This window comes from Ictalurus punctatus, chromosome 3 (genome assembly GCF_001660625.3).
Source record: "Ictalurus punctatus breed USDA103 chromosome 3, Coco_2.0, whole genome shotgun sequence".
Lineage (NCBI taxonomy): Eukaryota > Metazoa > Chordata > Actinopteri > Siluriformes > Ictaluridae > Ictalurus > Ictalurus punctatus.
The window spans coordinates 28,580,782-28,724,960 of record NC_030418.2 but is presented as its reverse complement, the minus strand read 5'-3'; the positions used below and the strand labels follow the sequence as shown (position 1 = coordinate 28,724,960).

At 37.9% G+C, this 144,179-nt stretch overlaps 3 protein-coding genes across 3 annotated transcripts in view; 1 reads left to right on the top strand and 2 right to left on the bottom strand.

Moving 5' to 3' along the window:
• The first annotated feature begins 63,013 nt into the window (after nt 1-63,013).
• On the top strand, nt 63,014-77,244 carry lrpap1 (low density lipoprotein receptor-related protein associated protein 1). The gene is made up of 8 exons (XM_017464692.3): nt 63,014-63,283; nt 66,526-66,670; nt 68,432-68,562; nt 68,703-68,823; nt 72,225-72,380; nt 72,544-72,626; nt 76,247-76,423; nt 76,687-77,244. The coding sequence occupies exons 1-8, from the start codon at nt 63,122-63,124 to the stop codon at nt 76,753-76,755; spliced, it is 1,044 nt and encodes a 347-aa protein (XP_017320181.1). The 5' UTR covers nt 63,014-63,121; the 3' UTR covers nt 76,756-77,244.
• A 1,187-nt stretch (nt 77,245-78,431) lies between these two features.
• dok7b (docking protein 7b) lies at nt 78,432-130,080 on the bottom strand. The gene is made up of 13 exons (XM_017464691.3): nt 129,978-130,080; nt 129,818-129,863; nt 122,358-122,579; nt 118,070-118,270; nt 100,118-100,237; nt 90,083-90,190; nt 87,933-88,750; nt 85,596-85,647; nt 85,423-85,499; nt 83,929-83,998; nt 83,779-83,847; nt 82,718-82,885; nt 78,432-80,624 (listed from the first exon to the last, which is right to left on the bottom strand). Exons 1-13 carry the CDS (start codon nt 130,029-130,031, stop codon nt 80,488-80,490), a joined length of 2,142 nt encoding a protein of 713 aa, XP_017320180.1. The 5' UTR covers nt 130,032-130,080; the 3' UTR covers nt 78,432-80,487.
• A 13,363-nt stretch (nt 130,081-143,443) lies between these two features.
• LOC108262888 (polyadenylate-binding protein 1-like) overlaps nt 143,444-144,179 on the bottom strand; it is a 2,019-nt gene continuing 1,283 nt past the window's right edge. The window contains exons 2-3 of the mRNA XM_053679081.1: nt 144,106-144,179; nt 143,444-143,866 (exon numbers count right to left, since the gene is read on the bottom strand). The exon at nt 144,106-144,179 is cut by the window's right edge and continues 1 nt beyond it. Of these exons, the coding sequence (XP_053535056.1) occupies nt 143,444-143,866; nt 144,106-144,179 (497 nt within the window). The remainder of the gene's footprint in view (nt 143,867-144,105) is intronic.

The following is a 144,179-nucleotide window of genomic DNA, read 5'->3' as shown; positions in this document are numbered from 1 at the left end:
GCAAGAACTGAACTGGAATATCTAATATAAAAGCTTGGATTTTTTGAGAGAATTTTAATTTGTTATGTAATTTATGCTGAATAAATTACCATGCATTTTAATGATATTATTATATATACAGTACATATATAAAATGTTACATTACATAAGGAATGTTGTTTCTCAAATGCAATTAAATACATGGACACCATATAAATAATTGAATAAATACATTTTTCATGACATAATGACAGTGTTTTTTTTTTTTATCTAAAGCGTAGGTCGTGTTGCCTTCAGGCAATCTGACACATTCACTTGAAAGAAAACTGCAGTGTGTATGTATGTGTGTGTGCTTTAATGTGTGTGTACACGTATCGGCCGTGGGTGGAGAATAAAACCTCCTACTACTGCCAGTCCGTAAAACAAATCAGCCGTTAACCATTCTGTCAACAGTGACTAACTATCTCAACTATACAATATGTGCAATTAACAGGCCAGAAACCTGAGCAGTTGTTTAATGTTGACTGTTTAATAGTTGAGTGTTGAACACAAAATACAAAGTGCAATGACTAAGTATGGAATCAAACACATGGGGATGTGCTGTTTTAGGAAAATAATCAGTGATGAGGTGAAATGATGCAGCCTAAGGCAAAGTGCAGTTAATGTTATCACACCGATTATGGATTATTTTCCAAAAAAAACAGCACATCCTAAAGTATTTTAGTCCAAATGTACCACAGCAATCTGCCAATTATTACTATTTTGAATTTATTACTGACAATACAATGTTGCATTCATTGTTGTGGACCATTATTATTTGTCTTAAATTATGTAGATCATCCAAAATACTGTACAAATGTCTGAATACATTGTTACTATACAGGGTGTCCTGTATAGTAAGTCTCCCTACATATGGGGAAATTAACATTTTTTCGCAAATTGTCTTTCACAATTTTTCATACTTTTTAATACTGTTTAAATTCTATATATTGTTTCAGATACCCTTTATGAATGCCTTTGACAAAAGAAGAACATATTGAAATCATTCTCATGGCTGCATCACACATCACACACAACACTGTTGCCAAACTTATTAACTAATTAAAAAGACTGGAAGTGTTGATGGCCACATCCACGAACATCCACTGACGAAGGTACAACCGACATGGTGCTGGCAAACATAATGCCATAGTTTATGGAGATTTTTGGGAGACCAAAAATACATTTCATTACATTTACATTTATTCACTTAGCAGACGCTTTTATCCAAAGCGACTTACAAATGAGAGAGATACAAGCAAATAGTAGGAATGTACTAGTATAAACCTTGGATTTAACTGCTGTTAAAGCTGCTGTCATAAAAAATTAATCAACACCTTCTGACCAATCAGATTCAAGAATTCAATAGTGATGTTGTATAACTAATATTAATTCAATTCAATTCAATTCAATTTTATTTGTATAGCGCTTTTTACAATAGACATTGTCTCAAAGCAGCTTTACAGAAATATCAACATGGTATACAGATATTAAAGGTGCGAATTTATCCCAACTGAGCAAGCCACTGAGTGGCGACGGTGGCAAGAAAAAACTCCCTAAGATGTTTTAAGAGGAAGAAACCTTGAGAGGAACCCGACTCAGAAGGGAACCCATCCTCATCTGGGTAACAACAGATAGTGTGAAAAAGTTCATTATGGATTTATATGAAGTCTGTATGGCGTTAGGAGTAGCCGTAGTCCCAGCAGTCTGGAATTAAAGAAGATTTGAGCTCCATCCAGAGGCAGAAAGGATCTGGATCTCTAGTATCTCCATAAATTCGTGTGGGGCTCGGCGAAAGGAGAGAGGGAGAAAAAAGATAATTATGACTGCGAAGTAGTAGAACAGAATCTAGTCAGGGTAGGCTTGAGTAAACAAATACGTTTTAAGGTTAGACTTAAACACTGAGACTGTGTCTGAGTCCCGAACACTAATAGGAAGACTGTTCCATAACTGTGGGGCTCTATAAGAGAAAGCTCTTCCCCCTGCTGTAGCCTTCACTATTCGAGGTACCGTCAAATAGCCTGCATCTTTTGACCTAAGTAGGCGTGGCGGATCATATAAAACCAAAAGGTCGCTTAGATATTGTGGCGCGAGACCATTTAGTCCTTTATAGGTTAATAAAAGTATTTTATAATTAATGCGAGATTTTACTGGGAGCCAATGCAGTATTGATAATATCGGTGTGATATGGTCGTATCTTCTAGTTCTAGTTAGTACTCTAGCAGCTGCATTCTGGACTAACTGGAGCTTATTCATATTCCTACTGGAACATCCAGACAGTATGGCATTACAGTAATCTAATCTAGAGGTGACAAATGCATGAACTATATTAACACTATCATTAACATTATCACTTTTTTCAGCGATTCAGATAATTTGGTTCAGTTCACTAATAAGAGTTGACTCTTTTGACTCCCAACAGATTATTAGTATTTGTGTCCAAACCAGTCATAGTTTGTAATATTTATTTTTTCCCAGTGATTTTGCTTCTTTGTCTAACTATGGCTGAAATAGTTCATGAAAGTTGACACCACCTTCTAATTAACAAAATAACATATATTTTATGTTACATACAGTATCTCACAAAAGTGAGTACACCCCTCACATTTTTAAAAATATTTGATGATATCTTTTCATGTGACAACATTGAAGAAATGACACTTTGCTACAATGTAAAGTAGTGAGTGTACAGCTTGTATAACAGTGTAAATTTGCTGTCTCCTCAAAATAACTCAACACATAGCCATTAATGTCTAAACCGCTGGCAACAAAAGTGAGCACACCTATAAGTGAAAATGTCCAAATTGGGCCCAAAGTGTCAATATTTTGTGTGGCCACCATTATTTTCCAGCACTGCCTTAACCCTCTTGGGCATGGAGTTCACCAGAGCTTCACAGGTTGCCACTGGAGTCCTCATCACGGAGCTGATGGATGCTAGAGACCTTGTGCTCCTCCACCTTCCATTTCAGGATGCCCCACAGATGATCAATAGGGTTTAGGTCTGGAGACATGCTTGGCCAGTCCATCACCTTCACCTTCTCAGATTCTTTAGCAAGGCAGTGGTCGTCATGGAGTGTGTTTGGGGTCGTTATCATGCTGGAATACTGCCCTGCGGCCCAGTCGCCAAAGGAAGGGGATCATGCTCTGCTTCAGTATGTCACAGTATATGTTGGCATTCATGGTTCCCTCAATGAACTGTAGTTCCCCAGTGCTGGCAGTACTCATGCAGCCCCAGACCATGACACTCCCACCACCATGCTTGACTGTAGGCAAGACACACTTGTTTTTGCACCTGGTTGCCACCACATACACTTGACACTATCCGAACCAAATAAGTTTATCTTGGTCTCATCAGACCACAGGACGGGGTTCCAGTAATCCATGTCCTTAGTCTGCTTGTCTTCAGCAAACTGTTTGCGGGCTATCTTGTGCATCATCTTTAGAAGAGGCTTCCTTCTGGGATGACAGCCATGCAGACCAATGTGATGCAGTGTGCAGCGTATGGTCTGAGCACTGACAGGCTGACCACCAACCCCTTCAACCTCTGCAGCAGTGCTGGCAGCAATCATACATCTATTTCCCAACGACAACCTCTGGATATGACGCTGAGCACATGCACTCAACTTCTTTGGTCGACCATGGTGAGGCCTGTTCTGAATGGAACCTATCCTGTTAAACCACTGTATGGTCTTGGCCACCGTGCTGCATCTCAATGTCATTGTCTTGGCAATCTTCTTATAGCCTAGGCCATTTTTATGTAGAGCAACAATTCTTTTTTTTCAGATCCTCAGAGAGTTCTTTGCCATGAGGTGCCATGTTGAACTTCCAGTGACCAGTATGAGAGAGTGTGAGAGCAATGACACCAAATTTAATACACCTGCTCCCCATTCACACCTGAGACCTTGTAACAGTAACAAGTCACATGACACCGGGGAGGGAAAATGGCTAATTGGGCCCAATTTGGACATTTTCACTTAGAGGTGTACTCACTTTTGTTGCCAGCGGTTTAGACATTAATGGCTGTGTGTTGAGTTATGTTGAGGGGACTGCAAATTTACACAGTTATACAAGCTGTACACTCACTACTTTACATTGTAGCAAAGTGCCATTTCTTCAATGTTGTCACATGAAAAGATATAATCAAATATTTACAAAAATGTGAGGCGTGTACTCACTTTTGTGAGATACTGTATATATACTTTATATTGTATTTTATAAAATCGTTAATTCAGAAAGGCACTACAAATCTGCATTGACAAAAATCAGTAATCATTAATATTATTGTGCCTGCTGTGTCTGTGCTTCATTTCTGAAAACTGTACATCTGCATATCAATGACTGCACATCATTCCTGTCATGCTGCCTCAAACACACAGATGAGAGTCAAACACATATTACTATGCACACTAATAAAGGCATCAGTTGTTACAGAGATGCTTCCATGGAAATGTTTTGATTAAGTTACACTGCAATGATAATGGCATTGCCCACAAAAAGAAAAAAAAGAAAAAGCTCACATATGCGATTCAGCTCTCAAGAGTCGGGTCAAAATCTGACTCATATGTTCATAAATGGCACATCACTGTCTATTTCATTGTGTGTGTGTGTGTGTGTGTGTGTGTGTCTACGTGTGTGTTGTAGGGATTGTAGAGCAATCGTTCTGATTTGCTAAGCCTTATTTTTTATCTCCCTGTGTTTCTCTGTGTAATTTTGCTGAAACTTGTCTGCTTTATTCATCCTTTACATTAGACACAAATGGCAATTTTACAACACAGTATATCAAACAACATATTGCTGTGAGCCAACATCAATATCTGTCATGAATATGCAGCACAAGTTTCTCATCACTATTCACCATCTGCTTTCTCCTGCATCATAGCAGTTTAGCAAAGCTGATAAACCACTTTCACAGTTTGGGATATTGGACACATTTATTAACTTGGTCCAGTGAGAAATTCGTAGTCAGTGTTTTTGCTTTTTGTGCAAACTAACCAACCTGAAATTTAAGCCAAGGAACAGTAAAACAGGATTCCCATCCTCAGTAGGTAGGCTTTAAGGGGATTTAAGGGATAAAATGGTTGCAATGCCTCAAAATGTTTGCTGATGTAGATTATGGCAGTTGTAAGCATCTTTTGTTGATATGTAAATGTTACAAAAATCCATAATGGAAATGGTTTTGATAGGAAAAAATCACTTCATATAATAACATTGTTGCCTAGTCACTGGATTTAAAGCATGATTGTAGCTGAACAGCTGGAGTGTAGAGGGGACAAGAACTGTTCTTAGTTTATTCATTCATTGATTTTCAGTAACTTGAGAGAGAGTAACTCCACAGAGAGCACAGCATTGACACACTTTATATTCAATCTTCCGTGTTAATCTCACCTCTCTTCAGCAAGCTCAAAGCAGACTCAGATTATAACACTAATATATACAACAATATTTAACAAATAACTATCAGAAATAATGAAATTAAATGAACAAATATATATTACTGGCATTACACACAATGCTGTGGCACAATTAAATCACATGAAATGAAGATAATGCCCATCTTCACATACAATTAAACATCTTAGAGCTCACATGAGTGAAAAATAATGTTCCATATCTGGATGAAATAAACAGTACAGCTTGGACACAATTTATATTCAATCTTCTGTGTTAATCTCACCTACACAAATAAAAGACTGATTAAAACCAGACAGTCTTATAAGTAACCCTGTAGATGATAATAATATAACAATATCAGGTCAACAATAAGAACGTTTTACTCCCCTTTAAGAGACTGAACTAATTTAATTAATTTCTTCATCAAAATCGTCAACTTGTATACTAGATCCCTTATTTATATGTTTCTTCAAACAGATTCCAGAAGCAATCAAACCCCTTCTAAAAATAAATTCTTCCCTTAGCACTGGCAACGTCCCTAAATAATTTAAATTAGCAGTTATCAAACCCCTGGTTAAAAAACCTGACATTGACCCCTGTCAATTGTCCAACTATAGGCCACTATCAAACCTCCAGTTTATCTTCAAGATCTTAGAAAAGGTTGTAGCACAGCAGCTACAGTGCCAACCATGAATAATGGCACCCTTGGTAAGTATGGCAAAAAAAAAAAAACTATTTATGTCTTTATTGTTTAACCTTTTGATCTTTGGTTTAAAAAAAAATCACAAAAATATTCTGCACTCATGGATATCAAACAATTGCAAATACAACACAGGTTTATCAAAAAATATTTCTTTGTTAACTATAGGTGTGCAACAATTATTGGCACCCTTTTAGTCAATACTATGTCCTACCTCCCTCTGCCAAAATAACAGCTCTGAGTTGTCTCCTATAATGCCTGATGAGTTTGGAGAATACATGGCAAGCGATCTGAGACCATTCCTCCATACAGTATCTCTCCAGATCCTTCAAATTTCAAGGTCTACACTGGTGGACTCTCCTCTTCAGCTCACCCCACAGGTTTTCTATGGGTTTAAGTCAGGTGACTGGGATGGCCATGGCAGGACCTTGACTTTCGGTCAGTAAACCATTTTTGTGTTGATTTTGATGTATGTTTTGGATCATTGTCCTGCTGGAAGATCCAACCATGCCCCATTTTAAGCTTTCTGGCAGAGGCATGCAGATTTTCATTTAATATCTGTTGATATTTGATAGTCTATGATGCCATGTATCCTAACAAAATGTCCAGGTCCTCTGGCAGAAAAACATCCCCAAAATATTAAAGCTAGCATCATATTTAACTGTAGGCATGATTTACTTTTCCTCTTTACTACCTCTCTGTGTGCCAAAACCACCTCTGTTGTTTATTGCCAAAAAGCTCTATTTTGGTTTCATTTGACCATAGAACCCGATCCCATTTGACGTTCCAGTAGTGTCTGGCAAACTGAAGACACTTGAGTTTGTTTTTGGATGAGAGTAGAGGCTTTTTTCTTGAAACCCTTCCAAAAAACTTAGTAAAGTAGGTGAAAGTAGGTGACTTTGGATGGTAGTTTTGGAGACACAACTAACTTTGCAATTCTCCAGCTGTGATCCTTGGAGATTTACTAGAGATTCTACACAGAGCGTTGAGACATTATAGACCCACGTCCAATTCCAGGTTGATTCATAACATTTGACAGTTGACTGGAACTTCTTACATATAGCCTGATGGTGGAAATGGGCATTTTCAATGCTTGTACTATTTTCTTATAGCCACTTCCCATTTTGTGAACCTCAACAACCTTTTGCTTCACATCACAGCTATATTCATTGGTCTAACCCATTGTTATGAATGACTAAGGGAATTTGGCCTATGTGTTACCTCATATTTATACTGCTGTGAAACAGGAAGTCATGACTGAACAATTTCCTGTTCCTAGTCACCCAACTGTACTAAAATGTAAATTATCAGTGGTAATACAATTCAAATATACTTTTCTCATATGAATTCATAGGGGTGCCAATAATTGTTGCACGCCTATACTTAAAGATTTGGTTTTGGATTTTTGTGTGTGTGTGTGTGTGTGTGTGTGTGTGTGTGTGTGTGTGTGTGTGTTTGCAATTGTTTGATATCCATGAGAGCAGAGTATTTTTGTGATTTTTTTTTAAACAGAACATCAAAAGGTTAAACAAAAGACAAATTTTCAAACAAATCTTCAAAGAAGACAAATCTTCTTTGCTCATATTTACTTAGGGTGCCAATATTATTGGAGGGCACTGTATGCCCGTACCTCCATAGGAATGTATCAGTCAAGATTTAGGACTCATCATAGCACAGAGACAGTGTTGGTTAAAGTGGTAAATGACCTACCTCTAGCCTCTGATCAGGGTTGTGTCTCCTTGCTTGTGTTGCTTGAACTTAGTGCAACTTTTGAAACCACTGATTAGACTATTCTCCTTGATATATTAGAAAATGTTGTTGGCATTAAGGGAACGGCACTCTCCTGGCTCAGGTCTTATTTGACTGATCGTTATTAATTCATAGATGTAAATGGTGACTTCTATTATGCATACTGAGGTAAAGTTTGGTGTTCCACAAGAGAATGTGTTAAGCCCACTTCTCTTTTTTATATATGCTACCTCTGGGTCAAATTATTCTTAAACATGGTATTCGCTTCCACTGTTATGCTGATGACACACATTTCAGCAAAGCCAGATGACAGACACCAGCTTAATTAAGTTGAGGAATGTGTAAAGGACATTAGATACTGGATGCTCATTATGCTTATTATGCTTATTAACTACCTTTTACTTAATTTTGACAAGATAGAAGTATATGCATCTAGAAGTAAGTTTCTGATTACACAGTAACTCTGGATGGCCTTTCTGTTTCATAATGTGCAGCAGTAAAATACCTTGGTGTGATTATTGACTACAGTCTTTCATTTGATGCGCATGTAGATAATATTAATAGGATAGCCTTCTTTCATCTCAAAAATATTGCCAAGATAAAAAAAATAATGTCACTACACGAGGCAGAAAACTTTGTCCATACTTTCGTTACCTCTAGGTTGGATTATTGTAATGCCTTACTGTGTGGCTGTTCCAGTAGGAGCATAAATTAGCTTCAGTTAGTTCAGAATGCAGCTACAAGAGTCCTTTCTAGAACCAGAAGATATGACCACATCACCCCTATCTTATCCACACTGTATTGGTTCGCAGTAAAATTTCGTATTGATAATAGAATACTACTATTGACTTATAAAGCACTAAATAGTCTCATGCCACAGTACCTGAGCAAACTTTTGCTTTTATGATCCGCCATGCCTACTTTGATCAAAAGGTGCAGACTATTTGTTAATACCTAAAATAGCGAAGGCTACATCAGGGGGAAGAGCTTTCTCTTACAAATACCCACAATTATGGAACAGCCTTCTAATTATTGTTCAGGACTCAGACAAAGTCTCAGAGTTTAAGTCCAGGTCGAAAACATTTGTTTAGTCAAGCCTTTTGTCAATAAATTTTTCTTAGGTAAAGGTAAAATTTTTCTTATGTATAGTGCAGCCTAAAGATCATTGATATTACTGAGGATGGTACCACTTAAAAACCATTAAGATGGATATGGACCTCAATTCATATGAACAGTTATGCTATGATGGCTTAGGACTACAATTGCCACAAACAGTTTTGCACTCAAGTCCCCATCAGTGAACAGTGGATAAGTTCAACAAAATAGACTTCAGGTAAAAAACTTTAATGAACTTTGTGGTTACACAACTGTACTATTCAGCCATGCAGTACAACTAGTGTATACATTTATAGAAGGAGTTTTATTTATAATTTCACTATCTGGTGTCACCCAGATGAGGATGGGTTCATTTTGAGTCTGTTTTCTCTCAAGGTTTCTTCCACATATCGTCTCAGGGAGTTTTTCCTTGCCACCGTCACCTCTGGCTCGCTCATTAGGGATAAAGTCATAGATGTAAAATATGTATACTGAATTTATATATTTATTTAAAGTTGCTCTAGGACAGTGCTCATTGCTAAAAGTGCTATACAAATAAAACTGAATTTAATTGAGTATATGTTTCTAGATAGAATTTAATTGAAGTAAATTAACATGAGAATATCGCCAAAACTATTGTTGTTGTTGTTTTCTTCAAGACTAAGGGGCTGATGCAAAAAGCAATGAAACACATGTTTTGATTTCAGGGACACTTTAACGTTTAAGTATGTTCACACTGTGAAATATGAATATGTTGCAGAACTAGAAGTCAAGCCTATTTTTTTCATCTTCCTTTCACCTTCAGGTTTTCCATCCTCTCCTTGCCACCCCACACTTGCTGGGAGGGGTTTGTCATTGTTGTTTCCTTTTTTGCAGGGAGAAGGGCAAAGGGCATACACAGGAAAATCCCTAGTGTTGAATTAACACCCAGGCTGTTCATTTGTGTCCATTGGACTTATATAAACACTGTAGGGTCTAAATTCCACACTCTGGGTGTTAAATCAACACTGGGGATTTTGCTGTGTACCTCACGGTGTGTGCATTCTTTGGTCGTTAATAGTGACATATTCATTGAGATATGGCTGATAGTTGTTGAACATTCAGCCAACAATGAAATGGTCTAAGGTACAGCAATTCCCAATTTTACCACTGGGGTTGTTGCTGTCAACATCCCAGCTGGACATAAAAATTCTGCATATGGACAGTGTGTGGTCAGTCACCATTTTAAAAAGCTCTCATGGCACAGTCTGCACAAGTGTCAAATATTTTTTCTTGTAGTTTACTTCACCCGTGAGATCAGGAGCTCTATCTGGCTTGCTGTTGAAACTGTCCATAGCTGACAATCATCCACATAGCAGGCTACACACAGACCCTGGCATTTCAGGGCCTCTAGAGAAACACCCTGGGTGTTAGATAACACATAATAAAGGACTCTGAATTGGTATATAACTCCACTTATGTGGAAGTGGAGGAATCCCTTGTGCTCCACATCAATTGGAAGCAGAATATATCACAAAAACATGTCAGTCAGACTTTTTGGTGTGTGTGTGTGTGTGTGTGTGTGTGTGTGTGTGTGTGTGTGTGTGTGTGTGTGTGTGTGTGTGTGTGTGTGTGTATGTTAAACCAATTGTTACTCCAAACATGCCATTTGTTTTCAAGAAGCTATTTTTGTGTTAGAGCCCAACTTAGCAGTGTCATAACAGTGTACTATTGATTTTGCTTCTATTTTTACTATCAACTGCATTTCTGCAGACAATATAGCTGATTGCTTTCAGTCTCTTGCACGCTCTTCATCCCCTGTGCTTGGCAGTGGACAGTGTCCTTGGTAGCCACTGATCTTTTGTTAGCATGCTCCAATGCTTCAGGAGAAGCATCCCACTGTAAACTGTGTAATTTTAAAACCGATGCAGAGACTCCCAGGATCTTTCAGTAAGTAATTCTGTAGAGGCTTTTCACACACTGTTCTGGCATAAAACTGCATTTGTGTTCTGGGCTGTTGCTGCCACATCAGTGTGCTCCATGTCGTAATCCTACATCTGTTGTGGTGGTCTTTGAAATCCAACTCTGTAGGACTTGTGTGTCAGCACATGTTTTGTTGCATCACATTGTTTTTTGGGTCTCAGACAGAAGGAGCCGATCATTTAATGCACCCTGGGCCTGTCTGCAAAAAATACCTGTCCAGATAACAACAGCACATGGTGCACTATGTTTTTACCATGGTCCATCAATGCCGCTTGAGCCAAATGGTAAATTGGAAATATGCCAATGGTTACAAAGACAATACTTTTTATTGCAGCCTTATCAAAGTCTTAATTTTACTGTAAATATATTACAAGTATTGCAAGTATGTAATGTATCCTGTTATCTTTCTACTGACAACATTTCTGTCAGTCTTTTTACCATGTATTTACAGTATTTACAGTGTATGCCAGGCCAAAAGTGCTAGCTCACTGCTGCTTATGCATTATATCATACTATCTTTCTATGTTTTTACTGCTTTGGCATTTATCATGAGCAGCCACAAACTTTTTTATTCTTATACCCCATGTAGCAAATTGATGTTGACCTAGTGTCTAATTTAGTAAGTTCTTTATTGCAATGCCAATGTTGGTCCTTGCTATACAATGGTCCAGTGGCCCAAAAGATACATTTGGCTATATATTTGGCTAATTCAACTCTATTATTTGGAACAACCCTTTTGAATAAATACACCTTTGTTTTTTGTGTACCACTGCAAAATCTTCCATGCATTTCACTGAAATTCTGAGATGTTGTTCCATCTTCCGTTTTATTTGTGTATTTTCTGGTCTTTGACCTCTGACAATCTGTGTTTTGTACATCTGATAATGGATCTGACAATAGATTTGACAGTATTAACCGTGTCTGTCTGTTCTCTAACACTTGCTATAGAGTATGACTCTGATTCTTGGACAAGGTTCAATAAATAGACACTACAATGACATCCTGTTGTCTCTGGCTTCCCTGACACAAAATGTACGGTGTGATTGTTAGTGAAAGAAAAATGTTGAACAATGAATCTTAGGAAAAATAACCATTCAGATCTTGTATTGTGCTTTACAGTCACATAGAAACCACAATATATAACTTGTGTATATAACTTACTACAGGCACTCTATAGATATCCAGCCTGTGTTTCTCAGCTTTTAAAGCAGTCTGAGTTTTTTTTTATATGTGAGATTTGTTTAAAATACTGACAGAAAGATTCGAGCCTCCAGATTAGTAGTTAATGTAATGAAAGCACAGAAAACCCCCATCCCAATAGTATTGGCTCGTAAATATCCCTTGTGAGGCTTTACCTTCACCTTATAATGAAGTGGGGCTGCCCATGTTGACTTTTTAAAGAGAGGAAAGGAAAATTGATTGAGCATTTCTGTGTTTGTCAAATTAAAGAAAAACATTGCTTTACATCTTCCACATCCTCATTCATTTCTGCCCGAGCTTTCACAATGGCTTAGAATGAGCTAAAAAGATTGAAAAAAAGAAACTGTTTTAGCCAAGGGCTGAAAATTTTCCGTTACTGATAAAAGAATAAAAGGCCCAGTTGCCAATCAATAGGCATTTATGAAAAACATATTTTATATTGCAGAGTCCTAATCTGTAAAAACACTCCTTATCAATGAATATGTTTATATGGACATAAATAATGTAATTATTTATACTTATTCTTCATAAGACTGATTAAAGTGTTTACATGAGTTGCTTTTAGAATTTTCCTTTCATGTTCCTGTGTTAAATGTGGGCGCACTAATATAACGCTTTTATCCAAAGTGCTTTACACTGTGTCTCATTCACACACACACTCACACACCAATAGTAGCAGATCTGCCATGCAAGGCGCTAACTTGTCATCGGGAGCAACTTGGGGTTCAGTGTTTTGCCCAAGGACACTTCGGCATGTGGAGTCACATGGGCCAGGAATCAAACCGTTAACCCTACAATTAATGGACAACCCGCTCTACCAACTGAGTCACAGGTGCCCCCACGTGTTATGTGTTACGTGTTATAGAAGATAGATCGATTAACGGCACACATCATTACGTCCCCACGCCACGCTGTCCGACGTTCCCTCCAGAATTTCACGTATGAACATACAGTTTGTCTTCTTTATGGTACCGTATACAGTTTGGGGTGTTTCATTTTTAATTTTATGGAAGCTTCAAGTGCAGTTAATTATTTGTCATGCTGTAAGTGCAAATATACAACTACTTGAAACCATGGGCTGCGTCTGAAACCGCATACTTACCTACTATACTGTAGCCAAAATATGTGTATTTTGCCTACTATATAGTAGGTCAGTATGTGGTTTTTGGGCTCAGCCATGCTCTCTTGTTTTCCATCGAACAGTTGAGCACTGCCATGTGTGTATGTGTCCTGTCGCAAAACGCATGTCTTAATTCGATTTGTGTTTACTTCAGGTATGACTTTAGTCGGATTAAGGTAATCAGAAATCGCTGTTTACATGGTAGTTCCTTAATCAGAGTTTTGTCTTAATCAGGATGATATCGGAATATTGTTGACCATGTAAACGTACTTAGTGTAGTCAACTTAGATATGACTATTCCTACAGTAGCTAAAATTAAGTACCTCAGATTGTTTTCTTGATTGCAGCTGGATAGTACTAAAAATCCTTATGGAAAGTGTAACAGAATTAACAGAATTACAGTACTGAATTGCACCAGTGTTCAAACTTTTAACAATATAGTGTATGTCTCATCCTTAGACCTTTATTGTTAGAAATAGCATGAATTTGCATTATGTATTCATGTATTTTAGACATTGATTATTGAATAGAAGCAGTGAATCATGGAATTATTCATATATGATTGTTACAATAATTTTACATATTATATACAGTATATATACAGTATATATATATATATATATATATATATATATATATATATATATATATATATACACACACACAGTCATAATAGAAGTATTGTTTTCTCATAGTGAATATTGTTAGTATTCAATACAATATCTAAACAATGATTGGTTAAATGTTGATAGGATTTACATTGACTTATTATTTTAACCAGCAGATGAACTGATATGATTTTGGAATTGATCAAAAGTAGGTCATCATCACAGCAAGGTCAAATACCTGAAATTCTTTTTCTTCAATAGCTTCCTCCTGGTTTGAAATACACTTTAAAGACATTTGAGACAAATACAAATTAACAGCAAGAAGGACTAGATGGAGGAGTCATCCTTGTCAGTGCTCTTGCCATCAAGTTCTACAGTACTTGGTTTTCCACAAGTAAGCCCTGGTAAAGACACACGGGCTCCATGCAACAACATGACCCTCCTCAGTACAGCAAAGTGCTTTCATTGGATATTTGACACATGTGGTATACCAGTCTTGCAGGGCATTTTCTTTTATAACAAAGGTAAACAGTTAAAAATCTCCAATGCATTGAGGCATTTGGCACAAGCTCATTCCTCCACTCCAGTTTAATCTATTTCCTAACTTTCAGGGTTCACCTTAGCAGATGTAGAAGCTGTTTCAGGGTCAATGTGAATGTTCCACTAACAGATTACTAACAAGCCCAATTCTGGCAGCACAAGCACATTTGGAGCATTTAGAGAAGGTTAGGTCATTTTCTTTAGACCTGAGGGTTCAGATCTGCCAAAAACAGCAGTGTTGGCTTAAAGTGAATGATTGGGTAGTAATATTTAGTGTTCTGCAGAGGGAGATATACTTTCCAATAACCTGTAATTGAGCTTAATTTAGAGAGAATGATAGAGTAATAAGAACCCAATCAAAGTGGGGGTACCAATATCTGCAGTGGATGCAAAAGGTTCTTAAATGTTTCATTTATCTGGCATATATATATATATATATATATATATATATATATATATATATATATATATATATATATATATATATATATATATATATATTTATATATATATATATATATAGAGAGAGAGAGAGAGAGAGAGAGAGAGTAATTTGAATTAATCAGTTTTGCAGTTTGTGTGAAGTGGTCAAATTATTCATAAAAAAATATTTGCGCAAGATGTCAGATGACAAAGACTGGGAGAATAGCTACACTTAACTGCCTATTTAGCTAGATTCAATTGAGAAAAAATTGTTGTGAAAAGAATGCCATAATTAACCTTTTATTGCCAGATATCTTAACACATAGGCAGAAAAAGCACAGTGAAGCACCCTGTTAGCTATTTTAGGCTGGCAATTCAAAGAATATTCAATTTGTCAGGTTTTCTGAATAATTTTAAGGTTTTAAAGGAAAGGTTTTTTTTAAATTTCAGAATATTTATAAACATTGATGCAACACAATGTTTGCATAATGTTAATTGTGTTGGAATTGGGAACTGGGAATGACGATCTAATAACATTGTGAATAGAACCATTATTACAGAAGATAACACAACAACATGCATTTCTCAGGGTGCTGGCTCTGAGTGAGACCTGGATCTGAACAGAGAACACTGCAAGACCAGCTGCCCTGGCCTCCAATTTCAACTTCTCCCACACCCTCTGCCCCACTGGTACAGGACTGCTTCTCTCCAAAACATGGAAATTTACATCTCTCTCTCTACCCCTTGCTCCAACACTTACTTTGAATTTCATGCTGTTACCATTACTAACCCTGTCAAAATGCACTTTATTGGTATTTGTCAATTGCCAAAATTACCAATTGCCAAACTGTTCTCTCCTCATTCTCACCCACAGTATCTCTACTGCTAAAGCCACACACTGCCACAAGAAGATTGGCAATTCTCCTAACATCCATACTCTCTTCACAACCGTTTCCTCTCTTCTCTGTCCCCCTCCTTACCTTTCCCTACCTCTCTGACTGCAGATGACTTTGCCACTATTTCACAGTATTCTGAATTATTAAAGACTTTAAATCTGTTCAATGTCATTGAGAGGAAACAAAACATCATGGCAACTTGTCAGCAAGCAAATAAACTGAGTCAGGTGAATGGTTTTCAACTTTGTTACTAATCTGCAGTGAAAATGTGCTGATGATGTAGCACTGCTTAAATCCTGGGGTGAGCAAAATGGCAGTGTGTACCCAGCCTTGCGTTGAGCAAAGTGCAGAATGCTTATCACCTGCAAGCAGCCTAACTGTTAAAAGCTCTGTGGTTAAGATTCTGGACTTGTATCCAGATGATTGTAGGTTCAAATCCCATAACAGGCAAAGGATTTAGCAAAGCCCATAAACTTCATCTACATTTAGATTGTGTTCAAGTCACTCTTAATGAAAGTAAATACCTTTAAATCAGTCCAAACTCCAAGTTAAAGGAAATGTCAGCCTCACTCTTACAGTGCTGTGAAGAAATATTTTCATAAGAAATATTCTGGTTTCTTCTGTTTTTGTGTATCTCTCATACTAAATGGTTTTAGATCTTCAAATGAAATACAACATAACACAAAGCCTACCTGAGTAAACAGACAATACAGGTTTTATTTATTTAGTTATTTTTATTGAAGCAAAAAAATTATCCAACACTTATCACCAATGTGAAAATCTAATTGCCCCCTTACATTTAAAATCTGGTTGTGCCACCTTTAGCAGCAATAACTGTAACCAAATGCTTCCAATAAAAGGAGATCAGTATTTCACTTACTTCTGGGACTAGGATTTACTCCTATGCTTTGGATCATTGTCTTGCTGCATAATGGACATTCTCCTTTAGGATTTTCTGGCAGAGAGCAGAATTCATGTTTCCCTCACTTATTGCAAGTTGTCCAGGTCCTGAAGCACCAAAGCATCCCCACACCATCACACTTCCACCACCATGAGTGACTGTAGGTATGATGTTCTTTTTTTGAAATTCTGTGTTTGATTTACACCAGATGTAACAGGACTCCTGTCTTCCAAAAAGTTCCACTTTCGACTCACCAATCCACAGAACATTCTCCCAAAAAGTTTGAGGATCATCAAGGTCAACAAATTCAGATGAGCCTTAATGTTCTTCTGGGTTAGCAGTGGTTTTCGCCTCATCACTTTTCCATGGATGCCATTTTTGCCCCATGTCTTTCTGATAGTGGAGTCATGAACAGTGATCTTTATTGATGTAAGAGAGGCCTGTAGGTCCTTTGATGTTGTCTGTGGCTCTTTTGTGACTTGCTGCATGAGTCGTTGCTGTGCTGTTGGGGGAATTTTGGAAGATCAGCCACTTCTGGGAAAGGTTCACTACTGTGCTAAGTTTTAGAGTAACGGCTCTCACTGTGATTCTTTGAAGTCCCAGAGCCTTTGGAATAGCTTTGTAACTCTTCCCAGTCTGATGTATTTCAATCACCTTCTTCTTCATAATTTCTGGAATTTCTTTAAATTTTGGCATAGTGTGTCACTGGGTAAGATGTTTTAATTAAATTCATGCTGTGAAAAAGTTCTATGTAAGTTCTGATTTGATTGAACAGGGTTTGCAGTATTCAGGCCTGGTTGTGTCTAGTCCAGCTGAACCGCATTATGAATGCAGTTTCATAGATTTGAGGAATTAGTAACTACAGAGGCGATTACATTTTCACACAGGCCCAGTTTGGTATTGAATAACTTTTTTGCTTCAATAAATAACATTATCATTTAAAAAAAAAAAAAAAAACCCTGTATTTTGTATTTACTCAGGTTTCCCTTGTTTTATCTTAGATATATTTATGAAACAATTTAGTATTATATATACACAAAAACAGAAGAAATCAGGAGAAACAGAAGAAAAATACTTTTTCAGAGCACTGTATCTCTTCTACAGCTTGGACAACAAGTAACATAGAGGACTGAGTAAAAATGTCTTGGTCATATGGAGACATGTACACTATTTAGCTGACAAGGAAACATGATGAATCAAATTTGTTGAGAAGGTCCCCATGTTGTGTTTATTTAGCTAACAGACAGAGCAACATCTCATGCATGCAGCACTCAGCACTGTCTCACACATGCGGCACTGTGATCTTTTTAATATTTAATGTAACACCCACATAATCCCTATACAACAGAAATGTATAATAGAACCATTAATTTGTTTATTGTACTCTTCCCTTCAGCAGACACCAGTGTTAAATCATGTGAGATGTTTCAGGCTAAAAGGTTGCACCAGGCTGAAGTGAGGCTAATGAAGGGAGGAAAGAGAGGTTGAGAGCATAGATATGTGTGTGCTTGTATGAGACAGAGGCAAGGAATGAGAGAAAGAGACTGTTTCTGCTGCAGTATTTTAAATTTGCCACAAATTTTTTCCTCTTGCAGATGACATTTTTAATATATTGTGGCATTGTGAGGGAAGAAGCTTGACCAGGAAGCATCATAACAGCGATGTACTTGCTCTTTTATCTACAAACACACACTTAAAGTACAAAACAGTAGGTTTGGTGTCATCAATTTCCTGGTAGGAATCCTAGCATTGCAAGTGGCTTTTGTTTATCTATCCATCCATCTATTTTCTATACCGCTTATCCTACTGTGTCACGGGGAACCTCTGGCCTATCCCAGGGATCAGGGGCACCCAAAAAACCTGGAGATGTGAGGCGAACAGTTTTTGCAGATTGGTGAACCTCTGTCCATCTTTACTTCTGAAAGATTCTGCCTCTCTATGATACTCTTTTTATACCCAATCATGTTACTGACATGTTGACAATTAACCTCCAGCTGTTTCTTTTTAATAACACTTTCATTTCCAGCCTTTTGTTGCCCCCGTCCCACCTTTTTGAAGACCTGTTGCAGGCCATCAAATTCAAAATTACCTTATTCTTTTCTTACAATGGTACATTTCCTAAGTTTAAACATTTGGTATGTTTTCTATGTTCAATTGTGAATAACATATGGGTTTATGAGATTTGCTAATCATTGCATTCTGTTTTTATTTTACACATTTCAAATCTGATTGGTCAGAAAATTAGCTCTGAGGGTTTGAATGGTTTCTCACTAAAATGACTGGTTGTAGGTTTTTTATGTCTTACTAAATACTAAAGAATGAATAAAGAGAGACCATGAGCAAACTGATGTTTATAGCTGCTGTAACATAAGTGATAATGGGAACTAACATGTTTCTTGTTTCACTTGTTTCGTTATATTAAATATATTTTTTAAGATGGATAAAAAGTACATTGTTATTCTTTAATTGATCATGTAATGTACACTTTGGCAAATTGCTGTCGTATAAGAGACATAAAACACTTCAGGAATTCAGAAAAATAATGTTATTGGAAAATAATAAAAATTCAGGGAGGGAATATTCACTTGTAGTGAATGAATAGTCATGTTTCATTCCTTATATGTATTTACATATGTTAAGTATATATATATTTTTTGGTTTAATTTCAGAGTCATTACTTAGCATAATGATTGTTCTTTTCTACAGTATTTTCTACAGTTATTACATTGTATATTGACAGCAGGGTTGTTTTAGATATTATATGTCTATTAAAAACACTCCTTTGTTTGTGTATGGCTGTGTGTAACATTTGCATCAGAACTGCATGAAAAATTCTGCATAGCCACATTTGAAGATAAAAAAAACAATCTGTAAAGCATCCTAATGAATATTCATTTCTCATTTGGCAATACACATGAAATTCTTTGTACTTATTTTTATTTATTTTTTACCATTTGCTTGTGCATGAAATGTTTTTTCTACAACAAGAGAGAAGTCTAATTGGACTACAGATAGGGGACAAATTAAAGGAAACTTCAGCATAATACGAGCTTCAGTGTACCTTGGCTTCGATGCCAGACAGCATTCTTCAAAAAAAAAAAAAACATTTCCCTCAGTTGGTGTTTTGATGAAGATGGACTTTCCCATATATCTTTAATTGGGATGAAATGGGGTGATTATGAAGGCCATGGAATATGACATACATTATTTTCATCATCATCATCATCATCATCAAACCGTTCAGTAAGCCATCAACATAGAAATGTTTAAAGGTGATCAGTCAGAAGTTTGATTTGATTTGCAGTAACACTTCGTTCTAGGATGAATGCAACTGGTCTGTAAGATTTTCAGCAATACAGGAAATATATATATATATATATATGATAGACATTTGGCCTTCTTGTATATACATCTCTCTCTCTCTCTCTCTCTCTCTCTCTCTCTCTCTCTCTCTCTCTCTCTCAGTATAGTCTCTGTGAACTTTCTGTAAATTGATGTCAAATTTATTCACTACTGTACTGTCTGTTATATGTGAGCTTTAAAATTGATTATGTTTAAAAGTGATAATAACAAAAGAACTAAATGCAAAAAACACCGATGCTGAAAGTTCTGATCATGATCATATATCTCAAAATGTATTTGCCTTTTGATCATTAATAAACTGTTATTAATTTGATAAAGGGTATTACATTTTTTATATTTACAGTTTTACTGAGAAACAGACCTTCTTTTTTTTGTTTTTACAATAGTGAATAGATTCTTTAAACCTATTTGAAATGCTGAATCTAATATTTCTTGCATTTATGATGTGTCACTTAAATTATAAATGATACCTCACTAGATGATGTAACCGAGCTGCAATAGGTTTAATAATGACATTGAATTATTTAAAGATGAGTGATGCTGAGTACATTAATTTCATAGTCTCAATTTTTAAACTCAACATTAAAAAAATGCATAGAGTCATAAACTCTTCAGGTGCCTTGTCAAAGTCAGGAATAATGCTGTTTTTTTTAAGCTACATTTTAAGAAGAAGAAGACAGAAATAAGCTTTTATTGTCATATATACATGCACAGTACAGTGAAATTAAGAAGTTAAGAAGTTTATCAGAGAGCACAGTCAGCACTGATACAGGGTTAAAGGTACAACAGTTGCAGCTTTGCAGTGTCGAGGCTTGAACTCACAGAAAATTATATTTGTTTCTAAACCTAATATTAATTTCAACAGTAATTTCTAGTGAAGCTTGGATCATTTAATAAATCATTTTTTGTCGTTCTTTGCTAGTGGTTATAATTCATAAGAAAAGAAAATGAGATTAATTATTCATCCTGATTATTTTGCAGTTCAATTAATTAAATGTGTCTATGAAATGAAATGAACCGAAAACATCCTTTAAGCCAAATTGTTTTCACAAAATACTCCAATTTAGCACTACCTTTAGGACCTTTATTATAATCTTTATTTTCAAGAACAAAAAGTCTCTTATTTATGAGTATTACTTTTTTTTTAATTTTCAGTGAACTGACTTCACATTAAAGCCCAATAGACTAGAGACCTAATCTTAATAAATCATCTGTTTTATCTATTTGTTGTAAATTAAAAACCTGAGATGCTTTGCTTTGTATATTATACACCATTTGCATAAACATCAAGCTGAAAATGAAAAATGAATTCTAGGAAAAGATATTATGAACAGCGATTAATAATAAACTGTGTGCTTAAACTTTTTTGTGTGTTTATATCTTAAGTAAAACAAGTGCCTGGCTGTTACCTTGAAACCTTGCATATATACAGTCACGTGAAAAAATATATACACCCTATAGAAATTGTAGTCTTTTTTCATATTTGGACAAGCAAACATTTTATCATCTTTGAAACAGTGCCTATGAATGAAGTTGATATACTTGAACAAAACCACAAGGAAAATTAGCTTTTTCAGTCATTTATTCAACAGAAATATCAATAGAAATGTTATTCTTCTGTGGAAAAAGCAAGTACACCCTTGCCCCCCCCCCAGTAAACACTTCCATCAACCTTATAACAATTTCAGTGGCTTAATGAAAACTTGAAAGAGCACATATGTTTAGAGAAATTTTGTACATTCCTTATGAATATGCATTGCCCACTTGTGCACTTCCCAGATGGTTTCTGACATTTCTGATGTCTAAAATAAAACCCTCATGTGGTAATTTGTTGTCTTGAGTGTACCTTCCCAGGCTGTATTTCTCAAATCTTACTGGAAATTAATCAAACTATATTCAAGTAAACAGCTGAATATCTTAATTCTGTTTATTTTTAATAGTCAGCTGTGTCAGTACCTCAATACAATACATCCCAGAAATTATTAAGGACAAGGAACTGGCACTCTACAATCAGCTTGGTGATGCCGATAAGTTGTTTTTCCTGTCCTAAATAAAAGTTCAGAGTATAAGCTCAGGAAATAAATCAATGCCTAATCACAACAAAGTGCTGACCAGGAACAAAGTGGCCTTGAAAACTGTATAGCAAGTAGATCACTGCTTCCAATTTACACACTCAATTAAACTAATTAAATACTTCTCTGAACACAGTGAGTCAGCTTAAATCCACATTTATTATCGCTTTTGTGTTAAGAGTTAATGCAGTGACATTGATCAATATTGTGCAGAATAGTGTGCACTGCTAGTGCATTACATTACAATATACTGTTACTGTATTAAAAATTAGTTCACAGCATTCTCTCTTTATAGGAAAAATCCACCCAGACCAACTTGCCTACTGATCTTTATAACCTGTGATTTTTTTTCCGTAGCATGCCAGATTTATTTTGTAAAAAAAAATCAGAGTTGACTTTTTTCTAGTTTAAACGTTTTTCATTGTTGGCATATTTTCTTACATTACCATTCAGTGCCATTGAACTAGGTGTTAGTGGTGTCACTAAAATTTATCCCTTGTTTCATCTCTACTTAAAAGTACATTCTGCACAGATAGTTGAGTTTCCAAAGTATCAACTTTCATAATAATACCACCATCAATGGCATCAACCTCATCCCTTAGGTAGCTAACTAGCCAAGCTGAGTCTCTGTCATAACTCAAAGCAGATGCATTATATATGGTATCTGCAATGCATTCTGGGACTTCATCCCTTACTGTTAACCATTATGTTTGAGATCACTTATAAGGATTTTTATTGTGTGAGTAAATGTGATTTTCTCACCAGTTTGCTGGCAAAAACTGGCAAATGATTGGCCTGTGATGTGGGTCAGATGGCTTCTTCCTCTCAAAGTAGGCATTTCTTGGCCATGTGAGGAAATAGTACGAGCTACATTTCTTGTACCAGTTGGACTTGTATCACTGTCAGCTCTATGTTTGAATTGTATTTGCACTTTAAAATACTTTTTAAAAGAATATGGCAAATAAATAAATGCAACATATTAATGTGTAGTACTTGGCTGCAAATTTTTGTCTTTAACTGTGACCCAGAAATCACCAGACACAGAGTATCTTCTCAAGTGGTGCTTTTCCAGGGCTCAAATGTTCACTTCCTGATTTTAAGGGCTTTTTTGTCTCCACTCTTTCAGGTCAAGTGAATGGCTTGGGTAGTCAAGAACGTTCTGATTTTTAGAGCAGAGTTGTTTCAGCACGTCAGTGTTTTACTGTGAGATGTAGTGCAGTCCACTGTGTTTTGAGGCATTTGGTAATATCTTGGCAGTTCACCTCTACTGCACAGTGTTGCCTCCGGGATAAAGTAAACTTTTTAAACTCCCATGCCAGCTGTAATATTTATTTCATTATTTATTTTTTTTTTTATCAAATCAAACCGATGGGAAAAGATCCTGAAGAGAAACTAAAGAAACTAAAGCTACAGCTTGATGCTCAGGAAAAATACAGCAAATTATGATGGAAGCAGTCAAGCTTCATTTGTTCATAACAAGGCAATGTATAACTATACAATAGGGTTGTTTTTCATTTTAGAAAATTTTCCAGAAAGGTAGCACCATTAACTATCCAAAGAACCTTTGATCAACTATTTTTTTATTTGAGCAATATGTTCAGGAAGCAGAATTTTGTGGGCCCGTGGAGTGATCAAAAGTATGTTTAAACTGATAAAAGCTTGGCAAGGTTGCTCTAGGTTCCCCAATTCGGGTAGCCTCACTTAGTGAGCTTCACTTAGTGGTATGTTCCTCCTGAGCTCAGGTTACTTTCTGTATGGAGTTTAATCCAATGTGGTTTTTCTCCATGAGGTTTTCTTCCAGTTTCCTCCCAAACACATTCCAGTAGGTGGACTGACTGTGTTAAATTGCACTTACAGTATCTCACAAAAGTGAGTACACCCCTCACATTTTTGTAAATATTTGATGATATCTTTTCATGTGACAACACTGAAGAAATGACACTTTGCTACAATGTAAAGTAGTGAGTGTACAGCTTGTGTAACAGTGTAAATTTGCTGTCCCCTCAAAATAACTCAACACACAGTCATTAATGTCTAAACCGCTGGCAAAAAAAAGTGAGTACACCCCTAAGTGAAAATGTCCAAATTGGGCCCAATTAGCCATTTTCCCTCCCTCATGTCATGTGACTTGTTAGTGTTACAAGGTCTCAGGTGTGAATGGGGAGCAGTTGTGTTAAATTTGGTGTCATCGCTCTCACACTCCCTCATACTGGTCACTGGACCAGTATGAGGCAAAGAACTCTCTGAGGATCTGAAAAAAAGAATGGTTGCTCTACATAAAGATGGCCTAGGCTATAAGAAGACTGCCAAGACCCTGACACTGAGCTGCAGCACGGTGGCCAAGACCATACAGCGGTTTAACAGGACAGGTTCCACTCAGAACAGGCCTCGCCATGGTCGACCAAAGAAGTTGAGTGCACGTGCTCAGCGCCATAACCAGAGGTTGTCTTTGGGAAATAGATGTATGAGTGCTGCCAGTATTGCTGCAGAGGTGGAAGGGGTGGGGGGCCAGCCTGTCAGTGCTCAGACCATACGCTGCACACTGCATCAAGTTGGTCTGCATAGCTGTCGTCCCAGAAGGAAGCCTCTTCTAAAGATGATGCACAAGAAAGCCCGCAAACAGTTTGCTGAAGACAAGCAGACTAAGAACATGGATTACTGTAACCATGTCCTGTGGTCTGATGAGACCAAGATAAACTTATTTGGTTCAGATTGTGTCAAGCGTGTGTGGCAGCAACCAGGTGAGGAGTACAAAGACAAGTGTGTCTTGCCTACAGTCAAGCATGGTGGTGGGAGTGTCATGGTCTGGGGCTGCATGAGTGCTGCTGGCACTGGGGAGCTACAGTTCATTGAGGGAACCATGAATGCCAACATGTACTGTGACATACTAAAGTAGAGCATGATCCCCTTCCTTCAGAAACTGGGCTGCAGGGCAGTATTCCAGCATGATAACAACATCAAATACACCTCCAAGACAACCACTGCCTTGTTAAAGAAGCTGAGGGTGAAGGTGATGGACTGACCAAGCATGTCTCCAGACCTAAACCCTATTGAGCATGAGTGCGGTATCCTCAAATGGAAAGTGGAGGAGCACAAGGTCTCTAACATCCACCAGCTCCATGATGTCATCATGGAGGAGTGGAAGAGGACTCCAGTGGCAACCTGTGAAGCTCTGGTTAACTCCATGCCTAAGAGGGTTAAGGCAGTGCTGAAAAATAATGGTGGCCACACAAAATATTGACACTTTGAGCCCGATTTGGACATTTTCACTTAAAGGTGTACTCACTTTTGTTGCCAGCGGTTTAGACATTAATGGCTGTGTGTTGAGTTATTTTGAGGGGACAGCAAATTTACACTGTTACACAAGCTGTACACTCACTACTTTACATTGTATCAAAGTGTCATTTCTTCAGTGTTGTCACATGAAAAGATATCATCAAATATTTACAAAAATGTGAGGGGTGATCTCACTTTTGTGAGATACTGTAGCTGTGCATGAGTGTGCAAATATGGGCATGTGTGAGGTCCTATGATGAATTAGCATTTCATCTAGTTTGTATCCATACCTCACACCCATTATTTCCAGGGTAGACTCCGGATCTTCCAACTCACAGCAACACTGTTCTGGAAGAAGTTCTTTTTCAAATAGAAAAATGATAAGTTCAGTGTTTTCAGTCAAGATATCAATTGCACTTTACAGAAAGTGGACATTAAAACCTCCTTTGGGGAAGAAAGATGATCCTGATTTTTTTTTCTTTTCATTTTAGTCCAAAACATTTTTCCTTCTTAGAATAAGTAAACCACAAGGGCATTCCTAACACATACCACTTACCAGAGAGCAACCTGATGTCAGATGCAGACTTTAAAAAAACTGTTCATGATCCATCTCAAGAGGAAAATTGTGAAAAACACCCTGCTCCATCCAGTCAAGTGGCATAAAAATCATTCTGTGAGGCTTCTTAGTAATTTTTTTGAAGTATGTCCTGTTACTCAGGCTGTGAGACAAGAGGCGAAAAAGTCTTCTATTGAGCGCCAGTCTCACTACAGATGGCATATGATTCTCTGAAAGCTCTCTACTTGTTCCTTGAAGTCAAATAAGTCATAACACTTATTTCCATCTTCGACTTCTCTTTAACAAAGTCAGATACACTTTACACACATACACTATATGGCCAAATGTTTGTGGACACCGGACCATCACACCCATACATGAGTCTTTCCCTATCTGTTGCCATGGGGTTGAAAGCACACATTTGTCAAGAATGTCTTTGTATGCTGTAACATTACAATTTCCCTTCACTGAAACTTAGAGGTCCAATCATGTTCCAGCATGAAAGCGAGATCCATGTTGACATGGTTTTCCAAGGTTGGAGTGGAAGATCTTGAGCGGACTGCACAGAGCCCTGACCTCAACCCCAATGAACAGGATGACCTGGAATACCGACTGCACCCCAGGCCTCCTCACCCAATGCTCTTGAAGCTGAAAGGACACAAATCCCCACAGCTCCAAAAAATAGTGGAAAGCCTTCCCAGAAGACTGGAGGTTATTATAACATCAAAGGGCAAACAAATCTGGAATAGAATGTTCAAAAAACACATGTGGTTGTGATGGTCAGGTTTCCACAAAGTTTTGGCTATATAGTGTAGATAAATATCACATTATTAATATGTAAGGAATGAAACAAGACAGAGCATGCAGTTATAGGAAAGTAACCATTTGAAGTTAATTATTTCCCTATTACACCATGCCTATTAATTATTAATTAATTATCATTATTATGTCTCATCATGTTTTATTGCACTTTTACCATATCAATTTTCCAATTATTACAATTTTATTTATTTTTATAATATAGTATTTGCCCCATCCTGATTTCTTCTGTTTTTATGTATATCTCATACTAAATAGTTTTAGATTAAAACAAAATACAACATAAAACATAAACGCAACTTATTAACACACAATACAGTTTTTATTTATTTATTTTTTATTGAAGCAAAAAAAAATTATTCAACACCTATCACCCATGTGAAAATTGCCCCCTTAATCTATGGTGTCCATTTTTTTGTTAGGTATTACATTTGTCTGTATTATGTGTGGTAAGCCTGTACCTTAGCTATAAGTTGATGTAAATCTATGGTCTCTATAGCCATATTAATTTCACTTTTTAATGTGTAAAGTGGGAGGAGGGGGGCACTTGAAGTGTGGTCACCCTAGGGCACCATACTGTGTTAATCCGGGCCTGAGCTAGTGGTGCCAGTTTTTATGCTAAAATGTCAGAAGACCTAGTACATGTGACAAACTGTTTTGGAAAATTGGTGTTTTCTAATACAACAGGGTAGTTGAGACTATATTGCAGAGAAAATGTACTAGTCAAAGATGATGTTGAGACTCTAACATTACTATTATAGTATAGTATTTGGAACAAAGCCAGTCTATCATTGTTTTTATAATTGTTGGAATTAACAATATTAACACAATACTGTCATAGTTTTTGTTACAAGAAAGATGTACAGAAGGAGTAATAAGGACATTTCCAGCTGAATGAGCCAAATGCTTTTTCTGGTATAATTTCGTGACATGTTTTCATGCCTTGGGGCAACTCTGTGCATGAGGGAACTAAAGCCTAAAGAAACCTCCTGAACTTTGGAAAAATGTATTTCCTGAAAAAAGGCAAGATTATCATATTAGAAAATCATCAAATGTCACAAACTGTTACCTAATAACGGATATTGAGTAGCTAAAGGACACTTTTAGATGTAATTTACTGTGTCAAGTTTAGTTCAGCTGTCGGTGTCATTGTGTTTGACCTTTCAAAAAGAATTTATTAGGTGAAAAAAATGTGTGCCTTTCTAGTAGATGACCTTTGGTGTACTTGTACAACGAGGAACATTTCACCACCCATTCACATAATAAATCATGGCAATTTTGATTGAGTTTAAATCAGTGGAATTGTTTTTTGCCTCAGTCTTACAAGATCCCATCACTCTCTCACAGTTCAGGTTGTTGAACCTCAGCCATTGCTTCTATGTGGGCTTGGGGTTTAACAGACGCTCTAAATAAAACTGCCATTGGAGGAAAAATCCATTCAGGGGGCTTTCAAAGCCATGAAATGGATCTGGGGTGTCCATGAAAAGCCACTGGGGGAAGTGCACAGAATCCAATGCTGGCATGGTCATTCCAGCATAGTTCCCCTCTTGTCTTCTGCTGCATCCATGGCGAGGCACAGTATTCTGTCAGGTAGATGCAAGTGTAATAAAAAGGTTTATATTTAATGAGGCAGACAGACAAATCCAAATCGTGATTCAAAACATTATCCACATAACACTTAACAAAACACACATGTCACAGTAAACAAAGCCAATGTCAAAAAATCCAGAAGTGCGTGCTGTCTTGCTTTGGGCTGCTGAGTATGCTGAGCGGAGCATGTGTGAGGGGAGATCTCTGGCATGTATATCATTTCTGAGATGTGAAAGTATATAGAACTTTTATATTGTAATAAATGGATCTAAGAATCATTTTTGCCATATTATACGAAAGGATTATGAAGCTTTTGTACACTGCAGAATTCATCCTGCTGCTACTAGCTTTGGCAGTAACATCATTAAATAAAAACAAGTCAGACAGCTCCACGCACGGTCCACACCATGACACTACCACCATCCCGTTTCACAGACAAGGTGCTGTGGCACTTCTCTGATCCAACTCTGATTTGTCTCATCTATCCATAAGAATGTCCCAAAACTCTACAGAATTCTTCATTTTTAGCATTGATCTCAGTGGTTTCCATCTTGTGGTGTGATGTTTTTTCTTCTGTTCACAGCAGTCCTGGTCACATCTTTGCCTACATGTTGGATATTCAGATTGATCAGTTTTATTTCAAGTCAAGTTGAGTCAAGTCAAGTGGGTTTTTATTATCATTCCTCTCTATAGCTTGTATACGTTGGAACAAAATGTCATTTCTTCAGGACCATGATGCAACACAACGCAAGACTATAGTCACTGGTAGACTACAGTTAATCTAATTCTTAAACTATTTTTCGTCAGGCCCTACCATGGTTTTCAGTGGTCTACTAGGTTGTGTGCTTTTGCTAATTCATTTAGTTCGTAAATATGCCAGAGAGCAGATTTTGATAGGCATTGTGTTTAGGTTATTTCTCTGATATTATACTGTATATATTTAATTTCTCAGCCTCTTTCACATTAAGACACAATAGTAACAGTTTTCCAGATGCAAATTCCATATCTGTAGTTAACACCAGAACTTTTGCATAAACTAAGCAGCTAATTGTCCAAAACCTTCATCCAGTCTTAACCCTATATAAATGTCATCTTAATTAAATATAACATTAATGTAATACCTGGGAAATCCTTATTTTTTTTCCATGTTTACAATAATATCTGTATACTTTTGTATAATTAGTTTCCAGTATATTATTGCTAACTAAAACAGTATACCTGATTAACTGACACATCACTGTATATACAGATGGACAACTAATTAAAGGAAAACTGGTGAGGTGGCTCTGTTATATTGTACACATTTTGTTGGCATGGTTTGGTTCCACTTGTCCCTTTAGCATCACTAATCACCTTTATTCTATGGTGATATCCACAGGGTGATTTATTAAACCTGAAGTCTGTTTCCACCAGATAAAATGATTCCATTCATTAATTTAATTTATCTTTATCAAGATTATACCTTATTATGTCAAAATGATGACAGTATAATACAGTATAATATAGCAGTTTGCGTTAAATGTGTTCAATTTAAATGCCAGCAGCATTAAAATAGAGACTGTAAAAAAAGGTTTTCATTCAGCCTACATAATTGACAGGACATAGAAGCTTTTATTTTATGTTCATATTCTATTGTATAGTTTTCCAATGCAGCTCACAACAATTAAGTGGCACTATACTGGATGTGCAATAAATAACACAAAGTCATCATTTATAAAGTGTCTTCTACCTATTCTAGCCAAGATGGTCAGGCAGGCAGGTATGGATGCCAATGCAGGTATTCAAGGCTTTATTAAACTTAGCAATCTATATAAAGACGTAATCTGAAAACAGAGTCAAGGTGCAGGCAATGGTCAGGCAATTAACAAACAACTTAGACTAGGGCAGGCAAGAGCAAGTCAAAGAAACCAGAAACAATATTGAGAACCAGGATAGCTATCAGAAAATCAAGGTTTGGTAACGACTGTGTCTGAATCATCCTACTACCCTACTAGGTGAAAAGCAGTACGCCAAAGGGGTAGTATGCACAAATTCTCAGTATTCATAAAACAGTAGGCAAGAAATACCCAGATGACCTACTGCTTCCGCCGAGATTCTCCAGTCTGGAAGCAATGGACATTGCTCTAGGACTGGCGCAGAAGAGCTGTCAGAATCAAAAATGGCAGAAGGTAGTGCGACAGCTCTTTTTAAGTTAAATGTTACATGACAGTGTCAACATGGTGTATGTAGTATGTCCAGATTGTATTCATACTACACAAATATACTGATCAGTATGTACTGTAACAATGGCTGAGAAACAGGTACTGTCACAGTATGCAGGCTGTGTCCATGAAGGATGGGAGTTGTAGTCACTGGTGGCCATGGTTGTAGGCCACGCTGTATTCTGGGAATTGGAGTTTGACACAGATTCTGGCATTGACATGACATTATTCACACAAATGTTTCTCCCTGTGCACATGCAAATTAGTACACATTATTTAGGATTAGTAAATCAGAACTTTAATACTTTTTATACTTTAATTTGGCATCCATCTGTATGTATATTAAGGATGTAAACCAATGCCATTATCTCTATCTGTGTAGTGATGAAAACATTTATATGAGTTTTCTTATTTGGATTTAATCTGGAAGTAGATGTGGTCTCTGGCAAAAAGAGGGTTTTTTTTCGTATTGTTTTGTTCTGATTTTCGGAAACACTGGAAAACACTGAAAAATAAAACAGTGCTGCTGAAAAAATAAGTAATTTTTCATTCACAAATTATAAAAGCAAAGATCTTCTGTCTAATGTTACTAATTAGAAAACTAACTGTTTCAAAGCAGCAATGTCTTTCCTAAATTAAGAATCGGTTACTTATTTATAGCCACCTAGTAGTATTTTATTATATTTGTTTCAGTTTGTTGAATTCCAGAAAGATCAGAAAAGTTTGCTGAATGCTCTACCTACTTCTTCATATCTGTATTCATATTCATGTAGGATCCATTAGGTGTTCAATCTGAATAATGTATTTGTATTATCTACTGTACATCCATATTGTATACATGTATTTGTGCAAAACTTTTTTGAGTTAATGTTATAAACAATTCATTTACATGACCCATAATATATGCAAGAAGTAAATAAGCAAAAGATTGCTTAAAAATACAAAATAATATAATTTAATAGAAAAGAAAATCTACTTTGACTTTGACTATTTCAAATGATATTGCATGCATGCAAGGAGTTCCTCGTATAAATAATAGTTGAACAAATAGTGCACCATGTAGGGTCTAATGCCTTCATGGTATACTCTATTTATCACTCTGTCTGTAACAGTATAACATGAGATTAAATAAATATTTCATCTTTTAAGAAATTGAAATTCAAATACAATTTAAGAATTAAATAGCCCTAGCATATAGAATTGCCAGTTTATTAAGTTTATTCTCATCTAGTAAATAAACTGGCAAATCAGTGCAAGTTCAGTTGTGCATGAAACACACTCCCACACCTCTCCCACAGTTTAGTGTGAGCTGCCGTGCTGTCTGAGCCTTCTGCTCCTCTCTTGTTATATTAGCAGGTGGCCATTTCACCCACATGACGTGTGAACATGAGCCACAAGGTTCTGAAATGCCATATGACTTTGGAGCCAGGACAGTCTATCTATCTCTCTCTCTCTCTTTCTCTCTCTCTCTCTCTCTCTCTCTCTCTCTCTCTCTCTCACACACACACACACACACACACACACACACACACACACACACACACACACATATTTCACATGTACTGCAGATCAGGGAACCGGTGCTTCATCTGTGTGTATACTGGACATCACACCCCACACTAGAGATGGAGCCAGAAAATTCTCTGTAACACTTTAGTTGAAGGGTAAATAAAAAGGTAAGGTGGTTATAACACAGTCCTGGACATTGCATAGATCTTTTATGAAGCAGTTCTGGAAAATTTATGAAAAAGCTTAGTTCAAAACTCTTGAGGTGGAAAATCTTTGCACGACAGACCGAAATGAGAAAAAGGCCTCAATTATCATTATGGGTCAACTGAATGGGTCAAGATTTATGAGTTATTTCCATATTTTTATCCTTATCTTGCAAGATATTTGTTTATTTTTACTAACAGTACATTTGAGAAAGTTGTCAAATATACACATTGCCCCGTTACAGCATAAATACTACAATTTGTCTTGATTACCACTTTAAAAACAGGCAGCTCAACCACACAGATGCACACATATACAGTTGCAATCAAAATTATTCAACCCTCTTTGCAAATCAGGTTTATTGAGCAAATCAAACAAAAGCAATTGAAATAGTTCAACACAACGAATGCTTCAAGTGGTTTCCCCAAATTCAACTGAAAATGCAACTTATAATGATGAACATCTGTAAATCTTGACAATAAACCTGATTTGCAACTTTATCATTGTCATTTCAATATATAGTGCTCTCCAACTTTTCTAGTTATCTCACCGGATTACAATGAGTGTTTCTGGCATAATACATTCACAAGGGGCCACTTTCAGTTTTTGAAATACAGCTTTGAAATTGGGATGAAAATCAGACATTGATATCACCAGTGCTATGCCTCAGTCCACAAGTTGCCAAACTAAAATGCTAAAAGTTAGTAAAAAAGATATAACACGTCTTGTTTTTGACTTTACAATCTCTACATAGTGAAAGTATAATATTACAGTCATGCCCCTGCAGTTATGTATAAGTTGTAATAAAGCATGTGTTATCATCCTGTCACTAAGTCACTAAACTGAATTGACTTTGCAGGAGGTCATTGCGTGCTGTCAGGCAGCTGTGAGCTAGATAGAATAATGCATGAGAAAGGAAACACACATAATCATATCTGAAATGTATGTGATTCCTCCATACGGGCTGTTTGAAGGCCTGTGTGTGTGTGTGTGTGTGTGTGTGTGTGTGTGTGTGTGTGTGTGTGTGTATGTGTGTGTGTGTTTGTCTCTCTCTTGGGTTCATTGTGACCAGCCACTGTCACCATGTTATTATGTCTCACACTGACTCACAAACACCTGCGAGACCTTTGGAACACTACCAACACACACACACACACACACACACACACACACACACACACACGCACACACACACATATCTACATGTTCAGCTGACAGTGCAGAAAGAAAGGTGCTAAGCCCCAGGCTACACAGAAGACTGAAACACAGTGTACATGACACATTGTCCCAGTCATGGGAAACATCTTTAAATTTTCAGTTTATATTGTTGTAGGAAATGTTCTCAGCATTGTGACATCTAGCTGTCAGGATGGAAGCCTTTTCACTGAATGCATTATAAATGAGATATCTCAATTCACTCAAGGGCTTGCATCCCAAACATAGCCTTGTTCCTTTTGGCTTATGTAAACTTTTACTACTCAAGATTTTGAAAAAAATTTTCAAAGTTTCAACAGACTCACACATCTCACAGTGCTAAAATACTGGTTAAAATCAACACATATCTGCTGCAATCCACGTCTCAAAATGATTCACAAACACTTCAGGTGTTGGCACTTGCTTAACTAGGAATTAAATTCATGATGAGAAATGAGTAAATATATTAAATAAAATCATGATCATTCTTGTGATCTGTACAATTAAAATCATTTAATTGTAACATGCTCATGCAGTTTGGTAGATGTCAGACTGCAGTAGAAATGATGAGGCATGAACTTGTTAATTAATACTTTAAGACATCTACAGCCATATTAATAACATTGCCAAAAATACTCTTCTGACAGTTCCACTGAAAATGACTAGAACCATGTTATTGGGGGGAAATGTCATCTTATCTTCTAAAACCTGCTCTGCACCACTAACATTTCCTCCACCTGCAGTAAATCTCCAGTATTTAATTAGGTGTCACCTTAATATCTCTGTAAATAATGTTTGATACCCCTGAAAAAGACACTTTTCAGTGGAATTACTGACTGTGGTGCTTATCTGATGCATTGCACATCACAACAGGAACCCAATAGGATCACTACTGATTCTCTATTCTCATGTAAGAGGAGGCTGAGATTGATACAATTGCAGGAAAGCATCTTTAATGGGAGCTAGGCAAGCAAATCCAAAACGAGAGACAAGATCAGGTCTCTCCAGAAGATAAGGTCAAACTAGAGGAGCGATGTCAGGAATAAACAGGCTTGGTAACATCAAGTGCTCGAAAACAAACTGAGCATGTACTTTGCCTAAAACAGATAAACACAAAAACATAAACAAATCAAGGGGCGAACTGAAAACAAGTGAGAGTACTCAGGAAACATGAGGGAGACAACCAATAACAGGACGTGGGAGGAGACAAGGCGTGAATCAGTACAAAACACACGTGGCAATGTAACGCATTGCGGGATGCTATGCACGCTCAGCACCTCTGTATGCAGCGCTCTGTGTGAGTGGGGAAATACCTGAAAATATTATTTGGCAGCTAGATCATTCTTAACACAGCAGTGGCGCACTTATATATGATGTAAGAAAAGAGATATATACAGACCAGTAAACTCTAGCAGACTCTACTAAATTATGGACATATACTGGAATTTGCTGCTCAGAAACTTGGTCAATAAAATTACAGATAGTTCCACAATATTGTGTGTGTAATGGGTATGGGTATGAAAATATCAGTCCCAGATTTTTAAACACTATCAACATTAACTGACCACTCTGTTAGACATGGCTACCTTGTTAAAGAGTAGCCATCCTGACTGACTTGCATATTAAGCTTTATAATAATCTATACAATGTGATTTTAAGTATGTTCCAGGATATATTTTATAATGAAATTTCCAAGGTGACTTTTCTTAGTTGAAACTTCTTTCATTGATTTGTTTGTCTATTTTTATTTTTGTTCAATATATTTAACATTACCCATAATGCCATTCGTCTACCTGCTGATCGTGACGTCAGTAAGAATGAACCTATATTTCAGAAATACAGCAGCACTTTATATAAGAGATAAAGTGCGTGTATGAATTACCTGCGTCTGTCCTACGCCTCTACTAATAATGAAATGAGTTTAATTATTGTATGAAACGATAACTGTATATTACTATGGTTACAGTTGTTTATTGGCTGTGCATTAATTTAGAATGGTGATTAAACTGACTGGAACTACCTGTGCATTATACAGTTTGAACGCACACCTTCCATCCAATCAGAATTAAGTATTCAGACAGACCATGATATAAAGTCCTTTAGACTATCCAGCTCGCTCTGCTTCCAGTCTGTGCACTCTGCTCAAACATATAAGGTTCCAAAATTATAACTTTTATGCTAATTGCTAACTAGCCATCGTAATCCTCCATTACACTTTGAGTCCATTGTTTGCTGTCACCACAATAGCAATGTCGGATTCTCAGTACTGTGACACTGAATGTCACCGGAAAATGGTGAGTGATAAAAGAAGCTCTTGCTCTTTTGTGTTCTCTTATAAAATGTCATTGTATGTTCAATAGCAAAGACCCCCTACTATGTCAGTGTGGTGCACAACTGCTAACCTCTAAAAGGAATAATGATAATACAACATCAACCAACAAATTGGTTTGAAGACCGTAGAATCTGTCACAATTTTCAAAAAACAGCTAAAGACCCACCTCTTCCGTGAGCACTTAACTAACCCGTAAAATGCCCACCCCACATTATTACAAAAAAAAAAAAAAACCTACACCTCTACTCTGCACACTTTGCTTCTCTAGAACTCAATTATAAATCTTACCACTACTTGTAATTTTCTCCGATTGATATATTGCTTTGCTTGTAATTCCTCATTTGGAAGTCGCTTTGGATAAAAGCGTCCACTAAGTGAATTCATGTAAATGTAAGTTAGCACCAGAATTACTAAACACATCACAAATATTTCAGTATAAAAACATTTCATATGTTTCAGGTTGGAGTTTTCACAGTGTGTCCACTACCCCTCATCTATTGGCTAGATATAGTATATTGAGGAAGTCTTAAATAAATTGTTTACAGGTAACTTTATCGCTATGCAGGTGACTGACTACTGAGTAGCAAGGTACTAGGGCTGCTGCCATATGCTTTGGATATCTTTGAGCAGCAGGAGTTAAATTAAGCAGGATCTTTTTAATAGAAATTTCAATCATAGCTTGTCATGATAATAATGATTATGTAGCAGAGTTTCAAACTGGTTTATAGAGAAATGTTTTATTTTAGTATAGTAAAATGTGTTTATTTAGTCACAATGGATTGCTAACTGCTAAGTAAATCAATCTGAACGTTTAATTAATTAATTAATTAATTAATTAATTAAACAATTAAATTGACCGGGCTTCCAGATTTGTTCGGCAATTCTGACTCTTTCCTGTTAAAGATACACAATACAATAAAGCCTGTGAACTAGTAAAATGAATACATTTTATTTTAATTTTATTGTTACATTAAGCCATTAGTACAAATTCAGATATATCAAAATGTGTTAATTACATTTTCATAATATTAGTATTGCTAATGTCATACAGTAATATATAATAATTAGTTCCATTCCACTAATTTGATTGGACAAGAAGCATTTCAAGAATGTTGATATTTAGTATAACAGCAATGGGACTGCTTGCACTTTAGCCAGGTAAGTTTGTATTCAAAAAATGGTTTTAAAAAATGGTTTTCAAAAAATCTTTTATTTTAAGGCTAATAAAAATGCTTAGAACTCAGACACCCAAAAGTGTAAATTTAGAGCAATGGGATGTAGCATTTTAGCAAATGCATTGAAATGATTTATTTTTCTGCATAGTTGTGTTTATTGATATATGCAGCCATGGAGTATTGAGCACCCTTGTGTTACATATAAGCTTCAATTCTTTCCTCATGGCCTCTCATCATGATTCCTGGACGTTATGGAACTTTTTTCTTCATGTATGTAAATCAGAAGTAAAGTTGTAGCATTTTAAAGCTACAAACATATATTTGATGATCAGATTCCTACTGCAGCAGAGGAGCATTACAGACATTTTGACAGCCAGTATCTGAGTACAAACGGAATTAATAGTTAATATGTCCATTTTTGCCACAGCATGGGTAGCTATTCAATAACTTCTCACCATGTGAGAGATCACACTTAGCTAGCATGGTTTTAGACAATCTTTTAGGCAGACTGACATGTTTTATCACTGGTTCATTCCATATCAAGTCGTCTAATACAGGTTGCTTGACTATTTTGCATTTTCCAATTTTTTTTTGAGTGATTACTTCTTTGTATTGACATTGCAAAATGACCAGGTTATTTTATTTATTTATTTATTTATTTATTTATTTATTTATTTATTTACACACTTGTCTGTGTTCACTATGGAAATTCCAATTTTAGCAATAGTTGGTTCACTGAAACGATTAGCACACTTACTACAGGCAGCCAGTCTGTGCATTGCATGGCAACAGCTGCGGTTTCTTCTGAAACCATGACAGTGCAAAAATAAACAAAATATTTTGAGTAACTGAAAAAAATGTCAGTTACTCGATATTGATATCTTGTTTACAGAACTGTTGAATAAAATCAGTATCACTCTTGCAATTGTCCTGTTATAGTGAATATCAGCATAACAGACTAACCCCATGCTGCGGGGGTTTCCTCCGGGTACTCCGGTTTCCTCCCCCAGTCCAAAGACATGCATGGTAGGCTGATTGGCGTGTCTAAAATGTCCGTAGTGTATGAATGGGTGTGTGAATGTGTATGTGATTGTGCCCTGTGATGGACTGGCACCCTGTCCAGGGTGTACCCCTGCCCTGTGCCCGATGTTCCCTGGGATAGGCTCCAGGTTCCCCTGTGACCCTGAAGAAGGAGTAAGCGGTAGAAGATGGATGGATGGTGTAATATAATGCATGGAGGTATAATCCATCAAGGTAATGCATGTGCTTTTCTGTTACCCTTCTGTGTCTCTTTCCCTCAATTTCAGACTGCACAGATTTCAGAATCAACAGAAAGAATTCCCAAAGCTTGCAAATTGCTGCTGTCACACACACACACACACACACACACACACACACACACACACACACACACACACACACACACACATTTCTGTCCTGCAGAGTTTTGAATTTGTTTTTTATCTTTGCATAAATTGAAAGTTGGCCCTGCCCTGTGTGATTTGACTCCTGCAGAGACCAACATGAATGAGTTTCTTTTTTCAGACTGTTAGGTATTTAAGTAAAGCACGTGCTGACTGACATGATTAAGAAAGAGCCCAGATGACATCACTCACCTGTGAATGATAAGACTGCTGTGGGTGCAAGAGGGAGGGGTGGTCCCCCCCCCTCAGACGCAAAACGAAAAGACGCCGTCTGTGTGGACAGGTGGATTATAGCTCTCGCCTCATTTCTTTGACCACTAGATAAATAAATATATAATAATAAAAGAAGAAGAAAAAAACTTGAACGAAAACTGTATCCTCGCTTGTGCTGGACGGAGAACATCAGACATCCACGCTACATGTCGCCGGACCAGAGTAAAGTCAGGGAAAGTGCAGGTGATTGGCCTCTCTCTGGAAAGTTGTTAGCTGACACACAAACACACACACACACACTTGCATTCATGCATTTTAGTTATTACTGACTCCCACGTCATTTTGCATCACGTAGCGAAAGTTATTTTGCTGTTACGATGGATTATTATAAACCCAAAACCCCTAGACGGTTGTAGTAGTGAGATTCCATTTCTTTTTATCCAAGGTAGCGTGTATCCTAACAAGACAGAGAGACAGACAAATAATATAATCCAATTACTTTTAATAGGAGCCTTTGTAAATGGCAAACTTTAAAAATGATAGCCTTGTACACATGTCTGCTTCCCGTTCTTTCATGTAATTACTGAGCTTGTGTGACATTATTCAACAAATGAAGAGATATGATTAAAGATTAAGAGGAGCTGGTAAATAGCAAACATGTTATGAATTATGTTTTTCATCCATTCACACCAGTGAATAGCCATTCTTTCATGAATGGTTAAAAAAGAAAAGAAAAAGATAAGAAACTTGATTTTTTTTTAGCAGCCTTTCAATTTAAAGTCCTTCAGTATTCCTTTCAGTTTCATTGAGTGTTTTATCCCTGGGCCTCACTACAAGATATAGAGGCATACACTCATAACTGAAAAAAATCCCCGCTGTAATGACAGATTTTTTTTTGTCCTTGAACATCTTTCAGTCATTAAACTTTTCCCACAGCAGTAACCTTTAAAAGCAAAAACATTTTTTTTTTTTAAATGTACATAAGTTTAAACAATGTGCACCATTGCTTATACGCCCTGAATCGGGCTCTACCATTCACACCTAGGGGAAATTTAGTGAAGCCAGTTCACCTACTAGCATGTTTCTGGGAAGTGGGAGGAAACAGAGAACCTGGGGGAAATTACAGGAGGAGAACATAAACAAAAACTCCACACAGACCCAATAACCCGCATTCAGGATCATACCAGGGAGCCTGGAGATGTGAGGCAGTTACCAGCGCAACCCACTGCACCACCTCTTTATTAATTATTTATTGATTAAATTCATACATGGCATCATGGACTCCATTAAATATGAACAGACATTAAATTAAAACTTGCCTGCCTCTGTCATAAAGCTTAACAAAGATTTATCAATTTAACAAAAGTTCTTTTTTTTTTTTTTGGATAAACCTATGTTGTGTTTGCAATTGTTTCATATCCATGAGAGAAGAGTATTTTTGTGATTTTTTTTTGTAACAATAGATCAAAAGGTTAAACAATAAAGACCATTTTACATTTACAGCCTTCTTTGCTCATATTTACCAAGGGTGCCAATATTAGTGGAGGGCATTGCACACCAATACTAAGGTTATTGAGGATAAGGATGAAAACAACAGTGCCACTCCAGCAGAGACTACCATAGTGAACAACACTGCAACCGAAACCGATCGAGCCCCTTCAGCAGAGATGACAGCAAGAGCCATGCAGTTAGTGTTTGTTTCTTCAACACCTGTAATACCAGATAGGTGTAACACATGATAAGTGAATGCAGGATGAAAGTGCGTCTACTCAAAGTGTTGTTTATTAGAGCTAGTCCAATAATCATGGTCCATAGCACAGATCAAAGAAGGAATATCCATCATTTCAACAACAAAAAAGAAAGAAAGAAAGAAAGAAAGAAAGAAAGAAAGAAAGAAAGAAAGAAAGAAAGAAAGAAAGAAAGAAACTGGTGAGGGACAAAACACAGAAACACAGAACATGGAAACCAAAAAACAAGACCTGGATGTAATGACATATTGCATGACAAATTCATCATAAGACTTCGCAATTAGACAAAGATACAGGAGTATATAAATAGACAAACTAATCAAAAGCTGCACTTAGAATGGGTGCACACATTAGGTAACAGACCAGTGATTACATACTGTATATGTTTTTCTGGGTATTTCATGTAGTCCTTTGATGTGTTTAAAAATAAAAAGCATTTCTTACATTAATTTTCTATTATTTCCCCTCAGATGTCATATTGCTCTCTAGCCAACCCAACTGATGGTATCCTTTGTGGCTAAAATGGAATTACTGCTCTATGTAAAAGTGAAAAAATCCTAATGTATGTACATAATTTCAAATTTCATCTATGTCACACTGTGCAAATGAAATTATGTTCAGGGCGCTTTTCATTTTCAGGGTTTTTACTTAGAAACACACAGACCATCAAAAGGAAATGTTTACTCACCACCCACTTTTGAAGGGACATCTGTACAGCTGCTCATTCATGCAATTCAGCCAATCATGTGGCAGTAGTGCAGTGCATAAAATCATGCAGGTACAGGTCAAGAGTTTCAGTTAATGTTCTTCTCACACATCAAAATGGTGGGAAAATGTGATCTCATTGACTTTGACTATGGCATTGTTGTTTGTAATAGACATGTATAGAGATGTATTTCAGAAACTGGTGATCTGGGATTTGCACACACAGTGTTCTCTAGACCAGTGGTCACCAACCCTGTTCCTGGAGATCTACTTTCCTGAAGACTTTAGCTCCAACCATAATCGTGCCCACCTGACCATCTAACCATTGCCTTAAGAAGTTATTAATCAACTAAAGCAAGTGTGTTAGATTTTGGTTGGAGGTGAAACCTGTAGGATTTCAAGGAAGAGGATTAGTGACCACTACTCTAGAGATTACATAAAATGGTGTGGAAAAACAAAAAACATCAAATGAGAGTAGGTTCTACAAGTAGAAATGCCTTGTTGATGAGAGAGGGCAGGGGAGAATGGTCAGACTGGTTCTGACAGTAATTCTACAGTAGCTGAAATGATCACTCTTTACAACCATGGTGAGCAGAAAAGCATCTCAGATCACACAACATGTCAAAACTTGAGGTGGATGGGCTACAACTACAGAAGACCACATGGGATTCCACTCCTGTCAGCCAAAAACAGGAATCTGAAGGTACAGTGTGCACAGACCCACCTAAAATAGACAGTTGAAGATTAGAAAAAGACCAGGTGATGTTTTTTCAATCCACCCCTATCCTATCCAAAGTCACTCAGATCATGTTTTTCCCCCATTCGAAAGTTTGATGTGAATATTAACTTTAAAATCCTATTTAGATAGCTTGTGTTCATTCAGCAGGCTGGTGTTTTATAAGCTTATAGAGATTATCAGCAGCAGCGTGCCTATGTGGATGTGTGCTACCACCAGGGAACTCGTGTCTATCTACTCTGCTCAATCCTAAACGGATTCATTTCTATAATCAACATGTTGTAATTGCTGTGATTGTGCCAGCAAAAAGGACTATAGTATACCCTTTGATAAGGCTGTGCCACAAAGCGAGCACTCCTGTGGAGAACACTGGAAGAGAACAGAAAATGCAGTGAATAAAAATGCAGTAATGGCCTAAGTATTCTCAGACAAGGCAGCCATGCATCTCCAATTTGCAGCTTTCTGGCTAATGGTGTTTTTATATCTCATTTCCCACTTTCAACTGCGGCACCTGTGATCTTTTCCCTCTCTCTGATCCCTTTCTCTGCTCACATTACACACACATTCTTTCATATTGCCAAACAAATGCATTTAGAGCCCCGCTGTGTCATTCGATCCATTACATTTTCCGTTTCTCGCAGTTTGTTTGTGTTGGGTTTTTTTTTACATTTTGTCCTTTCTTTTAATCCACCTGGACCTGTTTGTTTGCGACATCCCACTGACAGGTAATATGTTTGCTGGTGTTGAATAATACATGATCTGTTGTCTCTGTCTGTCTATCGGTCTCTGTTTCTCTCTATTTCTCTCCTATTGACCACTGCATGTGTGTATGTGTTCACAGCACATTGATCCCTTTCTCCTGCGATGGTAATTCTTGGTATAATTGCAGTCTGAGGGGTACTCAGGGTTAAACGCTCAAAGATGTAGAACTTTCTTTTATTTTATTTTTTGCCTAATCCAAATAATTTTTTTTTTTTGTATGATTCAATTTCACTCTGATAATGTTTAAAAGAAAAGCTCAAATCATTCACTGAGAGGCAATTGCAAAATGGCACTGACGGAAACATACCTGCAAAAGTGATTCAAAAGCAACAGAAAAATATTTAGAAAAGAACTTTTCCTCATGACAACCTTGGATTTGGCAGTGTATCTGAGGCTAAAGTGATCACATCTCAGCACATTGGAAAATGTTTCCAATCTTCAACTGTCCAGTTTTGGTGAGCCTGTGACTGTTGTTGACTCAGATTCCTGTTCTTGGCTGACAGGAGTGGATCCTAATGTAGTGTTTGCTAGTTGAAGCTCATCCATCTCAAGGTTTGATGTGTTGTGTGTACTCAGTTGCTTTTCTGCTCACCACAGTTCTAAAGAGTGTTTATACAAGTTACCACAGTTTTCATGTCAGCTCATACAGTTTGGCCCATAATCCTCAGAACTCTCTCATCAACAAGGCATTTCTGTCTGCAGAACTGCTACTCATTGGAACTTTTTTGTTTGTTTGTTTGTGTTTTTGTTTGTGGATTTCTTTGTACCATTCTGCTTAAACTTGTAAGACTGTTGTGTGTGAAGATGTCAGGAGATCAGCAATTTCTGAAATACTCAAAGCAAAACCTTTCCAAGTCTCTGACTCTCTACATTTTGTGAACATTAACCGGGGCTCTTGACCTGTCTCTGTATGATTTTATACTGTACATTGTGCTGCATTATTTGCTGATTGGATAATTGCATTCAATGAATTGAATTAGCACCTGTTTTACCTAAATTGATGCTATAAAATACTTGGTTGTGGGTTTTTTTTAATCTATTTCCTATGTTGTTTTACCTGAGTGTCATAGCTTATGCTCTAATGATCATGCAGAAAGGTTTTCAATTCCAAAATGCACATACTTAAATGTTATTGTTTATCGTGCGCGTGGAAACCAGAGCATGTTTGTTAACTTGCTTTGCTCTTGATAAATGCATTTATCCATCCATCCATTTTCTGTACCACTTATCCCACACAGGGATATGCCTAAAGCCTATCCTAGGGGACTCGGGGCACGAGGCAGGGGATACCCCGGACGGGGTGCCAACCAATCGCAGGGTACAATCACACACACCCATTCACTACGGACAATTTGGAAATGCCAATCAGCCTACAACGCATGTCTTTGGACTAGGGGAGGAAACCGGGGTACCCTGAAGCACAGGGAGAAAATGCAATCTCTACACACACAGGGCAGAGGTAGGAATCAAACCCCCAATGTACAAGGCAAATGTCCTAACCACTAAGCCACCGTGCCCCTTATATCTAATGTTTTATCTGTGGACCTCCACAATTCTGGTTTTTCCTTAGGAGGTCTTCCATCATTTCTTGAAAGTACCATGTGCAAATGTACAAACAATTGTATGCAAATATATAAATCTTGGGACCAAACAGACACTGACTCTTTCATTAAAAAAAAAGACGCAAATTAACTCCCAGAGATAAATAAATTTTGGCCCAAAAGGTTCAACTGAACCCTGAGATGACAACAAAGAAACTGGTGAAGGAGTTGGAGGCATCAGGTACTAAAGTTTGTACATCCACCATTGTCTGAAAGGATGCCGTGCAATGAAGATGTCTTTGCTCTAAGACCCACACAGAAAAATAAGACTGAAGGTTGCAGGTGGAGGAGTGTTCTCTGGTCAGATGAAACTAAAACTGAATTGTTTGGGCATAATGAGCATTGCTATGTGGAGGAAAAAGTGTGAGGCCAATCCCATCCGTGAAGCATGGCGGTGGTAGCATCATGTTGTGGCTGTGTTCTGTTGGAAAGGGGACTGGTACACTTCAGAAAATAAATAGCATCATAAAGATTATGGGGATTACCTAGAAATACTGAAGCAAAACCTGAAGACATCAGCCAGAAAGTTCAAACCTGGTCACAACTTGGTCTTCCAGCAGGACAGTGATCCTAAGCATAGTTGTAAACTATTGGAGTGGCCATCACAAAGCCTGGAGGAATGGGCTTAAAATTCTTGTTAGAAGCCTGTAGAAGGTTACCCAAGCATTTGATTCAGGTTCAAGCAATACTAAGGCCATAGCAACTACTAATAAAGTGTATGTGAACTTGTGACCTACTAAAATTTTGATATAGTTAATAAAAGCTGAAATAATATATTTGTGTCTCCACTATTATTTTTGATCTAACCTTAAAGTATATACCCGAATTGACTTAACACTAGCAATGTATTTGAAAAATTGAGCTTGAATGTATAGATATATGTAATCTTTTGGTCTCAAGCCAAATTGGCTATTAGCATGTTTTTTTAGTTATTTATTTACTTTGCACATCTCAAAGATCACATCTGGGCTTTCAGTAATGTTCCAGGTTGAAAATGTGTTTAGATTTGCCTTGGGGGCACTGGAGGAGAATGTATAGCTGATCTTAGCTGACATCTTAGCAGCAATAAAACATTAATGATTACAGGCAATTTTGTTGCTGTTCTTAAGTATTTTTGCTCTTATCTCATTGAAGTAATTAAAATATTTATTTGCTGTACTAGCTGTAGCTGATATGTATATTGTAGCTTTTATTGAATGGTTGTCAGAAGCAATTTAACTTCCAGGCCACTACAATATCAGATATTCATGTATGTATAATCAATCCTATCTAGCCAATCAAATGCTAAATTGTACCAACTTGTTCTCCAAGTTTTCCTTTTTAAAATGCCATCATGGCCATCCCATTACATTTCATTAAAATCATGAAGCTGCAGCTGCCAGTGAATTGCTATGTATATATTCACACACTCAAGGGGTGCTTCTAATATCAATATAAAAAAGTAATTTGTTTTTAGCACTTTGACAGGTGTCTTTGTCATTAAAAGCCTCAAATAAATTCAGCCTCAGGTACTCTTATGCATCATCCAGGTATTTTGACAGAGTTTGGTTCCACTACTTGTCTTCAAAAAAAAAGTGAATTTAGAGCTTTAAGGAGTCTGGTGAAGAATTAAATGTTTGACAGCTCATTATTGCAGAATTATTCAAGCTTACCAGGAGCGCATAAGGTTTATTGCAGTGCAGTGTTCTGTTTATCACTTTTTGCAAATGAAAGATGGATTTGGAAAAATCAATACCTCAATGCCAGTTTAATCACAAGCATCAGTGGATGAATCCTTCAATCAATGAGAATATGTTTATAGAGAAGTATAACTTCATTACACTGTTTTCTTCGACTGATAACACTTGGGGGAAGAAAGTCTGTTTCAGTTGTAGCAAATAATTCCCCAAATCCAGAGAAACTTTCAGAGTTAACAAAGCTGAAAAAAAACAGCTTGTGGAAACTTTCTAAAGAAAGTGAACACTCAGTGTTTCAACTAAACCAGCCTCACCCCATGTGCGAGGTGTATTTTCAAGTTGATATATTGTACCTATGCTCTATTACTGTTTGCCAGATATTTACTGACTTCCTGCTAGCTTTGTCCCTCTCCATTAACGTTGATGGACCATCATCATTGCCATCACTCAATCAACACCATCACTGGGGTACGTGAGAACCTTTAGTCTGTGCAAGCATCTCTCTTATCACAGTGCAAACCTAAAACCAGGTGTAGTACTCTATTAATATTCTAATTAATCATCATCATTCAGGCCAGTATACTTTGTGACTAAAGATTGGTATGTAACGAGTATTGCTTGTGCATCACGTTAACTCCACATATCCATATTGGTTTCAATTTGAAGAATAAGCAAGAATGTTATTGGATAGAATCCCTTATTTTCTAAATGTTTATGTGCATAAAAATACATGCAAAATTATTTACTTACAAAGGGCTATGAAGATTTTGTCTTTAAAATGAGTCAAATAACACATCTTGGATTGTGGTTTGTGGTTTGTGCCAGTGAAATGCAGTAGAGGTGTTTCTAATTTAAAGAGCAGTGTTAACACAAATACAGTGCTTTCCACTGACATTGGCACCCTTGGTGAATATGAGCAAAGAAGGCTCTGAAAAATTCTCTTTACAGTTTAAACTTTGGAGCTTTTGTTCCCAAAAATATATTTTTAAAAATGGATATCAAAAAATATATATATTTGTTAAATATAGGTGTGCAACAATTATTGACATCCTTTTAGTCAATACTTTGTGCTACCTCCCTCTGCCAAGATAACAGCTGTGAGTCTTCTCCTATAATGCCTGATGGGGTTGGAGAATACATGGCAAGGGATCTGAGACCGTTCATCTCTCCGGATCCTTCAAATTTCGAGGTCCACGCTGGTGGACTCTCCTCTTCAGTTCACTCCACAAGTTTTCTATGGGTTTCAAGTCAGGGGACTGGGATGACCATGGCAGGACCTTGATTTTGTGGTTAGTAAACCATTTTTGTGTTGATTTTGATGTATGTTTTGGATCATTGTCCTGCTGGAAGATCCTACCATGGCCCATTTTAAGCTTTCTTGGCAGAGTCAGTCAGGTTTTCATATAATATCTGTTGATAGAGTCCATGATGCCATGTATCCTAACAAAATGTCACCACCATATTTAACTGTGGGAAGGAGTGCACCAAGACCACCTCTGGTGTTTATTGCCAAAAAGCTTTTTTTTTTTGCTTCATCTGACCATAGAACCCGATCCCATTTAAAGTTCCAGTAGTGTCTGGCAAACTGAAGATGTTTGAGTTTGTTTTTTGATGAGAGTAGAGGCTTTTCTCTTGAAACCCTTCCAAACAACTTGTGGTGATGTAGGTGACTTTAAATTGTAGTTTTGTAGGTGACTGAATTGTAGACTTTCCGACCCCGGTGCTGTCTGGTGTCACCCACATGAGGACGGGTTCCTGTTTGAGTCTGGTTCCTCTTAAGGTTTCTTCCTCATATCATCTCAGGGAGTTTTTCCTTGCCACTTGTTTTTCCTTGCTCATTAGGGATAAATTCATACATTTAAAATCTATATCCAGACTTTATATATTTCTTTAAAGGTGTTTTGGGACGATGTTCATTGTTAAAAGTGCTATACAAATTAAACTGAATTGAATTGAATTGGTGGCAGGGCTGAGAAAGGCTTGCCAGGGATAGTGGGCAGGACCAGGCTTGGGGGGCTGTGGTCTGAGGTTGCCATGTTGATTTCGGCTTTTCAGATTTTCGGGGATATCTGTGACTTCATAACTACAGTACATGCAGCCCAGGGGCATATCAGAAACTAATGGCACCCAGTATAATGTGACATCCTAACCAGAAGTTCATGACACTTGATAACACTCTTAAATTCCTAATCATTATTTCTTGCAATTTGTCTCTTCTTTTTCTCTCTGTGTGCCAGCCTTTTACAGATTATTACTTGAAACATGACATTTAAATGTGCTGAAAAGAGCAAGATCTGAAAAGAGCAACATTGTTCAAACTCAATTGTTCTGCTAATAGTAAACAACACACCCCAGGGATTTTATGAGCAGGAGTGCTGTTCATGTGAAAATTAAAAGGTGCTTACTGAATCGGGGACTGCTGAGGCGTCAGTAGGCGAGCGGAGGAGGTGAATGGAAAGGTCAGTGCCAGGGTGGTGAGAGGTGGGGGGTGGAGTGTGGAGGCTATTGAAAGAATAGAGGAGCACTGACAAACCTTTGCGGGCCTCCTACTGCTTTCTGCTAACATTTTACTCCAAGGAGATTATATCCTTGTAGGACTTGAAGGTAGTGAATCCAGTTAAAATGGGAACTGTGAGTTCTTGGAATTGTCCCATTAAATCAATGTAGATTTAAATAAAATTATTGTCAAAGGGCAGTTGTTGAATTTCCAAACTATACAATAGTTCATACAATAGCTATACAATAGCTATGTAATACAAATTCAAAACAGCAACTATTACATTTAAACAGTAATTGTCTTAGAAAAGGGTGAGACATGAATGAGACACAACTAGAACTGTAGTTTTCAGACCAACTTCAGACCAAAACTGATTGTTGATTGTCTTCTCTCTAAAAATATAGTCCAATCTCTGAAAGGACAGGTTAAAGATTTAGAGTAATTTACAAAAAAACTTTGACTAAAGATTTCATTACAGTTATCACATGTTATGAGATAGGGCATGGCACAAAGTGGACTTACTGTTACAGCTTGTATATTTTAATTTTATTATAACAGCTTATCCTAAGCTGTTTTATTCCTCTTATACCATTATTAAAATTTTTTTATTTATTAAAGGATGCCACATTATAATTGTTATCAAGGTATCATTACATTTAATGTTTTTATACAAGTTCCTTTAATGCCATGCGTCATATCTCCGCAAACCAGCAACTTTATTACTCAGAATGCACCATGGACTACAAACATGGCCGACGACAACTACACTTCCCACACACACACACGGACAAGTTCACCATCCCCAGAATTCCAATTAGAGACACATACTCACACGTCTCCTTTTAAGAAACTCTCATTCACTCATCTAATTACGCTCAGTTGCCTTGTGTCTCTGTCTATACCAAACCTTTATACCATCTCTGTTTATTCTGGTTTTGACTTTGCTCACGTTTTCAACCTAGTCTCTTTGCCCTGCCTTGTTTGTACTGTATGCCAGATCACCTGACCCCTGCCTGTTTATGATTACTGACTTCTCCCTTATCCTGTGGACTTCTTGTTGTTTTATTAAATTGCCATACCTGCACTTGTTTCTGTCTGTGCCTCCATTACGTGACACCATGCAGTTAAATTCTTGAATCTGATTGGTCAGAAGGTATGCATTGAGTTTCTATAACAGCAGCCCTGACAGTTGTTCCGGCTGTAACATGAATGATTGTATGATGGACATTTTATGTACAGTTCAGGTCATAAATTTACATATGCCTTGCAGAATCTGCTAAATGAAAAATCGTATGTAAACGTTTGAACTGGTCCATTTGTGTAAATTCAGTTGTGGAGTCTCAGTTGTCAGCACATTGTAAGAGTCAATAAGTTACCTGACATGGAAGAGTTTTTGGGACAGTGGACTTTACACTTTCTGGGTTCTCAGTGAAATGACAAGCTGCTTTTTTTTTTTTTTTGTCTTTTTAACTTCAGTGACAAGGGGGGGAAATGAGAGGCAACTGAGGGAATTCCTCTTAATAGCTATTGTAATGTAACCAGTTACAGGAACTATCTTGCCAATGGATGGTAAATAACATTAAATATAAACTTTGAACAGTTAAAAAGTGCAATATTTTCTACAATAAAAAATTCCACTTGGTAAATCTCTATGGTAAATCTCTGGGCTATTTTACATAACAGAACGTCCTGTCATGTGTTTTTCCTTACTTATACTACAGTTCAGTTGAATGCTGGAATCTGATATGGTCAGAAGGTGTGCATTATTTTAGTACAATATAAAAGCATGGCTCAGAAAGTATTTCCAGCTGTAACATGAACAATAGATTAATATTACTGCACTCATTGTAATGCATCATTGTTTCTATAGTAATCTAAGACCAAAAAAAACAATAATCATTGATGTGATGACATTTCCTAGGAGACATTTATTTAACATTTATGGAAGGAGTCTCAGTTGTAAAGGCTTTGTAACATTCAAAGTTTCCCAGCTCAGGTAAGTCTTCAGGATAGAGGAGTTTTATGCTTTCCAGTTTCTCAGTAAATTGACAAGCTGTGTTTTGAGAAAAAAAGAGAGAGAAAGAGGCTGGTGAAGGAATGACTGTATATTATTGGTATAATGTAGCTGAGAACAGGATCTAACTTGTCTCTTGGGCATTTCACAACATTAAATCTAACTATAAACTATTAAAATTTGTGATGTGTCATTCATTAATAAACATTGTATCCGTTGACAAATTGCTGTTGTATACGTGGAATAACATTCTCCAGGCCATGCTGTTCCATGTCATGTTTTAGCACAACCCCTGTGATGTCCACCATATCACACCCAATGTGGATTGTCCACCATACAAATACAAGTCCCTCAGCCGTTACTATAGAAACAATAATGTATTTGAACAATATAAACCTGTGATTTGAATTACAGCCAGTACTGCTGTTAGATTTGAGAATTCAGCAGTGCTGTGGTTATTAAAAAAAATTAAAATTAACGCATTAATGGACTGCTCCAATAATTCACTAATTGACTTCCATCATAAGTTGGTTTCGAATAAACGGGTTTTCTTTCTTTTCACGGTACTAGAAATCTAGCCAAAGTACTTGTACATAGTAATCACACATATTGCACAGATGTGATGGATTGAAGTCAGGTTGAAATGGGCTGGAGTATCCCTTAGCACAGGAGCCTTAAATTAGACACAAATTAAGGATCATGTGTCTTCATTTGCATTCACATTTAGCCATTTAGCAGATGCTGTTATTCATGAGAATAATGTGATTAAAAAGATGTGCATTAGGACTATACCTTATTGCAGTAGCTACTGAAGGCAGCGTGTGTGTGTGTGTGTGTGTGTGTGTGTGTGTGTGTGTGTGTGTGTGTGTGTGTGTGTGTGTGATAGAGAGTGAGTAATAGTCTTCTAGACACATGTAACTGACTTCATCACTCACTGTCAAGAAGTTGCTGGTACCTTCACAAGAGTACAGCTTTCTGTTATATGTAGCCTTTTCCCTTATTTAATTATTTTGTGACCTTTATAGGCCATTTGAGCACCACTCACAAGATTATAGGATCCTTGAGCCATATTTACAGGTGTTCAGTAGTAAAATAGTACAACACATGGCCAGTCAGACCACAGGATCAGTAACCAAACAGCAGAGACAGCAGACTGTAATCTAAACAGATTGCATGACTTGCAGTATATATACATATATTAAACATACAGTAAATACATACAATAAATACATAGACAACATATTAATTATTCAAATTCAAATCAAAATATGACCAGTAATATAATGCAATATTTCCATTAGTAATAAAGAACAGTATTTTGTGATTTTAGATGATTAAAGGACTATTCTTTTGGGAAGGTGGTATTTGGGAAAAGACCAGATCTCCATGGTCCTTGATATTCAGGCAGTATAGCAGCAGCTTCCTCCCAGTGCGCTAAAGGCTTCAGCTGGGTATTGCTGAGATACCGGGGATTATCAGACAGCATGTCCTCCAGGAAAAGCTTCTCTGGATTTGGAAGAAACCAGCCAGTATGTTTAACTCTCCCATCTCCCACTGACTGATTAGAGGCTTGCTTCGTCTGGCTTGAGCTTTTGGTCCTGTAACTGCTGCGGAACCTCTGCTTGGGGATCTCAGATAACCTTGGAGAGTCCTGGGTCTAAAAGAAGGTTGAAAAGGATGGGGGAAAGGTTCGACAACAGTTCTTAGATTCTGGAATCCCTTGAAACACTGTTGTGACTGGGTTCAACAAAACCTTTAACCAAATTTAAAGCACTTCACTTTTTTCATTTATAGCTTTTATTTCCTCCTTATGTAAAGCACCCCCTAATGTAAATTGCCTTTGTGTATAAAATGTACTATATAAATAAACTTTACTTAAGAGTTCCTGATTTAAACTTTCTTTCTAAATCTTTATTATTTATTCTTATTTAAAGGAAAATTGGCAAGATCTACATTTCTGACTAGAAGGCTTAATAATCTTATATTTGTTTTATTATCTCTTAATGAGAAATTTTAGATCAAATATAGTTAAATATTTTCATTTGATATTATTTTCTGCAGTGTAGGTGCAGTCATAGGGACAAATGGTTCCTTAAGGTTTAATGGTTCCTTAAGGATTACTGTGACCCCAAAAAGGGGTCTTGGTTCTACTTGTAAAATCTTTGTTCTGGGGTTCTTTTCCACCAAAAAAAGCCATTAATTGTGTTATATAGACCCTTTTTTCTGATTAAGATTATACCGCATTATACCACTTCAATATTGAATTCTTGCACCTGATTGGTCAGTAGGTGTGGACTAATTCTCAACAACAGTAGTTCTGGCTGCAAGGCAAATCACAGGTTATTTTTAATGCACTTGCTGTAATACCCTATTATTATAGTAACAGCTAATTCACAGACTTGAATGATGGAGGTCAGAAGTCAAGTTGTTTAAGTTTTTTGTCATAGGAAAGTAAAAAGAAACTTGTATTAGCTGGCAAATTGCTGCGGTAAAAAAATAATCAACTTTGAGCACTGTGTTAACTGTGCCTTTGCATCCGGCCACAATACACTATCCCATAGTTGATCATTTTCCAATAACAGCACACCCCTAAGTGTTTATGCTTTACATAATGCACTGCATTTCATTCTAATTTTAGTCAAAAAAGATCCTAGTTGTTTTGATCCATTATTTGTAATTAGTAGCTCACGGTTTTTCTGTACTTAACTTCTAAATTGAACTGAGGCAGTCATGTTTGATTGGTGTGATATCTTGAAGCTAGTGAAGGTGTTCTGATTAAACACTGAAGGCCAGACATTGTTTCTTTCCTGTTTAAATGAAGATGAATGAGTTGGGGACAGCAGCTTTAAATGTTCTCATGAGAGATGAGATAAGATGTATCAGAGCCTTAATGACTCTGTTTTGTCTGTTACCTTTGATGGAGTACATTCATTAGGCTGACTGCACTGATAGAGGAATCAAACAGGAGAACACACATGCGCAGTAAAGAAGGCAAAAGGTTCATCCGGGGACAGTATGGAGGCACATGAATAATAAAATAACCAAATCAGCAGGGGAGGCTCAGTGGTTAAGGTTCTGCATTAGTGACCTTGAGAGCCATGAGACACTATGAGGCCCTTGAGCAAGAACCTGAAGTGGCCACCTTTGTGTTTGAATTAATTTGTGCCTCTCTTTTGTATCGCATTTTATTTAGGCACTTGATAAATAAATAACTGTAAGTTAACGACTTAATAATATTAAATATAAGTGCTTTAGATAACCAAGTTATATTTTTCATTTAGGTGAATAATTATTTTAAATACTTCTCAAAATTTGAACATCATATAAGGAACAAAACACTTGGGGCATGCTGTTATGGGAAAAGAATCAATAGGTTGAGATGTGCCCAACATGAAGTGGAGTTACTGTTACCACCCCAAAGTTTTTCCTAAATTTTCCTATAACAGTACATCACAAACTGTTTTATTCATCTAATACTACAGCAATTCACCAATGATTATATTTTTATTCATTAATTAAGAAAAATACATTTTTGTTGTTCTTAGCAAGTTACAGTGCTTTGCAAAGTTTCCCAGGACAGATGAGTTTACACTTTCTAGTTTCTCTGTAAAATGACAAGCTGCAGTTTTTGAGAAATAGAACGATTGAGAGAGAGAGAGAGAGAGAGAGAGAGAGAGAGAGAGAGAGAGAGAGAGAGAGAGAGAGAGAGAGAGATGCTGTTAAGGGAACAGCTCTTTATCAAGACTATAAAGTACACTGAAAAATTGAATGTGTTCAGCCAGATTTAAGAAATATATTATATATAATTTGCATAAAAATATCAAATTTCTCATCAAAGTACGATTTGTTGCTTATACTAAACTTAATTTAAACAAGTTTCTAATTACTAGATTGAATTATGTAGCAAGACCATGATTAATTCACATAATATTAACATAAAGAATTTACATAATGAAATCTCCCAAGGATGTTGGCAGTGACAGGAACTATAGCTAAATTAACACAATTAACAGAAGTGCAGTAGAATAGGTCAGAGGTAATGTTGCTGTTGTAGAACCTCACCTGAATATATATATATATATATATGTGAGTGGCAAAAGTATGTGAACCTCTAGGATTAGAAGATAATTTGAAGGTGAAATTAGAGTCAGGTGTTTTCAATCAATGGGATGACAATCAGGTGTAAGTGAGCACCCTGATTTATTTAAAGAACAGGGATCTATCAAAGTCTGATCTTCACATGTTTGTGGAAGTACATCATAGCATGAATTTAGGAGATTTCTGAGGACTTCAGAAAAAGAGTTGTTGATGCTCATCTAGCTGGAAAAGGTTACAAAACAATCTCTAACAAGTATGGACTCCAGCAATCCACATTCAGACAGACTGTGTACAAATGGAAGAAATTCAAGACCATTGTTACCTTCCCCTAGAGTGATCAACCAACAAAGATCACTCCAAGAGCAAGACGTGTAACATCCACGACATCATAAAGGAGCCAGGTAACTTCTAAGCAACTAAAGGCCTCTGTCACATTGGCTAATGTTAACATTCATGAGTCCACCATCAGGAGAAGACTGAACAACAATGGTGTGCATGGCAGGGTTGCAAGGAGAAAACCATTGCTCTCCATAAAGAACATTGCTGCCCGTCTGGGCTTTGCTAAAGATCACAGGGCCAAGCCAGAAGGTTGTTGGAAAACTATTTTGTGGATCGATAAGAACAAAATAGAAGTTTTGTTTCATTGAGAAGGGCTGTGTTTGGAGAAAGGAAAACACTGTATTCTAGCATAAGAACCTTATCCCATTTGTGAAATATGAGGGTGGTATTCTGTTTTGCTGCATCTGTGCCAGAGCGACTTGCCATCACTGATGGAACAATGAATTCTGAATTATACCAGCAAACTCTAAAGGAAAATGTCAGGACATCTGTCAGTGAACTGAATCTCAAGAGAAAGTGGGTCATGCAGCAAGACAACGACCCTAAGCACACAAGTCATTCTACCAAAGAATGGTTAAAGAAGAATAAAGTTAATGTTTTGGAATGTCCAAGTCAAAATCCTGACCTTAATCCAATAGAAATGTTGTGGAAGGACCTGAAGCAAGCAGTTCATGTGAAGAAACCTATCAACATCCCAGAGTTGAAGCTGTTCTGTACTGAGGAATGAGCTACAATTCCTCCAAGTCGATGTGTAGTACTGATCAACACTTACCGGAAACATTTAGTTGCAGTTATTGCTGCACAAGTGGGTTACACCAGATACTGAAAGCAAAGGTTCACATACTTTTGCCACTCACAGATAGTGTATGTAATATTTGATCATTTTCCTCAATATATAACCCATAATATTTTTGACTCATTTATTTAATTTGGTTCTCTTCATTTACGTTTAGGACTGAAAATCTGATGATGTTTTAGGTCCTATTTATGCAGATATATAGAAAATTCTAAAGGGTTCACAAACTTTCAAGCACCACTGTATGTTAAATTAAACATTGTAATCAAATCACTGTGGTATAAGCAGAATAACACATTCCAGACCACATATATATACAAAAATTATCCATTTCATAGTCATAACAGCATTACAATTTGAATTGTACCACATCATACCACCCTGCGTGGATTATTTTCATATCACTGCACGGTCTGTCATAAATTATCACTTAATTAATAAGATATAATGTTCGCAGTATATCGTCTGCTGTTCTCAGATGACTTGTCCCTAAATAAATAAACCTATAGTTACCTTCTGTAGAGTCTTAATTTATGGCTGTGTATGCATGCTGATTTCAGACAAGTCTGTCTCAAATCACACATTTTGACTACATACTATACAAATCACACTCTAGCATTGTGTGCTAAGCAGAAATCAGATTTATGAATCATGAAATTTGAATTCACAGCCTTCACTGCATCAGCTGCCAATTTTAAAATTGAAAAGCGTAAAAATAACATACTACCAGATCTGAAAGGTAATTTTCAGAAAGCAGTCACCCCTGATGGCCACTTCACTTCTATTACACAGTGCAGGCTTCACTTTTAGCTTCTAAAGGTGGCCTAATATATAGTTTGAGATTTGAGAGGGGCCACTGCAGCTTTATTAACAGCTTAACTGTAATTTTATTTTATCTGGTTAGTAACCATGACAACTGCTGTTTGGATCTCACTTAGCACAACAGCTCTTATAACAGTTCTTAAGTGTTTGTTTTATTTGATCATATCTTAACTCCAGATAAAAGAGATATACAAAGCCATCCTATACTTGATATGATTTCTAATTTAAGGTTGTTGTTTTTTTGTTCTGTGTGGAACAATACCTTGTTTACTAGCAACAACTTGCATTATAACATTACACTTATTTATACCACAGCGCTGTTGAATTCTCAATTCTGACTGGTCAGACGGTGTTGATTAATTTTAACAGCAGTTCTAACAATAGCTTGTGTCATATCACAGCAAACCAGTGACTACATTTCCCATATTGCACGGCGGCCTACAAACATAACCGCCATGGACTGCAATTCCCAGAACACTCACACACACACACAAACAACGCTCACACTCATTCTAATCACACATACCTGCATCCAATCTCACACACACTCTCACAACCACAGTATATAAGAGACTGTTCTAACACTATGACTTTGCGAAGTATTACGTGAGTTTTCCGTATACCAAGTGTTTGTTATCGGGTCATGTGTTATTGTTTTGATCTCGATCTCGATCTCGTTCTCGTTCTCGCCCTCGAGCTCGTTCTCGTTCTCGCCCTCGTTCTTGATTCTGGTTTTGCCTCATTTATGCCTGTTTGCCAATCGCCTGACCCATTGCCTGTTTTTTGACCACGCTATTGTCTGAATTTTTGGATTTGTCTGCCTGCCTCTCTTAAAGTAAAGGTCTTATCTGCACTTTACGTTTATTATGTGACAGGTTGGCTGTAATTAAAATCAGAGGCATAATAAACTGCTGTTATTTAACGAAGAACAGCTTTGGGTCAGGAGATGTTTATTTAGCATTTTTGGAAGGAGTCTCCAGTATCAGCACTCTGTGATAGTTTACATTTATGGCATTTTGCAGATGCCCTTATCCACAGAGACTTACAGAAGTGCTTTGAAGTCTATATCAATAATAATAATAATAATAATAATAATAATAATAATAATAATAATAATATGTATATAAACATATATATGATAACCAAGGGTAATGCTGTTTTCCACCATGGTAAAATCTTCAAGACCGAGGACTTTACACTTGCTTTACACTTTTTGGGTACCATGCTACATTTAGTGTCTTATTAATTCTAGAGAAAGTGAAGGAGCAACTCTTTATAGCTCTTATAATGTAGGTGACAGTAAATTGACATAACTGGAACTAACTTGTTTTGGGGACTTTCCACATGGAACTAGAAATAGATAATTAAAAAAAATATGGTTTGTATTTCTATAATGAGCAAAAAAAAAAACATTGTTGATAGAGTAACTCTAAATTCACACAAACTAATATGGTGGACACGCCACATAACTCATGCTCGACGCAAAGTAATGCTCCATGTGCCTGTACCTCATGTTACAAGCCATTTACTCTGTGTTTTGATATTCTGGTTCTTGTATTTTGTATTTTCCATGATATTGTTTGCTGATCTCCTCACCTCTGTTTACTGTTGATGTATTTGACTCACATTTTGGATTTGTTTGCCAGTTGCTTTAATAAAATGCTATACTGCATTTGCATCCTTGTCAGTCTCTACACTATGGCAAAGGCATGTTGATATGTTTTATCAATTTGTAGTTACATTTAATCTTGTGGAACAGCTGTAAATAATTTTATTATTATTTTTTTTAAAGCTAGTTCTTGTTATCACTGTAAACGTTTGTTGCCTCACCAGCAAGCCTCTCTTTTGTATTCCCCTTGGGAGAATTAAACGCACACAAAATGCAGCTTGTCATGTTACTGAGAAACCACAAAGTGAAAAATCCTCCATCCTGAAGACTTTCCCATGTTGGAAAACTTTAATAAACAGCTTTAAATCTGACTGTTACAAAGCACTGACAATCCTAAAAGGGTTTTTTTTTTTTTTAATTAATAAAAAATAGAATAAAAAAAACATCTACTTGCAGAATATCAACATTTATATGATTTTTAAATCAATTTATATGGACCATCTACTATACAGCAAAATCCCCAGGGTTGATTTAACACCCAGAGTGTTGAATTTACACCCTTCAATGTTTATATGGAGACAAATGAACACTCTGGGTGTTAATTCAACACTAGGCATTTTACTCTGTAGCTGCAATACCAATAGAATGAGCGCATAAATAAACACCTGTGATTTGATATAGATTCCTTCGGTATTATGAATTTGTGAAATATCCTCTCTTCACAAATCTATTTATATTACATAACGTATGATAGGAGCTTTATTTAATAGAATTTAAATTTTTATTTAAATCCCCTAATTTTTTTTTAATTGTGCCACCTTTTAGAAATGTTGTACTAACCCAGAAGAAAAGAGGAGCATAAAGAGAATGAAGGGGTGAGAATGATGGAAAAATTGAAAACACTCACACCAGGTTTAAATGGTGCTGGCTGCAGCTGGCCTGTCAACAGTAATTTGGTCACTCCTGTTCTAAAGGTCAGGAAATGTGAATGCTGTGGAAAATTTTTATGAATAAGACGAATGATAAGTGTTAGTGGTTCTTTTGTCTGTGTACATAGTGTCCTGCGCTTTCATGCTCAGAAAATGCTAAAGACTTTGCTCAAAACACTGATGTCTCAATTTATACAAATATACATTAGGTTAGATCACTTATTGCCACTTACCCCACCATGGTGCTGTTGTTTTTAGAAATTACACTTATTTTAAATTATTACAAGCTACATTAAGCTGTGCTGATATAATTTTGTAACATATAACTAATATGATTGCAGCTATAATCAGTACCACTGAGGGAATTACCAGTGATAAGTGTAAGTTTAGTTTACTTAGTTTTTACTTTTTCTGCATTTTCTTGGCCCGAGCAGCATCCACCATGTTTAATGTAACACATTTTTGGAACTGAGTGTTTGTAATATAGTCCTTACAAATATAAGTCTAACCATCCATCTTTTGTACCGTTTATCTTACACAGGGTCGCGGGGAGCCTATCCCAGGGAACTCGGGGCACAAGGCAGGGGACACCCTGGACGGGATGCCAATCTATCGCAGGGCATACTCACATACACATTCACACACAATGGACAATGTGGACATGCCAATCAGCCTAAAACGCATGTCTTTGAACTGGGGAAGGAAACCAGAGTACCTTGAAGGAGCCCCCTGAAACACAGGGAGACCATGTAAACTCCATGAATACAGGGTGAAGACGGGAATCATACCCCCAACCCTGCAGGTGCGAGGCAAACGTTCTAACCAATTAGCCACCACCTCCCTCCAAATATAAAAGTATTTTAACTTAAATGAAAAAGAAAGGCATTAAAGTGCCTCAGACACTGTAGCTGTTAATCAGTAGTAGAAGAGATGCAACATAAGACTGAAGGTTAACTAAAAGTAATGATAGCTTTTACAGAGCATTAGACATTTGTGTATGGTCATGTGTGTGTGTGTGTGTGTGTGTGTGTGTGTGTGTGTGTGTGTGTGTGTGTGGTGAGGGGGTTGGCGGTGTAGCAGTGGAGGTTAGGTGTATCGTATTTTCAAGCAGATGAACCTAACTAGAAAATTTACCCTTAGGAGGTTACTCATTAGCTCAGTCAAAGATTGTGTTAAATCAACTGATAAAATCTTAAAATTAAGCAATATCACATGAGCAAGAGTGCAGTTATACTGAATATCGCACAGGTGTGATTCAGCTTTAGTCCGCAGGTCATCACAGCCATGCCAATATTCAGTATAACATATCCAGAAACTAACATTTCGGACACAATATAGCCAATTAATTTGTTTATTCTGGCTTTGCAATTGGAAATAGATCCTGAAGAAGCCATACTCACTGACAGCCTGTCCACTAGCTCACACTGATTTGTACATTCCTGTTAAACCTGCATCCAGTGAAATTGGCTCCCCTTCTTCCTTTTCATCTTTATCTGACAAGCTTTCATATTTTAAGTCAGAAGTTATATTCATCTGCCATGTCTATTGATAATGTCACTACCTCGACTGTAGTAACAATTTCAGTGGGACTAGAAATGCTAGATTTGGAATTTTAAAGATAAGCGGCATGACACATAAGCACTCCTGGAACTCTGCTCGTACAATCAAATTAGTGGACTGGAACTAACTGCTGTATAATACAAGAAGATTTCACCAGAAACATTACCAGAATGTGTATTCATTTATTCATCTTTGTACATTTTCATTTAGTTTTATTCATTATTTTATTATTTATTTAAACACCCAGAACCACATTAAGATACTGTAAATTAATAATAAAGCGGTAGTCTAAGTCATTTAAATAGGTCTGTCTGTCCATCCACCCATCCATACCTCCATCCATTGCCCTTTGTCAGTTCCACTTTTCCTGATTCTGAAGGATTAAGTACGCAGTAGAGCTTACTATATGTTTTAACAATAAAGTAGATGCTTTTGTCACTAGAATATAAACTTAACATTTAGAAATTTACTTTTTTTTTTAATCTGACACCTTAACTTTACCTTGAGGAGATCACACGCACACACACACACACACACACACACACACACACAAACAAAAACACACTTTTTTTTAAACAAAAGAGAAACAGTGAGAGAAACAAAAGAAAAACACTAGCAGATGTGCCAACTGAAGCTTAAAAATAAAATGTATCACTAATGGCATCTCTGAACTCAAAACAACATTAATCTACACAGATTGTAGTACAAATCTAACTCCCCAAAACTATTCAGATTCAGAAGGCAGATGGAGTTACAGCTATCACCCTGAAGTGTTTTACACAAAGTGTTTCAAAAAAGTGTTGGACATCCCTACATAATTCAAACCATTTCTTTCATGTAAACCCGCCTCAAGCTTGAATCCATTATGATGCGTTCATTTTATTGTGATTAGAAAACATCATACACAAACATCACTGGATGGTGGATTACTTTCATAATTTACATTGATCCTCTTTATCGTACAAAGACACACTAATAATAAACACCAATGATTTCATCTCAACGCCATCCAATGATGTTTGCGTATGCAGCTGTATATGCCAAATTATGTTAAAAAAAAATTAATTGTGCAGGTTTAATTTATATTCTTTTTTACAGCGCGTGTTTGATTTAATTTACCCCTATGTGTTACTTAACACATTAACTAATCGACACGTACTAATGTGTACTTAAGGTGGTCATTATTCATGCATGAATTCATAAGACTCATCTTGTAGTTAAGGTCAGCTCTTCATTAGTTCATGATTAGCACATGCCTTAACTCATCATTAATTCATATTTAAGTAAGTATTAATTCAGGTATTAGTGCATGATTTTTCATGTAGTTATTGTAAAGTGTTACTCTATTACTTCTTTAATACTGTTAGAAAATGTATTTTGTTTTTTAAAGCAACAATGATATTTTTTTAAATGAATCTCTGTAAGTTTGCATATTTAGCTAGAACTCGAATCACGACTAGTCAATTATGTTCGCTACTGGAATAATTGCTAGTCTTACCTGGCATTTGACAAGAAAACAGGCTAGCTTAGTTAATATATCCAGTTAATGTTAGTAAATTAGTGAAACTTACCTCAACATGCTTTCTAGGGAGGCAAAGGAGTTTTTTTTAATAGTTTTTTTTTAATAGTGCTATATTGTGTAGCATGAGAAAACAAATTTACGCACTTTTTGATAGTGGATGCTAAACTGAAATGACTTAATGTTAAGCCCATTTGTTTGCTATACAGTATATAGCATATTGTGAGTGGCTTGTTTGAAGGATGAAATAAAAATATATGAAGTAAAAAGTTTGGGGGATTTTTTTCCCTTGGAAATCTAACTAAGTAAGAGTATTCGATTTCAATAATACTCAAGTAAAGTATAAATACACCAAAACAATACTTAAGAAGAGTAACAAAGTACAATTTCTTCATTACCCCTGGTTACTGACCGGTTTGCGGTTCCTTGTTCTCCTCCCAGTCCTGGGGATCCTGTGGCCCCTTGAAGCCCCAGACTCTGCTGTGTGTGAAATCACTGAACCTGTCAGCTTTTCATCGCTGTCCTTAACTAACATAGATTTAGTGTCTCTCTCCATTAGTGAAAGTTTTCTTAATGTTAATGCTGGGTTCTGCTTGTGTTATCCCAAATAGAAGTTTTCAAATGTGTGTTGTCCTATTTGTGTATTGACGTAATTCCGTTATTGTTATTATTCAAAGTGGGTGATTTTTATTTATATTTTTAAACACCTTAATTTGAAAACTGTAATTGAATAGGAATGCTCTCAGTCAGTAGTGTGGTTAATGTCCATCAACATAATTCGCTTTTAATCCTTTATTAATGTGTACATACGTTTATATTTCTGTTCATGTAAACATTTCTGCTCATATAAGCGCATAGTTATTGTGCAAGAGCAGTTTCCCGTTACTTTTAGTGCGTGGATTCTTCTCATTTGCCCAAATCTCCGGTTACTTTCAAACGGCTGAGCCGAGAGTTATAGGAAATGTAGTATTTCCTCCTCGATCGCGCAATATAAAAGAATAAAGCGCTGGAGATTTTGAACTACATTTCCCAGAATGCAGTGCAGCCGGGAAGCTGGGAAGCATGTGATTATTACGCTTCCTGGATGCAACTGGAGTCGGAGATGAATGTATAAACCGCACAGCTTTGTTTGACCGTATTTTTTTGTGCGTGTCTTAGCTGTTTGTAATTATTTTAAACATGAAGGTGTGTGGTTTGTTTTTGAGCTTTTGCCTGAGTGTGGGAGTAATGGCGGGGAAGTACTCTCGAGAAGTGAATGAGCAAAAGGACTCGAATGACGGGGGAAATGCCGTGGAATTTCGTATCGCTAAACTGAACCAGGTTTGGGAGAAAGCGAACAGGGTGAGCGGCTTGTGTCAGGAAATACTGTTTCAGAGAATCAATGTTTATTATCAAGTTGCACATTAGCGTTGACCTGTTAGCAGCGTTTGTCTCAGTAATTTTCTCAGTGATTCACCTTAGTACTCCTTACACAGTAAAGTACACTGTATAAAGCAGGGGTTCGGGAACCACCAGGGGTGTCACTATGGGGTGTGTGAAATTAAATTTTGTTTTTGTTTTTTATTTTTATAAATAATAATCATAACCTTAATAGGCATACACACACATAATGTATTGTATTTATTACTGGGTTCTTACACTCCTGGGCAAAATAGTAAACCTTTAATGGTCTTAAAGCCCTCATGAAATCAAAATGAAAGTTTTGTGGCTTTTAGTATGAATATGTTAGCCTTAAGGTTTATATATATATATATATATATATATATATATATATATATATATATATATATATATAAAAGCTCAAAAACAATGGAAAAATTCACATTTAGGAGATATATGCATTCCAAATGTACAGTCTCTCCTTACCACCGATACGGATCTGCGATTTTGATGACATCATTCTGCACTTCAGCTTCTCATCAGATTTTCTGTCCAATCAACTTATTTCTAGAATCTGGTGTCCCGCCCCCAACATCATAAGAAAAATCACCTTGCCGAAGTTACCGTTGTTGAATGAGAGAAATCATATCAGCAAGCATGGGTCGTAAATGTGACTTTGGCTGTTCTTAAGTTGGTTAAGAAGGAAATAGCTTGAATTCATTCGCTTTGAAGAAGGATGTATTGGAGCCAGCTAAGGGCTTTGTGACTAACTGTCACGTACAGCTTAACCTGGGCTGTGATGTAAGCTGAATGCTATCGGCTCTTTAAAAAGGGGAAGGAGCTACTCAGTATGTCCCGCCAAGACTTCTTGGTTCAGTGGAAATTTCATCACGCTGTGTGTTTCAAGGCAATTCACAGGGACTTTAATAACAAATCATTGGTCAGGAAATGAGCAAGACAGATTAAACAAATGTACTCCTGAGACCTGTGCCACCATTTGCTCGTTTGCTTTTGATTCTACTAGTTCGCAAAGGTAAAACCATGACAATTAAAATGTTTGATGTAAAATTCAAGCTAGCACATGTCTGGGTGTACAAAATTTAAATAAATGAAAACATTAGTAAAATAAAATAAATAGCTGTTTGGTAGTTTACCCACAAGGCTTCACTGTGTAAAGAAATCAAAGGGAAAATATATCCCATACTAAGTTACTTTACCTATTTGCTTAATTCTTGATCATTTTCTGACCAGTGATTTGTTTTTAAGACCACAGTTTTGGGCTTGGCCCATTTTTCTTTCCCATCAGCGTAGGGCTGCAACTAACGATTATTTCCATAATCGATTAGTTAGCCGGTTATTTTTTTTTTATTAATCGGATTGGGGGGCATACTTCCAGTACTATTTTTTTTCATTTATTTAAAATAAAATCCAAAAACAGTGTTACAAATATAAACTTAAGACTAAAACTTTACACAATTGTTTGTATATAAAATTGAAAAGAACCCAATACACACACACACTCACACACACACACACACACACACACACACACACACACACAAACACACACACACACACACACCAGAATACATATTATTCATTTAGGACTGTAGTTTAATTCAGTGCTTTTTTTGCATCTGTAAAAAGTAATGCATAAATACTTTGTCTGTATGTGTGTGTGTGTGTGTGTGTGTGTGTGTGTGTACTCTCCGACGCGTGTTTTCAGAAGTAACGTAATTAGTAAATCTGCCCCATGCCGCGCGCAGACCAACTAATCGATAATGAGATTCCTTGACAATGCTTTTCATAATCAGTTATTATCGATTATTTGTTGTAGCCCTACATCAGTGTATAGTTGTTGGCATGTTTGACTGGATGCTTGAATTGAATGAGTTGAAGCTAAAACTCAAAAAACAAGTAGAGCTGATGATGATAATAATAATAATAATAATAATAACATGGATCTGATGTGTTTTGTCTGTAAAGAGTTCAGAAATTAAACAATGAATATTTGAATAGCCTAGTTGTTCATATTATATTAATAAAAGGTCTGTATTTTACAGTTAAAGGAGTTCCTGGCCGCAAAACAAATTGCAAGAATCTTTTTCATTCTCCTTTAACTGTATAATTTCACACAGTCAGTGCACTCAGAACAGATTTATTCTCTGTATGAAATCCAATTACATGGGTCTCCATATATAGGGGACTGTGTGTGCCAGCACCATAGTTGTGTCTTCCTCAGTGGATGTTGGTGGACGTACACGTCTTTGTCGGTCCGCAACACTTCCAGTCTTTTTGAATTAATAATAAGTTTGGCAACAGTGTCACGTGTGATGTACTCACCATGTTTCCTGTTAAAGTCCATCACAACCTTAAGAAAGCTTCCCGATCCAGCCATGAGAATGATTTCAAAAAGTTCTTCTTTTCTCAAAGGCATTCTTAAAGGCTATCTGAAAACATATATTATATAAACCAAGTATGAAAATTTTTGAAAAATTGATAACTTCCCCTATGTACTTTTGGGACACCCTGTATTTAAATAGGCTCATTGTTCAAATGTACGTTATATATTGATATTCTGTGTATTCATTGGAATCCTAGAGCTTTATAATTATTATAATAATAATAATAATAATTATTATTATTTATTAATTATTAATTAATTATTATTATTACTTTCCACTAACAATGCATTAGGCTAAAGTTGACATGTACTTGTTTTTGAGTTGTTGAGGTTTGTGTGAAGTTAATTCATTTCAAGTGACCAATCAAACCAGATGAAAACTATGTTAGCTCAATAATAAATATAATAACTATGGGGGGCAGCTCCCCCAGGCTATGCCTCACACTTTAATAACCACTGAATAGAGTATGAAATGAGGGATGTAATGCACTATATATGTATGTAGCTATCTATATATTGCACAATATATCCTATACAAGTGCTCATCCTGGAGATTGTACTTGTCAAATATAACACATCCAATATATAGGGGCTTGATAACTAGCTCATGAGCTGAATCAGGTGTTTAGAGAAAACCTGAGGCTATGCAGGACAGGGAAACTCCAGGACTGGAGTTAAGAATCCCTCACTTATAGTGCCAAGCTTTCATAATTATTAGACTGTATATTTTCCTCTGAGAGCTAATCTGGAGTTTTTAACTCCTCATGGACTTTTGTTTGTCTTCCTTTTCCTCCTACAGATGCAGCTTGCCCCAAGGAGGCTATCTGAGCTCCACAGTGACTTGAAGATTCAGGAGAAAGACGAGCTTCAGTGGAAGAAGTTAAAGGCAGAGGGACTAGATGAGGATGGCGAGAGGGAGGCCAAGCTCAGACGCAACTTTAACAGTAAGACCGCACAAATCAGGTGTTTCAGTGTTGTTTTTTCTTAGGAGGTGGAGACAATTCAATACAAGGCCTCGAAATAGCCAGTGACTCCAGAAGACCTCTGGAATGACAACTCTCCGCAGTAGGGGACGATGAGGGAATCCTCAGGGAGCCCAAAATTCCTACTGACCTCTCAGGTTGAGTTGACCTAGTTGTGTGAACAATTGTTAGATTTCTGTGGAGTCATTTGAGAGGTGTAGAAGGATTAATGAGTAACTCTCAATACCAGCTTACCCACAAGCCCAGTAAACCTCTGGCCCGTTGCAATAGTAGAATAAATAATTAAGTCATCACTTTGGCTACAGAGGTTCCAACATCTGTGTTAACCATAGCATTTACAGGAGTTACTAGAAGTGACCGTTTTCTGCATTTTCACATAAATAAGCAGAACAAACAAATAAACTTTGCAGCAGGGAAAATAATCAATAAATAAATATATAACAATAAAACAACCAATATATTTTCTGATTCTGTTGTCAGACAATGGAACGAGTATGAAATAGTGACTGAAACACAGCCCATTAAGAGACTACATGTTAACGAGCAGTCACTTCCAAGCCATTTCCAAGCTGCTGCTCTGCACTGATAAAATCCTGATTTTATAACCGCAACCTCGTCTGACAAAATCATCAAATCCATAAGTTAAAGACAACGACTGTGCTGTGATTTTTGGCTATATTTCCATGTTAAATAATCGCACAGAGAGACCTAGAAGTGAATGAATGTGCTGCTCCTTTCTGCCACTCACTGAACAGAATAGCCTCGACTACTGAAAGTAGTTCAGGTTTGCCCAAACAGTTGCTAGATTTGTGACTAGGTGCTTTTTGAGGGAACAAAAAGTCACTAAAGGAGTCTGAAAAGTGGACCGGAGCTGTTTCTATTAAATTGAGTGAATAGCCAGAGTAGAGGGTCGGGCTACAGTGGGGAGTTTAATATTTTGAGTGAAAGGATTGTATTCATGTTCTATCAAAAATAACACTTTAAATTTATTTAGCGGTTTTGTATTTATTGACTTTTTGTTATTCAAGCACATTTTAAGCACCACTAGATAGAAAATGGATTTCAAAGATTAAAAGTTTTCCATTACTTAAACTTCAAAAAACCAAATTCAGGCACTTCAAGCTGAAGTATGAACCCTGCTTTTAATATTTAGATGCATAACGTTAGCTCACTTACTAGCAAACCCGGCTAATTTTATTATTTACACACAGTGTTCTGCATAACGTTAGCTTTCTTATTATCTATCAAACACAGCAAATTTTATTATTTACACACACCAGTTAGCATAACGTTAGCTTGCTTGGTAGCAAAGAGTATCTTTATAGATTAAGGTAAATAATTGAGGTTAAATGAAGTATCACTAACCTGTGTATTCTGCAAAAGCAGTGAGATGTGTCGTTTTAACAAAAATAATATAAACTGCCTCACAACATTACTTAGAAAACTACTGTATTGACGATACGACCGTTTAAAAAAAATAAATAAATAAAAAATACAATGGCATCAGCAATATTTTGAAGCTTTAGTATCGCAATACTACTGTAGTACCGGTACACCATGCAACCCTACTTGGTGCAAATCTGGACACAAGCCATGTTGTCCACCAATATTTTAGGATTTGCATGTTAGAACTGTTGGCAAATCTGAGGCTATGAAGTATCCACTAAGTAAAAGTAAATGTAACACCATAATTGATTAATTCCAGAATATTTGCTTTCATAGTCATCCTGGCCAAGTACGGAATGGATGGTAAGAAGGACAACCGTGCCATGGACAGCAACAACTTGAAAGACCATGACGTGAAACTGGGAGAAACGTTTGAGGACCCCAGACTGGACAAACTGTGGAACAAAGTGAGCCATGATCTCCTAAAGCTTACTTCCTCACAATGGTTTCGTTTATAGATCAAGTAGATCAAATGTCTCTCACATATCATACTGAATCATGCTGTAGGAAAATGTTCAGTTTGTATGTTATCCGTTCATTGTTTCAGGCCAAGACTTCGGGAAAGTTCTCTGAGGAGGAGCTGCAGAGCCTGCGCAAAGAGTTCGAGCATCACAAGGACAAGATCCATGAGTACAACATCGTGATGGACACAGTGAGCCGGACTGAGGGTGAGCTCAACATTAACAGAACGCTTCAAAAGCAACAGAAAGTTTCATGAAATGTGTAACAAAAACAAAACAATCTCTTATTTTGAGCATTTATAACATTAAACAAAATAAGGTAGCAGTAGAGTTAGAACACTTTAATGAGGTTTTAGCTTTTAACTTTAAAGGTGTGGATGGCGTCCAGTTTCCTGCAGCTTAATGAGTCGAAATCTGAAGTCTGAAGATGTTTTTTTTTTTTTTTTTTTTTTTTGGGTCCATTGAAGTTAGCCAAACAGCTTTCTCTACATCTTGGCCGTTTAGCCTTCAATGTTAACATGCAGATGAGGAACCTTGGTTTCTTATGGCTTCCTGTTGATTTTAGAGTGCAAAACAAGGTCTTGCTAATGGTTTTTAAAGGTTTACACGGACTTGCTCCAGAATATATTTCCAGCTTGTTACAGCATCATCATGCTGCTAGACCTCTTAAGATCATCTCGGAGTTTCCTTTTAAATGTCCCAAAATCTCGATTGAAAAACTAAAGGAGATCGTGCCTTCTCTGTGGCAGCGCCACGCCTCTGGAATAGCCTCCCCCTACATACTAGATCCTGTGACTCGACTGAAAGTTTTAAATCCATGTTCAAAATGCATCTCTACTCTGTTGCATATAATTGTCCTTAGATGTATGGAGGTTGAATAGTGATGAGTTTTGTGTGTTTTATTGTATGTGTTTTTGGTGTTTTATAATTTTGGGAGTGTATGGCTCAACTTGTGTTATTTAAATAACACGTGCTATAGAAATAAATGTTGATTGATTGGTGCTTAAAAAGAGCTTGAATTATAAAAAGTCAATTAAACTTTACAAACTTGAAAGTGTTTATTGTCGATTGAACGCAAATACAATCCTTTCACTTAAAATATGACACCCCGCTGCAGCCCCTCCCCTTCCTCCCGCTATTCACTCACTCCTTTTGACGGAGACAGTGCCGGTCCACATCTCAGACCTCTTTTGTGACTTTTTTCTTTCAAAAAAGCACCTAGCCACAAATCTAGCAACTTTTTTGGGCAAACCTTGGCAACTTTCCATAGAAGAGAGTGGCCAGTACTGCCCCGCGAGCGCCAGGTGATGCTTTCCCGCTGCAGGTACGCCTCTCTGAGCACATTCATTCGCTTCTAACTTCGTCTCTGAGTGATCATTGCACATGTAAATATAGCTGAAATCACAGTACAGCTGTTGTATTTAACTTATGTGTATGGTGATTTTGTCAGATGACGTCACGGTTATAATTTTATCAGTGCAGAGCAGTAGCTTGGACGTGACTGCTGGTGAACATGCAGTCTCTTAATGGGCCACGATTCAGTCACTATTTCATACTCGTTCCGTTGTATGACAACAGAAATAGAAAGATAAATAAATGAGAACAGCTTTATTGGGAATTAAAATACAGTATGTGGGCACAAAGTAGGAAAGAAGCAAACGTAAATAGCTCACATTAGGCAGAATGCAAATACGACGCGATGCCATAAAAAATATGCTAAATAGCGCATGATATCATCTAGCAACATTTAGCCAATTTCCACAGAAAGTAGTTGGCATCAGTGCTCCTGTCACTCACCTGGAATATACTGACGTTATGGTGAAGATGAAGTAATGCCTGGGAAATGCAAATTTAGCACCATACAAATTTATTGTGTTTTTTATTATTATTAATAAAGAATATGTTTGAATGACATCTCTTGTGGGAGGCACAGTGGCTTAGTGGTTGTCATGTTTGCCTCACTCCTCCAGGGTTGGCAGTTTGATTCCCACCTCTGCCCTGTGTGTGCTAAGTTTGACTATTCTTCCCGTGCTTTGGGGTTTCCTCCGGGTACTACGGATTCATCCCCCAGTCCAAAGACATGATTGTGTGTGATTGTGCCCTGCAATGGGTCTGCACCCTGTCCATGGTGTCCCCCCACCTCATACCCTGTATAGGATAAGCGGTGCAGAAAATGGATGGAGGGATGGATAGATAGACACCTCTTGTATAGTCCTTGGAAGAAGAAAAAAACAGTGCTTGAAAAGTCCTGGAATTTGATTATGAAGGATCTGTATGAACCCTGCTTTTTGTAGTTATATGTGGGTTTTTTGTTTGTTTGTCTGTCTGTTTTAAAAAATATATATATTATTATTTTTTTAAATAGTTACATGCATTTATCGATACTGAGTTCACTTTTTGAAAATTCTTCAGTTAGCACGACAGTGGCCTATGTGGGCTGAACTGTGGATCACGTTTCATGCTTTGAAACTCAAAAAAAAAAAAAACGAAACACACACTTTTTTTCTATGTAGTCCACTCCTGTTTTTACTCCTGGTTTTTTTTGTTTGTTTGTTTTTTGTTATATGACATTAATTTTTTCCACATGAATAAAATATTACATAAACCTTTATTTGAAAAAGTGAAGCTGTTAGTAGATATCTTACTTGTCGATGTTTATATCAGAGGTGTAATGATATGTAAAATTCTAATTCAAAGCAATACAGTGGTGGTTTGATGTAATACATATTCAGTACTGCAAAAATAAGCATTACTTGAATATATGTCTTTGGTTTCCATTTTCAATCGATTAAAATATTCAGCATTATAAAAGTACAATAAATTACTGAAGTTAATAATGACACTGTTTGTGAGATCCATTCAGACTCTTGGAAGGACATAATGAAATAAAAGCTGCACGTTAGAATTTGGCAAAATTAAACGTGGCTAATTGAAGTTATCTATCTCTCTGCACAAGTGTTAAGCTAGAGTGCAGGGTGGTCAGGTCTCAGAATCACTCCTGATTAAACCTGTAATGTGTTGTACCACAGCGCTGTTGAATTCTTAATTCTGATTGGTCAGGAGGTGTTGATTAATGTTCCACAACAAGATCTGTGACAGTAATGCTGACTGCACAGGTTTAAGTTTCCCAAGAGCTTTAACGGGGATGAGTAAAGAGGATTCTCCACATAAACAGATTTAAAAACGTGTAAATATTGATATGCAAAGTTTGTTTAGCATTTAAGGATGGAGTCTTCAGTGTCAGCACTTTGTAATAGTTAGAGGTAACTCTGTAACTTTTACGTTTTCTGCTGTGGGAAAGTCTTCAGGATGAAGGAATTTGGATTTGCTGGTTCAGTAGCAAACCAAATATCATGAATCAATCTGGATCACAGATATTCTTACATGAATCCATGGATAAAATATGCAGGTTATCCTAGTTGTATGTAGGATAAGAGAATTAAAACACTTCATCATGTGCTGTTATAGGAAAACATTGGGCTGCATCACACCACGCTGTGGTTAATTATTTTCCTGTAACAACGTGCCCCATGTGTTCTATTCCTTATATAATAACGATGTCTCTTTACATCACTGTTATTTTGCCTCTGTCTTTCTTTCTCTGTCAGAAATCCATAAAAACGTGATCTCTCCACTGGAGGGAGAGGAGAAGAAGTCCAATCTTCATGAGAAACACACAGACCTTAAGCAGAGGATGAGGGACCTGAACCAGGGCTTTGAGCGTCTACGTAAAATCACACATGAAGGCTTTGACACTGACAACGGTGCTATTCTTCTTCTATTATATTATTACTCTGTGTAATTAAACCACCCTGTCTGTCTGCCACCAGGGTACTGGTGCATTAACTTGCAAGCTGTTTTATTTTTTGACATTTTATGTCTGCTTACATCATTTTTATTCTCCCTTTTATATGTTTGTTTCCACAGAGTTCAAGGAGCCCAGGGTCATAGAGTTGTGGGAAATGGCCAGAAGATCTAATCTTAGTGAGGACGAGCTCGACTCTCTCAAGGTAACATGTTTCTGAGGACACGCACACTTACGCTCACACACTGTGAGGTTCATGTCAGGGCCAAGACTTCTGGAAAGATCTCCAGGGAAGAGCTACAGAAAATGAATCATGGGTGTAAATAGTAGGAATCATTATCATGCATATTTTTGTAACCAACGTTTTTTATTATGAGAGTTTTCAACACTGGGGTTTAGACTGTTCCAGACATTCAGTCAGAATGACCATGTCAAAATAAAATGTAAAAAGTCTATACCACAATCTGTGTTCCATACAAACCAGCACACTGGAGGTATCAGTTAAAGTTACAGTTAAATGTCAAGTAACTGATGAATTATTAGGGGTCCAAGCACTGAAGGTGCTTTGCTCAGGTTTTTCTTAATCTTTAAAATGATTCATACAGAACAAATCATAAGTCGTAGAGCCGTAAAACTTTGTCAGTAGGTAATCCTTCCTCCCATTACTCAGGCAAGCAATGGTTGTGTTGAACATTCTGGCCCATGTGTCATGAACCGTATATCCTATAACCAGCATTGTCCCCAACACAAAAGCCTCAAGAAGCACTTAACTCCACCCACTAAAAATGTAATCTATTTTTGCATAATATCAAAAACTACTTTTGCAATCTAGTCCTAGGATTTTTCACAAAATTGGTGTCAAAATACTAAGTAGATTCAGATCATAAACATTTATAAACAATATGGCCACCACTTGCTAATCAGTTCTCTAAGGGCAGAGCCTAATTTACTCAAACAGCTGTAACTCATGATTGGTTGATGCATTCGTGCACAGCAGAGTCTGGGGCGTGGTCATGAGTAAGGGCCAAATATGAGTTCAGATAACTGTTTCTTGAGAACTGTAAGTCAGATCAGTTTGAAATTTAGGGTACTGCATCTCTGTGCTAATATGTACGTGGATTTTTAATGATGTTCGCCATCAAAAACGTAGTTGCTGTCAACCAATCAGAATTTTGACACAGTTAGCACTGAGCTACAAAATGTGATAATTATAGCCACTTTTCCACTGCATGGTATGACTCGACTCGATTCAACTCTGCTCGCTTTACTTTTCTGAGCTTTCTTTGCCACTGCAGGTGGTACTCCACCAGGTACTATCCCGAGTGGAGTCGAGTCGAGCCATAACGTGCAGTGGAAAAGTGCCATTAGTTCATCTGTGGTCTCTTTATTGCCAGTAAGTGGATTGGTGACTTTAAATTATCCAGTAGGTGTGAATAAGAAAACTGGCACAGACTGAACCATGGGGTAACTTGTAGTATCTCTTCAACAGTTAAGACTGGTAAATGAAAAACACATTTTTACAATGAGTTAAAACTGTTTATTTCCAGAAGAAAAAATCCCGGATTTTCAATGTGGCCTCAGACCACTGTATATAATGTTATTAAAGTTCATGTGGGTCATTTGTTTTTGAAGTATTAAATGGACCAGATTTCTGGGCTGTTTGTTAAATAAACCTCCTGGACATTCTCAGAGGAGCAGAGACAAGTGTGTGTTCACTGGCCATTTTGATCATAGACATGAAGTAAACTGAATGCCTATGAGTTACTATAAGATACTGCCAGACTTGTGATCAGTGAATAGAAATATTGCTTTAAAAGCTTTCAAAGTGGAAAATGAAAGTGGCAGATGAATGAATCAAGCTGGCTAGCTGAGTGCAACAGTGTAACGCGTTGAATTATTGATAGGTTTTCTTTCTACAAGCCTCTGAATGTGGCTCTTTAATGAAAGTTGATCCAGTATCCAAGGACAGAAGTAAATGTGGAGTTGGAAAAACAGGGTTCGTTCAAGGTGCTTGGAGTACTTGAATTTGCCTTTTTTTTCTCTCCATTTTTTTTTAATCTAGTGGTGCTTGAAAAGTACTTGAATTATAAAAAGTAAATGAATACGAAATCACTAAATAACTGTAGTGTTTATTTTTGATGGAACACAAATGCAATCTTAGCAACCCTTAGCTACTTTCCATAGAAGAGAGTGGCCAGTACTCCCCCACGAGCCTGAGGTCCTCCTTTCCTGCCGCAGGTACACCTCTGTCTGCGGCTACTCTGTTCAATGAGTGTCAGAGAGGAGCAGCACATTCAGTGTGAGAGAAAAAATAAGAAAGACATCCTGTCGCTGCTAACTTTCTCTCTGAGTGATTATTTTACATATAAATATAGCCAAAATCACAGCACAGCCGTTGTCTTTAACTTATACGTTTGATGATTTTGTCAGACGATGTTGCGGGTATAAAATCAGGATTTTATCAGTGCAGAGCAGCAGCTTGGAAGTGACTGCTGGTTAACATGTAGTCTCTTAATGGGCCAAGTTTCAATCACTATTTCATACTCGTTCTGTTATCTGACAACAGAGACAGAACAATATGTAAATGAGAACAGCTTTATTGGGAATTCGGCTGTATTAAAACAGTATGTGAACACAGAGAGTAGGAGATAAGTAAACAGATATAAAGAGCCGACACTAGGCAGAATACAAATACGAGGCAATGACGTAATGAAATGCTAATTAGCGTATGACATCTGGCTACATTTAGCGGCTTTCCATTGAAAGTTGTTGGCAACAGTGCTCCTGTCACTCACTTAGAGTACAGGGTGTCCTAAAATCTCCATACATAGGGGAAAATAACACTTTTTTGCAAAATGTAACTGTATTTACAAAACATCCTCTACATGATTGCCATTTCTTTGTAAACACATATGGAGACGTCTCTCCCAACTTTGGCTCCCAGTTTGGCAACAGTATCTTGTGTGATGCGTTTGCCATGTTTCCTATTAAAGTCCATCGCAACCCTGTGACAGCTTCCAGATCCAGCCATGAGAATGATTTCAATACATTCTTCTTTTGTCAAAGTTATTCTTAAAGGCTATCTGAATTGTTTTTTATTTTTATTTTATTTTTTTAATTAAATTTTTTTTTTTAAACTAAGTACGAAAAATTTTGGAAGACATTTTTCTAAAAAAATGTAAATTTCCCCTATGTATGGAGACTTTTGGGATATCCTCTATACTGATGTTATGGTGGTCGGGAAATGCAAGTATAGTCCAGCATGGCTGCAAAAGGTGTCATATAAAAATGTGGTTTCTTATTATTTTATTTATTTTTAATTATTTATTTAATTTTGGAATTTAAAAAGAAGAAAAAAAAAATGTTTGAATGATATGACTTGGATAGTCCTTGAAAACAGAAAAACACAGTGCTTGAAAAATCCTTGAAAGTCCTGGAATTTTATTATGAAGCATCTGACGAACCTGTGTTGGAAAAACACGTTTCATGAGAAATGTTTGTATAAGATTCATAGAATCACAGTTTGAGAATCACAGTTTTTATGATGGTTATCAATGAGTATAGCAGTGTACCAGTTATCCCATTATTACCCATACACCTACTATCTATGGCAAATCAATAAATTGGCAGAAGATTGTAGATCTTGAGGTTGTACAGTCTAGATGTGCCTAACTAGTGTACATAAAGCTTACAAACAGACTTGATTGCATGATTGCGTTTGAATTTGATTGCATGTAATAGTAATTTTTCTGTCGAATCATGACTTATTACTTAAAGCAGCTGCACTGTTTAACTTAGTAAGAATATGATTTATGTCGGGTTTAGGAGGAGCTGAAGCATTTTGAGACAAAAGTAGAGAAGCACCACCACTACCAGGAACAGCTGGAGTATTCACACCAGAAACTGCAGCACATAGAGGCCCTGGGTGATAAGGACCACATCATGAGACATAAAGAGAAATACAACACACTTGCTGAGAAAGCACGAGAAATCGGATACAAGGTAGGGCTGAGTTTTAAGGGATAAACAGCAAATACACACCCGGACACACACATTAGCTTCTATATGCCTTAACATTGTTGATTAATAAATGGGAAGTTTTGTTTTTCTCCTCTTGCACACTTTTTTTGTAGAGTTTATAATGATTAAATAATCACTGCTTTCTTAAGTCATTCTTAGCCAGTTCAGGACTATTACATTTGTACTTTACTTCTTTAAAATTGAATGCAATATGAAGGCAGTACCACTCTTGTCTGTTTTTCCAGATGAAGAAGCATTTGCAGGATATAACCAACAAAATCTCCCGAAATGGACTGCAGCACAATGAGCTCTGAACATGACCTCAGCTTCTCACCATGACAACACTGAAAATCCTTTATTTCCATATGTATTGATTATAGTATGGGTGCAGTCACTTATTTTCTAAATGTTTGTTTAAATCATTTCAGTATTCACAGGACATTTGCTAATCCACAGCACTGATCTTTTTTTAAATGATATTGCATGGTTTGTATTTAGTCCATTGTAAGTGGTAGCAAACCCTTTTCAATGGTTTAGGTATGAAATGATATGTGCACTGTGGTTTAGGTATGAAAGGATATGTGCAGTATGTTGCATTTTAAGTCCAGTCGTTATTCTTGAGTATTTGAGCTGCTGATTCCCACAGGAGGGGTACTGGTTGAACTTTGAATGCAACATTTTATACATCGGTACCGTTCAGAGTTTTAGAAATCTTTTGAAATGCTCATCATTTTCATGAAATTTCACTTATTTGATCATGTAATCTATGTAAATAAACGATGATTGTCCATTCAGTCTATTAACTCTAGACTATATAATCGATTGATGGATCTGAAGTGACTGAAAATCTTTTTATCTGAAGCGACTTACACATGGGGCAAAATCAATTTAAGCAGGTGAGAAATTGAGGGTTAGGGGTCTCACTCAAGGATCCACTTGCAAAACTGCCATCAGCCAACTGGCTTTTATAAGCATGTAAGTGTTAGTATTGAGCCGTTCTCTCAAAATGTAAACAGCATATTCATATAAGGTGCATACTTGTGTCAGGTCATGCTGTATATTTATATTTAATAACACTCATATGCTATGTGAGTTATAAGTATAGGGAAGGGGAGACTCCATCATTATCATCCTTGTTATAAAAGTTTATTCGGATAGAAAGGTTGAACTACTCCAGTCTTATTAAGGATATGTTTACAAACTAGGAGGTTCTTCCAGGCTATAGGTGGCTTACCAAATGGTTTACCACTTTTAAGTCTGCCAGTCTTGGCAGTATTTGGGAAGGGGTCTATTTCCGCTCCTGCCAGCTCACATGTCCTTTTGGCAGACACTAAGGAAGCTGTGACAGCCACCCTGCAGATGGCTGAGTAGGGTTGGATGCAACTGATCCCACAACATGGAATACCTGATCAATATGCCTACCATTGATATCAGTGATCACTCCCTAGGGCATATGTTATTGCAATGAGTGTGGCATTGGAGCAGTCCCTCCAATCTTTGTGGTAGTTTATTCACGCCTCATTCCTGACCGTGGGGCACCCGAGCCAGTAAATTGGGCAACTTTCTGCCAACTTGGTTTATAGACATCGTTGGGTGTGGTTGCTTCAGTCTGCCCAGCCTTTTGTGTGTAAATGAGCTTTGTGGAACCTGGCTTGTGTTCCAGGGTCATTCTTTTGCCCTGCTGCATAAGAAATCCTGAACAGGAGTATGCAAAGCCAGCATGCCAAACAGACCACACCCTAGTTCTGTCTTCCAAAGCCTACAGGATGTACACCTGTGTCACACATCCTTTAGGTTGGGAAGAAGCATTTTAGCGCCCTTCATCTACACTGGGGGGAGGCCCCAAGATAGCACCTTCCAAACTAAACAATAGCACAGAGCCTCAAGTGTGTTGGCGGTGAGTCATTCTACATTGTTTTTTGGATGGTGATTACTTCAGATCAGTAGTACCTGATGATCGTACCACAGGGATAAAAATTACACTCTTGCGCCCAGCTTTTTGCGGCTTCACAGCCTTGTTGATTATAGACCCCATCAAAACATTACAATTTAAAGTTCTGCCTTTCCATCTCTCCCTAGCACCACAAGTGTTTTCAAGGTGCATACAGGTGGCTATGTCTTATCTGATTACCACTGGCATCAAGACAGTCATATTTGGCTCCTATGTATTTCCACTCACATTGCAGTGCTCAGGCCCACAGTGAAGTTGGAGAAGTGCTCCCTAGACCAAAGTAGGTCACATGGTTAATTGGCTTGAGGCTCTATAACTCCAAAATATGGTATATGTTAGTACCCTTGAGCATCCTAAAATTTTTTGCCAGTTCTCAGATATTGTCTCATGCTTGTCACCTGAGACAACACTGTAATGCAACAGTGCAGCAGATGCACTGTCAAGATTGTGCATACATTTAGAGGAGTGATATTTGCAGCTGAATATGGTAGCCCAGATCTGGGAGAGATCACACAGATGGACCTCTTTTCCAGTGCCAAGTAAACACATTGCCACTTATGGCTCTCATATGGCGTTTTAGAGTCGTACAGCCCTCTACGACTATATGGTCTGGCCCACATCTGGCCTTATCACTTCTCGTATGCTTTTCCCCTCTTTACTGCTGATTCTTCTCATTCTGTGCAGCACCTAGGCCACAGAGTCCTACTTGTGCTCCCAAGATGACGAACAAGATGGTTCCTACTGCTTTGTTCACTGGTTGTTTAAACACCCTGGTGGGTTCTTCCATTAGCAGATCTGCCATTCCAGGTGAATGGCAAGATTTGCCTGCGTCTGTGGGTCTGGTCGCTCAGACTGAATTGCCTGAGAACTGTCATCTAGCAGTCCAGTAAACACTTCTCAATACAAGAGTCCCTAACCCGCCAGCTATGTACAAGTAGAAATCGTTCTGAGGATAGTGTTCACCTTGGACCCTGTGCATTATTGAATTCCTCAATTTTCTAAACAGCCTCATTTACCTGCAAAAGCCTTTGAAACATGCCACAGTACAGTAGATTGTAGATGTCTCTCTAGGGCCCTATATGCTTATTACTGCCTTTCTCAATGTGTTGAGGCACATTTATTGGCCATAGTCGCCTAGGAGTCCTGTGTGGAGTCTCCCTCTTTTGTTCCTTAAAGATCCTCCTTAAGCACCTGTGTGAGAAATTGAAATGGGTATCTTTGCAAACAGCCTTCATCACTTCGGTTAATAGAGTTGTGGAGTTGCATGCTGTGGTGACAAGGTTGTCTTGCATGCATTATGGCTCTGGAGTGACATTGGGCTGAATCCAGGTATTCTGCCCAAGATCATATCTCCTAACTTTGTGAATCAATCTATTGTCCTTCAATGAGTGTGAGCCTACAGAATGTTACTTGCTTTGCCTGGGGTTTTGAGGTGTTATTTGGACCAGACTGCAGCCATCCGATTCTCAGACCTGTTGTTGCTATGGGAGTACGTGACTTAGATGGCTGTTGAGTTTTTTTTTCTTTTTTTCTTTCCACCTTGTTTCTTTTAATGAAGACTTACCAATGAACAAATCTGGTTTATACTTACAATGTTCACTTTCTGAATAATGAATATCAAAATTATTGAATAGGTTGTTTATTGCACTAAAGATAGAAATGTCAAATGAATAAATAAAAAATACAGGATCTATTTCTCATGTGATGTACATTTGAGAATTAAATCTGTAAAGTTGGTCATTTGAAGAAAAAAGGTAGACTATTTACAAGTTATCAAGAGTACTTACATCAAATCCATAACTAATAGTAGTGTATATGGACTCTGTATTTTATAGTCTTCGCATACTTCAATAGTAAGTAATAATACAATAAAATATATAAAACCACAAAATCAGATGAATTTGCCCCCTTTTAAAAAGTTTTTATGTGCAGTTAATGCAGTTACTGTCAGAATATCCAAAACTTTATTACTTACTAGTAACCTTACATTTCTTAATAAAAATCAGAGGTTTATAAAGGTAATATCCTGTGTGGTGATGAATGTCATGAGAGATGCTGGTACTTCGTTTATGGATCATGTTAGTTCAGTGTGTGTTTAGTTCAGCGTTCCTCGTCTCCTTTGCTCCAGTTCGTGCAGTCTCTCCTCTCTGCCCTGTGCATGCTGGGCTCCAACTCTCTGAGCCGTCTCTGTCGCAGCGTGGTCAATCTGTGCGTATTTAGTGTTGGAGGCCCCTGTATACACACAAACAATGGCAGTCTTATATACTTCTAATCAACAGCACTTTCAAACAGCAAGTAAAAAGATCACATTGAATATCTTCTCATCGTTGAGGACGTGCTGATGTAAACTCATTGCACAGATAACTGTGCTAAAATGCAGGAGAGCAGTGGACCACAGCCAGAAATAAGCAAGAAAAGGATACCATAACAAGGAGAAATATACTTATACTGGTAATCTTATGCTGTAAAAGTATAGATATAACAGCATCACATCAGGTCTGGATGTGTAAAAAGAAAATAGCTGCTTTCATGCATAAAAGTTTTTATTTTTTGCAGTTTTTTTTAGTTTTCAGCAAGTGTTAAAGGATGATTGAAGAAAGAAAAATGGCACCAGACTTTGTGTGGTTAAGACAGATAAAGATTACTTTGAAAAACTAGTTGCAAAATCTAGTGATATTCAAGAAAACGATACATTTTCTGTCTAGTCACACTTCTTAACATTTGCCTCGCACCTCCAGGGCTGGGGGTTCGATTCCCGCCTCCAACCTGTGTGCACGTTATTTGCATGTTCTCCCCGTGCTTCGGGGGTTTCCTCCAGGTACTCTGGTTTCCTCCCCCAGACCAAAGACATGCATTGTCGGCTGATTGGCATCTATAAATTGTCCCTAGTGTGTGAATGTGTGTGACTGTGCCCTGCGATGGGTTGGCACCCCGTGCAGGGTGTCCCCCACCTTGTGCCCCGAGTCCCCTGGGATAGGCTCCAGGTTCCCCGCGACCCTGTGTAGGATAAGCATTACAGAAAACGGATGGATGAAATGATATTTTAATAAACTACTGTAGGGTATCTATATAAAGTCTCTAAAATATTCCAGCTGGTTCCCAAACCAAATATAATAGCTGGCTTTTAATTTCTCCTTCTTTAAAATGTAAGCATCGATATTACATTATTAAGCTGGATGGTTAACATACTTTGAACTTTTCATACTATTCCAGCCTTAATTGGCAGCTATATAGTGCCTTGCATAAGTAATCACCCTCTTGAACTTTACCACTTTTTGTTGTGCTACAACCTGGAATTGAGAGAGACTTAATTGGGATTTTTACCATTTGATTTACACATGTCCAATATTTAAAAATCCAAAGAATTGTGACACAAAGGTTAATTAAACAAAAAGAGCAGACATTTGTTGGTTGCATAAGTATTCACACCCTGGATCAATACTTGGTAGAACCAAGGCTGCAAATATAGTTACAAGCCTTCTGTGATATGTCTCTATAACATTTACACATCTGGATCTTCATAATTTTTTTTCAAAGGACTCAACATTGTCATGTATCAGGAAACTATGGACTCCACTTCCCATCAGCCACTGCACTGCACTAGCTGTCACACGACCACCTGCACCTGACTCACATTTGGTTAATGAGCACTCGTGTGTGTGTGTGTGTGTGTGTGTGTGTGTGTGTGTGTGTGTGTGTGTGTGTGTGTGTGTGTGTGTGTGTGTGTGTGTGTGTGTGTGTGTGTGTGTGTGTGTGTGTGTGTGTGTGTGTGTGTGTGTGTGTGTGTAGTCCTTGTCTGCACTGTTTGCTTGTCTTTCGTTGTCCTAGACTCTGGTTGTTTATGTCTTGGAGTTTTGTTTCATGCCACAGTGTTATACCAAGTTGTCTTAGTGTCTTTGTTTCATAGTAAGTTTGTTTAAATAAATGTTATCTGCACTTGCTTCTGGCTCAACCTCGATTCGTGACAAACATCAAGAAAAGTCATACTGCATTAACTGTAATATGGCACAGTGCAGGAAGTTGGAGTGATAGACAATCTAATAGATGGATGGTAATGAGAAGAGGTGGGTGATCATTTGATGAACTTTGGAAGACATTTCTCTAAAAGACAATATGTATTGCTATATTTAGGTTTGCATAGAAAATGAGGGATTTTTTATTTATTTCTGCACAACATTGTAAAGATTCAGTACAACACTTTAACATATATTCAGCTGCTTCCAGAAATACTAAAATATTGTCATTGCTTGTGTCGTAATTTATCACAATATTGATAATATATTGTCCCAGCCACAGTAATGATAAAACAAGACAGGATGGCTCACCTCTGACAGTGTGGCCAGTTTCCTGTACATCCTGCAGGTCCAGCTCCATGTAGTGTAGCTGTCGTTTAGACATGGGGCTAACAGGGATGTTGACGTAATTCACGGATTCCCCCTGAAGCCGGTCTGAGACTGTAGAACCTGGTTCACCTGATAGACCTAATGATCTCCCTGACAAAATACACACAGTGCTTCATTGCTTTAGACAAGTGAACGTGCACCAAGCATTAACTTGACTGACTGGTCTGGCTATGAGTAAGCACTTACAGTATACAGTAATACAATACAAATAAATATAGTACTTCAGCTTCGACAAGTTGGTCTCTTTTCACTACATTACCCACAATGCTGTTCAACTACCAACAACACTTTAATCCTTTAATCTGTAATACACATTTTTTTTCTACCTCAAATGTACACTCAACTCAAACAGATCAGCTTCAACTTACATGATAATACCACCATCACCATTGCCATCTCCTAGATCTTAACTTGCTGAGCAGAATCTATGCTATAACTTGGTACAACTGTGTCATATAGCTGCATTGCAATCTGGGAAGAGTCCAACTTTTACACCAACATCTCCACTATGTTAATGGCTCATTAATATGACACTGAAAATGGTGAGTGGGGGGGGAGCTCTTGCTCTTTTGTTTTTAGGAGCTAACAGCAAACCATTATCCCTTATGTTTGAGATTGTTGAAATATTTTCTCCTATTAAACTTCATTGTAACTTTTTAATCTTTAATCAGGGTGGAGTTTTACTCTAAGTAATACAAGATGGATTTAGGGTCAACATGTTTATACATGTATCAGAATGCACAGTCCTCCACTGAATTCTGTTCTTCTGAATGGCTCCATGGGAAAAGCCACACACTCATAAATGCCACTGGGATCTGACAGGCAGAATACAACAAGGTCGGACATTTACATCTTGCTCGAGCGCTTATAATAAACTCCCTCTTAAGCAAGCTCACACTCCAGTTAATGATCTGTCAAAGCTGACCTTTTGTTCTATTAACAAACAGAAGTTGTCAAAATACTAAGCTAGTCTTGAGACGTACCAGACAAGGATGAGTGTCTGAAAAGCCTCAGAGAGCTCATGGGAGATGTAGGCACTGCTGATGAACATCCTGATGAGAGGAAAATACAGGGCTGTCATTCCAGTCATACTTATCTAAGACACTACAAACTCGGTGGAACTCCAAACTCACCCTCAGTTTCCCAAAAGCACTTCTGTGTTACTTGGCCGCTTATCAGCTCGTACCTGCTCAACTGCTCGGCCTGTGAAGGTAAATCACATGCTCAAGATGAAGTCTAACACTAATCCTTATGCCTTTCATTAGGGTTAAACCTAACTCTAATTATAATGTAACCACAATAAACCAAGGATCTACTTGATCCACAATCCCTCAACCACAACAAAGACATCAATATACCGTATATTTACATTTTTGGCTGTTAACAAAAGTTTAAAAGCAGATTATTTGGGATTTTTGAGGAGCTGCATTTTGTGGAATAGCACAACCAATGGTCGGAGAAATACATCAAACGGTATCAAGAAGTGAGGCTGGGGTTGATTTCTTTCTAGTCCAGATGGTAGATTCATGCAAATCCTGAAACATCTTGATTTATCTGATTTAGCTGCCCATCTGTGTTTGTGTGTGTATAAAAATTGTTTCTTCATTCCTATTGTGCCATCAATTAGACATTGCTCAGCCCTAATAGCTTTACTTTATCGGTTCTGAGAGATATCAGATAGCCCTTCCATCTAATATCATGACTAGACTGCATTTGCAAGTGTGTTACCCCTAGCTCTAAAGCAAAGCTTAACCCTAGTGCTTATTTTAGCCCTTACCTTAACCCTAACGTTAACTTGTGTTCATCCTAGATCCAAAAATATCATTTTACTTGCAAGCTCATACGATGATCTCAGCCGTCAACCAAAAAAGTGAATACTACAATCAGGGCCGCCAGAGCAACAGGGGCTAGCTGGCATTTGACCCGGCATTTTTAAAATACCGGTGTGGTGACCCATCACGTCAGGCAATAACAGACAGGTCTGACACAGTTGAAAAACCAATCAAAACTTCCAGTTCAGCTGGAAGGTTTCTCTTAAAGGGGATCTCCTATGAGCGATAAAGGGGTAACTGTAAACTGTATTTGGCGCTCACTGGCACATAATAATCATGTATTGAATCAGTATCGTTAAGGTTTAAACATTTTAAGTGACATATGCATATATTCTGTATTCTGAATCAATTCCTCAAATGACATTCTTTAAATATTATAAGTAAGGCTTGCTGGGAAAATGTTTAGCGAAACAGACAGTAACTGCTGTAGACAGACAGACTATTGCGTGAACATGTCTTCGATTTTTAAAATATATATTTTAGAATTTGTGCCATCTAACTTTGTGACCGAATTTCTTTGCTGTTATTAGCTTCCTGACGAGTAAAATGCAAAATGAAGCATGTGGGGTCGAAACAAACTACCTTGATATTCATGAAAAGATGTGTTGTGCTCTGTTACTGTATTATACTCAGAGCCTGGCTTCATATAGCGCTAAAAGCAAAACACACAGTTAGCCTGTATGTCTTTATAGACTAATAACAGTTGTACAACTTCTCTCAGACAAAGATTTTACCCCACCACTCTTGGAGTAGTGGTGCCACCCCTCATTAGAATAATTAAAATATTCTGTTTACCTCTGTGGATTGGCCCACGCTCACGCCTTCAGGACCTGCAGATATGGCAGCGCTGCTCGTTTCAGGCCTTGATTTTTCTAAAAGATTAATGAAGACAGTTATACCCAATAACAGCCTAAAGCCAGTAAAAAGACATTATATTTCTGCAGTAATAAGGAAATAAAAAGCCTTACCTAGTCCAGCAAGGACATGAGAGGAACGTGTGTGTGTAGAAGGCATTACCATCTGCAGAGAGTAACATCACGGGATTTGAGTTGTCTCTAATTAGAGTACATCAGCGCGCATTACATTACAGCCGCGTGTGGGAGCAAGAAAAGAAATTCATTGTGCATATTATATGTGTAGATTAATACACCACTGCACTGTTGAATGATCAATTCTTGATTGGTTAGAAGGTGTTGATTAATTTTTTATATAACAGCAGCTTTATATTAACAACAGGTTTATATTAACGCCCTTGTTCTAACATTTTATCATTTCTATAGTAAAAGTTAATTTATATGGACTTGTATGGGGGACACCCAACATAATCTAAGACTAATAATAAACCAATATTCTTATTGTTATTTAACAAATCAAAATGATAATCAATGAAGTTTACTATAAAGGAGGTGTTTATCTAACATTTATGGACATTTTCCGTCACAGGAAAGCCTTCAAGACAGAGGCAAAGCTTTGCTTTCCAAAAGACAGCATTTTTTTTTTTTTTGTCTTATTAGCGTCAAGAGAGCCACTATAATGTAAATGATTACAGCAACCTGTTTGGCATATATTCTACAAGATTTTAACAGAGCTACAGTTGAGGTCATTTAATGAAGGAAGTTATTTTATGCCTTGCAGAATCTGCACACACTCATGCATAACTATTATAAAAGTTGCAAACATTAATAACATAAATTGTTATTATTTTGTTTAAAGATGTTATTTTGTTCATTTAGTACACGCTAAGTAATCAGCTTGTTTTGCCAGAACTTGTTTTTATGTCTAAATGTCCTGTAGTTAGTTAGCATAATTACCTGACAAGCAGCATATATAATTTGTTAAGTTGTGAAGTTCGCTGTTATATGCTCTTGTCAGTAAAATAACATCACAATTGTTATGCGCAGCATCTCCAATCTACTTCAGGCAAAAATGCTAATCTGTTCTAATGATGACTGGAGGCATAAATGGGGCCATAATGGTATCTGCTGACATCGGTTCATCGGCTATAGCAGCACTGGTATTTTTGTATCTGATGATAAGTACAGCCATATAACACAACTGCTTACATGCATACTTATATAGCAGGTCAACTGGAACAAATGAAAAGCCGGCAGGAAGAAAATCCGGACAACTAAATAGTAGCAGGTTGTCAATAAGATCCACGATCTTATCTCGATTAAGCAATATAAAGATACCCTTTATCAAGAGGTGAAAAATCAATGGTTCAGTATCTTTTTGCTAATACTTGGTGTCCGGTCTTATCTGCGGTGAGGCAGTGTGGTTGCACATTTTCATTCCAACCAAGCAGGATTCAGTAAACATTTCTCTCAGAATAATTTACCACCTGTAGTGTATTTAGCTATTTTTGAGACACAAGTTCATTTCTGAGGCTAATTAATGTGTGTTTTGATGCTGGCAAAGAAAAACAAGCTGACAACCTTCTTTAAATTCACACAGCAGGTTTGTTTTGCTACACCTCCTGATGGGCCGTCGCCAGAGTAAAAAGCAGGTGCAACGAGTGTGAAGTTTTAAGATTTAATAGGAAAGTGCATTAAAGTAAAGAATTAAAAGCTGTGTAGAGAAACATTTCTCACTCCTACACACTCTGCAGTGTGCAAAGAGAAAAGGCAAAAGTTTAACTGAAAAGAAAAAAAAACAATATCTAATAATGCTTTAAAGGAATTCATTACAAACATATGGTGCATGGAGAGTAATTTTCACTGAACAATTGTTGAATAACACATTCATATTTTTAAATTATTTTAAAATGTTCTTTAAAGTCAAAGTGTTTCCAGATCCATGTTTTTCTTGCATATTAACAATATTTTTTTTAACTTTTTTGCCTGCGAGTTGTGCATTTCACATTCATTATTTGCGTTGATTATATTAACCTTTAGTGAGCAAAATAAGTAAGGTGGAATTTTATTGATGCAAACAGTCAATGCTTAGTCTATTTTGTACTGACTCATGTTCATAGCTATTCTTTATTTATGAATATTTGCGACACAAGACCATTTCAGGAATTTGGTGAAAAAAGTACTTAAGAAAAGTGCATCATTTTAAAGCCGTTGTTAAAATGTATGTTGTGATTTCACTTTGTAAATATTACAAAGTCACGATTTTGCATGTAAAACGGCTTTCAATTTGAAGTTTTGGTATCGCGCTAGTTTTGTTCAACTGGGCTGTATCCAGACCTGGCAGCCCTGATTAATGGTTTCTTCATTCTCATGATGACTGAGTTAAAATGGAATTTAATGTGCACATAGAAAGACAGACAGGATGGAGAAAAGAGAGGGAAAAAACACTACCTTCAGTCCTCCACATACAGGACAGAGAATGTGTCGCTGCAAGGTCAAGCCTCCAGGGGGTAGTACTCCGTCACTGCTCACACTCAGCCTCAAGGGTGCAGTCAGTTTGGGTGAAGCAGGGCTTCCCTGTGGCTCTAATAGGCCACACTTGGGCTTCTGAGTGGAGGACGAGGTGGAGGGGTGGGGCTGGATGAGTCTGCGAGGGGTGTCGTAGTGCTGCAAGAGCTGAACAGGCACCTGGTACTCCATTTCCTGTGCTTCAGAGACCTCAGTGATGGGGCATACACATGGTCTGTGCCCTGGTGGCAAGACAGCAGGGCTGGCTAACATACTGGATGTTTGTAACTGTAGAGGAAGGCTGGGGTTTGTGTTAGAATTGGAAGTTGGAGTGTTGGGGTTTGCAGTCAGGTTTGTGCTGGAATTTGTGTTCAGTGTGAGGCTCATCACTGAGCCGAACTCCTCAATCTCTCCCTGCGTGGTATCTAAGCTGCCTGTGTAGGATGAGAAGCTTCCAGAGTAGGACGAGTGGCTTCCTGTGGCGATGCCACTGTCAGTTGAGCTCTGTCGCCCGGCCTCCTGAAGTCCTCTGTGGCGAGGCGGTTTAGTCGGTGGGCGAAGTAGTCCTTCATGATGCTCCTCACTGGATGGCCTGGACCCCGTCACTCCTGTTACAGACACAGAGGGCTCTGTAGGAGTGGGGTATCGGACTGGATCAGCCCATGTTGCTAGGCGACTGCTCAAGCTGGCATCTGAGTGGCTGGTCTCAGAGGAGGAGCTAGAGATGCTGCGAGCATCTCCTGTGGAGCTGGAGTGGGAGGCTGACCAAATAGAAGAAAGAATAAATAACAGATCACGAAAAAGCACATGCAGAGAAAATGATATCAGGGTTGCTAGATTGACTGTTTCTGTATCAACTGAAGTGTAACCTCCAAAACTGTTTCCAAATTCCATCTACACTAAATGACCATAATCCTAATGACTGAGACATGATCTGGCAATCTGTTTAGAAACGCACACTTCATTGGTAAAGCAGTGGAGTGTTTAATGGTGCAGTGTTATGTAGTTTATTTATTTCCTTATATCAGGGAAACTTCTTACAGATACCCCTTTATCTGTAAAAAATTGCACCCACACCCTCAGTACAGATTTTTAAACACACGCCAACTATTCAAATATTGGGCTCATTATTTAACTTTATAGTATATGATAATATTTTTGGTTATTTTCTAGAGCCATAGTGTTTCTATTCCTTAACTATCCACTGACAGAACAGATAAGACTTTCGGTCATCTTCGGAACCCAAATGAAGACATTCTGTATGAAACCTGGAGGTTTCATTTGTGGCGAATGAAAGTCTTACGGGTCTGGAATGACATGAGGGTGAGTAATTGATGACAGAATTTAAATTTTTTGGGATGAACTATCTCTTTAATTAATGTGTTCTGTCAGTGGATTATCGCTTTAATAATGTAACATTATAAATTATAGGCATAAAGGTTTTTGAGTTCTTGAGATTTGGATTAAACAGATTCAATTCAAGAGGCTGGTCAAACAGACTAATAATAATAAAGTACAACTTTGATAATGGTTAGCTGTGATTTCCACCATTATGGATTTTTTTTTTTTTTTAAACAACAACAACACAAATTTCCTGGATATGGTTCATGGATCCCACTTTCACAACCACTCTCTTTTATTCCCATGATGCATCAGCAGGTTTATACCTACATTCCTCTCTCTAATTACTATATGATTTCCCTACTGGTTGCACTGTGTTTACTGAATAATATGCTTTCACGTGTATATACAGTATCTCACAAAAGTGTGTACACCCCTCATATTTTTGTAAATATTTGATGATATCTTTTAATGTGACAACACTGAAGAAATGACACTTTGCTACAATGTAAAGTAGTGAGTGTACAGCTTGTGTAACAGTGTAAATTTGCTGTTCCCTCAAAATAACTCAATACACAGCCATTAATGTCTAAACCGCTGGCAACAAAAGTGTCATTTCTTCAGTGTTGTCACATGAAAAGATATAATCAAATATTTACAAAAATGTGAGGGGTGTACTCACTTTTGTGAGATACTGTACATACTATGTGTGCGTGCGTGTGTGCATGCGTGTGTGAGTGTGTGTTAGTTACGTGTGCTGCTCTGGCGGCTGCACACTGACAGCATGCTGAGGCGTTTCTCCAGCTCGCTAGCTTCTTGCGTAATCCTCTCCTCCACAGAGGACGCTTGAGCGCTGAGGTCTGAAAACACAAACAGATAATTACCATCAGCCCAAATGAACAAAAATGATACTATTCCCTTTCGCTCTTGTTTTCTCTTTCTCTCTCGCTCTCTCTCTCACACACACACATTTGGCAGAGTGAAGTCTGGATATTAGATGGTAATACATCTATTTTTTAGATGTTTATTATTTTAGCCTCTGTTCTGTTCAGAGAATCACTGGAGCCGCACGCACACACCTGGGTAAACTGCCTGTGAGTGTTCGATGCACAAGTGGCAGTAATCTGATGAAGATGACTGTCCTGGGATAATGAATTCATCATAGTATTATTAAAGCCTTTTGACAGCTACGATCGATCATGAAATGTTAGTCAATGTTTCAGTGAATGTTTTTTTTTTCTCCATTTTTTCCATTTCATTAACAGCTTAATCCAATGAATTTGCATCTTTAGACCCAGGTGTACATTAAAAGACATAATTAAATATTAAACCAGGAGATTTCGTTGTTAAATTCATCAAAACATAGAGTATGTTGCACAAATTTGATGAATCAAAATGTTCCCCCATACATTTACATTTTATAAATAAAGACCTGATTTCAGTCTCTAGGAGCCGATCAAACCTTGATTTCTGATGCATGTTTCCTGGTAATTGGATGGCTTGCCAATTTTAATTTTCTTTCCAAAATCCTTAACAGATGAAAGCGCACCTTGTTTGGTCCATATCACTGTCTAAACAAGTTGTTAATGATGGTGATGTAAACACATAGAAATCTGGCAGACTAGGAATTAATAGAAAATATACAATTTTCAGCTTTTCCTGTTAGTAAAAAAAAAAGATCTTTCAGCTAAAAACATTCCCAGACATTTCCTTGCCTCCAAGAATAGGTGCATAGTTCCATCATCACACATGAATATTTCAATTCATTTCTTGGGCAGCTGCTTTTATCTTACTTTACTTACAGGTAAGGCAAAATTCAATCCAACAGAGCTTTAGACTATGTGCTGGCTCTCAGGCCTTGTTACACACACTTTCACAAAGCAGTCCGTCAAACTACACATGATGCAATCATGAAATAGAATAAGTAGCGCACATTAATACAAATAAGTAAGTGAGGAAGACGGGTTCAGAGTCAATCACATGGGAGAACACACACATAAATATGGTTGTCTTTCTTTATGAGGACCTTCCACATTATTAATACAGCTAAATATTCATATGCTAGACCTAAATCTAACCATAACCTTTACCTCAATAGCCAAAATATAACATTTTGGCTATTTTTTATTTTTATTTTTTGCTTGTTTTTTTTTTGGCTGCATTTTTCTCTTCATGGGGACCAGCCAACGTCCCCATAAGGTCAAAAGTCTAGTTATTCCTTGGATTCTTCTGCCTCATTAGAAATCTTTTTTATTTTATTTTATTTTTTATTAAATATAGAACACACTAAAAAATCAACTTCATGGCATCTTTCTCACACCCAGACTCATGTAAATGCTTTTAATGTTTTAATTTTATATATACTCCAAGTTTGATTGTTTATATATATATATATATATATATATATATATATATATATATATATATATATATATATATATATATATATATCTGAGATGCTTATTTTTGTTTTTATTTTATTGCAGAGGCTCAGTTTCACTTGATGTGAGCTGTGTGGACTGTGCCAGAGTTGGCCATCAGTGGAACTGTGATTAGCTACACCACTGAAATTCAATCATTACAGAACTTATAACTCATAACCTCTCTTCAGCTGCTGAAAACTCTCATGTTCTCTTAATCTGTACTGCCATAATGTTGTTGTTTTTTGCACAGACTCTGTTTATCACTGTTATATATCTTGGTATTAATGTATCACTACAACTGCACATGGTTTCAGTCCATCTATACTACTGCAACAGTTTTCACATGGTTTTCACTGCTGAAATTTGTATTGACTCAAAATTAACGCACATTTCAAACATGTGTTGTCTTGTTTTCTTGCCATGTACTTTGTTTAATGTTAAATATATTGCTCAGCTATACTGAACCCAATTATGGTAAATGGTCTGCACTTATATTGTGCTTTTTTAACCTTAGTTGTTCCAAAGCGCTTTACATTGTGTCTCATTCACCCATTCACACGGAGCTAGCTTGCCATCAGGAGCAACTTGGGGTTCAGTGTCTTGACCAAGGACACTTCAGCATGTGGAGTCATGTGGGCCGGGAATCAAACCACCAACCCTACGATTAGTGGACAACCCGCTCTACCACCTGAGCTACAGCCACTCAATTACCACCAACACTGCAGTGTGGCAATAAAAAAATCTTGATCTTGATCATGGCAACAACTTTTGGACTCAGCTAACTGATCTTTGCTTTTAGTAAAAGGTTTTGTGTTTCTTTTTACAAAATTGTAAAGTGACCTTTACAGATAAGACCTGTTAGAAAGGTACTAAATAAATTAAACTTCTTCTCCTTGTTGTTGTTGTTGTTGTTGTTGTTGTTATTATTATTGATCAGGTACAGGGTGGATGTGACCATATTTACTGCTGTGTTCTGAAGTGTGTTATTCAATTTGTCAGCGCTTACAATTTTCATTGATTAACCCTCTGTGGGTCCACTTCATTTACAGATGACATAAATCCCATCACTTGCTTCCACTTTCATAATAACGCCTTACTTACTTTTATCCAATTATGCCTTTATTTTCTGCCATGTTGGTAAACGTTTTGGTTACCAAGTAAACATGCACAAGCACTGCCAGCTTTTGTAACACCTGGTTGAATTACAGTATTGTAAGCATATTTTTAAGTATGTAAGTATTTCCAAGTCAATAAAAAAGATAACTTAAATGCCTATAATATGTAATAATTCAAACAAATTGGCCTCCAAATGAATTCAAAATGATTTGTTAAAAACTTTCTTGTGGTGGAAAAGTTTATGGTTTGACTAGTACAAATTTCTCACACTGGAGACTCCTTCCACAAATATAATAAAAATCTCCTTACAGTAAACTTCAGTATATCAGTGCTTGTAGATTTTCTTTGAGAAATAACAAAACACTTTTATTTATGAATTTATTATTCTTAAGATTAAGCAGAATGTCTTCCTTGAATGAGTTTTTACTACAAACAACACTGTACCCAAACTATGGCATTAATATAAACCTATCAGAGCTGCTGTTATAGAAAATTAATCAATACCTTTGGACCAATCAGATTTGGGAATTCAAAACTCTGCGCTGTAATTAAAATCTTACCAAATCCTATTACAGTGAGGGAAAAAAGTATTTGATCCCCTGCTGATTTTGTACGTTTGCCCACTGACAAAGAAATTATCAGTCTATAATTTTAATGGTAGGTTTATTTGAACAGTGAGAGACAGAATAACAACAAAAAAATCCAGAAAAATGCATGTCAAAAATGTTATGAATTGATTTGCATTTTAATGAGGGAAATAAGTATTTGACCCCCTCTCAATCAGAAAGATTTCTGGCTCCCAGGTGTCTTTTATACAGGTAACGAGCTGAGATTAGGAGTACACTCTTAAAGGGAGTGCTCCTAATCTCAGCTTGTTACCTGTATAAAAGACACCTGTCCACAGAAGCAATCAATCAATCAGATTCCAAACTCTCCACCATGGCCAAAACCAAAGAGCTCTCCAAGGATGTCAGGGACAAGATTGTAGACCTACACAAGTCTGGAATGGGCTACAAGACCATTGCCAAGCAGTTTGGTGAGAAGGTGACAACAGTTGGTGCGATTATTCGCAAATGGAAGAAACAAAAGAACTGTCAATCTCCCTCGGCCTGGGGCTCCATGCAAGATCTCACCTCGTGGAGTTGCAATGATCATGAGAACAGTGAGGAATCAGCCCAGAACTACACGGGAGGATCTTGTCAATGATCTCAAGGCAGCTGGGACCATAGTCACCAAGAAAACAATTGGTAACACACTACACCATGAAGGACTTAAATCCTGCAGCGCCCACAAGGTCCCCCTGCTCAAGAAAGCACATATACATGCCCGTCTGAAGTTTGCCAATGAACATCTGAATGATTCAGAGGACAACTGGGTGAAAGGGTTGTGGTCAGTTGAGACCAAAATGGAGCTCTTTGCCATCAACTCAACTCGCCGTGTTTGGAGGAGGAGGAATGCTGCCTATGACCCCAAGAACACCATCCCCGCCGTCAAACATGGAAGTGGAAACATTATGCTTTGGGGTGTTTTTCTGCTAAGGGGACAGGACAACTTCACCGCATCAAAGGGACGATGGACGGGGCCATGTACCCTCAAATCTTGGGTGAGAACCTCCTTCCCTCAGCCAGGGCACTGAAAATGGGTCGTGGATGGGTATTCCAGCATGACAATGACCCAAAACACACGGCCAAGGCAACAAAGGAGTGGCTCAAGAAGAAGCACATTAAGGTCCTGGAGTGGCCTAGCCAGTCTCCAGACCTTAATCCCATAGAAAATCTGTGGAGGGAGCTGAAGGTTCGAGTTGCCAAACGTCAGCCTAGAAACCTTAATGACTTGGAGAAGATCTGCAAAGAGGAGTGGGACAAAAAATCCCTCCTGAGATGTGTGCAAACCTGGTGGCCAACTACAAGAAATGTCTGACCTCTGTGATTGCCAACAAGGGTTTTTAAACCAAGTACTAAGTCATGTTTTGCAGAGGGGTCAAATATTCCCTCATTAAAATACAAATCAATTTATAACATTTTTGACATGCGTTTTTCTGGATTTTCTTGGTGTTATTCTGTCTCTCACTGTTCAAATAAATCTACCATTAAAATTATAGACTGATCATTTCTTTGTCAGTGGGCAAACGTACAAAATCAGCAGGGGATCAAATACTTTTTTCCCTCACTGTATGTGTTATGATGTTTCTGTTTACAGTTTGAAACTAGTTAGTTCATTGATTATTGGTAACATCACTAACATAAAGTCTCACACACACGCATCAGCAGGACCACCCTGCTTAGTAACAACTAAATGTCAAATTTTGACTCCACCTACTGTCCAACTTTGCACAAAATAATTGCGTCAGTGGTGCCAGTCTACTGAGCTGAGGGTGTTGTGACTCATATCTGTAAGCAGATACAAGTAACTGTAAATAGATATTTCTAGAATTTCTCTCCAACGCAAACATCAATGATCAGCTTTATCCAGCGGCCCTCGTGGCTTTGATTCGGCCTGTGACATTCGACACCTGATCCTGTTAGAGCACACTGAGCTATGCAAAGTATCAAGAGAAGGTTCTGCCTGGCAAATTTCCTTCATCACATCATATATTCATACGTAAAGCTGGCAGTGTGCTAATCTGACAAATGGAATATGAGATGACCTGTGAGAAGAGTACAAACACACACTCGAGCCAACGTAAGTATTTCCCTCTGCCCTAGCTGACGAGTCAGTGTCAGTGATAGTGCTATTGCTACTTTTAGCTGTTAAAAAAAAAAAAAAAAACACTGTGAATGTCTCAGTTTTACAATGTCGCACAGTCAAAGCCACAAAAAACACTACAGCTTTAAATTATGCTACTAATTAATTACAATATGTATTGGCAGATCTCCCACCACCAAGTGATCATCCATTAAAGATCTCTGATGGGAGATGGATTAAAAATGCAAATCGCTCACTTATTTTTTACTACAATATCAGGACCATGTCAGAATTTGAATTTGAGAGGAAATACAGCATCCAATTTTCCTGAAGTGTGCTGAGGAGACCGGCATGAATCAATACAGACATATTGTCAAGTCAGATGAAGCCTGTGGAAAGCTTTATAAATCATTTAATTACCATTCATTAACACTCATTAATGATAATTAACGTGATTTAACAGTGTATAGTAATGAAAGACACTGCAGCTGCGTGACATCCAACCACAAGTACACTCAATAAAATTGTAATTGCACAACCTATTAACTGCTGCTATAAAAAAATAAATAAATAAATAAATAAAGGCTGATTCTGGTTTGTCCCCTCCAGGGCACGACTAATGATACACACACTAGTTTCTTGTCTTAATGTACTGGAGGCAATATAGCCCAAGCACAAACTTGAGTAGGTTGATAAGGAAATTGGAAATATGTACTCTATGAGTGCAAAAGTGTGCTTTACAATGAAATACAAGAAATTTTATTTATTTCAAATTAAAGTGCCCTGTCATGGTTCTGGGTGCATTCTCAGTGTTCTCGGAATGGGCTCCGGATCCAACACGATCCTGCCCAGGATAAAGTGCTTACTGCAGATGAATGAATAAATCATGTTCTTTGACTTTGGTTCTTTTCTTTCCAAGCACTTTTTGTTGATTTTGCCTTATGTTTTGTATTGTTGTCTAATCTCAGGTTACACCCACATTTCACTTCTATCGTTCATTCATATCCAAGTAACTGCTTTATCCTTGTCAAGATCCTTGTTTTTGGTCTCTGACCGTTTGCTCCTCTGTTTTAATCTTTTATCCCAATAGCCTTGTCTAGATAATGCCAGTTGGCCAATCGCCTTACCATTAGCATGCCTTCATTTTGAGTTTAGCCTAGCTCTTTGTCTGTTTGCTTCAGTGGTTTTAATAAAAACCATAAACCAGCATCCATCTGTCCGCCTCCATGACAGGTTGATTAAGTTGAAAAATCTATATATTTTCCATTTTCCTCCAGAAACAGTTGTATTATTTTAGGCTGCTTTCACAAGGACATTTTTGGCATCCATCAGAAAAAAGAAGTGATGTGTATGTTTGCATATTTTTGTTTTTAAAACAAAAAAACCTACAGCAACACTAGCCAGATAGGAATTCTTTCTTCTGGATGCAACTGTTTTAACTGTAGCAGCGTCAGAAATCGACTTATTATGATAAGTCAATTAGCATAATTTCAATATCATCATTTTCAGTCAGTATAAACAAATTAATTATTTTATCGCTGCAGGTCTGTTATAAAGTAAGTCAGGACCCTGTTGGGTTTCTGTGTATAGAGTATTGTGATTCTGTGTGGGGGTGGGGTTTGAGCCCTCTGCTGGGCAAACAATTCACACCTCTCCACAATAACATGGGTACAGAGATACCAGACAGCACAAGTATAGCATTTTTGATAGTAAAGCACTGTATATAACTGCCACAATAAATTTATCACATTTAATTCTAGCAGGCCAAATAAAAATATATATATATATATATATATATATATATATATATATATATATATATATATATATATATATATACCCTTTTTTATTTTTTAGTGTGATATGAATAAATTCAATGATGAACACAGGAACCTCCAAAACAGGGGGAAATTCAGATTTTTTGGCCTCTGGTAAAAAGAGTTAAATATCTAGAAACATTTTCCAGGAAAAGTTAATTTATATCATTAAGCTAAGAATGCAGACTTAAGTATGATGCAATAATTGTTAAATTCACTATCCTAGTATAATATCCTATAGTGCTACATTTTAGACAATTTTTAGCATTTCATCATTGCTAACTAGCGCTGTTTAGACTAGCCTTGGAACCAGCCTCCGTAAGCTAAAATGCATGTATGTCTATGCTCATACAGTTGACTAGTACAGCTCTGGATTCAGTTTAATTTTATTTGTATAGTGCTTTTAACAATGGACATTGTCACAAAGCAGCTTTAAAAAATATATCAATTCAGAATATTACATTTAAATTTATAAATTTATCCCTAATGAGCAAGCCAGCGGCGACGTGGCAAGGAAAAACTCCCTGAGATGATATGAGGAAGAAACCTTGAGAGGAACCAGACTCAAAAGGGAACCCATCCTCATGACACCAGACTGTACAATTTTAACTAATTCCCTTCTATATCTGTGTACTGCATGGTTAAAAAGTGCAGTTGTGTAACCAGGAAATTCATTACAGTTTTCACATGAAGTCTATTTTGTTAAAGTTATCAACTGTTCACTGATGGAGACTTGAGTGCAAACCTATTTGTGGCAATAGCAGTCCTAACACTATCATAACAATTGTAGTCGTAAGCCATCTTCATGGTTTTTAAATGATACCATCCTCAGTAATCTAAGTGATCTTTAGACTGGATGTTCGTTAACAACCATGACTTGCTTCTCCTCCATCTTGCTATACATCAAGGTGAACGATTAAAACCCCTTCCAAAATGATCTACTGGCTGATGCATAATTACATCAGAGTAGAAGTAAAAGTCTATAAACTTTAGAAAGTTTAACTTTTTAAGCAGATGTTATTGCCATCCATTAGTGCTTGTTGTCCATTAACACGGTGTTCCTAGTGAAATTGTGCACTTGCATTGGTGTACAGTATTAAATGTCATTTCATTCCTTCCACTTTAAAAATGTGAGGTAATAAAGCAGATATTGAGATATTGAGTGAGCTTTTAGGCATGACACAAAAACAACACTCACTAAAAAGTTTTATACTCTGCCGCTTTTATACCCAGTTTCATTCTCTGCTCACTCATCTATAGCCCATTCGATTAAGCTGTCAAGCTGCTTCTCCACATCTCTCTCTGAGCTGCACTTGAATAGTGACTTCCACACTGCTAATGCACTGGCTGAGAGTTTTTCATTACTTGAGAAGTCTTAAAGAATAATAATAATAATTCCGAGACGTATGCGATATATCCAAGATGAAAATATTTTTCTTTTTGAGGTAAAATTGTGAAATATACAAAGAGCTGAATGGTGATAAATGGTTGTTGGATTTTAACATGGGAGAACGAACTTAATTCTTAATTTCACCGTACTTTCGAGAACTCCAGGAGTTACTGAGTGTGAAACTAGTTTTTGGTTTGACATTTTATAATTATGACATTATGACCATTGATTTTAATCTGCTGTAGTCTCTGTGCAAAATAAAGTATCATTGAAGGGATCAATGAAAGTTAATTAAAGCGTGATTTTATAAGAACATGAAGCAATTTGTGGACCCACTGTCTGGGCTGCATCAATACCATTTGTTTCAGACTGAATATCAGAACATTTGGGTTTTTTTTTTTTTGATCGATACAAATAACAAAACAAATAACCAACACAGTATTAAGCAATCAGGGGCATCAAGGAGCATTTGATTTAGCTCTGTTTGTCAGTTGCAGTTAGTGTGGGCAGTGATAGCAGTAGCTCAGTGGTTAAGGTTACTGCTCTGAAGGTCATGAGTTCAAACCCCAGCACCACCAAACTGCCACTGTTGGGCCCTTAACCCTCATCTGCTCAAATGTATAAATGGAATAAATGTAAGTTGCTCTGGATAAGAGCGTCTACCAAATGCTGTAAAATGTAAACGTAGTGTGCTACTAGCACTGAACTCCTCATGCTTAGTTTTATGTTTAAGATGTTATGCTGTTGAAGCATTATCTTTAATATAGAGTGCAAGGGAATCCAATCTGAGGCCACTGAGCACTATTACTGAGTGTGGTCATTAAAAATGTTTGCAATATTAATACACTCGTTGTAATGTTATGGTCAACGTGCCAGATTGTGTAATCGTCCAATATGTGTAATTGTTGATATGGTTAAGTTTTCTGTGAAATGACATTTATTTATCCTTTTTGGAAGTCCCCAGTGTCAGCGCTTTGAAACAGCCAGAGTTAAAGCTTTAAATTTCCAACACAGAAACACACATCTTAAAGACTGAGGGCTTTGATAGCTATATGTAGGTGACAAAATCACTGTTTATAGCTGTTATAACATAAGTGATAAATGAACTAACTTGTTTTGCGGACATTTCGCAACATTAGATGTAACTATAAATTGATCAAAAGTATGACATGTCCTTCTTTAATTAATAGGAAATCGTTAGTGTTGGAAAATTGCTGTGTTGTAAGAGTGTTAATAATAAATTAGCTTGAGAGAGAGATGGAGAGTGCAGAGTGTGAGAATGAAGAATGAATATCACACACACACACACACACACACACACACACACACACACACACACACATATGCTGTATGGACCTGGTAGGGAGGGACGCAATCCAAACGGTGTCCTGCTTGGAGAGCTGCCTCGAGCGATACAGTCAAACAGAAAGCTGATCTGTTCCCCTTCTGTACAGGCCAGAAAGAAGACCCCAGTCCCTTGAGATAGTGGACAGAGACAAAGACAGAGACATATCAATCCTTTAATTCAATGACATTAACTCACCTCGGCTTTCAATAAGAGATTAATGTAAATCAGTAATTCTATTCAAATAATCATCAGCTACTATATGCAAGAAAGTCGTTTTTCATCATTCTACAGAAGTTGGTTTGATAGTCAGTCCTCCATATAAGTTGTACACATTGGAATGAGGTTTCGTTTGTTCAGGACCGTAACACTACAGCAGCCTGATACACAGGACTAAATAAAGTGCAAATACAGTGTACTCAGAACAATAAATATTCAAGACAATAAATATTCAGGATATTAATAAGGCCAGTGAATGCTAACTAGACAGAGCACCAGAACAATATATGGCATGGATGCAGAAAAGCTGTATAGTTATTCAGTTGCAGAAAATTACTAGAAACCAGTGTAAAGAGTTGTTATGTAAACTGTACAATATGCACTATCATGCATTTTGGATGCAAAACTTTTGCAATGATGCCACTAAGAAAAAACAACAATGTCAAAAATGACACCTTCTTTATTTGTATCTGTATCTATTTAGTGCTCCAAATATCCATATCTGTATTTGAATTGAATGGGTTTAAAAACACAGTGGGTGTGGCCTAAACTTTGGGTTTAAAAAAAAAATTTAATATGAACCCTACCATTATGCATCTGAAAACACTGGACCAACACTGAAAACAAAACCTCTGGAAATTAGTTGTTTGTACTCCCCCAAAATACAAACAAACTAGCTTCATTTAAGCCACCACGCTCATGATCAGGCAGTTACTAAGGACGAATAAATGAACTCATCGCTTGTGTGACTTTTTTGTTGCATCCCAGTCCAAGTGCACATCTCTAGTCTCCAGCAAATGCCCTGGAAAGCTTTCTAAAAAGAACAGTGTGCCTCCTATTTGAATCTCTTTATGAGACATTACCTGTTCATTTCAAGTAATGTATCTGTATTTATTATACATTTCAAAGAAACAAAAAGCTATTTAACCAGTTTGTCATGTTTGAAACTTAGAGGTGTAGACTATGGATTGGAATCCCAGTTATACTGTGCACCTCAATTCCACAGTTCAAAGCATTGGCCACATTACCAGACAGTGCCCACCATTAATATTGGCACCCTTGGTAAATATGAGCAAAGAAGGCTGTGAAAAATTGTCTTTATTGTCTAACCTTTTTGTTAAAAAAAAAAAAATCACAAAAATACTCTGCTCTCATGGATATCAAACAATTGCAAACACAAGACAGGTTTATAAAAAAAATCTGTTAAATTTAGGTTGCAACAATTATTGGCATCCCTATGAATTCATATGAGAAAAGTATATTTGAAGTCTATTCCCATTGATATTTAACATTTTTATTACACCTGGTTGACTTGGAACAGAAAATTGTTTGACCATGACTTCCTATTTCACAGGGATATAAATATGAGGTGACACATAAGCCAAATTCCATTAGTCATTCATAACAATGGGTAAGACCAAGGAATATAGCTGTGATGTGCGGCAAAAGGTTGTTGAGCTTCACAAAATGGGAAGCGGCTATAAGAAAATAGCACAAGCATAGAAAATGCCCATTTCCACCATCAGACCAATAATTAAACAGTTGCAGTCAAATGGAAATGTTATGAATCATCCTGGAATGGGACACGTGTCTATATTGTCTCAACGCACTGTGAAGAGGATGGTTCAAGTGGACAAAAAATCTCCAAGGATCACAGCTGTCCTGTCCTGGTCCTGGAGGAACATTGTTTCATTTCACTGTGTACTGTACCAGCTGTATATGGTTGAAATGACAATAAAAGCCATTTGACTTGACTTGAGCTGGAGAATTGCAGAAGTTAGTTGCGTCTTGGGGTCAGAAAGTCTCCAAAACTACAATCCGAAGTCATCTACATCACCACAAGTTCTTTTGAAGGGTTTCAAGAAAAAAGCCTCTACTCTCATCCAAAAACAAAATCAAGCGTCTTCAGTTTGCCAGACACTACAGGAACTTCAAATGGGATCGGGTTCTATGGTCAGATGAAACAAAAAAAGCTTTTTGACAATAAACACCAGAGGTGGTTTTGGTGCACACAGAGAGGTAGCCATATGGAAGAGTACCTCATGCCCACAGTTAAATATGATGGTGGCTCTTTAGTATTTTGGGGCTGTTTTTCTGACAGAGGACCTGGACATTTTGTTAGGATACATGACATCATGGACTCAAATATCAACAGATATTAAATGAAAACCTGACTGCCTTTGCCAGAAAGCTTAAAATGGGCCATGGTTGGATCTTCCAGCAGGACAATGATCCGAAACATACATCAAAATCAACACAAAAATGGTTTATTTACCACAAAAGGTCCTGCCATGGCCATCATAGTCCTCTGACTTGAAACTCATAGAAAACCTGTGGAGTGAACTGAAGAGGAGAGTCCACCAGCGTGGACCTTGAAATTTGAAGGATCTGGAGAGACTGTGTATGGAGCAATGGTCTCAAATCCCTTGCTATGTATTCTCCAAACTTATCAGGCATTATAGGAGAAGACTCAGAGCTGTTATCTTGGCACTTTTGAACAGGATGATCTGTGTAAATTGTTAGTATTTTGTCTTCTGTGAGACATGCAACTATCTTATTTAGTGTCTGAAGGGCAGTACTAAATGAAAAAAAAAAGATCTTTAAACAAAATAATAACGATTTACACTGAATATCCTGTTCAAAAGTTTACACCCCCCTGGCTCTTCATGTAACGTGTTAGCTTCTTGAGCATCAGTGAATGTTTGGACCTTTTGTAATAGTTGTGTACGAGTCCCTCATTTGTCCTCAGTGTGAAAAGACGGATCTCGACATCATATAGCCACTGCTGGAAAGAGGTCAAATATGCAAAAGATGTTGGAAAAGTAAAGAATGTGCCGGACCTGGAGGATTTTTCTGAAGAAAAGTGGACAGTGTAACTGCTCAGGACAAACAAGAGACTCATGAACAACTATCACAAAACAAAAAACAGTAGATCACCCAGATAACAACGCACAGTATTAAGAATCAAGGGTATGTAAACTTTTGAACAGGGTAATTTTTTATAAATTCACCAATAATCTTGTCTTGTGGACTTTATGTAAAATGTGGACTGTTATGTGAAATAGTTTATTCAGTACAGTACTAAATAAAAAACAACATGGGATTTTTATGATCCACCTTACTTTGTTAACAGTATTAAGATTTAGCAGATTCTGCAAGGGGTTATGCAAACTTTTGGGCACAACTATTTATGTAAGGAAGAAGCTATAAACAGTTGTTCCCTTACCAGTCTCTCTTTTCTCTCTCTTTTTACATTAATAAGACGAAAAATTGCAGCTCTTCCTATTACTGAGAAACCGCAAAAATACAAACTGTGCTGGAAACCTTAAAGTTACAACTTAGCTCGGACTGTTACAAAGCGCTGACACTATCTATCATACAAGCCTTGTCTAAGTTACTACTGAAACATTTAAGCATTAGAATGAGCACATTAATATAAACCTTGTGGCTGGGACTACTGTCAGAGCTGCTGTTACAGAAAATTAATCAAGATCAGAATTTACAGCGGCATAAAAACAGTGGCATAAATCTATATATGGGCTTATTTTATCCTCCACCTGCACTTGCTTTTAATAAGGATAATTAGAATTTAAGATGTTCTCAGATAATGTGTTTAAACACAATGATTTAGTGGACATTTGCTTAATATTTTTGTTACTGAATTGCCATTCATGTGCTTTTCATCTGTGGCACTAATATTGATTAAGAAAAATATTACTGGTAGAATGCCACATAACTATAAAGTACACATTACATGTCCAGCCCTGTACAGTATATGATACTATACTGCAAAAAAGTAGGACCAATGATCTGGGAAGCACTTTCCAGCTGAGATGAGAAAAACTTCATAGGGAGGGAACATGGTTTAGTTGTATAGTTTCACTCAGCAGATTCTCAGCGCAATTATGACTCTGCATTCCTCTCCCAAAGTCTAATGAGGCCCCGGGCTCCAGCACTCCAGTATGTAGTAAATATAGCTGTGCCAGATCCCTTAATGTCACTATAGAGAATGCAAGGCCTTGGTTATAAGAGCGAGAGGCCTTTACGAAAATAACCGTAACGTCCTGAGCCGGTTTCATAGTCCATCAACAGTCTATAATTACATGTGATCCCTTCTTGCCAGCATGTCAATTCTCTTAACGAGGGTATCTTTCTATATGCAGAGGTCATGTAGAGACATATATATGATTAAATATCCAGTGGCGTCCATATGGTGTCAGTGTAATCTAGCCTTGAGTGTTGTTTTGAGAGGTTATGGTGATGTCAGATGGAGAGATATATGATGGTGATGAGTAGGATGATGTCAGGTAGGGAGATATATTATGACAAGGCCATGATGATGCATGCCCTTTGGAAAATAAAAATACAAGCAATAGGAGAAGTGAAAAAGTGATGTGTTTCCAGTTGTGTGGAAAACCTTTGTATTGTAACTAGGGATGTATTGAAACCATTTCTTTTTAAGAATGAGTATTAATACCTACTTAGAGTAACCTACATACTCAGTATTAAGCAATCCGGGTGTCATGGAACACTATATACTGTCTATGTTGGTTGCTGCTATGTGATGGCAAGGAACTCCTTGTGCTGAGTTTCATTTTTAAGATGTTTGAATAGTATCTATAATAGAGATTGAGAGTGAGAGAGCAGTGCACAGAACAGCATCAGCGAGCATGATCACTGAAAATGAGCACAGGGTGCTGTGAATTGCTGTGAAAGTGTAGACTCTGACAAGCCAGTGTGTCTCAGTGCTCACACATGAAAATTGGTTGTTTCACAGCTCCACACTCACCAGTGCATGGCACCTTGCACTTATTTTTATGACCGTGCTCATTGATACTGATTTTGACGATCAGGTCAACCACCTTCATATCACCTATTAAATGCAGTGCTGTGAAAAAATATCCTGATTTCTTCTGTTTTTGTGTATATCATTCTAAACTGTTTCAGAAATTAAAAAAATAAAATCTAAGCTAAAACAAAATCAACCTGAGTAAACACAAAATACAGGTTTTAAATGATAATGTTATTTATTGAAGCAAAAAAAGTTATCCAATATCAACTGGGTCTGTGTGAAAATGTATTTGCCCCCATAGTTACTTATTCCCCAAATCTATGAAACTACATTCATAATGGGTTTCAGCTGGACTACAGTGGTGCTTGAAATTTTGTGGAAATTAAAATTTTCTATATATCTAAATACATATGACCCAAAACATCATATGAAGCCCTAAAAGTAGACAAACAGATCCAAATTAAACAAATAAGACAATATACTTGGTCATTTATTTGCTGAGGAAAATGAGCCAATATTTCATATCTGTGAGTGGCAAAAGTATGTGAACATCTAGGATTAGCAGTTAATTTGAAGGTGAAATTAAGAGTCAGGTGATTTCAATCAATGGGATGATGATCAGGTGTGAGTGAGCACCCTGTTTTATTTAAAGAACAGGGACCTATCAGAGCCGATCTTCACAACACATGTTTATGGAAGTTTGGCATGAACAAAGATTTCTAGAGGACTTCAGAAAAAGAGTTGTTGATGCTGATCAGGTTGTAAGAGGTTACAAAACCATCTCTAAATAGTTTGGACTCCACCACTCCACAGTCAAACATACTGTGTACAAATGGAGGAAATTAAAGACCATACTTACCCTCCCCAGGAGTGGTTGACCAACAAAGATCACCCCAAGAGCAAGACATGTAATAGTCTGTGAGGTCATAAAGGAGCCAGGGTAACATTTAAGGAACTAAAGGCCTCTCTCATATTGGCTAATGTTAACATTCACGAGTCCACCATCAGTAGAACACTCAACAACAATGGTGTGCATTGCAGGGTTGCAAGGAGAACACCACTGCTCACCAAAAAGAACATTCAGCCTGTCTGCAGTTTTCTAAAGATCATATGGACAAGCCACAAGGCTACTGGAATAATATTTTGTGGATAGATGAGACCAAAATATAATTTTTGGTTAAAATGTGAAGTGAAGTGAAGTGAGTGTGAAGTTTGGAGAAAGGAAAACACTGCATTCTAGCATAAGAACCTTATCCAATTTGTGAAACATGCTGGTGGTAGTGTCATGGTTTGGGCCTGTTTTGCTGCATCTGTCCAGGATGACTTGTCATCATTGATTGAACAATGAATTCTGAAATACAGTATACCACAAAATTCTAAAGGAAACTGTCAGGACCTCTGCTCATGAACTCAATATCAAAAGAAAGTGGCTCATGCAGCAAGTCAATGACCCTAAACAAACAAGTTGTTCTATCAAAGAATGGTTAAATAAAAATAAAGTTCATGTTTTGGAATGGACAAGTCAAGGTCCTGACCTTAATTCAATAGAAATGTTGTGGAAGGACCTGAAGCAAGCAGTTCATGTGAGGAAATCCATCAACATCCCAGAGTTGAAACTGTTCTGTACTGAAGAATGGGCTAAATTGAAAGGGTGTTCCAGGGCCCCTTCCTTATGTGCTCTTCGCTGTTCAAGACACCTCTCAGGCCTCCACCAGCTTCACCCCTTTCAAACTCCTCTTCAGACCGTGACCATGAGGACTGCTGTACATGGCCCAGGAAGCATGGGAAGAACAACCCTCCCCATCTCGCTCCCTAGTGGACTACATCCAGGAAATGCAGGAGCGGATCGACAGAGTGATGCTGATTGTCAGGGAGCACATAGAGGCCACCCAACGAGACCAGCAAAGGGCCTAGAACTGGTCAGCCCAGCCTAGGGAATTCCAACCAGGCAACCAAGTGCTCCTCCTGCTCCCAAATACCTCCTGTAAATTCCTGGCAAGCTGGCAGGGCCCGTACACAGTCCTGGGGAGAGTAGGCCCGTGAACTACCGCCTGCAACAGCCCGGTAAGTGCACACCCACTCAAGTATATCATATCAACCTGTTAAAGAAATGGGCCCCACCAGCTCTGGTAGTCTCTGCATTTGCCACTGTCTCCTCAGGCCCCCCATGAGTGTACCTTGGTGGAAGGGGAAGGGGAAGATCTGAGCCCGACACTGAAACAGGAGATAACAGATATAGTGGATCAACATGCAGACATCTTCTCCACCATACCAAGACTGACCCACCTGGTGCAGCATGAGATAAAGACCCCTCCAGGAGTTTTGGTTAGACAGTGGCCCTACCACATCCCGTCAAGCTATTGAGGAGGAAATCAACCAGATGCTCCTGGACGGAATCATTGAAGAATCCGCCAGCCCCTGGTCCAGCCACATTGTGGTGGTGCTGAAGCCTGATGGCAGCATCCGACTGTGCAATGACTTCCGGAGGCTGAATGCAATCTCAGACATCGATAGCTATCCCTTGCCCACAGTCGACAACCTGGTGGAGCGCCTGTGGAGAATCCAGTTTATATCCACTCTGTACCTGAAGAAGGGACACTGGAAAGTCGCTCTGGCCCTGGGGGCCAAGGCCAAAACCATCTTCAGTTCCACCAGCAGCCACTGGCAGTACCAGGTTCCCTTTCAGCCTGGAACAAGAAGCCCTCACAATAAAGCAGGCCATAGAGGAGCTCCAGTATTATCAGCAGGGTGCCACTTCACCCTGATCACCGACCATGCAGTAGATGTCCTGGGCAAAAGACACCAATGCCAGAATAACCTGGTGGTTCCTCTCATTACAGGACTTCTCATTCCAGGTCCAGCACCGAGCGGGAGCCCAACACGGAAACACTGATGGCCTGGCGAGAGGGCACGCCCTCTGGGCTCAGAGATGAGGGGGGCTACACTCCCCATTCTCTCCACTGGCACGCACACACTGCTCCCATCGCTTTGGGCACCACCTCTACACTGCTGCAACCCACACGCTGTGATCCACGTCAGGAAGGCCATGCCCTGCTCCTACACACTCACCTCGAGCACACCTCACCTCCACACACTGACTTTCAGAATAAATAAAACAGCACTTACTCCCCACATCTGCCTCCTGTGTGTCTGCGTTCTGCCTTGCTTTTAGCTCTGAGTAGCCATAGTGTACATATGTAGTTTAAAGAGAATAAAATCCACTATAGTACACAATTCTGCACCTTGTCCTTTGTAAAGACAACATCAGGACTTAGAGCACAAAACAATTTTGAACAAAACATCCAGCCAAGATTCCAGCACAGAAGCAGAATGCTATTTGGCTATCAGCAGTGTGGATGTTCTGAATGACTGGTGGGCAACATCTTTGCTGAGCTATGGGCATTAAAAGGTCAGTAAGGTAGTCTCTGGAGACTGAAATTTGGAAAGGGATCAGGAATCCTACTCTAAGTTGGCAAAAACACCAAGCATGCCTGCTACCATATCTCTTGCACAATCACCACCATGTCACACTGTGTGCGTGTGCATGTGCATGTGTGTACAGTACGTGATGAAAGGCACTTTCATCTATACAACCATACATCCTGTTTGATTTTTGCTGTGCAGTTCCTTGAATAGAAATTTGACATTTGATCACAAGTTGACTTAAAATTTGTGTCTCGTTGCCTGTAAGAGTGTAACATCAGTGAGGTAATGCCTTTATTAAGTCATGTGAGCTTTTAGAGAGAATACAGATCAATATTGAGAAGCATTAATTAAGCATTAATCAACTATTTAAAAAGTCAGGGGTGAAAATGAAATGGCAATCTTTAAACCAATTTTTGTATAAAAGTCTCTTTGCACATACTTGTACACACACACACACACACACACACACACACACATATATATATATATATATATATATATATATATATATATATATATATATATATATATATATATATATAAAATGTGTGTGTGTATGTATGTGTATATATATATATATATATATATATATATATATATACATACATACATACATACATACATATGTGTGTGTATATATGTACACATATACATACAAACACACACACATATATATGTATGTATGTATGAATGTATGTATGTATGTGTGTATATATAAATGTGTTTTTGATAATGACTTCACCTTAAAAACCCATACACTGTCAGTATTTATCACGCTGTCATTATAAGCTAAAAGAAAATTAAAATCTATGTAGCATGGCAGTGTGCAGAGCTGCTCAGCCAAATATAAATGGTTGTTTTATTTCTTTCTGGGCAGCAATAGATGTGGCAGCAGTGGAAGCAATGTAACATGTTTACACAGTAGCAGATGAAATGGCATAAGCATTTTCAGTGCACTCACGTTCCCTGTCTGAAGAAATGGAGGTTGCTGTAGTATGATTTGGTAGAAGTCCAGAGAGGGGGGTTAATTAAATCTTTGCTCTGTCAGCTGGACACAAAAATGTATGAGAAACAGTGGAATAAGGAATTTAATTCGGTAAAAAATACTGGTATTTGACAGAAATGCATTTCAACCGGTATTTTGAATGCGTCAACTGTGAGATAACCAACCAAATGTTATGCAGAACTAACCGTAAAACCGTGATGCTAAATATACAGCAATATATATATAATATACGGCTTGTGAGCACAGATTATGGTAGGGCAGAGAGTGACAATAGACTCAAACAAAATCAGGTTGAGGTGCTATCACGCTAGACTTACTATTTAGTGAATTTCTAGAGAAATGCATGCATAGGCATTTGATATTTGACAACATACAGTAACATGCAGTACAGTCTATCAGCTTGTTTTGAGTGCTTTTAGATATACCTTCAACTGTGTTTGAGGTGATGTTTTAACTTTAATCAGGGTTGACAGGTTTCCAGCACAAATACATCTCAAAAACCAAAAGGAAAATTAAGGCATGTTCCTTCTTCCCCTCAGCCTTTGCATGGGGTAACAAGTATTTCACACATATTTCAGATGTACAGTGGTGCTTGAAAGTTTGTAAACCCTTTAAATTTTTCTATATATCTAAAAGTAGATAAAGAGAACCCAATTAAACAAATGAGATGCAAATATTATACTTGGTCATTAATTTATTGAGGAAAATGATCCAATATTACATATCTGTGAGTGGTAAAAGTATGTGAACCTTTGCTTTGGGTATCTGGTTTGGCCCCCTTGTGCAGCAATAACTGCAACTAAACGTTTCTGGTAACGATTAGTGGAGTGGTAATGTTTCAGTCCTGCACATCGGCTTGGAGGAATTTTAGCCCATTAGTCAGTACAGAACAGTTTCAACTCTGGGATATTGGTGAGTTTCTTCACATGAACTGCTTGCTTCAGGTCCTTCCACAACATTTCTATTGGATTAAGGTCAGGACTTTGACTTGGCCATTCCAAAACATTAACTTTATTCTTCTTTAACCATTCTTTGGTAGAACAACTTGTGTGCTTATGGTCATTGTCTTGCTGCATTATCCACTTTCTCTTGAGATTCAGATTATGGACAGATGTCCCGACATCCTTTCGAATTCGCTGGTATAATTCAGAATTTATTGTTCCATCAATGATGACAAGCTGTCCTGTACCAGATGCAGTAAAACAGGCCCAAACCATGATACTACCACCACCATGTTTCACAGATGGGATAAGGTTCCTATGCTGGAATGCAGTGTTTTCTTTTCGCCAAATATAACCCTTCTCATTTAAACCAAAATTTTTTATTTTGGTTTCATCACTCCAAAAAATATTGTTCCAGTAGCCTTGTGGCTTGTCCACGTGATCTTTAGCAAATGCAGACAGGCACCAATGTTCTTTTTGGAGAGCAGTTGTTTTCTCCTTGCAACCCTGCCATGTACACCATTATTGTTCGGTGTTCTCTTGATGGTGGACTCATGAACTTTATCCAATGTGAGAGAGGTCTTTATTAGCTTAGAAGTTACCCTGGCTCCTTTCTGACCTCACAAACTATTACACATCTTGCTCTTGGAGTGATCTTTGTTGGTTGACCACTCCTGGGGAGGGTAACAATGGTCTTAAATTTGGTGGCTTAGAGGTTAGCACATTTGCCTCACATCTCCAGGGTTAGGGGTTCAATTCCCACGGCTGTGCTGTGTGTGCAGAGATGGCATATTCTCCCCGTGCTGCAAGGGTTTTCTCCAGGTGCTCCGGTCTCCTCCCCAGTACAAAGACATGCATGGTAGGCTGATTGGCATGTCTAAAGTGTCCGTAGTGTGTGAATATGTATGTGACTGTGACGGATTGGCACCCCATCCAGGGTGTACCCCCCCCATGCTCCCTGGGATAGGCTCCAGGTTCCCCACGACCCTGCAGGATAAGCGGTATAGAAAATGGATAGATGGATGTAAACAATCTATCTGACTGTGAATTGATGGAGTCCAAACTCTTTAGATATGGTTTTGTAACCTTTTCCAGCCTGATGAGATCCTCAGAAATCTCCTTGCCATGATACACTTCCACAAACATGTTGTGAAGATTAGACTATGATTGATCCTTGTTCTTGAAATACAACAGGGTGCTCAGTCACACCTGATCATTATCCTACTGATTGAACACACCTGACTCGAATTTCACCTTCAAATTAACTGCTAATCCTAGAGGTTCAGATTCTTTTGCCACTCACAGATATGTTATATTAGATCATTTTCCTTAATAAATAAATGACCAAGTATAATATTTAATTTCATTTGTTTAATTTTTTTGGTTCTTTGTCTACTTTTAGGACTTTTAAGATTTTATGTTGTTTGAGGTAATATTTAAGCAGATCTATACAAAATTCGAAAGGGTTCACAAACTTTCAAGCGCCACTGTAGAGGTTTATCAGCATTATGGATGTGACATCACATACAGAGATTAGAGATGCACTTATCTAATGATCAGTATTTGAGCCTTTTTCATAATCTTTGGGGGAATATAAACATTTTCAATGGCTCATCTGAGCAGGTCCTGCCTCAAAAAAATGAATAATAAAATCCAGGATAAACCTACAAAGTCACATCAGCTCTACTACTATCATGTTGAAGAATCATCATTTTGCACAGGTCTAATTCAATACTGTATTCATATTTTCACTTTCATCATATTACTTCCCTACAGTTGTCTTCACTAGCAAAAAGGAAGCACCTGGAAATTCTCAGCATAGTGACTGCTCATAAACAGCCAAACATACCCATGTATGCTTGACACAAATGAAACATGATAGCTCACACGCTCAGCTATGATATGAGCCGTATGGGTTTTTGATGGCGCTTGGAGCTGCTTATGTTTCCTCAGTGGATTAGAAAGATAGGTACATTTGCATTTTAATACACTGTCCTGGATCCAGAGTATTCACAGGCATACTGTGCACTAATGAATTAAATGAGACATGGTCCTCAATCCTGCCTTGACTAATCTATCCATACCAATTCTATATGCTAATCTAGCAACACATTGATTGGTTCTTGATGTAGAATTATCTTTGTAGGGTTTGAAATTTTAACACAGTAAAATCATTAATAAACCTATATTTTAATATTAATCTGCATTTGGAGAAGCTAAATATCGATGAAAAAAATACTGTGGGGTAAGACATCGGCAATGAGGTAAATATGTTTCAAAATGATTTGATTCACATGAACCATTAGCAAAGACTCCCCCACAAGAATTCAAAACTCCTCCAAGACCTCTACTTTTTTGCTCATGTAAATTTACCTGTCCTATGAGAATTATGTATTGGGAAAGCGAAGAAGTTTGATGCATATTCTATATGAGGCAAAAACTTTTTCTGTAGTAATGTTTTCATACATCATGAACTATGCTAGAATTTGTAGCAATTATCCAAGAAGATTTAAGCTGAGCATAAAAATGTGACCAATATGATGGTGTGGGGTTTTTTTCATGCTCCCTTAATTGTTCCCATATAAAGGAGCTTTGATGTTCACGACCGGTTGTAGTCATTAGAGTTTGCTTATTGAACCAAGATGAAAACTACACAAAATGAAGACAAGCACCAGATGGGAATTTTTGCAAAGTGATCAAGCTTCACAAACGCCACTGTGTGAAATATCGCGAAAAAAGTATGCAATGACCAGGTCATCTAAGCAAGACCACCACAACTGTAGTGCATAATTAGTGCTGTGAAGAAAAAACTCCAGAAACAGGCAAACAAATCTCACACTGTGTACACGGGGTCAAAGCATCATGCTTCACCATTATCAAGAGGGTTTGTGAGGTCAGAGAAAGCGGTAACCAGTGCAAGATATAAACCTCCCATTAGCACCAAAGGCAGAAATGGCAACACGTAACTGCAGAGAAGTATAAAAATGAACAATGTTTTGTGGCAAAGGTGGGAAAAACAAACTTTATAAAATGTGTAGAGGAAAAAAAAGACTACTGCACACTTTTCTGAACAGAACAACTAGTTTAGTGTGATATGCCAGGATACAAGGCTCTTGATTTGATAAGTCAACAAAAGTTGAACAATAGACTCAACAAACTGTATAGTAAAATAGGCTACTGATCATAAAATAATGTGAAGTGAAATAAACATTTAAATTTAATCAAGCTCACACTCCCTCTGAGAAAGTAGGTTCATCTTTATCTTGTACCTCCAAATCACACAGCTGACACGAACTGGAAAATTCCCACATAAAAATGTAAGATCTGGATAACTATGGCTTCATGGTAAGACATGACACTGACAGCTAATGAGTAATATCACAAACGTGTCCATGCATGGGGGCACGGTGCTTTAGCGGTTAGCACGTTTGCCTCTCACCTCCGGGGTTGGTGATTAATTTCCTGTCCCCACCCTTTGTGTTCAGAGTTTGCATGTTTTCCCCGTCTGGGCCGGATTATCCAATGGGCATTTTAGGCACAGGCCCAGGGGCCCATGTGCACTTGGGGCCAAAGCGAGGGGAAGAATTTTTTTTCCTTTTCTTTCTTCTTTTCTTTTCTTTTTTTTTTTTACATTGCCGAAAATGGAGGGCAATGTCTGGTTGGGCCACACAAGATGAAAAAAGGCATGAAAGTAGCTTTTGACGAGTTCAATCCGAGTTCGGATCTGCCTTTTGCAGAACTTGCTCTTCTCCCTTTTCCCATCACATATCAGATCGGAAAGATGTTTATTTTCAATAAAAATGAAGAAAATATTTGAAAAGTAGAAATAAAGTGCCTAACGCCTGTTTAACAATAAACTGTTTATCGATTAGAGGTAGGTGTAGGGAGGGCTTTATTGTCCCAATGAGGTGGCATCCTGTCATGTAACATCAGAGAAGGAAGTCTGGACTACGGTTCCCAGCAGCCACTGCACCACACCATCATGTCACATGACCACCTGCACCTGGACTTTATTCATGTTAACGAGCACTTACGGGTATTTACAGCCACAGTTGCACTACACTGGTTGTCTTACGTTTGTCTTATTTTGCCGTTGTTATGTTGTCTCGTTTCTCTGCCTTGATTCCATAGTTTATGTGATTAATCATTTGTGTTAGTACTTTTGTTTTATTTCAATTAAATCTGCACTTGCATCCTACTCGCATTCCGTGTTGTGATACAACGTAAGACCTTAACATGGATGCAGCAGATTTTTTCAGAATCCAAGAGGCCTTGTGAAAAGGAAAAGCCGAGGTGGGAGAAGGAGGGAAAATTCTCCCTAATTAAAGCTGATCAGGAATGGCTGGACATGATGTACTCCGTCATGGGGTATACCAAAGGGGAGCCATGTTGTCCAGTCTGCCGTGATGATGGAGAACATTATTCAGCCTCCCTGCTTGTCTGAGGACACCACTCAGCACACAGGGTGGAGGCGGGAATCGAACCCCCAACCCCAGAGGTGTGAGGCAGATGTGCTGTTCACTAAGCCACCATGCCCCACTTGTGATTATCAACCTTGTAAAAAAAAAGACTCGGCAAGCCTAGTTTTGCTGCATATCCACTGCATAGCATCTGTTACACACGTCAACAGTATTTCAATTACGGCGATGCAGTAGTTTATATAGGGTGTAAAAAAAATACAGCATATAAAGGATATAAGATATCCTTGAGGTGTAATTTAGAGTTTTGGCCAGTATGTAGCTACAAATACATTCATGCCACAGTACATCCTTACGCCCCTTCATTAAATATAAGCTATTTGCTACAATAATATTTCAAGCATGGACACACACCCTGATGAAACAGCACAACTGTACCTAACCTACCTCTACTCTCAGTGACTATGGGTAAATAACACGGTTACTTGAAAACAAGCTCAGCAGATACATACGAATCATTCACCGCTTGCTAGCTAATGTTATCTACATTGAAACTCCAACTATGCCAAAATGATGTGGAGGTGGGCTAGTTTGTGAACAAATGCAGCAGATGCATGTATATCACAGAATGTCCCTTCTGTCACTGCTTGCTAGCTAAGAATAGCTAGACTGAAATTCAAATAGCTAGACTGCTCATGTTTGTACCTTTCAACAATGGGGGTCAGAGAAATCACAGACCCCCTGGCTATGCTTCATGGAACCCATTTGAGAACCATGGCTCTATGTCCCTCTATATTTGAGCATCTGCAGTTGGTAGAAGACTGTTAACACACACTATAACATGCCAAACCTATAAAATTGTCCCAAGTCTGTTACATAGCCATCTGCAACAGCTGAGCATTCCCTAAATGCACCACATACCACTTCCATCACCAGCACAAAATTAATTAAAAAGATTCATCAATTGGAAAATCTGTTTTACTTTATTACAGGGTTTTTAGGTCTAACAAAGCTTCACGAACAGCTGCATTTCATTCTGCCAAAAAGACAGCTGGTGGTTATATAGTGCTAATGCACTTAGTTCAGATTAGACCAGATCACACATTACCCACCACCGTGTGAGCATAAGGGTGTATGAGGGAGATGCTGCGAGAGAGAGAGAGAGAGAGAATCTGAGAGTGTGTTTAATTTTCGCACTGGACTCTTGGCAGGAACCCTCCATGACTTCCACTTCATGGAATCTCACTAACACTGCGTGAAAGTGAGAGAAAGGGGTGTAGAGCCTTGGAGAGACTTAACCCTTTTACAAAAAATGTTAAACATCTTAGAGCACTGTTCAAATTTCCAATCTGACTGGTCACAAAGATTTATTGCCGATAACAGCAGCCCTGACAATAGTTCTGGCTGTAATTAAAATCGCAGGTTTTCTATTAACGTACCCATTCTGACATATTATCATTCCTATAGTAACAACCTAAGCTAAATAATAAACAGATGAACATACATCTAAACAAAACATAACCCACACAGAAAAACTTATCATCAATGACTTTCTGAAATTTGGTGAAATTTTCTCTTAGGTGACATTTGTTTAACACTTATGGAAGGAGTCTCCAGTCTCAGGGCTTAGTAACAATAAGCTTTCCGCCACGGGAGAGTCTTCAGGACAGGTGTGTGCACATTCGGTACAGTTCCTCGGTAACATGGCAAGCTGTGTTTATTTGTCTTATTAACTTCAAGAGAGAGAAAAAAAGGAATGGCTCTTTAAAGCTACTATAATGTACGCGATAACAGGAAATAAATGGTTTGGGTTTATTTTGAGAATTTGGAAATGCCAATCAGCATACAGCACATGTCTGTAAACCCCTGAAGCATGAGGAGAACATGCAAACTCCACACACACAGTGTAGAGGTGGGTTTTGAACCCCATCCCTGGAGGTGCAGGGCAAACATGCTAACCACCAAGCCACCATTCCCACCGCAAAAAGACACCATACATTTCTAGCCAATCATAGAGCAGGAGGCTTGATGGTGTCAACAAAGCAATCAGTTGAAGCAGTTGTGATAAATATCAAGATGCAAGAGACCTGAAAGTAGTAATAACATTCCTAAAGGTAAACAAAGAAAAATAGACACCAAAGCCAAGAGCTTCAGAATATTGCTCAATTCCACTCTGTCAATCACTGTCTCATCCGACAAGTCAATTCTGCTCTTGGAGTAATACAGTGCAAGCTCTCCACTGCAACGCTAGTCTAAAAAAGTTATCAAACTTCAGCCTACATTTTCAATAAAATATTCTGTTTCCAAGTAGGGGTGTTCTGTACCAGCTATCTGTACTCGGCATCATTGCTCGGCATTAGCTAGGGAAGCAGCTAACATTAAATTAAAACAGTCCACCCATAAATGGCTACCGCCAAAGTCCTACGACATTTTAATCACAAAGAGGATTTGCCAATATTCCCCAATATTTTGGTCAAAGTTCAAAGTGAATTCAATAGTCTAAAGATCAGGCCATGGTGATTTACCTGCTTCCAGCACACAGTCAGCTAATATCAGCCCTTCCTAAGTTGAAGTGAGTGTATTAAAGCAGGGGAACATGAAAATCATTCCGTACAGGATTTCTGCAGACTTTTTTTTTTTTTTTTGCGATTGTTGAAGCCTAAAATGCTTCATTTTGCTGCTGCTTTTTTTTCCCCTAAATTTGCGTTGCAATTTGTGGACATTTTTTGTGCTTTTTTGTGTAAAAAAAAAAAAAAGAATTGGTGAAATTACAATTGCATGAAACTGTTTTGCACGGTCTTTCACAGTGATGATGTTGGTAAATGAGACCTTTTAGCTGTACTCATATTCGACACACGTGAATCGAAGAGAGCTTTGGCTGAATGTGTGCTCAGATGATGTCACATGATGCGTCTTGGCCAAAATCTGAGGAAAAATCTGCTGTATTTGTGAAAAAATAGCAAGCTCCGAATATCGTGGAGTTTGTTTGATTTTCCGATAATTTCTGCAATTGCAATATCGCTGAATCCTGAAGGGACTGTAAAATATACAGGACAGGAAGTACTCCAGGCACAGGGTTGGGAACCTGTGCTGTAAGCACGAACAGCACTAGCAGTACTACAGCACTGCCATTTGTACATAAAACCCAAAAAGAGACTCACAATAGCCGCATCGTGTCCCTCCCTCGAAGATAAATCCATTAGGCACTGCTCCATAACGTCGCAGGTCAGTCAATCTCCAGTGCGCAATAACTGCTGGAGGGATGTCTCTGGCTATAACGAGCAGGTTATTACACAGATGCAGTGAGGCTGCACCGCTCTCCAGCTTAGTGCCCGGCTGGACGTTTACACTGAACCTGTGGACTGAAAAAGAAACAACCTTTCAGTTTGAGCTAGTACAGTAGTTTAGCATTTACGTTTAAGTTATCCTAGAAAGAGAAATAGTTCCCCTTTTAATAGACATATGTTACATAGATAGTACATTTTAAGTTACTTGCTTACCTTTTATGGTAATTTATGAAATAATTAACATTATCATTTATATATGTCTGTTGACAGGAGTAGCATGTTTGTGTCAAAGTATAAGGAGCCCGTTTGATTCTTTCATACATTTTTAGTAAGTGCTTTATCTTTGTCAGAGTCTTGGTGGACCCGGAGCCTATCCCAGGAACACTGGGTATGAAGCAGGAATATACTTTGGATTGGATGCCAGTCCATCACAGGATAACATGATCACACTCATTCACACACTCATTCGCAATTCAGTTTAGTCAATCCACCTTCTGGCACATTTTTAGGAGGTGGGAGGAAACCGGAGAACCCAGAGGAAAAAACATGTGAAACTCCACACAAAGAGTAATCCAATCTAAGGATTGCACTGGAAATCCTGGAGCTGTGACGTGGCAACGTTATCCTGTGTGGCACAAAACATAGACTACAAAGATAATGTTGTGAAGAAACACACGATGCAAGGAATTGCTAAATGGTTATCCTAAAGATGCATCCTTTCTATGGACTTTTCTCTTTTCGCTGAGTTTTTTTTTACATTATAACTGCCACTTACTACTCCTAATAAGATGACTCCTACAATACTGTTTGCCTTTTTCAAGAACACTGAGATGTATTGTATTTTGTCATCAAACAAATAAAAATAATGCATTTTGGTGGCCAAATTTCTCTAAAGCAACATTTCTGTCTAGCAGGGCAGGGGTTTTTTTATTTATTTTTTTTATAACATTTATAAAAACTGGTGAACAGATTTATGAGCTTTTGACACTTCTAATCCCCCCTCACCAAAAAAAGGAAATCTAAAAAGGCAGCTTCCCTTATTCAGCCACCTGAATTGGTTAGATCACAATAATGCAGATGAATGCTGACCATCTTACTAGGCAGCTTCTTCCCAAACGAAACACAAGTGGCAATATTTCAATGTGTCCCCAATGACAATGTCGTAGAACTGAGTACCATCTCATTCTGATCTTACTGTACAGCTATATTACAGTACCAGCTCTGTACCAATCCTACACAAAGATGATTAATTAATCAATCCTCACTTTTAAGTCTTTGTACGTATCAGGAGAGATGACATTTTAATATGCTGCAGAAGTCTACCAAGTATGACGCTATTTCATGTTTACAGGAGTTAATTTCTTAAATGTTGCCTTTTTGAACTACGCTAATAGCTAATCTCATTAAAAGAAAAACCCTCTGCACAAATGGGAACTGCGTGCCGGAGCAATGTTTATTCAACCCGCAATGCCGACATTTAAAGCATTTGCATAAATGGCACTGTGATATTCATTTAAATCTACTAAAGTAAACAGACTGATAAAGTAATGTGCTGCGCTAGCTAGATGCATGAAAGTCTAATGAGTTACCTTCAAAAAAGGAATAATAAAGCATCTATTGAAATGATAAGTAAGCAAGTGAGGAGTGAACAGGGTGTGTGGATGTGTTCATAACAATAGGGATGATTACTCAAAAAAGTATAATCAATAACTTTGATGTTTTAAAGTGCCATTATCAGCAGTCAATGATGAAGCTTATTTCCTGATGAGGATTTTGTTGTCTGTCATTCCACACAGAGAGAAAGACAGAGAGAGAGAGAGAGAGAGAGCAAGAGAGAGAGAGAGGGAAACAGAAGTCCTCTATGCTGACTGACTCATTAATCAGGCTCAATGTAAGGCGAGTTAGCAAGCCGTCATACAGTGAGGGAGCACAGCAGAGGGAAGGAGAGTGATGAGAGCGTTCAAGCATCATGGGGAAAATTCACCGCGCTTCACTGAATGCAATCTATTATCGCTCTGTCAGCATGGCACACGTACACAAACATATAAACAAAGGGAAAGATGTGGAAATTGAGGACGCAACAGAGCAGGATAGAAACACTCATTATCTGTGATGTGCCTTAGGCATGTGCTGTTGTTACATTTCTGTGTCACAATAATTATTATAATCATTTATTACAGCTTACGATATTACCACAATATCCGGTTGCAAAATGGATGATCATCATGAGAGTTATGAGTTTGGCTTCACTGAGAACAATTTATGTCATACTGCTGCTTATACCACAGTGCTGCTGAATTCTCAATTCTGACTGGTTAGAACATGTTGATTAATTTTCTATAGTGGCAGATCTCCAAGGTTATATGAATGCTTTGAGTCGGTTATCTTTTCTATGGTAAAGGACAGCTCCATATCATCCAGGCCTAATAATAAACAGAACAGATAAAATGTGTTATTTAACAAAGAAAAGTTTATATAATTTCCATCCACCCATCGAGCCTATTCCACCAAACTCAGGGCACAATGCAGGGGACACCCTGAACAGGGTGCCAACCCATCACAGGGCACACTCACATACCATGGATAATTTGGGAATACCAATCAACCTACAACGCATGTCTTTGGACTTGGGTTTGAAACCCCTGAACCACAGGGAGAGCATGCAAGCTCTGCGCACACAGGGTGTAGGTGAGAATCGAACCCCCAACCCCGGAGGTGCAAGACAAATGTGCTAACCACCATGCCCCCCACTTATATAATTTAATATAGGAAATTCTTCCAGGAAAGACTTCAGGAGAGAAGTTTGTGCTTTCACTTTCTTTGTAAGGCTGGTATGGGAACTACTGTGTACAGCTGTTATAGTGTAACACTGTTTTGTGGATGTTCCACAACATTAAATGTAGCTATAACGGTACAAAATGTATGACGTATCATTCTATAACTGATCAAAAAAGTATCTATTGGCAAACTGCTGAGGTTTAAGAGGAATTAAACACTTTTAAACCACTGTAGGGTGGTAACAATAAACATTTGCATCAGGCTGCATCACATCAATAGGCCATTGATTATTTTCCTATATTAGTATGCCCCGGGGTGTATTATTCCATACATAATGCTATTTGAAGATGGCTGTTTCAATGTGGTCTCCTAAATAAGGCACTCTACACTACATGGCCAAAAATATGTGTACATCGGACCATCACAGCCATATGTGTCTCTTCCCCATTATCTAGAATACTACAGCATACAAATACACAATTCTAGATAATTGTGTGCTTCCTTCTTTGTGGGAAGCAACGCATATAAAGAACTATGCTCTTACCCTGATCTGCCTCACGCAGTCCCTCACACTCGGCTTATCTAGAATGTCTTTGAATGCTGTAGTATTACCATTTCCCTTCACTGGAAGTAAGAGGCTCTGAAGAAGACATGGTTTGCCAATGTTGGAGTTGAAGAAATCAAAAGTCCTGCACAGAGCCCTAAACCCCACTGAACACATTTGGGGTGAACTGGAATGGCAACTATGCACCAGACCTCCTCACACAACATCAGTGCCTGACCTCACTAATGGTCTTGTGGCTGAATGAGCACAAATCCCCACAACCATGCTTCAAAATCTAGTGGAAAGCCTTCCCAGAAGAGTGGAGGTTATTATAACAGCAAAGGGGTACAAGTCAATATTAATGCCCATGGTTCAGTTCTGGAGAAACTTACAGGATTGCTGGCAGATCAGCAGACCATATTTAAACTTCAAGAGTTCGTTCTTGTCACACACAACCTGACTGGCATTCGGTGGAGTGACTTAATATAGACCTCTCAACCACAAATGATGTTTGCTATGTACTCCATCTTTGTGTGTGAACATGTGTTCTTTTAGAAAGGAGCGTACATGAGGGTGCAGGGTCAGAAGCTTGTGTTATGATAGCTTACCACCAAACCCCACTTCCATTTTAGCATGCATCTCATGCGATGCAGAACTTTGAGATCATTAAAGAATTGTTACCAGTAATTAGCAAAAAACTGAAGAAGAAAAATAAGTATTCCTTCAAGGCATGGCTCGTAAAAAGAGTTTTGGAATCATTTTGGAATACTGTGGTGTGTCTTAATGAAGAGAGCGACTTTATATGAATATTTAATATATATCAGTGCAGAGGTTTCTCACCTTCCCCGAGGCTGTACCGGATGCGTGCATCCCAGGCCAGGAGGTTTTCCCTGCTGTCGAAGCCAAGTGTAAGGGACTGCGTGAGGCAGAGCAGGGTAAGGGCGTAGTTCATGCCTTCAAAACTCTGCAGGAGCTCCAGGCCACAGATATCACCCAGAGTGAGCTGACTCTTCTCCCGCTGGCCTTTACTGCGCTCCTTGTAGACCAGCACACACAGACAGTCTGACAAACACACACACACACACACATAATTAATCAATAGGCTATACAATGTAAAATATGCAAATCCTACAGAAATGATTTACCGCTATAATAAATTACTGTTATGCAGTGATGTAGTGAAATGCTAATAATATAGCGATACAGACAGACTGTCATTTAAGTTTCAATTTCATTCACACCTTATTTATTTATAAAGTGCTTTTAACAAGTTGTCGCTATCTAGACTTCTTTTGGCACAATTTAGTACCTTTCTTTCTTTTGCATCTAGACTTTTACATCTAATGAGCAAAGCAAACATGACAACAGCAAGAAAAAAACTTGTTTTTTTTCCCCTTGTTACTGTCATCTCTGGCTTGCTCATAAGAAGGAATCTTACCAAAAAAAAAAAAGAAAAGAAAAAAGAATCCATCCTCCTTTACTGGAAAACAGTTTATGAAACTATCAAATGCAAGATTTTAAAAATTGGCAAAAAATAAATAAATTTTAATAAATAAAAATGAAAAAAATCATATGATGCCTTCAGAACGCTCTGCCAGCACTTGTTGGTACAGTACTGTGAGCTTGTTAGCACCTGTAGTGTTAGTCTATAATTATCCACTCCTACACAAATGTCTTGTGGAGGCCAGCATGCAATTAAAGTGAAACCAATGAGACATCACTATAACGTTGGGCTGATGGTCTATATTTACTGTGTGTGTTTGCAGTTATACTTCAGCATGAACAGACATACTAGCAGCTGCCACATGAATCACCTCAGAGAGAGAGAGAGTGATTTATTGCAACAGCTGGAGACTGACTGTCTCATTACATGTCAGCCTCTGACCAAACCCCAAAACTTTTGTAGACTTCAAGCTATAACTAGAGATTCTGGTATTCTGCCATTAAAAATGGCCAGGAGCCGCCTACTTGTGCAGGAAGAGGCCATTTGACCGACACTATAAACAACCACAGACTTCTCCCATGGATCATCAACAAATACGTTTGGGTCCCTTGTTTTCCACAAATAAAAATCTGGAAGCGCTTTTAAATACATGGTGTTTATACCCATCCATTTCTTGCTCTGAAATGTTCAGTTGTCTGTTTTTTCCCCATTGCAACATGGTGTCTCTTTGTGGTCATCCGTGGATGAAGGAGCCAATCAGAGGTGAAGATTCTGAAGTTCGATTCCAGATAAGTGTACAATAAGTATCCAAAACCTCATGGGCTATTGGGGGTAGTGTTAAAGCTGAGACTGGCAGCAACAGGAAGTAATGATTAACAGTTTTCACTATTACTCACAATACTGTTCAACTACGAACATGGTGATAAGATTTAGCCCTTGCTTCAAGTCTACCTAAAGGGAGAGATGCAGCGGCGCTTTAGTCTTCATCTGTACTCTCTGTTCAAACAGATCAGCTTCCAAAGCGTCAACTTTCATGCTAATACCACCATCAACTCCATATGCTTCATAGATCACTAACTAGCAGAACTGAGTCTCTGCCATAACTAAGCTCAACTGTGTCGTGTAGCTGCATTGCATCCTGGGACTTTTGCGTCCAACTCAGGTAGTTGCTATGTCTCTGTAGCTGCTATGTAGTTGCTAGTCTCCACTCCTTATGTGTTGGATTTCTCATTAATATGATATTGAATGCTGCTGGATAATGATGACAGCGAAAATAATTTCTTGCCCTTTGTAGGTGCTAACAGCAAATCCTGACTGTTATAATCTATTTTAAAGATTTTTTTTCTCCTTTTCTCCTTTAAATGTCATTGTAACTGCCCTAGAAATGTCCCTCTGTGATATCAATGCACTACACAACTGCTAACTTCTCACAGGAATAATGAAAATACATCATCAAGCAATAAATTAGAACTAGAATTGTTAAAGGCATTATAAATATTTCAATATAAATATATTTCATGTGATTCATCATCAGTGTAGCTAGGTATTTTATGTATAGTATCTTATCTTAGTATCTTAGTATAGTATCTTTGTAGGTATTTTATGCAAATTGTTTCAATATTCGGACATCTACAGCAACTACGAAGCCAATTCACTAACAAATATCAAAGGCTTCATATTGGGCTCATTATAGGATTTCATTAATGCACTGGATATTCTCCAATATGCATTCTGACATGGCTATTAGGCATTGCACTATTGAAAGTGGATAGGGGATAGTTTTGACAGGTGTGTGCTTTCAAAAGTGCACTAGATATTATCCCCTATGCTCCACTTTGCCAGAACTCCCACAATAGTGCACTATTAACTTCAGACATACAAACTGACAGAGAAATGTACTATTCAGAGAGAATAAGATATTCATACATATAGTGGGGGAAATAAGTATTGAATGCGTCAACATTTTTTTCAGTATATATATTTCCAATGAGGCTATTCACAATAAACCCGGAAATCTAAAGAATTCACAACATTAAAGTCTGTAAATAAAGTTATGTGTAATAGAGTGGAATGACACAGGAAAAAGTATTGAACATGCTAAAAAAAGCAATTCTCCAAGGCAAGGTAAGGCAAGGAATGAGTTGAAATCCGTAAGTAATTATACCTCCTATCTGTGCAAATTAATATCAGTTGGGTTAGTAAATTGATGGTCTGAAATAGGCTTTTCGTTACCAAGGTGTCAAACAAGAAACATCTCATGATGGCTAAAAGCAAAGAGCTCTCCCAAGACCTTCACAACCTTATTGTTGCAAAACATATCGATGGTATCGATACAGATGTATTTCAAAACTTCTGAATCCTCCAGTAAGCATCACTGGGGCCATTATCCACAAGTGGAAGCAACATCACTCCATCATCAATCAGCCACACAGAGGAGCTCCAAGCAAGATTTCTGTCCAGGGGCTCAGAAGAGTAGTCAGAAGAGTAGCCCAAGAGCCAAGGACCACTCGGGAAGAGCTCCAGAAACACTTGGAGGCAGCAGGTACCATCGTCACAATGAAAACATTAGGCAGTGCACTCCACTGCTTACGCTCACCCTGCAAGACTCCATTACTAAAGAAAAGGCATGTCGAAGCTCGTTTAAAGTTTGCTTCAACTCAATTGGACAAGCTTATGAAATACTGGAAGAGTGTAATCTGGTCAGACAAGAGCAAATTTTAACTTTTTGGCTGTCATACTACACACCATGTTTGGAGAAGAAATGGCACTGCACATCACTCTAAAAACACTATACCAACAGTGAAGTCTGGAGGTGGAAGCATCATGGTGTGGGTGGTTTTTCATCGCATGGTACTGGCAGACTTCATATAATTGAAGGAACTATGAATGGAGCCCTTTACCGGGAGATTCGTGAGAAGAATCTGCTGCCATCCACCAGGATGATGAAGATGAGACATGGATGGACCTTCCAGCAGGACAACGATCCAATGCATACAGCAAAGGAAACTCTTAATTGGTTTCAGAGAAAAAAAAAATCAAGGTGTTAAAATGGGCCAGTCAATCACCTGACTCGAATCCAATTGAACAAGATTTAAAGACAATATGTTTATAAGAATGGGCCAAAATTACACCTGAATACTGCGGCCCATTAATTTCTTCATACAGGAAGCGTCTTGTAGCTGTCATTACAAACAAAGACTTCTCCACTAAGTATTAAATAAATTTGAGTTAGCGTGTTGAATATGTTTTTCCTGTGTCATTCCACTTTATTACACATATCTTCATTTATGTATGTGGATTTCTTTAGTTAATACCAAAGTCTGGAGAAAATTTCATGTGAATAGTCTCATTGGAAATATATTTACCGAAAACAATGTTGATGCGTTCAATACTTGTTTCCCCCACTGTATGTCTGTTAAGTCATGTTACTAGAGGACTTCTGTAGTAATTATTATTGATTAACACTAGAAAAGCGATCTCTGTAAAAATCACAGAGATGGGAGTGTCTTCACAATGTACACGTTTGTTACTAAAAGCAACCATATAAATGCACACTACCTACATCTAATTTTAATACAAACTGGTTGTTTTGAACATTATTATATACACTGATCAGCCGTAACTAGAGCTGCAACAACTAATCGATAAAATCGATAATAATAGATTATGAAAATCATTGTCAATGAATCTCATTATCGAATAGTTGGTCTGCGTGCGGCACGGGGGAGATTTACTTATTACGTTACTTCTGTTCAGAAAACATGCTTCGGAGAGTAAATGGTAAAGTTGTGTCCCAAATGAAGTACTGCACAATTACACTATGCACTGTACACTACCGTCTAGTATGTGGACTTTATAAAATTAATATAATCTCAAATATGTATGTATGTGTGTGTGTGTAAATATATATATATATATATATATATATATATATATATATATATGTGTATGTATATGTATGTGTGTGTGTGTGTGTGTGTGTGTGTGTGTGTGTGTGTGTGTGTATTTATGCATTTTTTTATGGCACTGAATTAAACTGAATGTATAATATATATGCTGGTGTGTGTCTGTGTGTACTGGGTTCTTTTCAGTCTTACATAATTAGACAAACAGTTGTGTAAAGTTTTAGTCTGAAGTTTATATTTGTAACACTCAGTTTGTTGATTTAATTTTAAATAAACGAAAAAATGGTACTTGAAGGTTTGCCCTGCCCCACCCGATTAATCGATTAATTGATGATAATAATGATAATAATAATAATAATAATAATAATAATAATAATAATAATAATAATAATAATAATAATAATAATAATCGGCAAACTAATCGATTATGAAAATAATCGTTAGTTGCAGCCCTAGCCATAACATAAAAACCACTGACAGGCGAATTGAAAAACATTGACTATCTCATTACAATGGCACATGTCAAGGGGTGGGATAAATTAGGCAGCAATTAAACAGTCAGTTCTTTAAGTTTATGTGTTGGAAGCAGGAACAATGGGTAAGCATAAGGATCTGATCAACTCTGACAAGGGCCAAATTGTGATGGCTATACGACTGGGTTAGAGCATCTCAAAAATGGCAGTAATTTAAGGGCCCATGCTGACCCCTGTCCACTGCCGAAAGTGCCTACAATGGGCATGTGAGCATCAAAACTGGACCATGGAGCAATGGAAGACGGTGGCCTGGTCTGATGAATCATGTTTTCTTTTGCATCATGTGTACGGCCGGATGCATGTGCGTCACTTTGGAGATGGCACCAGGATGCATTATGGGAAGAAGGCAAGGTGGCGGCGGCAGTGTGATGCTCTAGGTAATGTCCTGCTGGGAAACCTTGGGTCCTGGTATTCATGTGAAAGGTACTTTGACTTGAATGTACAACCTAACTAAACATTGTTGCAGACCAAGTACACCCCTCCATGGAAACGGTATTCCCTAATGACAGAGGCCTCTTTCAGAAGGATAATGCCCTGCCACACTGCAAAAATTCTTCAGGAATGGTTTGAGGAACATGCTTGATGTTGATGAACATCAAGGTGTTGACTTAGCCTCCAAAATCCCCAGATCTCAATCCGATCGAGCAGCTGTGGGATGAGCTGGAAAAACTAATCCGATCCATAAAGGCCCCACCTCGCAACTTACAGGACTTAAAGGATCTGCTGTTAACGTCTTGGAGCCAGATACCACAGCACACCCTCAGAGCTCTTGTTGAGTCCATGCCTCGATGGGTCAGAGCTGTTTTTGGCAGCACAAGGGGGACCTACACAATATTAGGTAGGTGGTTTTAATGTTATGGCTGATCTGTGTATATCTGTTCTATGTTTTAAATTCATCCAATATTCAGCTTTGTTATAGTTTTTGCAGGAGATGATAGAAAATATAGCTTACTTATGTGGTGCTAAAATAGAATATTTTAAAGCAGAACTGAGATGAATCTTTGTCAGGATGTTGATTTTTATGGGATTTATATTACCTGGGGTAACACCACAGTGCTCTTCAGTTCTGAAAGCTAAAGGGGTGGGAAAATGTTCATAACAACAGCAGCTGTTACATACACATGAGGGTTATATTAATGCACTCATTCTAATCTGTTATTGTTCCTATAGTGACAGCTCATATACACAGAGCCTTGTATGGCAGATGCGCCACGTATTCTAAAGGCCTGTTCACACCGGGACATTTTTTTCAGCGTGTTGAATGGTCCAATTTTCAGCAAATATTTTGTGTTCACACCCACGCGTTAAACACAAGCAACTGAATGAAACTGCTGAATGAAAGTGCAAATTCACTCCCTTACTGGGGGCTAATAAAAACTGATGAAAATGTGCTCTTATTTAAACAAAGAAAACCATATAACTGCTGATATGGTGAAGTTTTCTGTTAGGGGATGTTTATGTAACATTTATAGAAGGAGTCTCCAGTGTCAGAGCTTTGTAACAGTCAGTAAGGTCTTCGGGTTCAGAGCACTTTGCATTTTCCAGTTTCTCTGTAACAAGACAACGTGCTTTTTGGGGGGTCTAATTAACTTCAAGTGAGAGAATTCAAAAAAAGGCTGGCGAAAGAACAACTCTTTATAGCTGGTAGACCATTGCATAACATTAAATGCAACTATAAATGGTGAAAAAGTGTGACCTGGAATTCATTAATAAATTATAATCATTGCTGGGGTAGAAGAGGAATAACACTCTTTGGGCCATGCTGTTATAGGAAAGTAATCTAATTGAACTGTCCATCATGTGTTATTCCTTATCTATTGGCTTTTCCAGACGCAGGAATACATAGTCCATAAAAAAAAATATACGACTGATATGATTTGGACAGGATTAAAATCCTAGAGATACACCAGGAATACAGCTGTTTATGTAACTAATATTAATCTAATTCAAATACTGTAGGGCTGAAGTGACAGTAATACTCCTCACATTGTTGATAATTTAATAGTATAAAACAGCCCAGTAGTGCCAGTACAAACCCTACACTAATGTTACATCATATAATATTAGTTTTACCGACTAATTAATATATTATGAATTTCTCTTTAGTTAGACGTTCATTTGAAGCTCGACCCGTCGCGCGTGCCTCGATTTGTTACAGTCTTGCGCGTGCTTTCAGTTGCGCGTGCTGCTGCCACAGCGGCGGTCTGACGTCACTAGGATGGTGAAAATACCAGTCAGGAGTAAACGGAGTATAAATACTTCTCCAGCGATGAGTTACATAATCTTTGGTTTCAAGCCGCTTAGTTTCTTAATTCTTTTTTTAAGAGCCACGTGTTCATTTGCTAACGCTTGACTGACACACACACACACACACACACACACACACACACTGTTTTTTAACGTGTGCCGTTAGCCTACCTGCTACTGGAGACGGTTTTCTCAGGACCACCCATCTGTTCTTCCACTGTGGAGACAGAAAGACAGTGTAACTCTCACCTTGGCCAGGAACACTCACTCACACAACAAAAACAGCAACTAATTCCACTCCAAAATGAGGTGTTTAATAGTTTAGAGAAACCTTTCTCCCTTCTCGGAGTCTCACTTGTCCCTCGACGACCACTGTATCGGTCATCTTGTGTCATGGTTCCCGACAGCTGTGTGTGTGTGTGTGTGTGTGTGTGTGCTTGTGTGCTTGTGTGTGTGTGCTTGCGCGCGCGCGCGCGCGTGTGTCCAGTTAGTTCAAAATAACTTTAATGGCTGCACATGTACACTGCTCTTCCTCTCCCGCACTCCCCCTATGGATTTATTTGTTTGTTTGTTTGTTTGTTTTATTTTTTTACAAACAGTACTTATAGCGCACATACTGTATGATCTGATCTGTATGATCTGTCTATAGCGCCGCACTTATCTGATATTCTATTGAGTACAGAAGTATGACTGTTTCCATGACGACCAACGAGCACGCGAGCAGTAGTATTATGGGTTATTTCTATTAACTTGTGTTGTTTATTTATTTGATTGATTGAGAGGGGGAAAGCAAAAGTCTCTGAAAATGAGTCTTATTCAACAGGGTATCCCAAAAGTATCCATATATATGGGGAAATTAACACTTTTTAGCAAAATGTCTTCCAAAATTTTTCACATCTAGTTTATATTATATACAGTCATGTGTAAAAAAATAAGTACACCCCAAGGAAATTGTTGGCGCTTTTTTATTATTTATTATTTTTATTTTTATTTTTTACATATTTGGACAAGCAAACATTTGATCATCTTTGAAACAGTGCCTATTAATGAAGTTGAACAAAACCTCAAGGAAAATTAGCTTTTTCAATCATCATTTCAATCATAAGTACATCCTTGGCCTCAGAAGCTAGTTTTGCCCCCTTTAGCAGAAATAAGTTCTTGTAGATGGTTTGCATAATTGTCCACCAGGCTTGCTGGAACTTTTGACCACTTTTTCATTTAATATTCTTTCAGTTGCCAGATGTTTGATGTTTTCTTGCATGTACTACCCATTTCAGATCCCCCACAACATTACAGTTGGGTTCAAATCCGGGCTTTGACTCGGCCATTCCATAACCACCCATTTCTTCTTTTTGAGCCATTCTTTGGTGGATTTGCTAGTGTGCTTAAGATCATTATCCTGTTGAAAGGTCCACTTTCGGTTCAACTTCAACTTTTGGACAAATGGCCTCACATTATCTTCAAGCACTCTTTGATATGATGCAGAATTCATAGTTGAATCAATAAATGTAAGCTGTCCAGTCCCTGAGGCAGCAAAGCAACCCCAAACCAAAACATTTCCACCACCGTGCTTCACAGTTGGTATGAGGTGTTCTCTGTCTTTAGTCTGCACCAGACATTACTGCTCTTACTGTGGCCAAACAACTATATCTTTAATTCATCTGTCCAGAGCACATTATTCCAAAAGGCCTTTGTCTACATTCTCACTGGCAAACGGTAGCCTTGCAAAGGCTTTTTCCTGGCACTCCTTATATGTTAGATTTCTCATTAATATGTTATTGAATGCTGCTGGATTATGAAAAGACTTTCTTGCCCTTTTTAAGTGCTAACAGCCAAACCTGACTGTTATCAATTATTTTTTAGATTTTTTATATATTTTTTTCTCCTTTTAAATGTTAAACTGCATTGTAACTGCCTTAGAAATGTCCCTCTGTGATATCAATGTACTACACAACTGCTAACTTCTCACAGGAATAATGAAAATACATCATCAAATAATAAATTAGAACTAGAATTGTTAAAGGCATTATAAATATTTCAGTATAAATATATTTAATGTGTTTCATCATCAGTGTAGGTAGGTATTTGCTTTGCAAGCCAATTCACTAACAAATTGCAAAGGGTTCATATTGGGCCCATTATAGGGTTTCATTAATGCACTGGATATTCTCCAGTATGCATTCTGACATGGCTATTAGGCATTGCACTATTGAAAGTGGATAGGAGACAGTTCTGACAGGGTGTGTGCTTTCATAAGTGCACTAGATATTATCCCCTATGCTCCACCTTGCCAGAACTCCCACAATAGTGCACTATTAACTTCAGACATACAAACTGACAGAGACAGAGTATTGCCCCCGTTAACAGAAATAACTTCTTGCAGGAGTTTTGCATAATTGTCCTCTAGGCTTACTGGATTTTTGATCATTCTTCTATGCAATATTCTTCAGTTGCAAGATGTTTGAGGGTTTTCTTGCATGTTTCAAATCCCCCACAAGATTTCAATGGGATTTAAATCCAGGCTTTGACTCGGCCATTCCATAACGCTCCATTTCTTCTTTTTGAGCCATTCCTTGGTGGATTTGTTAGTGTGCTTAGGACCATTATCCTGTTGAAAGGTCCACTTTTGGTTCAACTTCAACTTTTGGACAGATGGCTTCACATTATCTTCAAGCACTCTTTGATATGATGCAGAATTCATAGTTGAATCAATAAATGCAAGCTGTCTAGTCCCATCTCTATATTTGATTCGTCTGTCCAGAGCACATTATTCCAAAAGGCCTGGTCTTTGCCTATATGCTCATTGGCAAACTGTAGTCTTGCAAAAGCTTTTTCCTCTCCCGCCTCCCATGCAGGTCAAATTTGTGCAATCTTTTTATGATTGTTGAAGCATCTTTGAACCAATAGTTGTAAGACTTACTACCAGATCCTGTGATAAAATTTTGGGGTTCTTGGAGACTTCTGTTTGCATCAGATGGTCTGCTATTGGGCTGAATTTGCTGGGATGGCCAGTCCTGGAAAAATTGGCAGTCATTTGAAATCATCACTTGTAGATGATTCTCCTTACAGTGGAATGATGTATTTAAAATAATTTGGAGATCTTTTTAAATCCCTTGCCAGACTCATAGGCATCCACAACCTTTTTTCTGTAAGCCTTACAGAACTCTTTAGATCTTGGCATGATGATGCCACACACCTCAATGACAAAGCAAACACCAGACACTAGATATGAGAGTGGTATAAATAAGACAGTTTCCACCTGCTCTCCCTAAGCAGGTTCTAATCACTGGCACCCAATCTTCAATACCTGATTGTAATTTTATGGCCTTGAAGGTGTGATAAATGTAAGGGTATACTTACTTTTTCCATGTGACTGATCTGTTTTTTGTTCATTTAAATAGTGAAAATTACCACAAACTGTCATTTTTATGTGTCATTTGACAGAGTGTAAACTTTATTAATAGGCACTGTTTCAAAGAGGATCAAATGTTTGCTTGTCCAAAAATGTAAAAAAAAGTCAACAATTTCCATGGGGTACTTATTTTTCACATGACTGTATAGGGGGCACGGTGGCTTAGTGGTCAGCACATTTGCCTTGCACCTCCAGGGTTGGAGGCTAGATTCCAGTGCCTTGGGGGTTTTCTCTGGGTACTCTGGTTTCATCTCTCAGTCCAAAGACATGTGTTGTAAGCTGATTGGCATTTCTAATTAGTGTGTGTGTGTGTCCAGTGATGGGTTGGCACTCCTTCCAAGGGTCTCCTTGGATAGGCTTTAGGCTCCCTGCAACCCTGTATATGATAAGTGGTGTGTGTGTGTGTATATATATATATATATATATATGCCAACTTACTAACAATTTCAAAAAGACTGGAAGTGTTGCGGACCAACCGAGAAGTGGACGTCCACTGATGAAGGTGCAACTGATGTGGTGCTGGCAAACATAGTCCCCTATGTATGGAAATTTTTGAGACACCATGTAGACTACAGCAAATCTGTTTGACAGAATTATTAATTCATTTATTCGTCTTTCCTCACTCACTCACACTCACTCACTGAACACGGGGCATGAGGCGATAATACTGCCCTCGATGGGATGCTGGTCCATCACAGTGCAACACGCACACTTTCACAGAGGTATTCACACCTAGGGGAATTTAGTGTAGCCAGTCCATCTACCACCATGTTCTTGTGAGGTCAGAGGAACCTCAGAGGAACCGAAGAACCCGGAGGAAACCCACACGGACACGAAGAGAACATAACAGAACAGTAACAAAGTAAACAGTTCAGGCTCGAACAGGCTCGGGACCCAACACTATTCACTGTGCAACACTGCCACCCCATTTTTAACAACTAACTAATTAATTAATTAATTAATCAATTACGTATTGAGAAATAAAGTAATGTTTCTACACTTGAGTCTTTTTATAGGCCAGACCAAGTAGTACTGAAGAACTGATACAGAAGAAAGGTTACAAATTTCCGTTACCTACATTTGCTTCTCAGCTCAAATGCGAAAATAAAGAATTAAAAATCCAGCAATAAACACATCAAGGCAGATCAATTACATTTGAGGTTAAAATGAAAAGGTTGAGTAAATGAACTTTAATAATAATGTGATATCTGATGTCAAAGAACATTTATGATATGATAGAATAATGTTTACATTACACTACATTACCTCAGATTTTCTCATCACAAAGTATGATACTGTATCACAAATATCCTTTGAAATCAGAGCAAATATTGTGGCTGTAAGAGTATTTTTTAATAAACATTGATTGGAACCAGACGACATTTCCACATCATCAAAACTGTCATGTATTTGTATCATTTTGGACCCCAAAATGTTCAGAAAATTTGGGACCCCACAAAAAGATACCACACACACACACACATCCCTCCTCTCACTGTGGGATCTACACTAGAACAGACAGCTAGGCGAGGGGACAGAAGTTTTCACAGTTGTTCCCTTGGGTTAGGGTGTCGAGGTTGAGGTTTCAAATTGAATTGAAGTCACTTAACCCCTCAGTCAGCAGCCCATTAGTGTAAACATTCCTCAAAGTCCCAGACAGTGGTGTCTGAAATCAGTACAACAGTCCACATGCATCTACAGTATATGTGATATCTATGTGGATATGTTCTGTAACAAAATGGAGAAAGTGAAATCTACAACAGGTGCCAGACTCACATCCTTGGCTTTTAACCTAAACACTTACTGATATAGTTGTACTGGAAAAGTGACCAGATGTTACATAACTAGATCATGGCTGAACGTTCTGAAAATTGGTTGTTTTTTTTGTCCTCACTCTTGTGTAACGACTGACTCCACTCAGTTGGCTCCTTCCCCGTTCCAGGTGACCTGAGATTGTAAGAGGACCAAGACATTTATATTGCAATATGTAAGCGGATGGTTGAGTTTTATGGAATCATTTTCCCCAGGAGGACTTCTCGTCCACCATGTCATCTCAGGACCTCTTTATTTCACACTCTTGCTGAACAAATCATTTTTCTTTAGTCCTGCAGGCATCAGTGAGCAATGACTCAGAATTTCACCCTGCTATAAACCTTAAAATGTGCCTGTATTCGATGCTTTTGCCCAAAGTAACTTAAATTAACTTGCTGCAGGAAGCATTTCCCTGGAGGAAATTCGGGTTAAGACCTGTATTCAAGGACACAGTAACCATAAATTAAAATAAAGAACACAGTTCAATCAAACTGATTAAACTCAGGAGTCAGTGTGGGTGTGTGTTTATAGTTTTACATCATTTGGAATGATATTTAATTCATAAACATTGCCTGGTCTTTTTCTAATTTTCAGCTGCCCAGTTTCGGTGAGCTTGTGCCCGCTGTAGCCTTAGATTCCTCTTCTTGCCTGACAGGAGTGGAACTTTTCTGCTGTTGTAGCCCATCCACCTTAAGGTTCAACAGGACGTAAGCATTCTGAGATGCTTTTCTGCTCACCACGGTTGTACAGAGTCATTGTTTGCGTTACCATAGGGTTCCTCAGCTTGAACCAGTCTGGCCATTCTGTTCAACTGACCCCTCTCATAAACATGGTGTTTCTGCCAGCAGAACTGCCACTCACTGAATGCTTTAAAAATATTTAACTCAGTAATATTTAATGGTGAAAATGGAGTCAGCTCTGATTATGAAAGAATGGAAAGATAGCATAACAGAGACTGAAATTAGCAATTGATATAGTAAGCATTCAGCTTTGTGATGTTTTAACTATGACACAGCAATGTGGAGCTCAGAAAAAAAACTTTAATCCTAGTTATGGCTCTGCTCACAGTTCCAGGGCGTGTGGTTTGACCCCGGGCTCAGGTTACTGTCTGAATGGAATTTTACATATTCTCTGTGTCTGTGTGGGTTTCCTCCCACCTCTGAAAAAAATGGCGGTAAGTGGATTGGTTATTTTAAATAGTCCCTGTAGTTATGATGCCCTGTGAGGCACTGGGTCTCCCATCCAGGGTGTATTCCTGTCTTTCCGGGATATAGCCTCCAGATCCAGAGCACCCCTGCCCAGGATAAAAGAGTTACTGAGGATAAAAGCTTTGGGAGGTCAGAAGACAATACTACACTGATTTTGTTTGATTACTCTGAAGTCAGGAAGTACGTCACACTAAAGCCCTATCCAGGTCAGCAAATCTGTGTGACATTATTGATGAATTGGATGAGGTTCGAGACAAACTTCTACTAAACTCCACTTGTTTTTCAGCTCCAGTGCATATAAAAAGAAGAAGTCAGTCAGTAAACATGCTTTACATTTTTGAACAACTAAATTTGGGGAAAATTATGTAAATAAAATATTTTTTGTCCATTCCTTTAATGAATAAAGTGACATTATGTTAGGGGTTTCTGTGTTTCTTTTTGAGTGACAGTATATAAATACATCCTCATCCATCCATTTCCCATATGGCTGATCTTACACAGGGTTGTAGGGAGCCTGGAGCCTATCCCAGGGGACTTGGGGCACAAGGCGGGGGACAATCACACACTCAGTCACACACTACAGACAATTTAGAGATGCCAATCAACCTACAACACCTGTCTTTGGACTGGGAGAGGAAACCGGAGTACCCTTAGGAAACCACGTCCTCATACACTTACTATTAATATTACATTTTGGTATAATCATCTGTCAGCATAAAATTGTATTTCTTCACTAGTTTCTGATAAACTACCAATGTCTGAGAGAGAGAGGTCCTTCGAACAAGACCATTTAAAAAAATATTCCAGTAATTATCCAAACTGAATAATTCAACACTCGCACCACTGCCACAGCTTGATATTACATATTGTCCACTTTTTAGGTTATTATACTTTGAATTTTTTCCACAGTGCACACATTGTGAACATTCTGACAAATGTGTTCAGTCGGCCATGTTTCTCTGCAGTGAACACAGCGCATAACCACGATTATATAACTGATAATAATGTCAATTATGTACAGCTCTACATTCCTGCTGTCTTGCTGTAATGCTGATCTGTATTTGTGATATAGGCTAGATATGCCACTATTTTGCAAGTGCAGCAATGTCTCAGATAACGCACATACACATATACACACACATCAGCATAGAGTGTGCGCGAATTACATCTCAGTGAACTCTCATGCAGTTCATTTGTTAATTGGAAATACACCACTGTTTATGTATTTTCTTAATATTCTGCTTTTTCCAGCTTTAAATAAGTTGGAATATTTATTCAGTTGTTGAGTGTAGACAGTTGTCTGTTTCCAGCTAAATAAAATAATTAAAAATAATCAAAGACAGACTTGTGTGATGCAGACAGATGGAAAGCAGAGTTCCTGTTATCATGAACAAGTTGATTATTTTCCAATAACAGCATGTCACTAAGTGTTTCATTGTTCTTATAAGACAGCGATTTGCAAATGATTACAATTTATAATGAATGATGTCATACTTTTTATCCATTTATAGTTAAAAGACTGTGAAACAAGACATTATAGCAGTGCTATTTACAGTCAGTCGTTCCTTCACTAACCTCTTTTTTTCTTGTCTTTTATTCATGCTACAGAGAAACCTGAAAGTACAGAAGCCATAAGCAGCCATGATCACGACTTAATTTTTCGGTGTACCCGACATAACAACGTGTTGTTTTTATTGTCCTGGAGACAGAACATTGATGACTTCCACATTAGTGTCCGACACTTGAGAAGGGGACACCCCTCTCTTAATGTGGAGATAAAGACAATGTCTACAGCGGGCAATTATTACATTTATGATGGCGATGATGAAGACGCCAACGTGCATGGAAAACCAAACCCATTCACAAGACGTGAGATTTTCTCGTGATAAAATTACGCTGTGAGAAAACAACTTTTCGTGACGTTGAGATCATGAGAAAATTAAGTCGAGATCACAAGAAAACAAGCAAGAAAAATAATAACACATGGCCTCTTGGGGCTCCTGTATGAAAGGTCCTCTGTCCTGAAGACTATCCGGTGGTGGAAAACCTACTGACTGTTACAAAGCACAGACACAGGAGACTCCTTCCATAAGTGTTATATCAGCATCTTACAGAAAGCGCCACTATATTAACAATTATACATTTTTCTTTTTTAAATACCACCATTTTTTATTATTAGGCTTAAATTATGCTGTCAAGTAGCATTAAAGTCCCCATCAGTGAGTTTCTGCAGAAATTATATACATATTTGAACAACCACATTAATATAAACTTGTGATTTGAATTACTCTCAGAGTTGCATTTATCTTCAGTACCTTCTGACCAGTCATCATTGAGAATTTCACAGCACTGCCATACAAAGATTATTAACAAACCCCAGCACACAAAATAGCATTTGAAACAGTTTTTAAAAAAATCCATCTTCATTGTGGGATGTCGCTTTGTTGTTACAATGACTGAGTATGTCCTGAAAGGCAGATACCCAGACAGACCTACAGAATCTACTGTTTTGACAGAGTGAAAGTGATAACACCTACAAACAGGGACCATTTTTCTCAATTATCTTATCTGTACTTCCTCTCCCTCCCTAGCCAGTACATTTCTTTATTGTCCCCCTCGCTCTTATATAAGACTTACTACTGCCATCTTTCTCCCTTGTATCCTTTTATCTCATTTGTACATCTCAATCCATCTGCATGCCTCCATGATGTCTCTCTTCATTTCTCACTCTCCATCCCTCTTTGTTTTCTTAGTTACTACTGTTCTAAGTCTTGGCAGGAGCAGTTTCTTCTCATCCTGTGCCCAATGAGATGTGACTGATACACAACAGTGGTGACTAAAGGAGGTGAATATAAAAAGCCCACATGGCAGAAGACTGACCTCTGACACAGCTGAGAGAGAGAGGGAGAGAGTATTAAAAGTATTAATGACATTATCATTATCAAGGTTCTAGCATTGTATTCTTATCCATATATAATTTAACATAACACCAGGCTTAATGCAACACTAAAGTACTGATATGATCATACCATAATGATTACTGTGCATGCTGCATTTGTAATTGTGTGTGTTTGTGCATGTATAATTATACTTCACCACATAGTCCTGGTCCATGATTCCGTCCAGATATCTCAAGTTAGAATCCTGACAATGCTACAGCCTTATGTGTCCAATATAGCAAATTTGCCAGTGTTCTCTAGGTGGGAGGGACTCTCTCTCTCCCCTGTCAATCATAGTGACGAGCCAGTAGTGTGTGCATTTTAGCTCATGTATGCACAAGAGAGTAGATAGTGCTTTCCTCCCTGTGATGCAGCATGAGTAGCAGTTTTAAAATATGTGGTTGACTGGCTTTACATGTCTCAGAGGGAGCACTTCACATTCCCCAGTTGGTAACTGTCGTGTTATAGGGGAAAGCTGGCTAGTGGGTGGGAATTGGCCAGGACTAAATTAAAATTAATTTATGAATATGCATGAAATATGGGATTTGAAATGCCCTCAGGTCCTAGTGTCATCCCCAATAGCTAGCTGGCTAGTTATAATCTAAGTATGTAATAAACTACACTATATGGGTAAAATTATGTGGAAACCTGACCATCACATCTATATGTGGGCCTTCTCCAACCTTTTGCCACAAAGTAGGAGGCACACAATTATCTAGAATGTCTTTGTATTCATTAGCATTACAATTTCCCTTCATTGGAACTAAGAGGCCCAAACATGTTCCAGCATGATGATGCACCTGTGCATAATCTTGGTTTGCCAAGTTTTGAGTGGAACTCAAGTGGCCTGTACAAAGCCCTGAACTCAACCTTACTGAGCATGTTTGGGATTAATTGGAATGGTAACTCTGTGCCAGGCCTCACATCAGTGCCTGACCTCACTAAAGCTCTTGGAGCTGAATGAGCACAAATCCCCACAGCCACACTCCAAAATCTAGTTGAAAGCCTTCACAGAACAGAGAAGGTTATTATAACGGGGTGTGTGGTTGTCATGGTCAGCTGTCCACAGTGCCCGGCGTTGGCTCAGGTGGTAGAGCAGGTTGTCCACTAATCATATGGTCGGCGGTTTGATTCCCAGCTTCACTTGTCAAAGTGTCCTTGGGCAAGACACTGAACCCCAAGTTTCTCCCAATGGTGAGTTAGCACCGTGTGAATGTAAAGCAGTTTGGAACCACTAAGGTTAAAAAAGCACTATATCAGTGCAGACCATTTACCATACTTTCAACTAGGTTGGCACCTGATTTCTGTAGAAAAATTTCTCCCTAATAGAGGACATGACAAGTAAAAAGCTTGAATTTAACTTATTTTCAGAGATTCAGGGATTTTTTTTCACAGAAGTACTGAGAGAGCCTGTTTTTGAGTGGAAAATTCTGAATTTACAATTATGTTATAAAATTTGTCAATTCTATATAATTGGAATTTTATATACTATTTTGTATATTAACCATATATATATATATATACACACACACACTCACACACACACACACACACAATGTAAATGGTTTTTATTTACATTCATTTAATTTCATTTTGACACAGTTTTTGACTCAAGTAGTGCATACACATTTTATATATATATATATATATATATATATATATATATATATATATATATACAGTGAGGGAAAAAAGTATTTGATCCCCTGCTGATTTTGTATGTTTGCCCACTGACAAAGAAATGATCAGTCTGTAATTTTAATGGTAGATTTATTTGAACAGTGAGAGACAGAATAACAACAAAAAAATCCAGAAAAACACGTCAAAAATTTTATAAATTAATTTGCATTTTAATGAGGGAAAAAAGTATTTGACCCCCTCTCAATCAGAAAGATTTCTGGCTCCCAGGTGTCTTTCATACAGTGCTCCTAATATCAGTTTGTTACCTGTATAAAAGACACCTGTCCACAGAAGCAATCAATCAATCAGATTCCAAACTCTCCACCATGGCCAAGACCAAAGAGCTCTCCAAGGATGTCAGGGACAAGATTGTAGACCTACACAAGTCTGGAATGGGCTACAAGACCATTGCCAAGCAGCTTGGGGAGAAGGGGACAACAGTTGGTGCGATTATTCGCAAAAGGAAGAAACAAAAGAACTGTCAATCTCCCTCGGCCTGGGGCTCCATGCAAGATCTCACCTCGTGGAGTTGCATTGATCATGAGAACAGTGAGGAATCAGCCCAGAACTACACGGGAGGATCTTGTCAATGATCTCAAGGCAGCTGGGACCATAGTCACCAAGAAAACAATTGGTAACACACTACGCCGTGAAGGACTGAAATCCTGCTGCACGCGCAAGGTCCGCTGCTCAAGAAAGCACATATACATGCCCGTCTGAAGTTTGCCAATGAACATCTGACTGATTCAGAGGACAACTGGGTGAAAGTGTTGAGGTCAGATGAGACCAAAATGGAGCTCTTTGGCATCAACTCAACTCGCCGTGTTTGGAGGAGGAGGAATGCTGCCTATGACCCCAAGAACACCATCCTCACCGTCAAACATGGAGGTGGAAACATTATGCTTTGGGGGTTTTTTTCTGCTAAGGGGACAGGACAACTTCACCGCATCAAAGGGACGATGGACGGGGCCATGTACCGTCACATCTTGGGTGAAAACCTCCTTCCCTCAGACAGGGCATTGAAAATGGGTCGTGGATGGGTATTCCAGCATGACAATGACGCAAAACACACGGCCAAGGCAACAAAGGAGTGGCTCAAGAAGAAGCACATTAAGGTCCTGGAGTGATCTAGGCAGTCTCCAGACCTAAATCCCATAGAAAATCTGTGGAGAGAGCTGAAGGTTCGAGTTGCCAAATGTCAGCCTCGAAACCTTAATGATTTGGAGAAGATCTGCAAAGAGGAGTGGGACAAAATCCCTCCTGAGATGTGTGCAAACCTGGTGGCCAACTACAAGAAACGTCTGACCTCTGTGATTGCCAACAAGGGTTTTTAAACCAAGTACTAAGTCATGTTTTGCAGAGGGGTCAAATACTTATTTCCCTCATTAAAATGCAAATCAATTTATAACATTTTTGACATGCGTTTTTCTGGATTTTTTTGTTGTTATTCTGTCTCTCACTGTTCAAATAAATCTACCATTAAAGTTATAGAATGATCATTTCTTTGTCAGTGGGCAAACGTACAAAATCAGCAGGGGATCAAATACTTTTTTCCCTCACTGTATATGCGAATCAATAAATCAATATATGTCGATCAGCCATAACATTAAAACCACCTGCCTAATATTGTGTACAGTAGCTCTGACCCGTCAAGACAAGTCCTCTGAAGGTGAGCTGTGGTATCTGGCACCAATATGTTAGCAGCAGATCCTTTAAGTTCTGTAAGTTGTGAGGTCAGGCCTCCATGGATCAGACTTGTTTGTCGAGCACATCCCACAGATGCTTGATTGGATTGTGATCTGGGGAACTCAGAGGTCAAGTCAACACCATGAACTCTTTGCCATGTTCCTCAAACCATTCCCGAACAATTTTTGCATTGTGGCAGGAGGCATTATCCGGCTGAAAGAGGCCAATGCCATTAGGGAATACCCTTGCCATGAAGGGGTGTACTTGGTCTGCAAGAATGTTTAGGTAGGTGGTAACATCCACTTGAACATCAGGACAGAAGGTTTTCCAGCAGAACATTGCCCAGAGCATCACACTGCCACTGCCAGCTTGCCTTCTTACCATAGTGCATCCTGATGCCATCTCTTCCCCAGGTAAGCTATGCACACATCATCCACATAACGTAAAAGAAAATGTGATTCATCAGACCAGGCCACCGTCTTCCCTCACTCCATGGTCCAGTTCTGATGCTCACAAGCCCATTGTAGGCACTTGCACCTCATCGATTTACCAATTACTTACCGTAACAAAAATAAGTTTGGATTCCATTGCATTACTTTGCATTAACATCAGTCTTCAGAAAGAAATAAAAAGTCTAAAGCTAACATAGCTATTATTATTCTGATTTAAATCACAGAGGTTTCAGTAGTGTTGACAATTAATTCATTTATTATATTTCGATTTAATTTCTCATTTTTTAAAAATCGGAAAGTCAGGAAGTTAAGGTGCAATTTGTGATTTTTATTGGAAGTGCTTCTTCTTTCTCCTCTTCTTATTCTTGTTCTTGGGTGGAGGAAAACAGACGTGCTGACCAGCTTCCCTCAGCCGAAGCAAAGCAACATTCATGCTCGACCTGGGAGCACAGAAGCTTGGGGTCCCCACTCATATTTAGCAGTTCATAGTTGTTCTCACCTTGTATTATCATCCAGGTGATGTCCTTAGCTCGCATCACATATATTTCCTCCACCAGTGGTAACATGTACTCATGAAACATCCTGATCTGTTCATCCCTATCAGCTGACTACAACATGTAGATGGTTAGTGGCGTTCGACTCAGTGCAGGCACAGCAGTCTGTGTATCCTGGGATTGGTGTGTGTCTTGTGTGTCCTTGGTCAGCTGCTCATCTCTCACATGGGCTGGAGATGCATCTGGACCTGCAGCCGGTACTGCAGTCAGTACTGCTTTTATACCTGCAGCCGGAATTGTAGGTGGTACAGCTTTAACTGCAGCAGGAACTGCAGCCGGTACCGCTTTAACTTCAATGGGAACTGCAGCCAAACCCATACCTAGCACCTGGTTGGCCTGCAGATGTTTCACTGCAGGTGCAATCACTACCAGCATATTCTGGAAACTCTGCAGCTGTACGTCCTGAGTAGCCCTGTGTGTACTTGTTCGAGGCTTGACTTGATGGATGCTTGTGTTATTGGCAGTGGGGTTCTGAGCCTAAGGAAAAGCATTCAGGACTTTGCCAGAGGGTGGTGCAGATTGGTGGTGGTTCAGTACAGGCTTTTGGGCAGCCTGTGTCCTCTGACTGGAGAGGGGAGCCTGTCTCTCCTCTTTGCGCTGAATCAAACTGATGTGCAACGGCTTTCTGTCCAGCATCCTTCCTTGCATCTCGCTCATGGCCTTTGTGGCTTCCTCCGAAGAGGAGGAGAAACCCAAACCCAAATCCTCTAGCGCACCTTTGGCGTTGATGATGGTTCCAAAAGGTGGATCTCTTTATGTAGATGCTCATCATCCACAGAGACATCCAGAT

Bases quoted from the DNA above. Each gene is read 5' to 3' on its own strand.
- dok7b (XM_017464691.3), bottom strand. From the start codon at position 130,031: ATGACCGATACAGTGGTCGTCGAGGGACAAGTGAGACTCCGAGAAGGG. The intron at 85,648-87,932 runs GTAGTGTTTTTT...TACTCTCTGCAG, and splicing joins CTGTATGTGGAGGACTGAAG to ATGGTAATGCCTTCTACACA. The intron at 82,886-83,778 runs GTACGTCTCAAG...GTATTTTGTCAG, and splicing joins CAGACACTCATCCTTGTCTG to GGAGATCATTAGGTCTATCA.
- lrpap1 (XM_017464692.3), top strand. From the start codon at position 63,122: ATGAAGGTGTGTGGTTTGTTTTTGAGCTTTTGCCTGAGTGTGGGAGTA. The intron at 72,627-76,246 runs GTAACATGTTTC...TGTCGGGTTTAG, and splicing joins ACGAGCTCGACTCTCTCAAG to GAGGAGCTGAAGCATTTTGA. The intron at 76,424-76,686 runs GTAGGGCTGAGT...CTGTTTTTCCAG, and splicing joins CACGAGAAATCGGATACAAG to ATGAAGAAGCATTTGCAGGA.